Below are 123771 nucleotides of genomic sequence, written 5' to 3' on the forward strand. Positions count from 1 at the left end.
CGACAAATCCTAGCAACGACCAAAACACCAAGACTCTCGGTTTAACCCCTAACCGATAATAAACCAATAGATGCGCTGCATCAGTCAGTAATGTATTCCATCCAAATTATTTATATACTAGTCTCCGTACTAAAAATCTTAATTTTTTGTATATTTAACATATAATTTGAACATATATTAACAATATACTTTGGGTTAAAATATACTAACACCACATATGCAAAGAAGGTATATGTTGTCTCTACTAAGAATGCTAATTTGTATTTGCATAATAAAACCATAAAATATGATAATATCGAAAAATTCATAACAATTTACGGCGGTAATAAACTAAAATTCTTATACCTCAATCTCGTCCCAACAGCAACACCAATATGTCATCCTCCTCACGTTTTTTTGATGGCAACATGAGCTGTCTTTCTTTTGCCTTATATAAATCTATGATAAAAAAAAAAAAACTCAATAACAATGAAACAACAAAAAGAAAAGTGGTAAAAGATGGTAGAGTTTATTTTAGTTATAGAAAGTTAATTTATAACTTTGAAATTTTGTGATTGGCTTAAGTTTTACTTTTATGTTACGTGCTACTCATATATTAAGTTTTCTTCTTCCAAAATTTGATGATTTCTTAAGGATTTCACCTACTGTTAAACTACACAAACAACAAAAGAAAAATGCATAATTTTTTTTTATTTAAGTAGGATGATAGTAACGCACATACACTTCCTTTTTCTTCTTTTTTTCAAACAATTCAAAACAGATATATATATGTAGTATGTAATTTGCTGAAAAAAGAATTGGATATACTTTATACCTTAGTTACTGATGAATTTTTATTTTCCGTTCTCTTATAAAAGGCGTAAGCTCAGATTGAAGTGATGTCTTCAATCCTAGATATACAGAACAAAACAGACATTATTTGTTATAGAATAAGAGAACACTAAATCAAATAAAGAGTAGTTTTAAATTTGCATAAGTTTTTTTTCCCGTGACAGTTGAATATCTAAGAAAAACAAAAGAACAAAGGAGTTTTGACAATGAAGACGATAGAGAAGGAGAACTGCGAAGTGGATAAAACTTTAAATATGAAAAAAATAATAGTTTGAAGCTTTTGAACGTTGGATTGAATTTCTGAGAAAATCTAGGAATTTAGTCGCAGTTGTAGAGAAAATTAGAAATCGCTAGACATTTTTCCTTTTTAATTTTTTTATATAAATATTACATGTGGCATAATCTGATTGGTGAAGAGACTTGCGCTTTAGTATATAAAGGATGTTATTCAACAATCTCAAATTTTTTTTATGATAGAAATAAATATTTATTTAAACTCATTTAGACAGATTTTAAATGGGTTATTCTGTTAAAAAAATTATTAACCGTCATTTTACTTAAAGTTAGTGAAGACTATATTAATTATTAGGATGCAAACAGATAACTCTAATAGATCTTAAAATAAATGTAAGGGATTTAGGTTAAAAAAGGATATAAATAAGATGGGGTTTGAGGGGATTGGATTTAATCATTTTAAGTTAAAAAGGGTCGGTTCTTATGGATATCATTTTCTGATTTTGAATAAATGTATTATGAAACCGGGTCGGATTTTGAGTCGGGTTTTCCTGGGTTTGGATGGATACGATTCTCACATAAAAGAACTAAAAAATTTCTGGATATCTGTTATACTTGGTTCGCGTTTGGATATTTTTAACCAAAATAACCAAATTACTCGATTAGTTTTGGGTGTTTGATATCACTCAAATTACCCTAAGGAGTGAATTACTCTCTCAAATAAGAGGTTCGGATGTAGTACTTAGGAATCGAATCCACAGAGACTCTAGGATTACACAATAGATTATGGTCTTGAAATAAATCTAGATTAAATGGTTTATAAGTTTTAAAGCAGTAAATGGATTGGTGAGCAAGTATATTGCTCGATTGATTTGTTTTGAGGTTGTTAACAGTTGGGAGAAATAGCTAGATTCATGTATATTCTCAGGTATGATAAGTAAAACTTAATTTGAGTTTTTAGGGGTTTATTGATATTAATTGTTCTTGAATTCAAACTAAGGTATAATCTATTTGATTGTCTAATCTGGATCTCGGATCTCAACTCTCGTATGTTAATCACGAGAAAATGTCGATCGATAATTCTTTATGAATATCGATCGATACACCTTTCAAAATATCGATCGACAAGGCTATCGCTGTGTCGATCGATACTTCTTCCAGAAAGCTTTACGGACGGGTTTGATTTGTATTCTCTAACTCACTAGATCGACTCTCGTCTGTTCTAGTCAGTTAGATCATACTAGTTAATTTCAGGTATTGAGTCAAGCAATAGCTTGATCCCAATTAATCCTAAGATCTAAGTTTAAAGGGTGATCAATCCTAACTTAGCTTTAAGCATAACTAGATGAAAGAATTATATTTCTAAACACCCTAACAATTGTTGTTGTCAGTAATACATTTATCAACCTATTTGAGAAACCTAAATCTAACAATAAGGATTACTCAGACATATTCATGGAACACATAGTTATGATGGTCTGAATAATACTTAAATAAAATGAGTAAATAGAGTAAGCAACAAAATAAATGAAAGCAAGAGAGTTCAAGATCTTCTCTGTTTTGCAGTGTTGATCTATCTCTCCAATTCTAAGCTCTCCCCTTTCAATGGTGGCTTATTGCTTCCTCCAAACTAGGTCTAAAAAGGTCTCTAGGCAAGTCTGCCTCTAAAATGATACAAAACCCTAATAAATAGCCTAACAGGCGGCCAGTGACTTAAAATGTAATTATTGAAACTTTTGTGAAACTTTAATTCTTCTAATTTGTCACTAACTCTCGGGTGGCTTCGTCGTCGATCGATATGAAGAGTTCACCATCGATCGATATTCCTTGGTGACTATCGGTCGATATTCTGACAAATAATCGACCATCCAGTAAAGCTCAGAAAGTCTCCAAATCGCTCCAAACACATCATTTTCTTCCAGTTAGTACCTGAACCTGTAATTACTCTAAATAGACTCTATATAGTAATAGTATATCTTAAAACACTCATAAACCATGGTTAAAAATGGATAAAATCCATGGTATATCAACTCCCCCAGACTTACTCTTTTGCTTGTCCTCAAGCAAAACACAACAGAGCAGTCTCTCAGAGAGAGGTTTGAAAACAGCAGGGACTCTCATGATTTAAAACTTAGAATCATCAACTCTACAATATTGCAATCCATATCCAAAAAGTCCTAATCACAAAAGCACTTTATATCATATCCTAGCTTAGCAACCAAATTCATCTAGCCAGCAACTTAAACAAATCTTGTCTGACATTCCCCTCTACCAACCGCATTTCTTTGCATAAATAAAAGTGCAGGCTTTACCTTGGGAGTATCGATCACATGATGCAAGGATTCTCAAACAAGTATCTGGATCTACAGGTAAAAGTTAGTTCATATCTTTTCTCTCTACTAATTTCTCTCTTTAGTCAAATTCTGCTTATTGCAGGTTCATTGACCAAGATTGGACAAGCTTCCATGAATCAAGCCTTGATGGTGGTTGCCACCAAGTTCTTCTTTTTAACCTATATCCAATAATTCATATGAATCGAACCTTGATGATTGCCGCCACCAAGTCCCGTTCGAATTCTTTTTGTTGGAATCCTTATGAAGCAAGCCTTAATGGTTGTAGCCACCAAGTCCTATTCGGATTCCACCTAACTAACACCTATTTTATATTATTATTATTTTTATTTTTTTTCGATCTACCTATAAATATAGGGTCGAAATAGAGAGAGAAAATGTGATAAATCTACACAAGGCTTTACCTTCCAGACTTATTTGAAGAATCCGATCCCATTTATACCAAACCCCAAGACAAGCAGATGTGTCAGGTTTAGAGTTGGATGTCTGCTTTGGTTCCTTCAAACAATCTCAGCAAGTGTGGATAGTTGACATGTTGATCCACTTTAGTATCTTTAGTACTATGTGCAATCAGAAAGTCTAAAATGGTGCTAAAGAGTGGTTAGATAACAAGCAAAAATCTAATAAGATCATTATCCCCTTCTTGACTCAATAAAAACTTTTTTGTTTGAAAATGTGATTTTAAAATTTCATGAATAAACTAATATCAGTAAGTACCTCCCTCAGACTTAAACTTCACTGTCCCCAGTGATATTTAGTCTAAGATTGGTTGGTTAGAAAATAAATAATAACTATTAAGTTAAAATGTTAGACAAGAGGAAGGAATGTATGTACCCATCCATCTCGAGTGTCGATCGATATATACAACACTCGATCGATCGACATAAGCGCATCACAGTCGATCGACGTAAGGATCTCGTCGTCGATCGATAGCGCAGAGAGAGAAAGATTATGTGCTAGCTGCATCGTGTCAGTGTATCTAACCCATTAGTATCAGTCAGCTAGGTTAGCTCTGTTAGACAATCCAAACACATGCAAGGTCAGCAAAATAGATAAAATCCAGTCATAACATAGAATAATAAGTTTGAAAGTAAATCCTAATAGTACAAAAGTAAAAGAAATCATAAGTAGATAGGGATAGAAATATGAGGACTAGTCCTCATCAGTGGTGTCGTCGCTGGAGGTGCCTCTGCGCTGGCGTGATGGTCCTGCTGCCAGCGGTGAGCTGGCTTGCACACTCCTCCTGCTCGAACAACGACATCTCGATACTCTGGCCCAGATGGCAGTGAGAGCATCGACTAGGTCGCGCTGAAAATCTCCTTCAGGGCGTGTAGACATGCCTGGCATATGTGGGAATGGCGGGAGTGCGGCCTCGGGCTGATGCGGCTGAGGTCCTCCAGGTCGCTGGACCGTGTAGCATCGCGGCATGATTGCTGGGGATCGGAGGAGGCGTCGGTCATGGCGAAACTGAATGCTGGCAAGACCATGCTCGAAATCCGTGAGTGTACGAAGTGGCAGCCTCACCAAGTGTGCGCCACTCTCATCCCTGAAGCACCAGTCGCTGTCTCCTTTGAGCCACTGGGTGCTAGTGAGATGTGATGCATCCATGTAGACAATCCGGTCATCCATCTGAGCATCATCTAATGGAACTCCGCAATGTATGAAAATCGGGGTAAGTAGGCTCCCGACCGTCTCCTTCTTCCTTCCCTTTGACTGGAACGACTTCATCTTGAGCTTGACCAGATGCTCAGCAAAGACGGCTCCAATGTTGGGCCACACGTCGTCTGCGGGATCCTCGATGTCCTCCATGTGAACCAAACTCCTCACCGCGTAATAGACCAATGTGACCTCCTGCACCCGAACCTTACTAGGTTCCATCTTGCACAACATAGTGTTGGCAAGGACTTTCATGAAGTAGCGCAGAGTCGGGTGACGAATGTCCGTCTGAAGAGTCTTGGCGGAGTCGAAGAAGGCGGTGGCTATGTCTCCCCAAAATGTCGAGATCCCAGCGAAATCGGGTACGACGGCATGCTGACGCTTGTTCTCGAACCCATAGATAGTGCAGAGGGTCGAGAGAGGGACTCTGTAGCGGATACCGCGAATGAAGAAGGTCAAGACACCCTCGTTAGCTCTCTTTGCCCTCTCGTGGGTATAATAGACGTTCACTGTGGCCATGAACTGACGGACTAACTCCGGGTAGAGAACCTGTGGGTTAGTGGCCATGTTCCCCATACCCAGCTCCGCGAACAAGTCCTCGAGGTCTGATTTGATGCCCAAAGCCCGGATCACGTCTGGATCGACAAATCGCGTTGGCTCGATGGAGACTTTCAGCCACTCATTGTAGAATATGCTGTCATAGTCATCCCAAGTGTCCTTGATCGCACGGTTTCTACATTTCGATCTCTTCGCTGCTTTGTGTGTGTCCTCGAAGTGGTCAAAGAGCGGAATAGGTTCGTCTTCGCGCTCGCGTGGCCAAGGGTCCTGGTCGCGAGCCGGTGGTGGTAGCGAAGCTGCGCTACTGCCTCCAACGTTAAACCTCAGCTTCGTCCTCCTTTCATACACCTGCAACCAAAAACCATAAATGAAAATAGGAATTCAGTTCGGTTTGATGGTTTGGTGCAATATCGATCGATGTTAACAGGTCGATGTCGATTGATATTTGTTTGTGACAATCGATCGATGAAAGTTGTGTATCATCGGTCGATTTCACCGTCGCAGAAACCTGCAAAAAATTATCGATGCAATTCGATTTGCATGGCACATATAATCGGTTGAATCGATCTGTAATCCCTATTCTATCACTCTTTGAGCATAAATTGATGTATAAGGGCCCGAAAGTCCCGGTTCTAGCTCATTCTCCATTTCAACCCTAGCGAGAACGAAAGTTAGAAAATTTCGTGTTCATACCATGATGATGCGTGAGTTAAGCGATCTAAGCGGATAGGAGGTCGAGAATCGAGTGGATTGAGCGAAGGAATCGTCTGATTTGGCCGAAAAACGAGAGAGAAAACAGATGGGAATGTTTTCGTTGGGTTTTCGGGTATGTGTGAATGTCGACTTAAGTGTCGACTTAATATGAGCCCGCGTCTGTTCATTTAATATCGATCGATGACAGATGGTCTTCATCGATCGACAGACATTATGTTTTCTTCAGCAGTTTTTTTTTTTTTTTTTTTAATCCTAAATATTGTAAAACTATAAATGGTTGCCTCCCATTCAGCGCTTATTTTAAGTCGTTAGCTTGACACGATGTTCGATTTTTCTAATTATCGGGCAGAGGGTCTAAGTTTATAGGCCCGATATTTGGCGGTTTAGCCCAATAGTGTTTTACTTGTTGGCCATTTACCTTGAATTCGTCTCCTTTATTATTTATAAGCGTAATGGCTCCATAAGGATTTACGTTCACGACAGTGAAAGGTCATGACGAACGAGATTGGAGTTTTTCGGGAAACATCGTTAGCCGAGAGTTATATAGCAGCACTTGATCATTTGTTTCAAAGTGTCTGGAAATGATCTTTTTATCATGATATGCTTTCTTTTTTTCTTTGTATATCTTTGACCTCTCATAGGCTAAATGTCTAATCTCATCCAGTTTGTTGAGCTGTACGAGCCTCCTTTCGGCAGCTGGTTTGATGTCGAAATTTAATTATTTGATGGCCCCGGCTGCCTTGTGTTCCAGCTCAACCGGTAAGTGACATGATTTTCCATATAGGAGGTGAAATGGGGTGGTTCCTAAAGGAGTTTTGAAGGCAGTCCGGTAAGCCCAGAGTGCATTGTCCAATTTTCTAGACCAATGTTTTCTAGACGTTCCCGCAGTCTTTTCTAGGATTTCTTTGATCTGTCGATTTGAGACTTCTACCTACCCGCTCGTCTGCGGGTGGTAGGGTGTAGCAACTCTATGGTGCACTCCGTTCTTCCGGAGTAGTCCTTCGAAAATTTTGTTAAATCCACCGTCGCTTATGACTACTCGGAGAATTCCAAATCTCGAAAAGATAATGCTTTAAAAAGCTTAATAACGACGGATGCATCGTTCGTTGGGGAAGCTACTGCTTCGACCCATTTTGACACATAATCAACAGCGACTAAGATGTATTTATTCCCGTAGGAGGAAGGGAAAAGACCCATTAAATCTATTCCCCATAGAATAGATTTATGTACCATTTCATGTCTTTTACTGATTTTTTCTCTCCGTTGACATCTGTCGCATTGTGCTATGAATGCATGGGCGTCACGAAACATGGTTGGCCACCAGAATCCTGCTTGAATGATTTTTGATACCGTTTTAAAGGTCGTAAAATGCCCAGCATAATCGGATCCATGGCATTGGAACAAAATGGCGTGTATCTCAGTTTCGGCGACGCAACGTCTATACATCCCGTCAGAGCAGTGTTTGTAGAGATATGGTTCATCCCAGTGATATCTCCTAACTTCTCTTAAAAAATTCTTCCTTGTATAGCCCCTCAACTCCTCGGGTTCTATGTCGGCAGCAGATAGTTCACTATATCAGCGTACCAAGGTCTGCTCTTTGAATTTTTTTCAACTGCATGCACTTCCCGATGCAGATTCTCATCTACGAGGGAATCATGGTCAGGGTACAGCTTGTTGCATGCGACATTAACCTTTATATCGAAGGTGAGGGTCTTGGGATTTTGCTCTTCGCTTAGATCATCAGAAGTGTCGATCGACATACTATCGTCGTCGATCGACCTTGTATTGTCGTAATCGATCGACATAGGATCTTTGTCGTCAGTTGACAGGTCCTTAGAAGTGAGACATACATTCCCGATAAATGAATCCGTTTGGTAAACGTTTTCAGTTGGTAAGAAATCATCGATAGGGACGTTGGTTTCTATTCTTATCCTGGAAAGATGATCTGCAACTCCGTTTTCTACTCCTTTTTTATCTTTAATCTCGATGTCGAATTCTTGAAGTAGATGGATCCATCGCAGGAGTCTTGGTTTCGCATCTTTCTTTTGCATTAAATATTTAATTGCAGCGTGGTCAGTATGGACGATGACTCGCGAACCGACCAGGTATTGGCGAAATTTTTCGAATGCATAAACTACGGCGAGCAGTTCTTTTTTTGTTGTTGCGTAATTCTTTTGTGCTTCGTCGAGTGTTCAACTGGCATAATAAACTGCATGTAGCTTTTTGTCTTACCTTTGGCCCAGAACTGCTCCTACAGCGAAATCACTCGCATCGCACATGATTTCGAAAGGAAGATTCCAGTCAGGTGCTTGTACGATGGGGGTGGTTATCAAAGCTTTCTTTATTTCCTCAAAAGAATTTACGCATTCTGGTGTGAAGTCGAATTTAACTTCTTTACAGAGGAGGGAAGTGAGAGGTCTAGCGCTTTTGCTAAAATCTTGTATGAACCTCCTGTAAAATTCGGCATGTCCGAGAAAACTTCTCACGTCTTTTACGTTTGTGGGTGCCGGCAGACCGGTCATTACTTCAATTTTCGCCCGATCTACTTCTATACCAGCAGCGGACACTTTATGTCCTAGGACGATTCCATCGTTAACCATAAAATGACATTTTTTCCAATTTAGAGCGAGGTTCTTTTCTTCACATCTTGCCAAAACTTTACATAGGTTATCGAGACAGTTTTTGAAACTGGATCCATATACTGAGAAATCGTCCATAAAGACTTCCATGAAATTTTCTATCATATCAGTAAAGATTGACATCATGCATCGTTGGAAGGTGGTAGGGGCATTACAAAGACCGAATGGCATTCTGCGGTATGCGAATATTCCATAAGGGCATGTAAAGGTGGTCTTCTCTTGATTATCAGGATGTATAGGGATTTGGAAAAATCCATAGTATCCGTCAAGAAAACAATAGTATTGGTGATTTGCCAATCTTTCTAACATTTAATCAATGAAGGGTAAAGGGAAATGATCTTTTATGGTGGCAGTGTTTAGCTTCCTATAATCGATACACATTCGATGTCCAGTGACAGTTTACGTGGGAATGAGTTCGTCTTTGTCATTCTTCAATACAGTGATTCCGCCCTTTTTTGTACGACATGCACGGGGCTAACCCAATTGCTATCCGAAATCGGGTAAATGACTCCGGCATCTAGAAGTTTAATTATTTCTTTTTTAACAACTTCTTTCAAGTTCGGGTTCAGTCGCTTTTGGTGTTCCACTGACGATTTCGAACCTTCTTCTAGGTTAATCTGGTGCATGCACAGATCTGAAGAAATGCCAGGGATATCTTCGAGAGAGTGTCCGAGGGCTTTCCTATATTTGCGTAGTTTATTTAATAACAACGCAAGTTCTCCATTGGTGAGGTTGGCGTTCTCGATTACTGGGTATGAATCTTTATGGAGAAAAGCATATTTGAGTCCAGCGGGTAGCTGTTTCAACTCAATCTTTGGTGCCTTTTCGGGATCCCATTCCTTTAAGGAGGATGGTTGTCGATCGACAACTTTCATTAAATATCGATTGACGTTGATTTCTGATACCACTCAAATTACCCTAAGGAGTGAACTACTCTCTCAAATAAGAGGTTCAGTTGCAGTACTTAGAGATCGAATCCACAAGGAGCTAGAGAACCTATTAAATCTAGTCAGGTTATTCATTCTAGGTGTTTGTTGTTTTATGGTTTAAAAGTAAATAACAATCCTAATTGAGCAAGTCTATTGCTCGACTCACAAGATGATTGGGGTGTAACTTTATTGGAAGATATTAGATGCAGGGTTTCTATTCAGGTGTTAGAGATTATAATCCTATAGATGCCTAACATTTGCATGCATGATATATTAGAGCTCAACTCCTTAATCACAGTGATCAGCGATGGCAATGTTAACTGGTTAACTAACTAGATCTTGGATCTCAACTGTCGTCTTTTGATCACAAGAAAGTGTCGATCGATGATCCTATATGGATATCGATCGATACACCTTTCGCAATATCGATCGATTGTCAGAAGACAATATCGATCGATAGCTTCTAGCTAAGCCCTAGGCGCGGGTTGATAATGCTCACTAGTCTCCTAGATCAGTGGTTAGCTCTCTCTAGCAGTCCTAGCATGACAGATTAGATTCAGGACAGGATGATCAAGGATGCTTGACACATGCAAATTCCTAGGTTCATGTTCTAGTTAGCAAGGCTAAAACAAGCATTAAGAACAATCAATCAATGAATATCACAACTCAGAAAATCTATAGTTGTGGCTAATCCATCTAACCTATTTGAACCCTGAATCTAACACGTAAACTACTCAGACATAGCTAAGCAATTCATGACAAAAAATATAGATAAAAACTGCATTGAATAGAATAGATGAATCAATGGAGTTCCAATCACAAATCTCTCTATGACTTTCTCTCCTAAAACTCTCTCTCTCTCTCTCTCTCTCTCTCTCTCGCTGAAAGTAAGAATACAATGGTGGCTAAAGCTCTCTTTTCCTCCTAACATTTAGGCAAGTATATAACTATTAGGTTAAAAACTCGTCAGGGGTAATCTTGTAATTTGGTAAAGCCTTGATTTAAAGTCGGCTGGAACCAAGTCGCGCATCTCGCGTCTCGACATCGATCGATGGTACATGATGTACATCGATCGATGGAACATGATGTACATCGATCGATCATAATCTTCAATCGTCAAGGCTTCTCTTCTGTATCCAGATCTGAATCTCCGCGGCTAGTATAATATTTAGAAGATATCTGAAATTTGGATATATAGAAGTCAAGAATCTGGAACCGGATACTCTAAATTTTTTTGGATATTCGGATCCGTCCTACCATTATGTATGCCTGCCAAAAAAAATTCTTGTAACATACTCGTATTGATATTAAGTAGAAAATGCATATTCTCTAGAAATTATTATAATTAAAATTGTGCTATGTCATAGTAAGATATTATGAAATCAACCTTAAAAATTAGAGAAATGAATTGAAACACCATAAGTTGACTATTATTTTTTTTAGAAATTATTAAATATATAATTATCTGTGAATGAAAAATATGAGATGATGAAAGAAATGAAATTAAAAAAAAAAATGTGAGTTTCATTCAGTTCACTTATTCACACAGAAATAAAAAAAAATATATATACTTTTTTGTTTCGTTCCATTAATAAAATATATAGGATTTTTAACAATTATTCAATTGATAAATATTTTATGGAATTCTATGAACAATACATTTTAAATAGAATTATCCTACAAAATATTCCCTACGTTTCATAAAGTTACATATTCTAGAGAGAAAAAATTGTTTCAAAAAAATCTATTTTTGCATAATGCATATTTTATTAACTAATTGCAAACTTCAAAAAACTTAATTGTACTTATTAGATTTTTATTGCTTAGAATTATGAAGAAAGATAATTAAAAAAAATTATATAAATTTAATGTGTTTTATTAAAATGTGTGAAAAATCTAAAATATGTACTCCCTCTGTTTTCAAAAGTAAGATTTTCTAGAGTATGCACGGTTATTAAGAATTTAATAAATATTTATAATTTAATTTATTTTTTACTTTATTATACACTTTCCAATAACTTTCTACCAATGAAATTTAATCAATTCAAATATTCTCAATTAATATTTCTCAAAAATATAAAAAAATATCTTAATAATATAAAAAATCTATTTTTGTGGAACAAGAAAAAATTCTAAAAAATTTTAGGTTCGGGAACCGAGGGAGTAGCATTTTGAAAGGAAGGGAGTAACATTTTTTGTGGCCTAAGGGAAAAGAGACTGAAATTTGACGCTAAGACAAGGGCTTGACTCGTTCAATGGGGGCATACGTGGGTCCTACAAAAGCTTTACTTAGGAATAAAAGTCATAATAAACACATTACAATGAAAGTAATCAACACACACAAGAATATTCTTCTCTTTCCCAATGTCCGTACAAAAGGTATAATAAACAAACAAAAAACTTAAAACGCGTAAAACTTTTCTAATTTCACTCGGAGATACCAATCTCTACTTCAACAAATAATTAATGCCAACCAGTCTACATATAAAAGCAAATAGTTTGTAATAACATATATCTACAATAAAACGAGGTTTCCTTTTGTAGCAACACATACAACAATGGCGAAGGAGCTTACAGTTGGGTTTCGCTTCTATCCCACGGAAGACGAACTGATTGCGTTCTACCTAAGAAACCAGCTCGAAGGAAGGAGTGGTGACACAATACACCGTGTCATCCCAGTTCTGGATGTCTTTGAGGTCGAGCCTAGTCATCTTCCAAGTACGTGAGCCTCGCTAGAAATGTAGCTTTAAAATCATCAGTTAGTTCTTGAGTCATAAGGGGAAAATATATGTTAGGTTTTACTTTTATAGCACGTCGACTTGTTTCATTACTATAATATATGTGGTAGTGTTAGTCATGTATGGTCTGTGAAACTTATACGTTTGTTGTTGTTTTTCAATTTTCTTTTTGCAGATATTGCGGGAGATAGATGTCGAGGAGATGCTGAGCAATGGTTCTTCTTCGTGCCAAGACAAGAACGCGAAGCAAGAGGAGGCAGACCGAGCAGAACCACTGGTTCAGGGTACTGGAAAGCAACTGGATCACCTGGTCCAGTCTTTTCGAAAGATAACCGAATGATTGGAGTCAAGAAAACTATGGTTTTCTACACTGGAAAAGCACCAACAGGAAGAAAAACAAAATGGAAGATGAATGAATACAAAGCCGTTGATGAAACGTTCAACGTTTCCATAGTCCCCAAGGTTGCATATGTAAAGTTTTTTCTTGATATTTTAAAGAAAATATTCTTGATCATATAAGTTTTTAATTAATGAGATATTTTCTTGTTTTAATGTAGTTGAGACATGAATTCAGCTTATGTCGGGTCTACGTAACATCAGGAAACTCAAGAGCTTTTGATAGACGCCCAATGGGAATTTTTCAGGCAGAGAGAATGCTTACACGTGATGTTGCAGTTGGTGAGAGATCAGTTCGCGTGGAAAGCTCACCAGAAGCTTCGATGTCAGGAGGACATGGTTATCTCTTTGTGAATGGTGAGATGGTCGATGGTTTAACTGAACCAATTTGGGAATGGGAACAGCTGAGTTGGCCTTGAAGCTTGCGAGATTCATAATCAAGTAAATTGAAGTTACGTACTGATTTTTTTTGTCACAAAAAAAGTTACGTACATTATTACGTAGTTGAATTTATGACCAGAAAGATTATTTTTTTGAGCAATAATTTGAGCAAGAATAAATGACAAAAGGTAACTTTCTTTAATTTCGTTTTCTTAGAGAATGTAAAGTCATCGAGCATTTAGAACTTTAGAAACTCAAATGTCAAAACCGTGAAATTAGCTTAATTAAGAGGAAAAAGTCAACAGAGGAAAAAATAAGGGACAGAAACAAACCAAGGATTAAATTACCAAAATAATACTCCCTCTGTTTTGATATGTAAGTAGTTTTAGCAAAAAAAATGTTTGTTTCAAAATGTAAGATGTTTACATAATCCAAAACACCTTTTACATTTATTATATATTGTGTAACCAATCAAATAATTCATATTTTTTTGTTATTGGTTGAATTTATGTATTAAATGCTATTTTTTCAAAAGTAAAAAATTTCTTAATATTCACACTTTTAACTAAAACTACTTACAAATAAAAACAGAGAGAGTATTATATAGTAAGTAGGCTTTGATAGGCAGAAAGTAGAAAAAAAAAACAATTTACTTGATCATGTTTCAATACCAAATATAAACTTTACATAACCGAAAAGAGCCAAAAGGACAAAATTGTTTTTTTTTATATAAGCGTTATCATAAAGGTTGAAAGTGGACAACGACTAAAAAGATTTTTGGTCGTCGATAGTTTGTCGTTAAAGAAAAACACAAGTTTTGGTTCTCTTACATATATACTAAAATTATCATATGATTAGGACATCACCCATGGAGGCTGTGCAGTAAAATTATAAACACATGCTTCGAATTGTAATTCTATTCACGAACTTATAAACTGAGGCTGAGGTTGAAATCAAGCTCGACAATATGTTATATATATATAATATATTCCTTCAAACCTATAGAATATAAAACCCTTAGAAAAACGATTACATTATGCGCGCTCAACGTGATGAAAGTTGTGATTCAGAGTACCTAGTAGGTAAACAAGTCAAATAACGGTATTTAGCCGTCAATTTAAATGATTGGTTTACGTCTACACCATGTGTGTGCAGTGTGCACGTACGTAAGAGATGATTAAATTGTTGTTTTCGAAAAGTTAGTACCATCAACGTTATAAGTTCATATCTAACAAGTAGTCAAGCCTCCTTAACCATGCTCAGCAACATTAATGCAATAACGATGACATATTCGGACAAGGCGACAACAAGCAATCCCCAGGAAATGAGGCAACACGAAAATCACTATTTTGTAATGTCTGTATACTTGCCATACTATAAAGGTTGAAAAGTGGACCAAGACTAAAAGGTTTTTTTTGGTCGTCGCTTGCTTGTTTTTGGGTATTCCTTTATCGGTTTCTGGGTATTCCTTTATCATTTCATCCACTTGGAAGAGTTCCTCTAATTGTATGAATTTTTCTAGAACGTTTTTTTCTTCAATATCATTCAAGAAAGTTTTGCATTGTCTAGTATTCCAAGTTTTCAAGCTTTTATTACAGCAGAGAGAGATCATCCAGGACAAAAAAACTATAGATGTAAAATAAAAAAAAGAATTAATGCTTTTTTTTTTTTGCGATTTTGAATCTGTGAATTGTTAATGAACCTACCACATTTGTTGATTCTATTAGATCTACTATTTCTATCGAGCATGAGTTTCTATTCTAATTCAAATAGAATGTATTAAGCCTATAATCCTTTTTATATTTTTTTCGATCAATACTAAAAGACCTTAAAAGAACAATTAAAAAAATATGATTTTATTCTCGACACGAATAAACTGTCTTTCTTTTCTATCAAATATATCAAGAAAACAAGCATAAAAGAATAGATGAATGTTCAATTGAAAAAAAAAAGAAGCAATTCTTTAGTTTTCCTTTCCACTGCCAAAGTATTTAGTCTTTAAACTTTCAAAATGAATTCATTTCAAAATACTTCAATTGGTACACGTAAGAAGTAAGCCAATTCAGCAGCTTTTTGCTCAATTTCTCGTGTAGTAAAATTCTCATCAGTACTAATTAAAGGAATATCCCATTGACCTCGAATTTCCATATAAAGGACACACCAAGCAGAAACACCCTCTTTAATTTCGATTCTGATGGGCTGGATATCTTTCATAAGGAATCGTAAAAAGATCCGACAGCTTTTTCCAGGAAATCCCTAACGAAAATATGTTCTATCCCTTCTTTTCGGTCGAAAACCACTACCCACATTCCACAAAATAGTGCACAACAAATAGAAACTAATAAAGAGACCCGCGATCCCATAGAAAGACATCACAATCCCTTGTGGAAAATATGATTTGCTGAGATGCAACTAACGATATAAAATTTCTACCAATAACTGGAAGTTTCAACCAATAAGAATCCCAATGAAGCTAAAAATAGGATAAAAGCCCAACAGAAATTACTTGTTTTTCGAGACCCTGTTACAAATTCTATCCATAGAGATTCTAATCGCCAACTCATATATATTTGATCCAGTTATACAATTTTTTGGAATTGAGAAAATATGACTTTCATTTTTTTTGTTTTCAAAGTAACTCTCATCAGCTATAACTATTTTGTTGTGAACCTTTACCTTAGGAGTAATTCATATAATTGTTTATATCTAAAATAATAACATATCCTTCCTTTATATGATCCCCTATAACTATATACATACAAATAAATACATTGACTTGAATTTCATACAGCGGTCCGATGATGATCCATTTTTCAAAATAGTGCAAATTGAGTTACCCCATATAATATGTTTACACATGCATAAAAGTTTTTTTAGTTATGTTTGTAGGAATCTATGTGTTATACAATATTCTACCAAATGGGTCTTATCAAATTGACGTTTTTTCGAAGGGAGTGATATGATTCGGTCTCATCCGATCTAAAAAATCTTATTTTTTTGAATATGAAGAAATAAAGAAGTCATTGCAAGTGCCGGAAAGACTAGGCCTACTAAAGGCACAAAAATAGAGTGTAAGTTGTTGAAAGTTGTCATAAAATGAGGTACCTCAATTTAATATTTGTACTTATTATTGTTATATATATGAATTCTAAAGATATCTTAGAATATCTTGTATTTATTTCTATTATATATATTATATAATTATACTAGTATCTTTAAGTAAATATATATATAATACTAATATGCAACCTAATAGAAATATATAGAACCTACTAGAAATAGAATAAAAAAAATATGTACAAGAAACGCCAAACTAATTAAATGGACTTATTAATCTTTCAAAATAAAATAGATGTATGATCATAATCTCCTTGTTAGATTTATTATTCTTTTTGTTCTTTTTGTCTTCTAATCTACTAATAATAGCAATCCCAATTAATTTCAAAGGTTGTGAATCTCACTTATGTTGAAAGGTTGTGTTTTTTCTAAAAGATGTCAAAAAGTTGTGTCTTTACTAAAAGTTTAATTTTGGAAGGTTGTGTCTTCTCTAAAAATTGTCTAAATAGTTGTGTTTTTTCTTATGATGTAAATACTCAAAAATGTATTTGTACAATTCTTTGTGTTATGAGATGTGTGTAATGGGTTATGTTGTGTCATTTTTTTTGTTGTAAAAGAGAAATTTGATAAGTTGTGACTATTCATATAAGTATCTTTTAAAAAGTGAAAAGTTGTGACTATTCTTATAAGTATCTTTTCAAAATAATTACCTTTAAATTAGAAAAATGCGACTATTCAAATTGAGGAGTTGTGACTATTCAAATAGATTTTTAATATATATAAATAGTCTCTGTCATGCATTTTTCAAAATAAAATTTTCACTAATCGAACTAATAAAATGGTGGAAAAAAAAGTTCTAAGCAGTTAATTGGATACAAATTTTTAGAAGACATTCAAATGAAACGTTATAAACAAAAAATAGTAGGAAGAGTTTTAAGTGTTTGGATAGCTAAAAATCCAAAACGAAATAATGAAATCATTAGTCTAAATTTTCTTATACTAAATGAAAAGGTTTGTCTTTCCCACATGCAAATTTGTTTATATTCATTTCATGTTATTGTTGTGTCCTTGTTATTGTTGCTATTGTAAAACAAACAAACAAACCCATGAATAATAATATCCCATTTTAGTTTATATAAATGTTTATGTATACTACTTTATTGTTTTATTTGATTTTGGTTGCAGATTATCATGTTTATCATGTTTCCTACTGTTTTCTGACAATGAAGATTTTGACGGAGTAGGTTTCGGTAATCATAATTTGTCAAAAACTTAGTCGGTAAGTTCCGATCAAACTGTTGTCGGAATGTGATTGCTTTGTTCCGATGAGAAATCAAGCCGGTAATTTTCCGACAACTTGGTGTATTTAATTAAAAATCAAAGTAAAACTAAAATTAATAAAACCATCAGATATTTCATTATTATAAGAAAATTTAATATAAAATTTTCATCAATAAAGTACTATATTTCCCACAAAGGCAGTGAAGGTGGGTGTGACAGAGGCGGTGATGGTAGAGGAGGAGTGAATTGCAATGGCAGTAGTGGTGGATGAGTTGCAGCGGTGGTGATGGAAGGAATTGCGGTGATGGCGGTGCAAAAAGTTGCGGCGGTAGAGGTGAACAGAGTTGCAGCGACGGTGAGGTTAACGGAGTTACAGTAGCGGTGGTGAATGGAGTTGTAGTGCCGGTGCAGTGAATGGAGTTGCAGTGGCTGTGCGTTGGCGGTGAGCGCTGTGGTGGAGCAAAGAGTTTTACGGACCGGTGGTTCTTGAAGAAACAGTTTAACAAATAATTCTTGAAGAAACATAAGAAAATAAGAGCTTGAGTTTCTGTGTTTGTTTTTGACAAATTCCTTAGGAGAATTGTGACCACTTTCCGGGAACAACGATTCATCACTACATTCCCAGAAACTTCTGATGAGAAATTCCGACAACTTATGTTTCTCTGAAATTATTACCATTACGGACGACAATTTTTGAGAATACATCGAGTAGACTCTTTCATCGAAAATTTCCGAGAAGATGGTGAGAAAATACTGCTCTGCTCGCTAGTTTGTTGTTATGTCGTTAGTGTTATAGTTTATAATTGAGTTTGGTATATTTACTAAAATCATATAAGCTAGAGTGTATGTAAAGCGAAGAGGTGTGTGTAAGAGTCGTGACTTTTTATACAAGAAACTCATTTGTGAAAAGTCACGTAATGAACGAAGAGTGTTCGTTCATGTAAATAATCTATTTAAGTTGGATGTTGTCATATGATCTATATGTTGTCTCTTTATTTTGTATTGACATATTTATGATTTCTTACAACCAAACCTATAAACACATCATATATTTTTAGTATTATCATTAAAGAAATATAGATGCATGAAAGATAATTTTGTAACATATGTATTTCTTCGTAAACAATTGTAAACTATTTTTATTACAAAATATTTAATAAAATATAGAGTTTTTCTTTTCATAAAATGAGTTTCCATGCGATATCACATGAGTTCCAAAAGATAAGTCATTAATAAAGAAATTTTTTTATTCCATTAAAATAAAAATTTATACAAAATTGATTGGAATCTGATTCAACAACAAAGAATTTTCGGGAAATGCAAAAAGATGCAAGACTCTCTATAAATCTATATCTCTATTTGAATTATCTATACATATGCAAGCTAGAGAGAAAAAACTTTGTTTAATTTTTCTAGTCTAATTTAAACTTCACGAAAGCAAAAATTCACTTTTTATCTTGTTAATAAAAGTTTACCGAATAGTAAACAAGGATATCGATAAAAAAATGATTCAAAAGAACAATAAAAATGATCCAGCCGGAAGAGTTCCTCTATTTGATGATACTAGAAGAGTTCCTCTAAAAATGATACAGAAAAATGATCCAACAAGCTATACATAGTTTTCTCTTACGCAAAAAAATAATAATTTATAAGTCTCCTTTCTTCTACGCTTGATTTTCAGAAGTTATACAATTCAACATACTAAAATCGTTATCATATATGATTAGGACATCATCCACGGAACTAGTAACAACTTCTTGATAAACTCTTCCGAATGTGTCCACCACAATAGCTAGTCTACCACCTCAATTGTCTATAACTTGAGACGAAAAGACTAGTCAACCATCTCAATTTCACATAATAATTTCTTCAGGATCTGTGATTAATAATCTTACGGTCCAAACCTTTCAATTACTATTAGTAATTTCATTGCTTCCTTTACCAATGAACTTAAGCTAAATACAGTACGTATCATAACCAGACTCTACATGTAAATAGCTTCAGCGCAGTTTAGAAGCTATTGCAGTCATCTACAAGAAAATGGTAACTACTTGGTAGGATCTCTATTACATTACATGTTGGTAGTTTGTTGTGACAACTCTTACATATATCCAAAAACCTAAGAGAGAAGCGACCGAATGAAATTGGATTCTAAAAAAAAGATGTTTTTATAGTGAGTTAAACATTGATTTATTAATCCAAAATTGTAAATTATTACATGATGATTTTACAACCAAAAATTCTATATGATTTAAAAAGATTGAAGCTAATGTTTCTATTTAAATTACACGTAAACCATTTTATAAAATTCATGTCCAATACTTGTATTTGCACCATACTAAAGAATATGATAAATTGTATTTGTATCATACGCTATACGCATCTGAACAAATGTATCAAGTGTAGGGACTGGATCACAAAGCTGAAAGGGATGAGGGAACTGCGGATAAAGTGAGGAACAGTAGCGGCCCATAATATCAACCATTTGACAATCAAATTCTACATATTGGGCCTAAGAAACAACCCATACACGCGAAACTTTCCAGAGAGACGCCTTTATTTAAAAAAAAAAAAAAAAAAAAAAATCGTTTTAGCAGTTTTATTATATTTAGTTTGTCAATTTGTTTACCAATTTCTAACATTTCGCAAGTTGTCAAAGGCACTTCGGCGTATTCTACACAAAGTTGGATTGAGAGAGAGATCAAATCCTAAATCTCGGCGTCTAGGGTTTTTCGATATCAATCATCAGAAACCGGCATGAGGCCAATCCTGTTGCCGGATCCACCCACTCTATCTACCGGCGTGCCCGAGATTTTCGAGCAAGGCGGCTCCCAGAACGTCGTCAGACGCGCCGTCGTTATCGGAAACGGCTTCCCTGGCTCCGAGAATCAGTGTATCGGTCTCGCTCGCGCCCTCGGCTTGGCGCAAAATCACCTCCTCTACGTGAGTTTCTTCGATTCCTCCCTAAGACATCTTTCGGATAAGTAGCTTGCTAAGAATAAGATTGCAATCGTTACTACTTGTATAGCATGTGTAGAAGTTGTTGTGTAGGATGAGGTGTGACTAGTTATTTGATGAGGAGGAGCTCTTAGAAACAGGGCTACGGACATTTGATAATCTTAAGTTCTGGAATAATATAGGGTTTGAGCAATGGTTTTTGGTTTTTTTGAATGTCTCTTTTTTTTTTTGATGATGGAAGCGAGTTACAAGGCCGAAAGGAGGGATCAATGAGTGGCTACACTGGCTCCCTGTTGGTTTTCACAAGAAGTTGGACTTTATCCTCAGGCATCTCTACCTCTACTCCAGGTTGATGCTTGGTTCCAAACAAAGTAAATACATCGCGTCTGAGAATGGTGGGAGTGTTGGCTTGTCCTCTATTCTAGAGGCTGACGTCAAGAGTATTGTCTCCATGGCTCGTGACACCTATGAAAAGTATGTTACTTTCTATTTATTTTTTTTCGTTGTGGCGTTTTTGTGAATTGAAAGTAGGAAGCTAAGCTTGAACGTATTGCAATTCATCTAGCTAAGGGATTTTTATTTTCTTTTCGCAGGGATGGCCCGTTAGTAGTGATTGCATGTGGGAGAGATACAGTTTCTATTGCTAGCTCCATAAGGCGTCTGGCTTCTGAAAACGTCTTCGTTGTTCAGGTTTTGTTATATGATTTAACCTGGTTGTTATGTTACGTAGACGCTTTAGCTTTGAAATACTACTGTTGGAGATACAAATATAATTTAGTATAGTATCTAGAGGAAAGAGTACTGTTCATGAATCCTGTGAATGATCATATAAAAGGACTGAATCCTAATAATTGATATTTGGTCTTCTTTTTTTGTAGATACAACATCCTAGATCACACTTAAATAGGTTTGACATGGTGATCACACCTCGTCACGACTACTATCCTCTAACCCTCGAAGCGCAAGATCAAGTTCCTAGGTTTATGCGTGCTTGGATTACTCCACGTGAACCACCTCAGGATCATGTTGTAAGTGCCATGTTTTTTTCTCCATTCTCTTTTCCATCATATTACTGTAGATTAAACTTGTTGTGGAGATTTCATTTGTAATTACCATGAATGTGCACACTTATTTTCAGGTCTTGACTGCTGGAGCTCTCCACGGGATCGATTACGCCACACTCCGTAAATCAGCTAGTGCCTGGCATGATGAGTTTGCTGCTCTTCCAAAGCCCTTAGTTGTGGTTAACGTTGGCTGGCCTAGACGTATGTTCTGTTACTCTATTAAGTTACTAGATGGCGTTCTTACACTTGCACCATATAACACATGAGCCCCTTTTTCTTATTGGCATGGGTTTTCTTGGCTTTATGAACAGGTAACTGCCGTTATGGCGCAAACCTCGCAAAGCAGTTAACAGACGCCCTTCTCAGTGTCCTTGATAGCTGTGGAAGTGTCAGAATCGCCCTCTCGTACAGAACCCCTGAAAAGGTCTCCTAACACATGTTTCTATTAACTAGAATAGTTATAGCTGATGCTCTTGGGTTTCACCTCGTATTTTGCTACGCCAAGCAGGTTTCAAGAGTAATTTTCAAAGAGCTAGGAGATAACCCAAAAGTCTTCATTTGGAATGGCCAAGGTACTGATGATCCACAGCAAATTTTGCTTCAGCTTTGTGCACAAACACAATGCAATGAAAAAAGGTTTCTAACGCTTGTTCTTAAAATATTAATCCAGAACCAAATCCTTACATGGGACATTTAGCTTGGGGTGATGCATTTGTAGTGACAGCAGATTCTGTCAGTCTCATAAGTGAAGCCTGCAGCACCGGGTATATAACATACTGAGATAATCCTTTCAGTTTTCTTATTCTTTCGTACAGAAACTATATGGTCTGAGTAATACTTCTATGCTGCAGGAAACCAGTGTATGTTATAGGAGCCGATCACTGTAAATGGAAGATTGCAGATTTCCACAAGTCTTTGAGGGAACGAGGAGTCGTTCGCCCATTTACAGGTTTCGAAGACGTGAGTATCTCTACATTTTCTTAGAACACTCTAGATAGTTTTCCCGTTTTTCATTCTCCATGGCAATGGAACATAGGGAGTTTTCTGGTGAGACTTGTGTTGCGTCCGGTCCTCCATGTCTCCATGATGTTCATTGATCTGGTTTGGTATTAAATGTTTTTTTTTATTGTATAGATGTCGGAAAGTTGGAGTTATCCGCCATTGAATGACACAGCAGAAGCAGCTATGAGAGTACGGAGTGCATTAGCTGCACGTGGATGGAGTCTACGCTCTTGAAAACTATCATACGTTTTTTTGTTTATACAATTTATTTCTGGAATCACAGTTCTCGAAAGTTGTAGAGAAAGAGAAGCCTAAGACAATCGGATGTGCAGAAAGAAAGAAAGAAAAGGTGACGGTACCATTTTGAAGGGTTTATTTACGTTTCTTGTGCCCTAAATTTTTTGCTCATATTACCACACAGTGAATCTCTATACCTCTTCTCAATTGGAGTGGTGGCTCTTTGTGAAATAAAGAGAGTGGGAAGTTCTTTTTCCCCTTTGTATTGACTTGTCGGTGATATTCGAATGTGTAGAATGAAAAAATCTCACACGTTCAATAATTTCGTTTTTGATACATTATACTATTATAGGTTGAGGTAGTTACAAGAAGAAACGAGAAGGTTGCCTTAGGGATGGGCGTTCGGGTCCTCGGGGTCAAAGATTTCAGTTCCATTCGGATATCTTTAAATTTCGGTTCGGGTTCGGATAATCCATTTAAATTATTTTTAAAATTTTAAAATTCATTATATATTTTAAAATACTCAAAATACGTAAACTTAACATATAAATTGGTTTGATTTGAATATTTGGATAGAGAATAAATAAATATTTTACGTATTTTTGGTATTTTGAGTATACTTTAACTATTTAAAACATTTATTTTTGATTATTTGTATATATTTTCAAGTATTTTTGATAAGTTAAAAGTATCAAATATATTTTGGATATTTTTTAATATACATTAAATCTAAAAAATAATTAATATATAGATTTATAAATCTATTTCGGATACATTCGGGTACCCGAAATATTTCGGTTCGGACCGGATTCGGTTTCGGTTCTTTAAATACCAAAATTTTATGCCTATTCGGATATTTAATCAATTTCGGTTCGGGTTCGGTATTACTTTTTCGGATCGGGTTCGGTTCGGTTTTTTGGATCCGGGTTTTTTGCCCAGCCCTAGGTTGCCTTGAGAAACCTCGTCTGTTTTAGTTATTTTTTTTTCCTTTCAGGCTACAACTCACTCTGCATCCTCAGACTCAGTTATAAGTCTTAGGCACATGAGTCCAGTTTATGTTTCCCTATGAGATCAAGAACCAAACAATTTACAAAATGGTCTAACTCCGAAGGTTGTGCGCAGATCACAATTTACAATTTAATTGGTTGTCTCTACACTTAACTAGATCTGATGCTTTTGTGCACAAAACAAACCACAGCCATGGCTGGAACTATCCGCAAGGCCACACCAATGTGGAGAGAAAAAGACAGGAATCAAACTTGACAATAAAATGTGAAAAGAAAGCAGAAACTAAAAATAAAAACTTTGTAAAAAGTAAAAAACACAGATAACCTCCAATTGTTATTCAATTTAAAAGGTTAGGGTGATATTGTAAATAAAAAGGGAATATAAGGGCCATTACTGCAACAAAGATGAAAATATAAACAGAGAGGTTTTGCCAATTCAGAGAAGAAGCATCGAAAAGGAGAGAGAGAGCTCGAACTCTTCCGCCGTCGTCGGAGATTACAGTAAAAGGACCTATATATACATCTCAGACGTGACTCATCAGAAGTCCGACAACGCCAACAGTTGACGGAGATGGAGAAAGTAAAGATCGAGGAGATTCAGTCCACCGCGAAGAAACAGCGGATTGCCACTCACACTCACATCAAGGGTCTTGGCCTCGAGGTTCTCCTCCACTCTACACTGTATCGCTCGAACTTCGTCAGTTTTTTTTTTAAGGATTTAAAGCTCATTCCTTTGGTTTGGTACGCTCAGGAGACTCAGAGTATAGTGTTTCTAGATGTAACTGCAGTAGGTTTCTCTATGCTCGTGTAGCTCAATGTTCTTTAGGGTTTAAAGTTTTAGGCTTTTTGAGGTTTTATAGCTATATGTGGTTCTTTTACTGACAGTTATGTCTCAAAGCATTAGTGTGGTTTCTTTCTATAGCTTGGAATATAGTTCCATTCGCTGATTCGTTGTCTCCGTTTCTAGCCAACCGGAATCCCTATACCATTAGCGGCTGGATTCGTGGGTCAACTTGAGGCTAGAGAGGCAGCTGGTCTTGTAGTGGACATGATCAAGCAGAAGAAAATGGCTGGCAAGGCTCTTCTGCTCGCTGGACCTCCGGGGACAGGGAAAACAGCGTTGGCTCTTGGAATATCCCAAGAGCTGGGTAGTAAGGTTAGTCTCAGATGTCTTTAGCTTACATCTCTTATGTTCCATAGACTCCCACATGGCTTCATTAGATATGGTATGAATGCTTTTTTATTCGTGTTTGTAGGTTCCCTTCTGTCCAATGGTTGGATCTGAGGTTTACTCATCAGAGGTTAAGAAGACTGAGGTTCTCATGGAGAATTTTAGGCGTGCCATTGGGTTACGTATTAAGGAAACCAAAGACGTCTACGAAGGAGAGGTGTGTGTGCTGCTATTTTCAGTTTCTTTCTTGTGTAGTAATATGGTCTCTCTTTGCCGTCAGATTCTTAACATGTTTTGTCTTCCAGGTTACGGAGCTGTCCCCAGAAGAAACTGAAAGTCTTACCGGAGGTTACGGCAAAAGCATCAGTCATGTTATCATTGGACTCAAGACAGTCAAAGGAACCAAACAACTTAAGCTGGATCCCACTATCTACGATGCCTTGATTAAGGAGAAGGTTAGTTTTTTTACTTCTTGGCACCTGTCATTGTTGTTATCCTTTGCTATCAGTTATCAGGTCATTATGTACGCAGGTTCGTCTTATATTTACTGTTTGGCTCCCAGGTAGCTGTAGGAGATGTTATATACATTGAAGCAAACAGTGGAGCTGTAAAGCGGGTGGGTAGAAGTGATGCTTTTGCCACTGAGTTCGATCTGGAAGCAGAAGAATATGTTCCACTTCCCAAAGGAGAGGTTCACAAAAAGAAAGAGATAGTGCAGGTTTACCTTCTATGACCTTTTCTTATCCCAAGAACTCTCTCCCTCTGTGTAGTACTAATTATCATCATTGTAAATATTATGTTTTACGGATAATCATACATCGTACGTTTGTTCTTTTGTGGTAGCCTCTAAAAGCTTTCTTGACTTTGGTTAGGATGTGACGCTTCAAGATCTGGACGCAGCAAATGCTCGACCTCAAGGCGGGCAGGATATACTTTCTTTGATGGGCCAAATGATGAAACCCCGGAAGACTGAGATCACTGATAAGCTGCGCCAAGAAATTAACAAGGTGACTTCTTCACTGAGACCAAAATGATTCTTGTTTAAATTTCGCTACAGGTCTAATAGTATGGAATGTATGATTATTACAGGTGGTGAACCGTTATATAGATGAAGGTGTTGCAGAGCTTGTTCCCGGAGTTCTATTTATCGACGAGGTTCCTAATTAAATTATCTCATTCCACCATATTGATGTTGCTCAGGACTCAGGAGCAGTGATTTAACTTTATTAACTCCAGGTTCATATGCTTGATATGGAGTGCTTTTCTTACTTAAACCGTGCTCTTGAGAGCTCGCTATCTCCAATAGTAATATTCGCAACAAACAGAGGAGTTTGCAACGTAAGGTGAGGATAAACGCTGGACCTTGGTAGATAAACTATCAGTTTCTGCCTTTGAAATCATGTGAATTTGGGTTTAACTTAAGTGTTATGATTCACTTTGTTTTTGCAGAGGGACTGATATGCCGAGTCCCCATGGAGTCCCTATTGACTTGTTGGATCGGTTGGTCATAATCAGGACCCAAATCTATAACCCTTCTGAAATGATACAGGTCACTCAGTTGTCATTTTAGTTTTTTTGCATTCCAGTTAATTAACAACATTCTAATAGATTTAGTTATGTCCCCAGATTATAGCTATCCGTGCGCAAGTAGAAGAGCTAACAGTGGATGAGGAATGCTTGGTCGTACTTGGGGACATTGGGCAAAGAACATCCTTAAGGTTTAAAGACTGAACTAGCAAGCATTACTGCTTCTTTTCAATATATGTTTCTTTGTCTAAACTTTTTTATTTATTTATTGTGCTTTCGCTTTCAGGCACGCAGTTCAGCTTCTGTCTCCTGCCAGCATCGTAGCGAAAATGAATGGACGTGACAACATTTGCAAGGTGCTTCCTTATGAATCTTGGAACAAAACAAAGCAGTATAAAAATGAATGTTGTTGTTGTTAATCTCTTGGTATTTTTGACAGGCTGATATAGAGGAAGTAACATCACTCTACCTTGACGCCAAATCATCAGCAAAGCTTTTGCACGAGCAGCAAGAGAAATACATCTCATGAGAAACACACTAATCGAATGTTTTTGCTCCTCTTTAAGCCATTATGTAATGCCTATGACGTGGAGAAATCTTAATTTAATGGGATAGAGTTGGTTTCATGATAACATTCTACTTGAACCAGTCACTTGATTCGATTGTTACACCTACATTAGTTGTGCTTGTTCATGTTGAGTTTCCTAGTCCCATAATAGACTTGGAACAATTCTTCAAGAACAAACATGTAAAGTCTAATAAATGGAAAACAGGAGAGCAAAAGGGGCGTTTCCTATTTCAACAAATAATATCAGGGCCAAATTTATAAACAATAGAAAGTTGTGGGGGTGTCTTTATAAAAACTTCCGCTACGGTAAGAGTGACTGAACCAGACAGAAGGCTAGGGTTTTTGTTGACGAGGAAGAAGATGGCGACGAAATCGCTGACCGTTGAAGAAGTTCTAAAAGAGAAGAAAACACATGACCTCGATTCCGTCAAGGAACTTAATCTCGGCCACAGAGCTCTCACCGACGTTAGTTTCGTTTCTGCAAACTATGTTCCCAAAATTGAAACGAAAACCCTAATTGTGAAATTGGTTCATCCAGGTGTCTTGTTTGAGCAAGTTCAAAAACTTGGAGAAGCTCGACCTCCGTTTCAACAATCTCACTGATCTCCAGGTAAAAAGCCAATAGACTTTAAAAAAATAAAACGGCGCCTTTTACTTGAAGCTTATCTTCATGTTTTAAATGGTCTTAGGGACTCAAGTCTTGTGCGAATTTGAAGTGGCTGTCGGTTGTGGACAATAAATTGCAGAGCTTGAGTGGAATTGAAGGATTAACTAGGCTTACAGTAAGTTCCAATTCATATCATTTCTTGAAATATGTTTGCTACTTTCATCGTTGAATCATTCTTCAGCACTGATTTGGTTTGCAATCAGGTGCTGAATGCTGGAAAGAACAAGCTCAAATCTATGAATGAGATCTCTTCTCTTGTCAATTTGTGTGCCTTGATTTTGAACGGTGAGTTGTACCAATACAACTCTCGACGGTTTTTGTCTTTTGTATCCACCACAAGCTACTACTACTGATGACTTGTTTTCGACTTCTTGCAGACAATGAAATCTCCTCTATCTGCAAGCTAGATCAACTCAAAGACTTGAACAGTCTCGGTTTGTTCTTAACATCAGAATCAACATTGTTACTCTCTTAGAAGTTTCGTCTACTTGAATTTTTGTTGTGGATATTGATGATGCAGTGCTCTCTAGGAACCCTATCAGTGAAATCGGTGACTCACTTTCTAAGTTGAAAAACCTCACAAAAGTAAGCTTCGAGTTTTCTCCATGTTTCTAGCATCAGAACTAAAAGTTGACCCTCTTGCCTAATCCCTTGTTTCAGGTTTCTTTGTCTGACTGCAGAATAAAAGCTATTGGGTCTTCTCTCAAGTCATGCTCTGATTTGAAAGAGCTACGACTAGCCCACAATGAGATTAAGGTTATCTCTCTTCTATAAAGATAAACACACCACCGTCTTTTGTTTATATTGCTAATCACTATGTTTACTTTACGCTTACACACGTTCAGGCTCTCCCAGCAGAACTTGCACTCAACAAGAGACTACTCAATTTGGACGTGGGAAACAATATGATCACTAGTCGCTCTGGTTTAGAGGTATATAAAGCAAACTTTTCGCCTTATCTAAGCTCATTAAAACTTTCTGCGTTGATCTAAGTTGTTTGGGAACAGGTTTTGGGAACACTATCTTGCTTGCGAAACTTGAATATTCGAGGAAACCCAATCTCTGATAACGAGAAGTCAGCAAAGAAGGTAACAACCACTGTCTTTGTAGTTAGTGTTAGCTACGTGTAGAAATCAAATAAGAATGAGAAGATATGTTTTAAAATGTTCGCAGGTGAGGAAGTTGCTTCCTCCTTCAGTGAATGTCTTTAACGCTAAACCCTTGGAGAAAAGCTCGAAGAATGCAAAGCATGTTAGATTTGATACCGAAGATGTGACCTTTGATAGTCATCACAGCAAATCTGCAGAAGAGGAAGAAGAAGAATCCAAAGTGGATAGGAAAAGCAAGAAGAGCTCTAAGAGAAACAAGTCAGAGGATGAAGAAGAAGAAGAAGCTGATAATGAAGGTAGCAAGAGAAAGAAGAAGAAGTCTAAGAGCAATCCAGATATAGATCAAGTTCAAGTAGAAAAGAAGGAAGAAGATGCTGCTGAGAAGAAACAGAAAAGGGCTAGTCCTAAGAAGTTAATCGATGCTATAGATGATGCTGAGACCTCTATGGCTGAAGTCTTTTCCAGGGGCGATGTGGCGAAGGATTCTGAAGATGGTGTTGAGAAGAATAAGAAGAGAAGCAGTGTGCAAGAGACGGGTGTGGTGAGAGTGATAGATACTCACAAGAAGAAGAAAACAGGAAATAAGCAGAGCAGGAGTGCAGTGGCTGAGCTTCCTGGGGAAGTTGAAATCGGGTTGGGAGGAGAGTCAAAGTGGGAGTAAACCGGAAACCTTAAAACTCTATTGAAAACAGATGTCTAGTGATTTTGATCTTCTTTGAAATCGGTTTTGCAGCCTTGAGAAGGTTTAATTTTGTTGTGAAATGCACTTTGTTTTACATTTTCATACAGTTTTTTATTTCTTCTTTATGGAAAGCTTTGTCATGTTTCTGGTGAAGTGTTGAATAGAACATGTAGAAAGTTCAAACTAATTCTTGTTTCGAGTCCAACCAAAGTTGGAACGAGTTAAGGACATATAGCTAGTGACCAAATGGCCCAACCTGAAGTGGGTTCATTTGCTAAAGTTTTTCAAAACATAAAATGAGAAGGTCCCACCGAGATTTGAACTCGGGTTACTGGATTCAGAGTCCAATGTCCTGACCACTAGACCATGGGACCGAATTGCTCACGTCAACTATCTATATAACTCAAAACCCACTCAAAACTAAAGAGATTTTCATTCTGTAAAATAGAGAGATAAACAAGTCTTTTAAAATCAACATCTGACATGTAATTTGTATTACCATTTCCATCATTTTTTTGTTTTAAGTCCAAAGGACTTTTTTTGTAAGTTTTAGGAGATTTAAAAAAAGATAAAACAAAGGTGGATGAATGACACCAGAATTTTCCCGTAATAAGTTGAACTCCCATGAAAGTTAGATAAATATATATATAGATGCAATGTGAAATCAGTGAATATTATGAATTGCTGCTGGTTTAACCAAGATTATAAGAATGCTATACTATTTGGACAATAATTAAGAGTTATATGAATGAACGCGGTGAATTGCTGTAAGAGTTGTTATTACTTTTGAATAATGGCGAAAAGTTTACAGTAAGGCATTTTATCCATTTATCCACGTGATTTGCGAGTAGTAGTCAAATACTCGAGAGGAAAAAGAGAGAAACAGAATAGTTAGAGCATGATTATTGCATATACTCATATTAGGGGTTCTTATTGATTTTTAATGCATTTAAGTATAAAAAAGTGATTTAAAAGACCAAGATAAGAAATCCCAACATTTAATTGGTTCAAGACTCTTAATTAAAGTTCTTAAAAAATAATTATTAAATTTTTTTATTAAACTTAATTTTTTTTTATTAAATGAAACATACTAAAAGATAACATTTGAAACATAAATTTTTAAATAAAAACATTAAAACATAGATAAGTAAAATAAACGATAATAATTTGAAAGAAACATCAGAGTGCAGTTGTTGTCTTCATCACGTCCAAATTTAAGCCATACATGTTCAACCAAATCATCTTTCAGTTGTTGATGCATCTGTCTATCACGAATTCTAGTTCGAACACCCATCATACTAGCGATATTTGTAGGGATATCTGTACAATACGTGAGATCGACTTGTGTACTTCCGTTGTCTTCTCCTTGTTGGAACTCCGAAACATCAAATTGAGTGTATCCATCTTGTTCGTCTTCTACTATCATATTATGGAGTATGATACATGCTCGCATAATCTTCCCAATTTTGACTTTATCCCAAAAAAGTGTTGGATTTTTAACAATGACAAAGCGAGCTTGCAAGACTCCAAAAGCACGCTCGACATCCTTTCGGACAGCTTCTTGACGCTGAGCAAATAAAACTACTTTCGGCCCTTGTGGTATTGGAATAGATTGGATAAAAATTGCCCATTTCGGATAAATACCATCAGTGAGATAGTAAGCCAAATGATATTCTCTTCCATTGACATAGTAAGTGACTTCCGAAGCATGACCCTTTATTATGTCATCAAAAACATGTGAGTGATCAAGAACATTGATATCGTTTAAGGTACCTGGAGGTCCAAAAAACGCGTGCCATATCCAGAGATCATATGAAGCAACGGCCTCTAAAACGATTGTTGGTTTTCCCGAGCCACGAGAATATTGCCCTTTCCAAGAGGTGGGACCATTCTTCCACTCCCAATGCATACAATCGATGCTTCCTATCATCCCGAAAAATCCACGATGCTCTCCAATATCAAGTAGACGTTGAAGATCAGCCGGTGTTGGTCTTCTTAGGTACTCCTCGCCGAATAAATTTATTATTCCTTCCACAAAATGTTCCAGACATTTACGAGTTGTAGATTCACCGAGACGTAGGTATTCATCGACCGTATCAGCTGCAATACCATATGCCAAGACACGAATAGCTGCTGTACACTTTTGGAGTGCAGAGAGACCAAGCCTTCCAAGAGCATCTTGTTTTTGGCGAAAGAATTGAACTTCATTGGAGAGTCGATCGACGATGTGCATGAACAATGGCTTGTTCATTCTTAAACGGCGTCGGAAAAAATTTCCAGGATACGTCGGAGTTTCACTGAAATAATCATTCCATAGACATACATGACCTTCTTCTCGATTTCTTTCGATATAAACTCGTTTTTTTCTTTTTTTCCTTGCTTCTTCTGCATCACCATAAGCAATGGTCATATTCTCGAACGTTTGATCAAAATATTAATCAAAGTGTTGATCAAAAGTATCATCTAATGATTCATCAAAAGTATTATGAGAAGAGGATGCCATTGTTTTTTATTGTTTTTGGTTGTTTTGCTTGGTGAAAAGGAGATAAGAAAACAATGTTTTGTTCGGTGAGATGGAGAAGATGAAATTGTTTTTGATTGTTTTGTTTGGTGAAAAGGAGATAAGAGAACAATGTTTTGTTCGGTGAGATGGAGAAGATGACTGTTATGCTGGGTGAGATGGAGAAGATGATTGTTATGCTTGGTGAGAATGAGAGAATACAATTTTATATATAGAGTGGAGACAATGTTTACACAAATCCGTGATACATATTTCAGACAAAGACAAAAAAAATTACATTGGCTCGTGACAAACAGATACACTGATACACACCACAAAAGGCATAACGTTCAGAAAAGAGTGCACAACAGACTAGAGTGCCCAAGACATTACTATAAACCAAGAGTGCCCGTGACACACTGATACAAAAGAGTGTCCTGTGACCTGAAAACGAAACTGATACAATGATACACACTGAGAAAAAGAGTGTCTCCTGACCGTGCAACTTCAACCTCAATACGGTAGCGGGAACACTCATTACTACCAATGCCACATATTGTGTTCGTTTGAAACGGAACATGGTATGTGGCTTTGATGGTAATGAGTAGTCCCATTACCTTATTATTACTTTGGCATGCGATGAACACTCTTCAATCTCACCTGAAACATGAAAACAACCATAGAATGAGAACAAGTACTAGATCAAAGTGTTAACAAGAACAAGAAACATAGATCAAAGCATTAACAAGAACAAGAAACATACATCTAAGCATTAACGAGAACAAGAAACAGAGATCAAAGCATAAACGAGAACAAGAACCCGAGACAGATTAAACTTAACAAGCAAACAGAACATTGCATAGCACAAGACATACTTAAGCTAATCAGACATTAACACGTTAATGAGCCTTTTTTAGAGCTTCTTCGTAATCTAGAAGCGGTTCTTGTTTTGCAATGAGACTGTCAAGCAACTTCATCTTTGACAGTCTTTCCTTCATGACCAAATCCTGCTTCTTGATGCTCCACATTGTCTGAAACTGAGAGAGCTCCTTCCCCTCACCCATGGTCTTCTTACCACGGGCTTTTGCAGACTTAACACTCGGGGGACGTTACCTCCCTCCTCATCAACAACACTACCGGTTTCATTAGCCTGTGAGCTTGCTGACTGTGAGCCTTCGTCACACTTCCTCTTCTTTGAGTTGCCATCAGTTTTGGCTGTGGAAAGGTTACACCACTTTTGGTCATTTCTCAACTCCTTCCAAGGGTGTTCAAGGGTGAACTTCTTCTTATAGTTGGTGAAGAATATTTCGTGGGCAAGTTTGAGAACGTCATTTTCATTTTGTCCACTACTCTTCTCTCTGGTTGCTGCCTCGTATGCTCCACAAAACTTTGACACTAAGTCATTGATCATGTGCCACATTTGCTTGCAGTGAGATGGCTCTCTTTTTTCAGAGCCAGCAAGCTTAGGACTAGCCGCAAAATACGCTGCTATTCTCTTCCAGAAAGCTATGGACCTTTGCTCATTCCCGACAAGGGGATCTTTTCTCGTGTTTAACCACGAGCTGATGAGGACTACATCATCTGTAGGTGACCAAGTCCTTCGTTCCTTGCGCTCTGAAGGAGTTTCTTGTTGGAAGTTTATACCTTCGGTAGCTTGAGTGGTAAGAAAAAGAATAGAAGAAGTATCTTGTTGACTTTGAAGAAGATCAACAAAATTTATATTCACATACGGATTAGAATCCATATCTGAAAAAGAAAAGAATAGAAGAGGGATCCTGTTTCATAAATGGAAGAGACCAAGGTCTCTGTTATATAGCAGAGAGAAAGAAGAATACATTCATCTCCAACACACAACCAATTGGAGTAGACATTTATCTAACAATAACTTCAATTTATAACTCATCCATCACTTCAATTTATTACGACACACAACCGTATTCTAACCCCTAACCAAAAGATTATAACTCATTCATCGCAATTCAACCATAAAGAAAGTATTTTTTAAAACTCTTTAATCAAAATTCAACCAGAAAGGAAGTATTTTTTAAAAACTCGTTCATCACACTTCACAGTCCATTTTCAATTGTAACCTTAACCAAAACAATGATACTCATTCATGACAATTCAACCACAAACAAAGTCTCTTTTTTAAACTCAATTCATCAGACTTCACATTAGCTTTTCTATATACCCATCAGTTCAATTTATTGCCAAACACAACCATATTTCAACCCTAACCACCACATTAATTACCCTCCCTTCAATTCATCACAGAAGCTTAATCAATTCATTTCAGAGTAGATGAAAGAGGTACACTAACCTGTTTTGCTGTTGTAGTCCTTTGTTGGATTATATTTTCCTCAAGTCTCTTTCCACTGAACAAATCGAAGGGGATTTGTTCCATCCATCTCACAACACAAAGACAAAACAAAACAAAGGAATCAACAGACAGAAACAAATAAAAAAATGAACAACTTACAATAAACAAATCAATATTGATCGAACATGAGACAAATCAATCTAGACACAGAATCGAACACAACAAACAATCAATCTAGACACAGAAGAAGCACAATCTAAGAAATACATCATTCAGGAACATTAAACATAAACATTACCTTTCGTTTCGAGGAGAGCCACCGTCAGAGAGCTCCGTTGCCAGCGAGGAGAGCCACCGTTAGAGGGCTCCGTCGCCGTCGAGGAGAGCCACCGTCAGAGAGCTCCGTCGCCGTCGAGCAGAGCCACCTATAGACACAATCGAACCGGCAAACCAAGCAAACTTACGATCAGTACAATAATAACCATAATCTAAAGACATGCATGGTTGAAGAACTGAACAATACTTTTACCTTTCGATTCGAGGAGACCCACAGAGAGAGCCGATCCGTCGCCGTCGAGGAGACCCACGGAGAGGGAGAGAATCAGCGGTCGACGACAGCCACCAAGACAGACAGCGCCGTTTCGTCGACGAGCCGCGGCGAGAGACACGATCGCCATTTCCTTCGCCTCTCAGAGAGGTTTCGAGAGAGAGAAAGGAGAAACAGGAAGCCCATACGCTTTCACCCCTCCTCTGTCCTCTCTTCACACAACACATGTCCAAAATAACCGCCTCTTCTAACCCCTAATTAAGACACGCCTCCTATTTCATTAAGTGTTTTTTTTTTAATTCCATTTATCCTTAAGGACGGCTTAAGAGTTTGCGATATTAATGCTCTTAAGGACTCATATTAATCATAGCCGTTCATCTATGTTGTATTTTCTTGCATGGTCGTGGGACCCTCTTGGCCTCACAAATAAATTAAATCTTATATATTAAAATAGAAGTCATAACTTTGATTCATGTGTAATTTTTTTTTAAAATGGAACTATTCATAGAAAATCATGTTACATTTAATATCTAATCTTATCATTTAAATTTTGGGCCTACCAGAAATTTTTATTGGGATATCAATAATTGAATTTAAACAATAGATGATCCATTGGATTTATAGATAGTATAATTTAATGTTGTAATACTATACCTCTATATACTAAATATTTAAATATTTGTCGATGTTAACTTTTAAAATTATAAAAAAAATTATAATATAACAAAAATCATATTATCTAACTATGATTAATATTTACTACCTTAAACCAATGGAAACAAATTTTAAACTATATATTTTATTTTAAAAATTAAACAAAAACTAAATGTTTAATTATTTACTAGATAATATAAATCTATGAAGCAAAAAGTTTAATTTTTAAAAACTTTCTAAATTTGTGAAATGTTACAATATCTTTGAATATGACAATAAAACAATATCTTACTAATCTTTATATATATAGTTACGATTTTAATAATGAAATAATAATCCGAAAATATATATATAGAAGAAGATACAAATACATGTGAAAGTTTGAAATCATCTATTCAAAAAAAAATATACAGTAAACTTATTATGTTTTAAAAATTGATAGACACATATATATTATAATATATACCAATTTAGAATTGAAAACAAAATATTTATATAAAAATAAATGAAAACAAAAATTCGCGCTGTTGTGTGGTTCGAGATCTAGTTTTATTTTAAATTGCTATAGCTAATATGAATAATATATAGATATAGGATCTGTAGGAGAGATTTGATTTGACTGACAGAGAAGGCATCTCTTGGAATGTTCCATTAGAGTATTTCATTATTATTGTACTCAGCATGTGCTTGTCTCTAAGATGCCAAACACAAAAAAAAACTAACTTCTATAATCCAATTTATTTTGATCTTTTAAAGTTTCATATCATGGCATTGATTTTGAGTTTGTGGATTTTGATTAGTAAATTAGTATAATTGTTAAGGATGCATCAAAGAAATCTTAGTTATGTACAAACTTTGTTTGTTCCTTATTTCAAACATTAAAATGGTTTGTTCAGGAGAAAAATACTATCAATTTTCTTATAATACACTATCCAATGACATTAAAAAAAATTATATTGCATATTTTCTAATACTCACGCCAAGGATTATTAAACTTCATAATTGGTAGCCAATATCCTTTTCTCAAATATGTTTTCTCTTTGTCTATACATTTCTTTTCAATCATTTCGTCCAAAAAGGTCACCATGCAAGTGTTTTGTCTAAATAATGTTAATTTTTTTTTGTCATAGCATGGTGGTTGATGCCTTAGTTTTGAGAATATAGTTCGTCTTTAATCTTCATGAAAACTACTGATCAAACTCTATTTGCAATTGCTGTTCATATGATTCCCAAATAAAGCCTATCAGTAGTAAACTGAATCAAACCATGTTATGCTGCATGTGATGTAAACCTAATATCTAGTTAGACCTTTAGCAAGTCCTATTGTCCTCCTATCAAAAAGTAGGTACTAGGCATGGATTGAAGTACCTTTTTATAAGTCAGTTGTTGCATTAATGAGTTACCGGCAACAAGATTTAACAGTTATGGAAGCACTCTATTTCATTAATGACATTGAATATCATTGGTTTTTTTTTTTTTGGCCGACTGATTATTATAAAGGAAAAAGCCCAACTGGACTAAATCCAACCATAACAACTAAAGCCCAAAAGAGGCCCAAAACCTAATTTCAACAAAACGAAAATCTTAAAACCGGCCCAACAACAAGCCCAAAAAACAGGAGGCCACCGCCCCAAACGCCAACGCACGGCGCACGTGTTGAGACCTCAACTGCGAGGCACACGTGTCACCAGATCCTTTCTCCAACCTCCATTGCCGGAGGAAACATGCAACCCAACACCGGAAACCGTACCCGATCTCACCACCACCACCTACGGCCGAGCTCCTTTGACGGAAAGCTTCCGTCGAACCATGTCGAGATCTCTTCCTGAGCCTCCAAGCCGCTAATCACGGGATTAAAGAAATCCCACATCTCATCTTGTTTGTCGTCAACACCATCGAAGATAATTACTCGATCTATTCGAGATTTCTTCAGAGGGGACCAAACGAAGAACAGATGAATCAAGAACAAAGCTAAAGTCACACCCTTAAAAAAAGGGGTGACAATCAAAAACCGACGGTGCAAGACACAGAGCCTCCACACCTCGGACTCATAAGCCAGCGAGGAACAAAGCCATAGAAGCCTCTTTCTCCCGGAAACAGAGCCGGCGAAGCCTGCCTAAGAAGCAGCGCTTCCCAGAATCAAAGCCAAAAACCAGAAACCGTCGATAGAGCCCCGTGAAAGCTTCATCTCATCTCACAGAGGAGAGAAAGAAGTCGCGGTCTCCACACATTGAATATCATTGGTCAATGTGTGTACAATGAACCCTGCAAAAACATTGCCAACGGGACAACGCACACAAACAAAACACCACACATGAACACTTTCTATCCTTGTTCCCATTCTTCGTCTTTCTCCACTTTATTCTCCCAAGAAATAACACAATTTCCCAGATTCAAACTTCTCTTTTTTCAACGTCTTCTAAAGAAAGTAAGAATCTATCGTCTCTAATTCTTCTCTTTTTATAGTATATATATAAAAAACTACTTTGCTCTTTTTCTTCATCTGGTAGAGAGCATTTACATTAATAAACTTCGGAGAAAAGCAAAAGAAGATAACACAAAGAAACATCCATCTTATTAACTTTCTCTTTTTGTATTATCTCTATCACTAACTTTTAAGTTTCCTCAGAGATTCAAAATCAAAATCTTCCAGAAACTGCTTCAAGCTTCTACTTGATCAAACTCATGACCCACTTCTCATAAAAAGCACCAACCAGTTCCAACTCTTTTCTCATTCATTTCTTTAGTTTCCGGCAAGATTTGACACAGTTTTGTGTTCTGTTTTTTTTTTTTATAAATATAATAATAAAAATATGGATCGGAAGAGAGGGTGCAAGATCAGGAAGAGAGGCTGTTCTTCCTCCTCCTCCTCTTCTCTTGCTCGTCGAAACCGCTTCAAACGCGCCATTTTCGCCGGGAAAAGAGCCTCACTAGAAGACGGCGGCGGCTCAGGAACTCCGGTTAAGTCCATCACCGCCGCTAAACCTCCCGTACTCTTACCGTTTTCTCCGGAAAACCCTCCTGTATGTCAATCACAGAAACGCTGCGTGTCAGCTAGAAAGCTGGCGGCAACGTTGTGGGAGATCAGCGACGGCAATACAGAACCTCCTGTATCCAACGAAGATTGCTTGAAAAACAAGAAACCACCGAGAAACAGAAGGAAGACATCAACAGAGATCCCTTTCCCTGATTTCCCGCTAAAATCATCCCATCCGGTTTCCCACGAGGTTAGGGTTTGCTTGTGTCTCAAGTTTCCTCTGTTTTTTTTTTTTAATTTATCCTTTTCTCGAACCCTAAGTCTTCGATAGTCCAAATTTTTACAGAGAATCCTTCTCCAAGATGATGATACATTTCGTAGAAGATCAAAAATTCCACAGAAACTACAACTAATCGAATACAAAACCATCGGCACAAACTCTGTAAGCTTTTCTTTATTTTTATTTTTTAAATAAAATGCTTACTTGCGTGAGAAGAAACCTCTGATTAGTAGTTAAAACCAAACAACAGGTGAAAACTCGTTTCAAGAATGTCAGCGAGGGTTTAACGACGTCTAAAGAGCTGGTGAAAGTTTTAAAACGGATCAGCCACCTCGGAGATGATCATAAGAACGCGAGCAACCGTTTGATCTCTGCTCTGGCTTATGAACTAAACAGAGCAAGATCTTCTCTAAAGCATCTAATGAGTGAGTTCAATGCGGAGGAGGAGGAGAAGCGGAGGTTAGTAGAGAAGCTTCAAGAAGAAGCGGTGGCTGAGAGGAAACTCCGGCTAACAACGGAGAAGATGAACAGAAGGTTATTAAGAGAGCTCGCGGAAGCTAAGGAAACAGAGAGGAAGATGAAGGAGGAGATGGAGAGAGAGAAGAGAGCGAAAGACGTTCTTGAAGAAGTTTGTGATGAGCTGGCGAGAGGTATCGGAGATGATAAGAAGGAGATGGAGAAAGAGAGAGAGATGATGCATATAGCTGATGTTCTGAGGGAAGAGAGGGTTCAGATGAAGCTCACGGAGGCGAGACACGAGTTTGAGGAGAAACACGCCGCCGTGGAGCGGCAGAAGAAGGAGCTCCGGCGGGTTGTGGATGGGCAGGAGGAGAAAGGGTCGTCGGAGATTCTCAGGGTTTTAGAGATGTTAGATGGTTCTGATGATGATGATGATGAGGAGGAGGAGGAGGAGGAGAGTGATCTTAAGTCGATTGAGCTGAACATGGAGAGTGGAAGTAAGTGGGGATATGTTGAAAGCCGGAGAGATGGTCGGAGGGAGTCAAGATTTGTTGGCTCCGGCGAAGATGATGATGATCATGTGGAGAAGAGATCAGTGATCGTTGATAATGGGGCGAGAGATGAATCTTTGAAGACTCTAAGAGAGTACATTGTTTCTAATGTCAGATTCATAGGTTCCTCATCGGCACTCACCTAATGTGGAGTTTGTGTAATCACCTGAGCTAACGCCGGCAAGAGAAACAAAATATATCAAATTCTTTTTGTAATGTATACTTTATATTTCCTTATTTGTAATTGTATTCAATTTTTTGGATTTGTTGAAAGAAAAGCAATTATCTGACTACATAAAACTCTGTTTCCACCCTAGTTATCCATGTTTGAAAACTCTACGCTACGAGTGTGGCACACAAGGGCCTAGCGATTTATTGAAAAAGCGGAAAAAAATCAGAGAGTACGCGGAGAAATTTTTTTTATACTTTTATATGTATTATACGGTATTGTATGTATAATACTACATTTTATACATATAATACAAAAAAAATTACAAAACATGTTTAGGAAAGATACAACATTGATACTAAAAATCATAGATTTATAAATATAATACATCATTAATACATAATAATACAAAAAGTTTGTATAATACATGTTTTATCATAAAACCCATTTAAGCCCAATCCAATTCTCTCCTCTCACGTCAATAATAAAAAATAAAAGAACCAAAAAGAGACACGTCAATTTTGTAAACCTCCCACATCGCTAGATGGTGCAAATGACGAAGGAATTCAACTAGTATAAATAAAAAATGAGTTACACAGAAAATTACACAGGCTTCATACACAGGCTTCAATTAAACCAAAGCCTATCGTTGTGACTGGGCTTAAGTTAATTGAGTCAAAATAGTTGGTTATTAATCCTATTTAAAGCGCATAACATGATTGTGCGGACGCTTATTTAAGTGCCGATTAGTTAAGCCGAGTTGGTCAAAATCGTAGTGGCTGACCTCCGCAAACGCGGCTACGCGGCAGCGTTTTTGAACATAGGTAATTATTAAGGGCATCTCTGGTCCGTAATTTATTCCAAAAAAATATATATAGATTATGAACAAAAAAATAAAAATTTACGTAGAATTTTTTTGTTTTTTGTTGATACACTATTTTTGCAGTAAATTATGGAAAAAAAATGGAGATGCTCCGAGGTCTGATGATATACAGATTTGTTGATATTAATACAAGTATTTTTTTGTCATGATATTCGAATTCATACATGAAAGAGTGTGTTTTTCGAGGAAAAGTCATTAGATGATTTAGGCTGTAATTTATGGAAGCAAAGAATATGGGGATAATATCAATCAAGTCATGCTTGGTTTGGATAATAAGGTACATTAGTAATGTATACTTTTTAGCATTTATAAATATATTTATTCGAGGACTTCTTTTGGCATGATTGATGATCGATACACACATGGGAAACGTCGGTTCAGTGTACATTAAATCAAAAATGATTACAACAATTATAATAAGAACAGCGAACAATAATGAGATATAATTGATGCAAGAAGGGATTAATTAGTTTTAAGATGTTGAGGATAGCATCTCTGTTTGGGAGTTGATGAGGTTTGATGAGTTGCTTTAGCCATCTGTGAAGTCGATTAAGAAGAGTTGGCGTTCTACGGTCCAACAAATGGTCGGTCTTCCATTTTGGTTTATGCAGCCTTGCGTTAAAATTCCGGTGAGTTAAAGCAAGACTATTCAAGTAACCGAGGTTTAGTTGAAAGGCACCGTAGTATAAGCGATTTGAACAGCGACATGAAAGAGAAGAGACTTGGGAGTGGAGCTGTTAGAGTCACGGTGGAGAAGTCATCTCGACGTTCGTGCCTTCCAGCACATTGTAGAAGGAAAATGTGTGGTTGCGTGCTATCCTTGGAATTCCTCATCTGACATGTGTTACTCACCACTTCCATTATTGTATTTAATATATTTGTAATATCTGTGTCGTTTGATCCAATCGCTTGTACTTTTTATAAGGCCTTTGAGCCCAATGAAATAAAAGTATGTTGACAAAAAAAAAAAAAAAAAAAAATCAAACAATGAACACAGAGCAGGTTTCTCTATTACTGTGTGGACAGCGTCGCGACATCCTCCCATGTGATTTTGTCTCAACTCTCCGTTACGTTTCAGCCTTTTTTTTGTCTCAATTCATTTTCTATCGGTATTGACTAATAGTCTATTAACCCATGAAAGAACCGGGTTATCCGGTTACGAGCATAACGAGATGAAATATTCACTTATAACATTTAAAATATTGGTGGTTAATTTATATCATTCGACTTAGAAACTGATTATATTAAATATATATATATATATATATATATATATTGACCATTTAATAATTGTTTTAAATCCTACTGCGCGCGGATTTGAATTTTCGGTTTTTGGTTATTTATTTAACTAAATAATGTATTTGTAATATTTGATGTATTATATTCACCAAATAAATAATTTTTTGGCATCTTAAACCATCTATTTACGATGAATATTCGATATCATATAAAAAATTGAACAAATAGACGTAATTAGAGAATTGTAGACGATATATAAAAACAATGGTTATTAATGTAAAATATGAAGAAATATTATATTATGACTTAGTATGGCATAAAAGATTATAAATTAGTTATACATGTTTTAAGAAAATAAAATGATTTTTAAACTTCTATGAAAAATTTAACATATAAAAAAGGGCGATGAATTAGTCATCAAATTGTAAATAATTTCATAATTTTATTAACAATAAATTATTTATAGTCTTTGTTTTTCGTCAAGATAATTATTAAATGTCCATAACATTAATATGTTAAAAGGCCATATTATGAAAGCCCATGTTGTAACCGTTTTTTTTCCGGGAAGTGTAACAAAAAAAAAATTACATTTAACTCTTCGTTTTGTTTAAGTTTGTGTCGGTAAAAGATTAAAAAAATCTCTCTATCCTTTTCAATGTTCAATTTGAAGCTTATTATGCGGAAATCATACGCAAATATAGGCAATTGGTTGGAATCTCTATATCTTTATATTCTTATAAATTATAAATTTATTGTTTCCTCTTCTGCAAGTAAATCAATTACCGAAGTAATAGATCAATTGGTTGGAATCAAATCTATTCATATAATTAGTGTAATTATGGTTACAGTTTCTATATTTAATAGGTACATTAAAGATACGATATTGAAGATATTTTGTTTTGATTAATAGAAGATATTTGATTTTGAGTTTGTATTTATTGATTTGTTTTTTTATAAAGCTTAGAAAATCAATGGGATGATTGGTTGGTTGATACATCCTATAAAGAAAACGAAAACTATAGGTCGTTTGAATATTGTACATCGATCGATGCATGATGTAAGTTGACTATATAAAACTTGAACATGATCATTTCAAACTAAAGTATAGGTAGGTTATATGCATTTGTTATATTGTAGTTAATATATTTTAAATATTACATAAGTCAAGTGATTCACGTTTTCGTAAAAATAAAATTCAAGTTCATTATTGGGCCGTACTCGTGCGTAATAAGCTACGTTAAATATGATGTATTTTTAGGTTCATTTAATGACATTAAGTTTAAATTTGATTAAAGAAAACTCATTAATTTAACTGGAAAAGACAAGCATTAAAATAGGTAGGTTTATTTAATGACATTAAGTTTTAATTTGATTAAGGAAAACTCATTAATTTAACTGAAAAAGACAAGCATTAAAATATGTAGTTTAATTTAATTCTCAGTGGCATGGAAGTGTAAATAAGTTAAAAAACTTAGGGGTATTTTTTAATGGGTACTTCTCTTTTAATAATAGAGATGAATCTCAAAGCCGGTCCCTAAGAATTTATGTGCAGTGAATATCTTGAAATTTTATGATATTTGCAGTTGTTCTATTTTCTTGGATCAACATTTTCCATATTACTCATTCAAAAAAAGATCAGCATTTTCCATATCACTCAATTTCCATATTAAGTCAACATTGATTGGGATAACAAAAGAAAAGCAAAAATAAATTCAGTAACGTTGAAAGGTCTTTGGTCGCATCTTCTTTTGCTTTTTGTGGCTTCCCGGTGACCGGTGCTCCTTGCCGCCGCCGGGGTGGTTCTCTCATGTTATGCTCTTTCTTCTCTCTTTCCTTTGTCTTTTTTTTGGGGGTTTTACACATGATAATTTTCTATTCTGCTGAGATCATTTGGCGATTGTAGTGATGGGTCGTGTTGGTGGGGCTTCGTTTGGCATGTCCGTGGTGTGGAGTCGCAACTGAGGCGTGAAGAGGGCCCATTCACAGGGGTAGCTCTTCTACCGGATAAGTGGTGCTTGTTGTGGCATTGTCGGGGGTGTGGTGTCTCACCGGAAGCACATGAAGAGCCCATTCACAGTCCATTGGCATATCTTGTTTGGATATTGAAATAGTTTTACATCGATGGTTATCTACTGCAACCGGGCAAGTTTGATTCACTCTTCATTGAGTTTGGTTTTCAGTCTCTTGTCGTTTAATTGTCTTATTTCTTTGGCTATGGTTGCTTGCCTTAGAGTATGGTAGTCATGATTGGTTTTGTCTTTGCGTTTTTAATTCTTGCTTGTGGTTTGGAAAACCACGCTTGGATTATAACGGTTTTTAATGGTTCTCAGTTCTTAAAGCTTCAGTAGATTGGAAGCTCACACCGCAGAAATCCTTAATCCTTGAGTTGATTGGAAAGAGCGGAAAGGGTAGTCTAAGAGCATGATTATTGGGAAGTTCTTAGGATGAGGTTCTTAGCGGAATATAAAAACCCGTCTCTTAACTTTTAACTAAAAAAGCTAAGAACCGTCTCTTAAAACTCTTATTTAAGAGCCGGTTCTTAGCTTTTTTAGTTAAAAATTAAGAAACATGATCTTATATTCTGCTAAGAATCCCACCTTAAGAACCCTCCAATAATCATGCTCTAATACCCTGATGGTTCTCAAGTCAACTGTTATCACCTCTACGAAGATCTCTGAATCAGAAAATATTGAGGTTTATTAGTTTCTCCAATTTGAATGGTACCTACTGGTATCCATATACTCTACAATAGTGTTTTTTCTTTCTCTTTTTCTTTAGTTGTACTGGTGTATATTTGCAATACTTGTTTTTGCTTCTATGTAGACCAGTTGGTCATAAGTTTCATATTTGAATGATTAATTCAGCGATAAAAAAAAAAAAAATTCACTAACGTTGAACCCTAGATACAGTAGAGTGAAAGCATTTCTGGATGCCACTAGGGAAAATGTCAAATGCTAAAAACATTGTCAGATATAGAGATCTTGTCAGTGTGATTTTATCAAGTGTGTGTGTGGTTTATCTCGCTGTCTCCTTTGTCTGTATAAATTTGAAAAGTTGAATGAACCTATCAATCACACTATTGTTTGGACATTGATGTTAGTAATAACAACTGTCAGTGGACAGATCGATGGTTAGACATGGGTGAATACTTGGGATTACAATTTTATGTTACTAGTAATATAAATTTATACTTTGTACTTTGTAGTAAACTTAATTAATATTTTTTTGTACAATGGGAATACATAAACTTTTCAACAGGTAGTCTCACGATCGGACACTCATGCCTTATGAGTATTCTGACTATAACAGTTTCGATGAGCAGTCACTTTGACAGCTCTGATCACCCTTTATCTTTCTCGGACTCCAGTAATATGTGTGGGGTAACATATACACATATTTATTATTATGTTTTTTAATAATTGGTGTTTTCAATTTAGCTATTTGCACCTCGTTCTTCTCCACTCTCCTTGATCAAATCTTAAATTTGTAGTGTAAATGACAAATCAGACTAGTGATATCGGAGATGTGTTTCACTCATCCTGTGCAGTTCCGATGGAGATTTCTTCACGTAGCAGTCGGATGCATGCTGATAGATCGGATGTGTTCGGGTTAGAGGGTTTTAAAGTGCTTGCACCCTACATGAACCGGCTGCACCCGTATGCGATTTGCGCTAGCTGGAGAAATTAATGTTTCCTGCCGAATAAGCAACCGTTTTGCCTTGTTCTCATGTCTTCCACACTCTTATATTGAAAAAGGACTTTAAGTTGGTCACAACTCGCAAGCGTCCACTTCGTGGTTTCAAGTAACTCTCACACTGAAAATAAATAGTTTTCTTTGTAATAGCATTCCCAATGAGAAGTTCTATCCTTAAGGATTTCAAAATACATGTATATATATATTAATATTAGTATTTAATTGTGGGAGTTTTAAAACTACGAAACTATATTAATATATATATGTATTTTGAGATCCCCAAAGATCGAACTTCCCAATAATTCGGTATTATTCACTTCATTAGAGCATCATTATCCCGAAACCCCAAATGGGGTTTCTTAATTTTTTTTTTTTTTGACTTTTTCGAATTTAGAAAAAAAAATTAAAAACGAACCAATCGCGAACCGCCACGTGTCAGTGGTGCCCGCGAACAGTGTAAGAAACCCTTAAGAACCGACTACTATTTGGTAGTTTTGGTAACCGGTTTCTTAAAAAAAGTGGATCCTACGCGGGACCCACACGCTAAGAACCCTTCTAGTATCCTTGGATAAAGATGCTTTTATGACACTTTCGTTTGAGTCTCCTATATGGGTTTACTGGTCAAGGGCTTTGTAGTAGTAAACTAAATTAAGAGCATCATTAATGTAGAGTTCTTAGCGAAATATAAGAAATCGTCTCTTAACTTTTAACTAAAAACGCTTCTCCTTCATATTGGTCGTGCACCAAAAGGCCAAATAACTGAGTGGCTTATGCACGAGTACTGCATGAAAGGAGGAGTATTTATGGTACACTATTCTGAGGTACAAATTAGTCAAAAAAAAAAAACAACTATTCTAAGGTACATTTTTTTGTTGTTGTTAACCATTACATAAGAGGTACCTTTGGCTACTTGAACTATATTCTAGTCTTTGCCTTGAGTTGATACCGTATCTTCTGTGAATTTTCTAGGAAGATGCTTTGGTTGTTTGCCGGCTTAGGAGGAACAGAGAGTTTTGTACTTGTACAAGTCAGAAGGCACCACCAGAGCCAAATTTAGCAGCCGATAAGCACATGATCTTGCAAAATGGTGCCGCTAGTTCAGGGAGCCCGTTTCATTGGGACAGACATGGTTGATTTTTACCTTGCAGGTGAATCAGGGGACAACCATCTCACTGAAACACCAGAAAATCTACAGGTTTTCCCCCTTTGTTTTGTTTTTTTTTTTGTTCCACGTCTTGTCTGATGAATATGGATGTACTTTGTACGCACTTATATACATTTTTTTTATAGCTGAGAATATATTAGAAACATTTCACGTAGCGCATGCTGATGGTTCTTGATTCTGATTCTCGTACTTGTTGATGAAATTTTTGTGTGTGTGTTTAGGTGGAAACTGGAGAGGATTTCTATGGAGATATCCTTAGGGACGATATCATCAATCTTGATGAAGTGGTGATGACAGGGAAGACACCAAACGAAGTGCCAACACTTGAATCAGCATCAATGGCGATAAGGATACTTCCTTTACCAAACATGATAGACAGACAGATGGCTTCATTTTTAGAGGAAAGACCATCACAGGAAAAGAAAGGGAAAGGGATCAGTGGCACGGAACCACTGTCGAGCTGCTTCATGGGTGTATACTCGATCAAATGGGTCAACCGAGCAAGATGGGACGTTATTATAGGTGTAGTTGGTCTCATTGTAATGCTGTTTTATCAAGAGTAATGCTATGGAAGTAGTAAGAAGAACCAATGGTGTTTTCTTGTTCGTTTTATTGAACCAAACCGGTGTTATAAATCAAAATCGATATTGGTTACGCTTTTAATAAGATGTTTTCACAAATGGATGGGGGTATAGTTTAGTCAAATCACACCTCACTCCGTAATATATAGTGGAAGACTAGTTTCATCCATTGATAATTGTTGTCACTACAAGAAAACATGCCTATAACCTGAAAAAATTACGAGGAAATATATTCCTCGTAAATCTACGAGAAAATTATTACGATTTTACGACAAAACTGAATTTCGTCGTAAAATCGTAGTAAAGTTACAAGGAAAATATTTCGTGGTAATTTACATGTAAATTTACGTCGATTTTACTAGGAAAGAGAAAATTCGTTGTAAAGTCCTTGTAACTTTACAAGGCTTTTACGACGAAACATGTTAACATTAATTTTTGTGAAAACATGTTTTAAGCCTGCTTTACCAAACTGATACCCTCGGTTTAGAGATTTTGGAATAACTTTATTAGCTGCTATCAAAGTTACACCTCGTGGACGAATAGTCACTGGAGAAGAATCACATTTGCAAGAAGAAGTGTGTATCACTGAAGTCGAAGTATCTGAACAACAAACTGATGACATCCTTCTTATTGATCTGGATAACCGTCAATATGAAGATCTTTTCGATGATATGACGGATGAAGAAGGTGAAGAAGAGTTCGATGCAAGCGATGATGATCATTGTACTGATATTGTAACTTTACAAGGATTTTTTTGGCGAAACATGTTACCATTATTTTTGGTGAAAATGTGTTTAAGCTGTTTTACCAAACTGATTTCGCTGTAAGCATTCTCAAGCCAAGCAAGTTAACTTCATTTCATACCCTCGGTTTACAGATTACGGAATAGTTTGATTATTTGCTATCAAGTGGTTGTTTGATTATAGTACTTATAACTTGCATTTTAAGGATTCAACTAGGATAAGACCTGTGTCTTGCGCAGGGTGAGTTTATTTTTATATATTATCAATATTTTTTTTTTATATATTTGATAATTTTATTTATATATATACAATATTTTTTGTTGTTATTATATAATTTCTTTCCGATAGATCAGATCAATTTTTATTAAAAATGATGAAACAAAACTATAATTAATACATCATGGGTTGATCGGATTGGACATTAAACAAATTATGACATAAAAACTTTATTTTTTCCATCGAACACATTCTTAAAAAAAGTGAACAGTATTGTTTTCACAGTTGAATTATTTTAACTTTTATCTTCCATATGGTTTTGTAAGCTTTCAAATCAACCATCAAATTAATACATGTCATTTTAATGTTTTTAGTCGTATACTCAAGGAAAACTTACATTTTTGTAATTTAAAGTCGTTTTAAAAAATTCAAAACATAACATATAAGAAAAAATCTAACATATAAGAAAAATATAACATATAAGGTGTCCTCATTTTTGTATTTTAAAGTCGTTTTTTTTTAAAATATAACATATAAGGTTTCCTCATTTTTGTAATTTAATGTCATTTTAAAAAATTTCAAATATAACATATAAGAAAAAATCTAATTTTTTTATTATATGGTTAATGTGATTGTTTATTTTTTTAATAATATAAAATTAAACAAAATGAAGAAGGATGCAAAAATTGTTATTAAATGTTTATTATTAATAATCATTAATTGTCATATATATGTAAATCATATTATGTAATTTCGTAGCTTTTATATAGGGAAAGAATACACAGTTCATATATTTTAGGTTAATATAATGTTCTCTAGTGGACATTAAACAAATTATGACATAAAAATTTTATTTTTTCCCTCGAACACATTCTTGAAAAAGTGAACAGTATTGTTTTCACATTTGAATTATTTTTACTTTTATCTTACATATGGTTTTGAAAGTTTTCAAATCAATCATCGAACTGATACATGTCATTTTAATGTTTTTAGTCGTATACTTAAGAAAATCTTACATTTTTGCAATTTAAAGGCGTTTTAAAAAATTCAAAATATAACATATAAGAAAAAATCTAACATATAAGAAAAATATAATATATTAGGTGTCCTAATTTTTTTTAAAGTCGTTTTTAAAAAAAAAATATAACATATAAGGTTTCCTCATTTTTGTAATTTAAAGTCATTTAAAAAAATTCAAAATATAACATATAAAAAAAATCTAATTTTTTATTATATGGTTAATGTGATTGTTTATTTTTTTAATAATATAAAATTAAACAAAAATGAAGAAGGATGCAAAAATTGCTATCAAATCTTTATTATTCATAATCATTAATTGTCATATATATGTAAATCATATTAGGTAATTCCGTAGCTTTTATTTAAGGAAAGAATACACACTTCTTATATTTTAGGTTAATATAATGTTCTATAGTGGACATTAAACAAATTATGACATAAAAACCTTATTTTTTTTCCTCGAACACATTCTTGAAAAAAATGAACAGTATTGTTTCCACAGTTAAATTATTTTGACTTTTATCTTCCTTATGGTTTTGAAAGCTTTCAAATCAACCATCGAATTGATACATGTCATACTTAAGGAAAAATTACAAATTACAAAGTCGTTTTAAAAATTTTCAAAATATAACATATAAGAAAATTCTAATATATAAGAAAAATATAACATATAAGGTGTCCTCATTTTTGTATTTTAAAATCATTTGAAAAAAATATATATAACATATAAGGTTTCCTCATTTTTGTAATTTAAAGTCATTTTAAAAAATTCAAAATATAACATATAAGAAAAAATCTAATTTTTTTATTATATGGTTAATGTGATTGTTTAATTTTTTTTAATAATATAAATTTAAACAAAAATGAAGAAGGATGCAAAAATTGTTATCAAATCTTTATTATTCATAATCATTAATTGTCATATATATGTAAATCATATTAGGTAATTCTGTAGCTTTTATTTAAGGAAAGAATACACACTTCTTATATTTTAAGTTAATATAATGTTCTCTAGTGTTATATAATTATGGAATAATGTGACACCACACTACAAGAAAACATCGGTATTCTGACGGACATTCCGACGGAAAATGAAATCCTCGGAATTTCCTCGGAATATACCGACGGAATTCCGAGGAAACATCAATCCGTCGGAATATTCCGAGGAAATTCCGACGAACTAGTGATCGATCGATGCGTTTTTGGACATATACCAATCGATCACATTGTTACGCTTTGGTCCATCTTAGTGATCGATCGATGCGTTTTTGGACATAAATACATCGATCGATCCGTTTCTAAAAAAACATTCGAGATTTTGAAACCTCAAACACTAGTTCCTCAGAATTTCCTCGGAATATTCCGAGGAAATTCCGAGGAACACTTGATATCCTTGATCGATCGATGGGATAATCTCATCGATCGATCACATTGTTACGCTTTGGTCCATCTTAGTGATCGATCGATGCATTTTTGGTCATAAATACATCGATCGATCCGTTTATAAAAAAACATTCGAGATTTTGAAACCCCAAAAACTAGTTCCTCAGAATTTCCTCGGAATATTCCGAGTAAATTCCGAGGAACACTTGATATCCTTGATCGATCGATGGGATAATCTCATCGATCGATCACATTGTTACGCTTTGGTCCATCTTAGTGATCGATCTATGCGTTTTTGGACATAAATACATCGATCGATCCGTTTATAAAAAAACATTCGAGATTTTGAAACCCCAAACACTAGTTCCTCAGAATTTCCTCGGAATATTCCGAGGAAATTCCGAGGAACACTTGATATCCTTGATCGATCGATGGGATAATCTCATCGATCGATCACATTGTTACGCTTTGGTCCATCTTAGTGATCGATCGATGCATTTTTGGACATAAATACATCGATCGATCCGTTTATAAAAAAACATTCGAGATTTTGAAACCCCAAACACTAGTTCCTCAGAATTTCCTCGGAATATTCCGACGGAATTCTGAGGAAGAAAAGGGTTTCCTCGGAATTTCCTCGGAATATTCCGAGGAAATTCCGAGGAAATAGGGTTTTTAAACCGAAAACAACGTTTTACGGTTTGAATAACACCTATATAACCCTTATTAAGTGTCTTACGTTCATTATGAAGTCAAAAATTTGTTCATTACCCTATAATAAACACTTTTCCGATTGTATGAACGAAATCCCCACAACATAAGAGAAACACTTATACACTTTAATGAACGGTAAAGGGAATACTTACAATTCGTTTTGAAATTTGTTATTTTATGGTTTATGCTCATCTATACAAAGAATCCTCAATGGTATGCATTACAATTGTATAAGAAATAAAATACGGCAAAAAAAAATTGATGTTTTGAAACTCCAAACACTAGTTCCTCGGTATTTCCTCGGAATATTCCGAGGAAATTCCGAGGAAATTCCGAGGAACAATATAAATTAATAGAAATACATGCACATGATATTTTTTTTCCTCGAATTAATGAAAATATTCCGAGGAAATTCCGACGGATATTTAAGTGGCCGTCGGAATTTCCTCGGAATATTTTCATTTAACCGGGCAAACAAGCCGCCAAATATTTCGCGAAAATTGAAATTGAAAATACTGAGGGAATTCCGGCGGAAAATATCCGTCAGACCCAAGGTTTTATAAACTCGAACCGCATCTTCTTCCCCATTTCTCTCTTCTTCCCCATTTCTCTCTTCTTCCTCTCTGGCGATCTCTCTCTCCTTCCGGCGTTCTCCACCTTCTCTCGCGACGATCTCTTCGGCGAATCCTTTCCATTCCTTTAAAAATCATGTAAGGACCTTATCCCACTCTCTTAGGTTCTATTTGTTAGGTTTTTAAGTAGATTTGATGATTTTAGAAGTTTTTTGATAGATTTTTGTTAGGGTGATTGGGTAGGATTGTGATTTGTTGTGTAATAGGTTTAGAATTGTGATTTGGTTGTGTTGAATTGATTTAGAACTTTTTTTATAAATTGTTTATTATTTTTGTATTTACAAAACGTTTATATAAATTCGATTTTACAAAACGTTTTTGTATATAAATTCGATTTTTGGATTTATAAAAGATGATTTCATATTTATAATAATATTTATATTTATTAAAACTAATTTTGTATTTATAAAACATTTTTTTGATTTATAAACACTATTTTTTTATTTTTGTATTTATAAAAACTATTTTTAAATATACAAAACGTTCTTTGTATATAAATTCATTTTTTGGATTTATAAAAGATGATTTCATATTTTAAAATTAATTTTGTATTTATAAAACATTTTTTGATTTATAAACATTATTTTATTATTTTTTGTATTTATAAATACTATTTTGTATTTATAAAAAGATGATTTCATATCTATAAAAATATTTATATTTATTAAAACTAATTTTGTATTTATAAAACATTTCTTTATTTATAAACACTATTTTATTATTTTTTGTATTGATAAAAACTATTTTGTATTTATAAAAAGATGATTTCATATTTATAAAAATATTTATATTTATTAAAACTAATTTTGTATTTATAAAACATTTTTTTATTTATAAAAACTTTTGTATTTTAAATATGTTTTCTATTTCAATTTTAATTTTATATTTTTGAATTTCAATTTAAAAAAATAATTTTTTTTTTTTTTTGAATTTTGGAAATATTCCGAGGAAGTATATCCCTCGGAATATTCCGACGACATATTCCTCGGAATATTCCGAGGAATTTCCGACGAAAAAAGTCCTCGGAATATTCCGAGGAAATTCATTTCCTCGGAATTCCGTCGGAAATTTCCGAGGAATTTCCGAGGAAAGATGAATTTCCGAGGAGTTATTTCGTCGGTATGTCGTCGGAATAGCGTTATTCCGACGACATACCGACGATTTTTTCCTTCAGTATGCTGCTGTTTTCTTGTAGTGCCATTAGATTAAGCTATACTTTATATTAGATGCTCTAAAATTCTTTGAAATGGAATTTAGAAGGCATTTAGAGTGCCACCTAAGATTTGAGGTTTTTTTTAATTAATACAAAATTAAGGTTCTAATTTTTCAAATGCTTCCCAATTAATATATAGGGGATTGGAGTTTAGGGTTTAAGAAAAAAATGGGATAAAGGGGATGATGTGGTAAAAGGGTATGGTGTATATAGATAAGTGATTTTGGGGTTTAGGGATTTGATTTTCGGGGTTTCAGATATAGTTCTAGTAAATTCGTCGTAATAGAAAACACACGGGTGTGGTAGCTTCCTCGTAATACATGTGTCCTTGTAAATTCGTTGTAATGCTTTCCTTGTAATTTTATTGTAAAGTTTTCATTGTAAATTCGTTGTAATTCTAAAAACGCAGACCTGGTAGATTTCTCGTAACACTAAAAAATGCGGGCCTGGTAGATTCCTAGTAAAATTACGACGACTTTACGAGGAATGTTGTTTTCTTATATAAACTCGAAACATGAATGAGGAGTGCCTCCTTAATTCCTCTCAAACCACTCCTCTCGAGGTTCTATTCTCTAACCTAAAGTTTTACCTATCAGATTAGAGGAAAACTAAAACTCTCCTTCTCTCAAAGGTATGTTTTTTTAATATTAATTTAGGTTTAGGTGGTTAGTTTAGGTAATTAGTTTAAGTAATTAGTTTAGGTGATTAGTTTAGGTAATTAGATTAGGTGGTTAGTTTAGGTGGTAGTTTTAGGTAACAAAACTATATTCAAATATTAGGTTGAGGTATTTAAATGACTGATTAGATTTTTTTTAAAAAAATTAAATATATTTTATTTTCTTATAATTTTATGTAATTAATTATATTAATATGTTTCTTTTTCAAGGTGGCTCCTAAAAAGATGGAACTGACTGTAGGAATAAGCTTCATCAATAAAGCCACAAAGACAACTTCATCCTACTCTTTGAGACGGAACCCATAGACGAAGTATGAGACTCTCCAGAAAGAAACACCTCCAACAACTACTTCGACGACGTCCTCCCTTAGCTTTTTATTTTTCAATTTTTTGTTTTCTATTATTAATTTGAATATATTTTATGACATTTATATATTTTTAAATAAAAATATTTTAATTTTCAATATTTTATTTTATAATTTATATATTTTAGATTTTGAATATTTCATAATATTATAATAATATGACAATGAGAAATAAATTTTTTATAATGTTTACAAGGAATTTACAAGGAAGTATTTGTAAAATCCTCGTAATCTTTACAAGAAATTTACTAGGAAATACTTGTAAATTTCTCGCAAACATTACAAGGACTTTACATTAAAAGACGACTTTACAAGGAAACTATACGAGTCTTTTACGATGAACAGTAGCTACGAAATTATGACGAAGCACTCTATGTCGCTTTTACATCGAATTTATTTCGTCGTAAATGTTACGTGGAAGTTACGACGAATCTTTCATTACGACGGACGTTTTACAACGAAACACTATTCCTTGTTAATTCGTTGTAACCCTTCTATTACAACGAATTAACAAGGAATATGACCATTGTAATAAATATATTTTATTGTGTTAAAATCTTGTTGAATATTACTTGGGAGGATTGTCTTATTTGTGATGAAGGTTGAGATATTCAAGTGTAAAGAAATTTTGGAATTAGGGTACTTGGTAATAATCCTTATATAGTTATGGTTGATTCTAGTATTATCTATCACACACATATGACTATATACATAATCTATATAAGTGTCTATTCGTATAGTCCAGCATTTGTTCGTTGTTTGGTTTGACTTTGAATGAGGGTAACAAAAGTCTAAGATGACAAAGGCAATCTTTTTCTTATGTCATTTGAATCTCATATTCTAGTTGACAAAAAAAATCTCATATTCTATATGCAATTTGGTTTGTATGTTTCATGATTCCTTCAGTCAGAGCCTAAATCTCACCAACCACACCACGTACATTTTCTAAGTCAAACAAAACCAAATCCGAAGGAATTTTAATCCTTTCACTCTACATTTTTGTTCGCTTTCTTAAGGTCAAACAATCTTAACAACTAAAAGCCATTCACTCTAGTCATCTTTTTGGAGTCAATCTTTACATCATTGTTAATCATATTCATCAGTTTTCAATAAGAATTTGGAATATGCTACTTTGAAATGTCTTTTTTCATATAAGATTTTATTTATTTTTAAGAAACATCTTATTTTAAATATTATACTGTTCGTGAAACATTTATTCTTTTCAGTTCTCACATGTCATGGCAAAATCTTATAATATCATCCACCCATATAACCATATTTGTACGGATATCCTTTAAGACCAATTAAAATGACATAAATTATTACTTAAAAAACATTAAATTAAATAAAAAAATAGCTACAAAAAATAAAAACGCTAATTTTAACGACGCTAACGCTTCCAGCTAAACTCTAAATCCTAAATCTTAAATTCTAAACCCTATACCCTAAATTCTAAACTCAAATCCAAACCCCTAAACCCAAACCCTATACTCTAAACCCTAATCCTAGACCCTAAACCCAAATTATATACCCTAAACCCAAAAACTAGACTATAAACCTAAACTCTATACCCTAAACCAAAGTCGTAGACCCTAAACCCAAACCGTAAATCTTAAACCCAAATTATATACCCTAAACCCAAAACCTTAACCATAAGTCCAAACGGTAAATCCTAAACCCAAACCGTAAATCCTAAACCCAAAACCTATACCCTAAACCCAAATCCTAGACCTAAAACCCAAACGGTAAACCCTAAACCCAAACCTCAAACTTAGATGCTATAGGGTTTGGGTTAAGATTACGGTTTGGGTTTAGGGTTTAAGACTTGGGTTTAGGGTATAAGATTTATGTTTATAGTCTATTTTTTGGGTTTAAGGTATATAATTTGGGTTTAGGGTCTAGGATTAGGGTTTAGAGTATAGAGTTTGAGTTTAGGGGTTTGAATTTGGATTTAGAATTTAGGTTATAAGGTTTAGAATTTAAGATTTAGGGTTTAGGGTTTCGCTGGAAATGTTAACGTCGTTAAAATTAACGTTTTTATTTTTTGTACCTATTTTTTATTTAATTTAATATTTTTTAATTAATAATCTATGTGTCAATTTGATTGGTCCTAAAAGATGAGGTGAATTTAAACATTTATAAGGGTTGAAGCTAAGTTTTGTTCATTTTCTACTAGTCAACACCTATCTGACTATGTTCTTACCTTACTTGTTCGAAATAAATGGTCGACACCTTTATATTTCTCTCATTTTGAATTTGAGTTTTCATGATAAAATTATGAAAAAGGACAAAGTATCTCGTTTATATATATCCGAATACTATTTGGTAATAAATGCAATTTCAGAGCACAATTCATACACTCAATCTTTTGCATATTATTTTCAAATCACATTTATTGCTACAAAACATCTCATTTTTATAATTACTTCTCAAGAGTATTTATGGTGAAAGCTAGATAAAACTAATTAATTTAATGTGCATTCAATGAAACCCTCTCACCTCTTGTGTGTGTTATCTTTATCTATATATAACAGCAACGAGTAACATGAAGACGTCAAACCTTTTTTAACTCTCAAGAACAAGAACAATAGTCTTAACCAAGGTAATCTATCTTCGAACTCCTAGTTAAATTCTTGAAATATTGTATTTAGCCTTCGCTTTTCTATAGATAGAGAAAGTAAACCATGTTATTGATAATTCTACTGTGTTTTCTTTTTATGATAGATACATGTATTGTTTTATTAACAATCGAATTTTTTCTAACGCAAACCTTGGTTTTGCTTTTATTGTGTTTCTTATTCAGATTCCTATAGAGTTAAATATATGCAAGAAACATGAATCAGCAAGAAACCACGAGTACTCTTGAACTTGATCTGAAACTAAACATACTGGATTCATCTTTGTCAACTGAGAGCCCATCTTCATCGTTATGTTCGGAGGAATCTGAAGGTGGAGAAGGAGTGGCTAAATCGATGGTGGTCGTTGGTTGCCCTAATTGCATCATGTACATCATCATGTCTTTGGATAGTAACCCTAGATGCCCTAGATGCAACAGCCAAGTTTTGCTTGATTTTCTCACACGAAACAATAGCAAAAAGAGTATTAATTAAAAATATCCAACTAAGAATGTTCTTTTCTCTTTATGATTTTTATTCATTTATTGCCATTTGCCACATATATTGATAGTTTAAACTAGGCTACGATGAACGGATGTATTCATAAAACCGAAATTCTATATACTTCTGTTTTTCAAGAACTTCGCTGATTACTTTTATTATGTGTATTAAAGTTAAGCGATAAGCGCGGATATGAATTTTTGGTTTTTGGTTATTTATTTAACTAAATGATGTATTTGTAATATTGGATGTATTATATTCACCAAGTAAATAATTTTTTGGCATCTTAAACCATCTATTTATGATGAATATTCGATATCATATACAAAATTGAACAAATAGACGTAATTAGAGAATTGTAGACGATATATAAAAACAATGGTTATTAATGTAAAATATGAAGAAATATTATATCATGACTTAGTATAGCATAAAGGATTATAAATTAGTTATATATGTTTAAAGAAAATAAAATGATTTTTAAACTTATATGAAAAATTTAACATATAAAAAAGGGTGATGAATTAGTCATCAAACTGTAAATAATTTCATAATTTTGTTAATAATAAATTATTTATAGTCTTTGTTTTTCGTCAAGGTAATTATTAAATGTCCATAACATTAATATGTTAAAATTCCATATTATGAAAGCCCATGTTGTAACCGTTTTTTTCCGGGAAGTGTAACAAAAAAAATTACCTTTAACTCTTCGTTTTGTTTAAGTTCTGTGTCAGTAAAAGATTAAAAAAATCTATCTATCTTTTTAAATGTTCAATTTGAGGCTTATTATGCGAAAATCATACGCAAATATAGGCAATTGGTTGGAATCTCTATATCTTTATATTCTTATAAATTTTAAATTTATTGTTTCCTCTTCTGCAAGCAAATCAATTACCGAAGTAATAGATCAATTGGTTGGAATCAAATCTATTCTTATAATTAGTGTAATTATGGTTACAGTTTCTATATTTAATAGGTACATTAAAGATACAACATTGAAGATATCCTCTTTTGATTAATAGAAGATATTGGATTTTGAGTTTGTATTTATTGATTTGTTTTTTTATAAAGCTTAGAAAATCAGCGGGATGATTGGTTGGTTGATACATCCTATAAAGAAAACGAAAACTATAGGTGGTTTGACTATTGTACATCGATCGATGCATGATGTAAGTTGACTATATAAAACTTGAGCATGATCATTTCAAACTAAAGTATAGGTAGATTATATGCATTTGTTATATTGTAGTTAATATATTTTAAATATTACATAAGTCAAGTGATTCACGTTTTCGTAAAATAAAATTCAAGTTCATTATTGGGCCGTACTCGTCCGTAATAAGCTACGTTAAATATGATGTATTTTTAGGTTCATTTAATGACATTAAATTTAAATTTCATTAAGAAAAACTCATTAATTTAACTGGAAAAGGCAATCATTAAAATAGGTAGGTTCATTTAATGACATTAAGTTTAAATTTGATTAAGAAAAACTCATTAATTTAACTGGAAAAGACAAGCATTAAAATGAGTAGTTTAATTTAATTTTTAGTGACATGGAAGTGTAAATAAGTTAGAAAATTTAGGGGTATTTTTTAATGGGTACTTTTTTTTAATAATATAGAGTCTTTGCAACAGGCGATTACAAAAAAAGACTAATAAGATTACAAGGAATTGTTTCCAGTGGTGGATTATGGATATTAATGACGGGTGTATTATCTTCAAAACAATGATGGTATTCCGTTTTGGGTAATGGGTGCTAGCTTGGCATTTCTTGACCATTGCAATATTTAATTTTATAAATAGAAAATTAGTACTTGTTGACTTGTTGTAAGTTCAATGTATATGTAGTTATTATGTACGTTACATGACTACGTGTTTAACATGAAAAATATGGAAACAAAGACATTTTTCTTTTCCTTTTTGTGTACTTAGGGCATCTGCATTAATGAACCTTGAGTGAGGTTCATAACTTTAATTTTTTATTATTATTTTTTTTATTTTTTCGTTTGATTTAAAAAAAAAAAAAATTAAGCAGACCAATTGCGGGCCACCACGTAGCGTGGAACCCGCGATACAGTGATAAACCAGGTTCATCCCAGTGAACTTGCAGGACTGAGTTCACAAAAAAAAAAAAAATTTTAATATTTTATTTTTTGAAGAAAAGTGTGAACCTCTGCATTGAACTTTCAATGCAGATGTTCTAAGTAGTAAATATACTAGTATAGCGTTAAATGATAAGTGTATGCACATATATACACATCATACATCAAATAATAAATAGGTTTGGTTTACTTGTTACCAAAGTTGTTGAACTAACCGATTAAATGTCCATAAAATCACGAAGAAAAGCTCTTCTTATTATAAAAAAAAAATCTTCACCTAAACTTACTATAAAAAATGCATGTTGGTTTTCACATTAATGTAGGATTCAGCATTACGTGTGTTTCGTTCCTTTCCCAGCTATCAAAAGAAACAACAAGTACGTCCGTTTAACCGGTGACCAGTATAAGAACATTATGAATAAGTAAAGAAAAAATGTAGAGAAATAAAATTATAAAAATAAATTAAAAGAAAATTATTTCTTATCAATCTGAGTGAGGAACGCATTTATTCTATATTACTCTAGAATAAAAAAAATGAAAAAGAATGAAAAAAATTACTCTTTATAAATGGTAAAAAAAATTATTCCTTATAAATGGTAAAAAAAATTTAGGAATGCATTATTCATTTTTATTCTTTGGTCACCAGTTATACCTAAGTTTATTTTTATCATTATACCACATGACTACTAGGATCTACTACCCAGTTTCAATCGCATAAGCCAAATTAACAGACAGACAAAAACTGATTTCTTTCAAAAGTATTTTCAAAACTAAAGATATTGCTTACTACATCAGGTCGATCCACTTCCTTGCATATTTCTCTATTCATAAAGTTGAACAAATCGGAATATATTAGTGTTTTCGAATACTTTCTTTATCCATATTGTTTCGTGTGGTCACCAATCGATACTTGTATTTTAGACACGGTCTCTTTTGTTGTTTAGCCCTCCCAAAGTTTTAGTGGGTTTTATGATTTTGATAAAGCCCAATTAAAAAGATTCCTATGATCAAGAGGTATATAGGCTTTATTTGTTTTCTTTTATTTTTTGGTCAAAGGCTTTATTTGTTTTTTAGTCGCCACAAATTACATTCATATACATCACCAATCACTCAGTACAAACCTCATTTGATGAGACTGAGAATCGATTAAAGTTTGAAGTCCGCAGCTACGCTATGCTGCATGCTTGCATATGAAACGAAATCTGATATATAGACTAGCGTCAATATACACACGTGTGTTTGCGTGTACATATAGAAATAATAGATACATGTAAGTGCAGGTATCTCATGACAGAAATTGACGGAACACAGAGTTACTCTGATTCTATAAAATAGTGGGAAGCTCAAATGCATGTCTTCATTATTTTATTATTATATCTTCTCATGTTCTCAAGCCACGTGACATTCCTCACCGGCCCTCGATCTTTTTGCATGCGTATACACACAAATACATATATAGGATGCATATACAATAACTAATGGCGGATACTAATTAAATTATCAGTCCTTTCAAATAAATATTTGTATGAAAGATAGATTTGGGACAGTGGGGTTCGAATGTTTTGTATTTAATTATTCTATCTAAGAAAGAACAGTTGTTAATGCTTGTAAGAATACAAGAGTCATGCACATATCAAGACCTAACATCCAATCCATTAGTATCAATTGTTAAATCACAGTTTAATTACCCTTTCTCTTTCTCTCACTCACTTTTCCTTTTCACCATAAAGCACTAATGGTGTGATCATCATCTTAATGACTACTATATCTCTAAACCCTTCACACACACGTCCTCGACACTTCTCGGCCTCTTATAATTATAACAAACCCATGATATATAAATCCAAACCAACCAGTATCTCTTGTCAAGACCAAACTAAAGTTCGATACGATGTCGAATCTGATTCGAACAGATCTTCCAAAGAAGAGGAAGAGAGGAGAAAGTACGGTTTTTAGGCTGAAGACTTTCGGAGAGACAGGACATCCCGCTGAGCTGAACCAGTTGTCTTTTAGAGACAACCTTGGGAAGCTTCTTGAGTTTGGTCACTTTGAGAGCTCCGGTCTCATGGGAAGTTGGTCCTTTCAGCTCGAGGTTCATCGTCACCCAAATCCTCTATATGTTCTTCTCTTTGTCGTCGAAGAGCCCATCGAAGCCTCTCTTAACCTCCGTTGCAACCATTGCCAATATGTTGGTGACGTCATCTCCCTCTTTCTCTCCACTTCTCTCATTGTCTATATATATTTTGCATATCGATATCTATCTATCTATATGTGTGTGTGCATGCTGATACATCCATAATATGATCAACGATCACAACGTAACAATAAAAAGACCTGATAAGATAATTTAGCTCAACGAGTAAGCATTTTTCGTTGCATATCTATGAAAAATATAACAAGCGGAAAAAAAAATGATATGGTGATCCAAGAGTGTTGGAGGCTCAACCTCTTTTAGAAGGATGATAGTTTCATTGATTCAAATTTCATATGTTAATTTTAATATGTTACATGTAATAGGTCAACAATATGTATTATGCATTTATTTATGGAACATTACAGGTTGGGGAAACCACATGATATGCAACAAGAAGTACCATTTCGTGATCCCCTCAAAGGAAACAATGGCCGCCTTTCTAAAACTAGAAGGAGGAATCTTGGTTTCTCCCGAAAAAGAAAGCCTCTCCCATCTTGTGGAACTTCAAGGCCATGTCCTCCACGGCTTTTTCCACTCCAACGGATTTGGTCACTTGCTCTCAATCAATGGCATCGAGTCCGGTTCCGACTTAACCGGTCATCAAGTCATGGAGTTGTGGGATCGCCTCTGCTCTGGTTTAAAGGCCAGGTATACGTATTAAGATTATAATTATCATCTTTTATATTTGTATACGTTGTGCAATGTTCACGTGATACATATCATATGGTACTAAACCATTCAGCAGAATTCTATGACTTGTCATAAATAATAAAGTTTGGATTTTTAACCATTTAATTCATGGTAGTCAAGTGCTTTGAAGATTCAACACATGGTTGAGAGCAATTTCAACCATACTAGTAACTTTGTTAACTCAAGAAACCACCACTTTATAGAACTTGGGACGAAATTCTGGATTTTAGTTTCGAATTATAGATATTATTCGAATTTTCTCTTTTGCTTTTAGTTATAAATTTCACATATTAGGCCATTTTATTAGAAATGGTAACAATTATTTGTATCTTATTATGTTATGGTATATATGTTGGATATAGGAAAATAGGGTTGAACGATGCATCGCACAAGAAAGGGATGGAACTGAGGCTGCTGCATGGAGTAGCAAAAGGAGAGCCGTGGTTCGGTCGTTGGGGTTACCGGTTCGGGTCAGGGACATACGGAGTGACTCAAAAGATTTACGAGAAGGCACTTGAGTCGGTCCGCAACGTACCCTTGTGTTTGCTTAACCATCACCTAACCAGCCTTAACCGTGAGACTCCAATCCTCTTGTCAAGGTATCAAACTTTATCCACCGAGCCATTGATTACTCTCAGTGATCTCTTCATGTTCATGCTTCATCTCCATTCGCGTCTTCCAAGAGACAACTACATGAATAACTCCCGAAACCAAATCATCTCCATTGATAGTACCAACTGTAGATGGTCTCAAAAACGGATTCAAATGGCTATTAAAGTGGTTATAGAGTCTTTGAAAAGGGTCGAATGCCGGTGGATATCGAGACAAGAAGTGAGGGACGCAGCTAGAAATTACATCGGGGACACGGGTTTGCTTGACTTCGTGTTGAAGTCGCTCGGTAACCAAGTGGTCGGGAACTATTTGGTCCGACGTAGTCTAAACCCGGTGAAGAAAGTGCTAGAGTATTGCTTGGAGGACATATCAAATTTATTACCAAGTAGTAACCATGAACTCACAACCCTTCAAAATCAATATCAAATGGGGAAGACTACTACCACGACGAACGGACATAACAAGATCACAAGAGGTCAAGTGATGAAAGACTTGGTATACTTTTACAAACACATTCTTATGGACTACAAGGGAGTGTTAGGCCCCATAGGCATATTGAACCAAATCGGAATGGCTTCAAGGGCTATCCTCGACGCTAAGTACTTCATCAAAGAGTATCACTACATCAGAGATACATTGATGAAAACAATTCAGTTAGATGGAGGTGGCAAATTAGGAATATTCTGCACAATCGCGTGGAAATCTCATCATCATAACAACGACATAAAGATGCCTCCACAAGAATGCATAGTGGTGAACAAGAATGCAACAATGAGTGAAGTGTATAGAGAGGCAGAGAGAGTGTTCAGAGAGATCTATTGGGAACTAAGAGACGTCGTGGTGGATAATCAAAGGGAGATGGCTCCATGGGTCGATGAAATGGCATTGAATGGGAACAAAGGATTGGTGTTAGATGGGAATGTAGGAGTGATGATGAACATTGAAGTGATGAAGTATTATGATGATGAAGATAGTAAGAAGAAGGATAAGAGGATCGAGTGTGAATGTGGAGCGAAGGAGGAAGATGGAGAGAGGATGGTGTGTTGTGATATTTGTGAAGTATGGCAACACACAAGGTGTGTTGGTGTTCAACATAACGAGGAAGTTCCTCGCATTTTTCTTTGTCAAAGCTGTGATCAACATCTTATTCCTCTCTCTTTTTTGCCTTGAAAACCAATCATGTTATAAGCTTTGATTTCTATTTATACTTCATAAAATAATTATATTCCTCACGTGTGTTTGTTTATTTGAGAAAAGATCAGATAAAAATAATAAACCAGTTATAATGAACAAAGGTTTAAAACAATTTCAATTTTCTACATGAAAAAAATAAATATTTCTAATTTTCTTTAAATATATTTCATGTATCAAATGTTGCTGAATATGTAAAAGGAAAGAAATTCAATAGTCCACTAATAGTTGAGTTTTTATTTTCATGTTATATATCATCTCATTTTTTCATTCCAAAAATAATTATACCTTGGATTCATCATATCCCTATACCGATTACAACAGTAAATTATCTATGGTCAATCTACTTTTAATTTTGATAAATCAAAGGAGCTCAAGGAAAGATCTTCGACTTTATCTTTTCTGCCTAATGTGTAACGATGAGATCATCATATTACCTGGGACAAGAGAGTAAAATTCTATATGCATAACTAATTCAACTCCAATCCATTATCCATATCGTATAAACTACTATAATGTACATCCTAGAAATAGAAAAAGGAGATGAATCATCATTAGACCAACCAACTATTATACCAAACGTTACCTGTTCTACAAAATATAATCTTTAATGCGTTAGACATTCATTGTTTGTAACCTTAAACCGCACTGACATATCCCTCGTTTCGCAACTCGTAGCGAATAGAGATGTAATAATTAAATTATAACGACTTTAGGTGTGCAAATGCAATGATTGGGTACAAGATAAAGGCCAACTTGGACTGACTGGGTCTAGATACACAGAAGTTGCGTTTGTAACAAACACGAGAGTCAAAGCGTCTCCAAGACGCGTATCTCACACTCTACAACACTTATATATACTGCAGATACCAAACTTAGAAATATATAAGCACATCAAGAAGACGGAGTTTCAGACTGTATACGATTTGAATCGATGACGATGATGGATCCTCCTGATGCAGATCTCTCCGATCGTACCGGATCAATCGTGATTCGTTCGGTCTGGGCTGAGAATCTCGACTCTGAGTTTGAGCTGATTAGCCGAATCGTCGAAGATTTCCCCTTCATCTCCATGGACACCGAGTTTCCCGGCGTTATTCACAAGGCGGAGCCAGCTCTTCTCCGCCGTGGAAACCCCGGTTATCTCTACAACCTTCTCAAATCCAACGTCGACTCTCTCAGCCTCATCCAAGTCGGCCTCACTCTCTCCGACGCCGACGGCAACCTCCCCGATCTCGGCGGCGACGGGCGTCAATTCATCTGGGAGTTCAACTTCCGCGACTTCGACGTGGACCGCGACCCCCACGCGGCGGACTCGATCGAGCTCCTCCGCCGTCACGGGATCGATTTCGAGCGTAACCGCAGCGAAGGGGTCGAGTCGGAGAGGTTCGCGGAGCTGATGATGTCGTCGGGGCTGATCTGCAACGAGTCGGTGAGCTGGGTGACGTTTCACAGCGCGTACGATTTCGGTTACCTGGTGAAGATCCTCACGCGCCGGGAGCTTCCGAGCTCGCTGGGAGAGTTCCTCCGGCTGCTCAGGGCGTTTTTCGGCGAGAGAGTTTACGATGTGAAGCACATGATGAGGTTCTGCGAGAGGAGATTGTACGGCGGTTTGGACCGGTTGGCTCGGTCGCTTGAGGTTAACCGGGCGGTTGGGAAGTGTCATCAGGCCGGTTCGGATAGCTTGCTGACGTGGCATGCGTTTCAGAGGATGAGGGACTTGTACTTCGTTGAGGATGGGCCGGAGAAACACGCCGGAGTTTTGTACGGTTTAGAGGTGTTTTGAAATGGGGGCTATTATTGGAATTTAAACTAATCAACTTCAGTTTAATAATACAGCATAATGCACATTTGATTTATTTATTACACAATTTAACAATACAAATATAAATCGATTTTTAATATATAGTCGCAAAACAGCGTGCATAATCCACATTTGATTTTTGTTTGATACTTTAATTGTTCTCACATAGTCTTCCATGGTTGAATCATAAAAGAGAAAAAGACAAAAATAGCACTAAATCAAGTTTTTGTTCTCAAACTAGCCCTCAAAGTCAAAAGTCACAAAAATAGCACTTAATGTTTTATCAAAAGTCACAAACTTAGGGTTTAGAGTTAAAGGGTGGGGTTTAGAATTTAGGGTTTAGGGTTTAGGGTTTAGAGTTTAGGGTTTAGGGTTAGAGTTTAGGGTTTAGGGTTTAGGATTTAGGGTTTAGGGTTTAGAGTTTAGGGTTTAGGGTTTAAGGTTTAGAGTTGAGAAATGAGGTTTTGGGGATAAGATTTCAAATTTTGAAAAATAAAAAAATTAAAATTTTCAAAGGATAAACTTATAAATGTGCTATTTTGGTCATTTTAGTTTTGGAATGCTATTTTTGTGATATAAACTTAGAAATGTGCTATTTTGGAAATTTGCCCATCATAAAACATGGATATGAATAGATATCTTAAGTAAAATTTAATTATTCACAATAGCGTAACATATATTCATGAGGACGATCAGTTTGTCGTCTTTAATGAAGAGGTTTGGTGTCAATCATCATCATTATTATCAAGAGGAGTGACATAAAGACGAAGCAATCTCCCAAGTGACTTTCCACGGCTGTCATGTGGTGGCCGAAGATGTGAACAGACGTCCACAAAAGCCCTTGCAATGAGATTGTGATGAGGAGGAGGGTTTATGTCCAAGAAACACCTAAGAAGCTCCTTAAGATCATCTTGTGTTTCGATATCTCTCTCGTCAATCATCTGGTTCATTGAGTTCTTGTAATCTTGGAATGTATTGATTGATTCCTTAGCCATTGCGACGCTCTTGTCAATCTTAGGACAAGGGCTGCGTAACACCGTGGGAGAAACTTGTGGTCCCGGGGTGTAGTAGCTGTGAGATGAAGGCCGAACGGTAGAGCCGCAACTGCATGCCATACAAATGGGCTTGAATATGGTTTTGAGTGTATATTTTCTCTTCTTCTTCAAAGACATTTTTTTTTTAATTACAGAGACGGGAGGAAAAAGAAGTTGAGATGATTGAGTGAGTGTGTTTGGTGTGGGGAAAAGTATGTGAAAAGAGGAACCTTTCTTTTTGTTTTTAACTTAGCTTGAAGATTCAGCATTTCTCTTTGCTTGGGAGATGCTTAACAATTTTGATGATTTGCTCTCTTTTTAAGAAAAATAATTCTATTTGTTTTCAATGTTACTTTTGTAAGTCATGCTATATATCATTTGGAGAAAATTACCTTTTGTGTTTTTCTTGTAAGAACATCTCCGATCTCACTTTATTTTTCAGTCTAAAATAGAGTTTGAAGTAAAAATGCTCCAATTGTACTCTATTTTCCATTCTATAATAGAGTGAAAAATACTTCAAATATAGAGTAACTTATTTTTTTTTTGTTCATCACTCTATTTTTTACTCTAAAATAGAGTATTATTGGAGCATACTCAAACTCTATTATAGAGTAACTCTATTTTAGAGTAAAAAATAGAGTAAACCATTGGAAATGGTCTAAAACTACTTCTCGTGTTATTAGGATTTACATATAAAAAAGTGATGTCCAAAAAGAAATCACTCAAACAAAAATGAACTAAATTTTATTTTAAATCAAACAGTACTAATAGCATAAGTAATCAAGACATATTTAGTCTTTAGATTGAGCACATATGTGGTGAGATGAACATTAAAACTCTATTTTTTCTTTCAAAATAGAGTAAAAGTGAATATGAAGTAATAATGCTCCAACCCTACTCAATTTCTCACTCCATTAACAACCAAAAAATAGATTCCTCCATTTATAGAGTAAATTCCAATAGGAGTGAGATATGAAATTAGGTTGGAGCATTATTTACTCAATATTCATTTTTATTCCATTTTAGAAGAAAAAATAGAATTGGGTTGGAAATGCCCTTAGCAGAAGACATCATGAATCTTGTTAGCATAGAACAATTTTTTCTTCTCCCTATCTCTTGAGATCTCCATTCTTATAATATTTTTTGCTTAACTCAGATTTTCCATCTTAAACTCAGAACTCAAATGCTCTTGCATCTTCCGAATCTCACACATCTTTTATGTAGCTATCAGTATATCATCTACATAGAGCATCAAATATATGACTCATTTTCTAACTTGCTCACATAGACACAACAATCATAATGCTAAATTGACCTATTTAAATTCATGTAAGGTTAATTAGGGGTGCAGCTACTCCACGCTCCAACAATTTGAGGACGGAAGAGAGAAATCTAATAGCTTTGAATAATATTTTCTTGTGGGAGAGGTTTTGGTTGTAGAGGAAAGGTTATTATAGTAACGTTTTAGTATACCACATAGCACATTTGAAAACTTTTTAAGCACCTGATTAAAATCCTATTAAAACGTTTGGCATTTTCACTTGAGAATGAATCTTAAGAAATCAAATGGGTTAAAGGCTATTCTACAAATGCTGATAGGCTAAAAACGAAGAAAAAAAAAACAACAGAGGGTTGCTTTCTCAAGTTTTATTTTGCAATGCTAATTGCTATGATAACGCATGCAGCTACTATACAAGTACAACATAACTATGGATATACAGATATGCGGTGGTGTTTGTAGTGTAGTAAGGTAACTTCAGCTACTTGTCGATCTCTTAGCAGTGGATTGTTCTGGTTTTGGGCTCGACGTAGTTTGTGACTGTTCCATGGTTGTGTTGCTCGGTCCAGCGCCTTGATCAAATGAAACCATCTGGTTCCAGGTCGGTTCAGCTAATGATTATGAGTGAAGGAGCTCTAAACAGATTTAATATTTGGAAACGGAAAAAAAAAACTTCAAAAGCTAAAAGAGAGATTTAAATCAAAGCAGAGAAAGTGACGGAATCAAGGATACATTCGTTTGGCCACATGTCTGTGATGCTGACTTCGCCTACCTCTGACCGAAGCCAGTAATCTACATCCATCTGTGCATAATGTAACACTCAGATAATTAATTAATTAAGCTTTGAAAATCTGATTTGCATATGATCTTACTATTCCTGGCTATATGTTGCCTTCTGAAGTGTGTAGATTGCGATTATGCAAGTGGTGAAATCATTTTTAACTTTTTAAGGAAGAAGAAGAAGTTGGGACTTACATCCAAATCTGGAGGAACAATCTTCATGATACCATCAACAAAGTCATGAGATTCGATGTCGGAGGAAACTCTTTGTGTATCATCAACTGCCTGTGTTTCCATGTTTTTGATGGTGATGTCCTCTTTCATTGGCATGGAAACATCTTGGTTATCAGGGAGACCAGACGTTGATGGAACATTTGAAGGTTCATCAGCATTAGGAATGTCCTCAAATGTCTCTTCGAATTGACTTGTATAACAAAATAAAATGTCAGTCTCACTTCAGTTTTATAAATCCAATTGAGGACAGGATTTACCTGACGAGATACACGTCTATTGGTCCCATAGTGCTTCTCAAAATTATTCTATATCTCCTCTGAGGATAACCACCAGCCTGTTTAATGGAAGGATAAGTAATGGAAATAATTACATACAATGTCTCGCTCATTTGGTATTGTGTGCTCTTAAGCTTTACCTCATCAGGATCTGGCACCTCAAGAGTTGTTCCATGTGGTGCCTTTACAGCGATCAGCGTACTATTCTAAAAGGCATGAGAGACACCAGAAAATCAGTTTTTTTTTCCCAGTGAGTAGAATGCAAGGGAAAGAGAAACACGTAATTACTAGAAGGAGACCAAACCTGGAAGCATGGTAGGTTCTTAATGTCGTCTTCAGTAACAAACAGAAGCCTAAAAGGTGCAGAGTCAGAGCAAATAGGTATATTGTTATTGTAGTGTGCATGTCGCCAGGAGAGTAGGAGAAGCTTACCTTTTATTGTTTTCATCCTCGCTCAAGCTTGTTAATCTTTCTTGTGATTCTCTGCAACCAGGTTGACTGTCAATAAGATACAGAAAACAAAGCAGAAACGGAAAAGAAAATGATCATCGAGAATACCTGATCTGGTCATCCAATTTTGCCTCCTCAAATGAAAGGTTTTGTATTTCATCCTGTTTGAGGATTGAGGGATAACAAAATGTCAAACTAATTAATGAAAGTATGAATAATCTGAATAGTTTTTCAAACAGAAAACCGAAACAAGAAATAAATGAGTGACTAAGACTTCAAAAGAATTGCAGTAACCAATCATTCACTTACAAACAGATGTGTGTTTAGACTATATGAGAAACATAAAATAAAAACGCCTCCTTCAAATGTACTAGCAGAAAGTACAATACAGAGCTTTTGGTTACTAGTATCCTAGTTACCTCTTTAACAGTTAAGATCGCGAAGAAAAGGTATAACAAGAACTCTACTAATGCGGATTCATACGATGTTCAGGAAAGACAATGTGACTTATTATAAGAACGATTATTAAAATTGATGATAATATACTGAGCAATGCAGAACATATTTTGCAGTGGAACATCTGACAGTGACAGGTAAAGGAACATCTACGCATGCTATATACCTGTAGGTTAGCTATGTTTTCCATTGTTTCGCCTGGGTTTGAGACATCGAGGCCCCTAAGAGAGACAAAAGAAAACTCAGAAAACGTGACTAATAATACATGAGGTATCAAATCAAAAGAATCTAAGATTTGATATTCATATGATATCCTTACTTCCACTTAATCCTGTTCTTGAGTGTCTTCTCTATCAGACCTATTCCTTCTAAAACATTGGTTATATCGTATATACGCCTCTTTTGTACCTGCATCAACACGAACATGCATCAAAGATTTGACAGAAATTAATACATCAAGAGGGTTGGTAAGGAGTATGAATATGCCACCTCTAAAGTATCAGCTGCTTTATTCAGATCAAGAATACCATCCTCTGCTTGTTTTATCAGATTGATAAATTTCTTTGTCAAAAGAGCTGAAGCACATTAGATCATATATTATTACAGAGAAAAAAAACGAAGGAAAGATTTATCATTGAAAATAAATATTAGTTTGTGCTATAAGTTATTACCTAGCGAGCTATCATATCGACAAGAACCAGCCTGTGCCAAGTTATTTCCAGGAGAACCTGCCAACAAAAAAAAGATCCTTCTCACTACATTACAAGGGTCCCTCCCATTCTCTTTTTTCATGTAACTGTTAGGCCGCAATTATTAGATGAAACCAATAAAGAAAGGTTTAGCTCAGATGACCACCACATATAAGTAAACAAACATTTATGGTTCCTGATAACAGTTGTCTGTGTAGGTAGATAAGAAACACAGAGCATTTCAGTCCAAAACTCACCTGCATTAGCCTTCACTGATCTAGATGATTTCTTGGCCTTCCCTCCTTTCGCTGGCACAGGTGTTTGGAGAAGACCGGCATTCAATTCACTAGGCTCATCCATCTGGTTTACCAAATCTGTCTTCCGCTTCAGCTGCTCGATAAATAAAAAAAACAGTCTTGTAGAGTTAAATACACCAAACTTGAAAAAAAAAGCGAAAGCTTTAAGCAGATGAATAACTAACTGAAGCTGACAGACACTCCACGCTTAATTTCTATAAGCTTATCCTATCAGCACCATACTACTGTCACTCCACTGAGTCTAAAAGCATAAGGCAAACCATAAACTCCAACGGCCAACAAAGCAAAACTCAGAGAGTAATTTAACTCAACAGAGGCACTCATCTAATACTAAATTAGCAAGAACATGAAACACCACAAACCCTAGAACAGCAGCTAAACTAATCATAGACTATATACTAACTTGCAATACGCAATGCAATCAGAGTGGCTAAACGCGATTACACCACCGTCAAATCAGATTCTCATCGCTTATGATATTCCAATATTGTTAAAATTAGCCAAAGCCTAAAACACGAGAATTATAAACCGATAACTTCAAAATTCACAACCTAAAACCCTAACTAAAAGACTTACGGAAGATTTGATAACAATTTCCTCGGAAACCTGATCAAGACCTCCGCCTCCGTGCGTCTCCGCCGCGTCAAATCGGTGATACTCGCCGGGAGCAACTAACGGAGGCTTCATAGAAGCCGCAGAAGGATGATGCTGCCGCTTAGACGGCGGATTATGCTCGGGTCGTTGGTGAGAGTCCGACATGGGAGCGAATCTCGAGAATCCGCACAACCGCAAACGAAACGGCAATCTCGGGGATAGAGAATCTCTCCAGAAATTGAGATCTCCGGGAGGCGGAGATCCTAACGGAGGCGGATCTGCGGCTGGGAGTGCGGGGATTCCGGGAAGGGAATGTGAGGAGGAGATCGGCGAGACGAGAAAAAAAAAAAAGCGGGAGAGGAAGAGGAAGAGGAAGAGGAAAAAAAGTAAAGAGACGGTGGGAGACGAGGAGAAAACGAGGGAATGAGTTGCGTTTGGTTTAGATAACTGATGTGGAGGGAAGGAAGAATCGCACAATCTTTTTTTCTCTCTTGACTAAATATCACTGCGTGGAAGGCTAAGCTACAAAGGATTCTACGCTCAGGTCTGTAGTTCGAATCCAATTGTAATGCTATAATAAATCAGTTTTAAAAACTAAATATCCCTACAAATAATCCTCTCTTTTTTTTTTAATTATAATTATTAGATTTCCGGTTTTATAATAAATTAAATATAAAGGTTTTAAGTCAAGCAATCAACAAAGCTATGCAATCTAGTTATGAAAATTAAAAATTGGAGCTGAATTAATGAAGCTTATATGTTCTAAAAATATGTATATATTCATATAAACAAATTGGTGATAAGTGAAATGGTCTATCGATGGTTCTTTAAGCGTCAATCTCGGAATGTTCGGACAAAGATCGATGAGCCAACTTTAGGCCAGATCGACGTGGATCGGGTTGGACTGCGTGGATCGGGCTCTGATACCAATGTTAAGCTAGATGAGCTTCTAACCTAAAACTAATTGGTGATAAATAAAATGGTTCATCTATCTTATATATTACTTAAAATCTCTTCCAATTACCGATTTGATACACTTTGTGTCTAATAGAGCCGACATCTAATATAAATGAAAGTCACAATGTGACTAGTACTATAGAATAATTGGTTCAATATTTATGCATTGATGGTTTAATCAGCATACCAAAATGTTTGATTTTTATTGATTATATTGAATTAAAGATTCCAAACCGTTTAAGCCCCCATGGAACTGGTTAAACCTCTCTCTAGTTTGAATTGATCTCAATTTTGTCGACTAAATTTAGTTTAAACTATAAAAGTGATAGGTTGTTTTTAGCAAAAAAAAAAAAAGGTGATAGTTGACCCAGTAACGGAGCAGATGAACACTAATGATATGTTGACCCAGAAAGAAACCATTACAGAAAACAGAAAACTATTTATGTTTTGAGTTTTGAGATAAAATCCAAATTAAATCCACCAGCTCATACAACTTTTGGCAATGTTAAGACAACTGAATAGAAAACATTTGTTTATCTGAATGCAGACACTTGTATCCCATTTAAACACACAAGCTCAAGTGTAAAGTAATCAAAAGAGACGCTAAGACTTTGAAAAAGCTTGAGCTGTTAAAAAAAAAAAGAAAGAAACGCAGCCACCATTTTTGTTTTACTTGAACAAATGGGCAAGATCAGGGTCATCCAAATCAACATCAAGCGATCCATTCAACCGCATGAACTCGATGTAGCTATCAGGAGGAGTGATGGCACGAGTGTTCTTCGGTTTGAATCCCTGAACTCTCTGTAGATCTCTTGCAAGCCAACGCATAAAAGCCCTGTCTACTGGAGGTACAACCTTCAAGTGGATCTCTTCGCGTTCTTCTTTCACAGTTGTTGTAGCTTTGTTCCCCATCTTTAAAACCACGAATAAAAACACCTTGGCCTATATAGAGTATTGTCACACAACCTTTTAGCGGGATGCAATTTAGGGTGGTTTAATAACACAACAATCTATAATCTCTCCATCACCTAAAGGAAACATTCACACAGCATTGAAATTCTTCATAAGCTAGATAAGTAGTAACATTTAGGAGCATCAACCCCTTATATCAAATTATACACATCAATGGAATTGTCATATTCTGCATCCATTTTACAACGAAATCAGCATCATCACGAGCTATCTTGTTTTTGAAAAAGCATATGAATTTCAAGTAAATTGCATTGAATAAGAATAAGATCGCATAGTATGAGTGATCCACAAGTTCAAGACAGCTCTTTAATTTCTGTTACTATGTACGGAAAACAAGGTGGTCCTAAACAATCCAATCAGCGATAATTTAAAACCTAGCCAGCAAAATTAGTCGTAGCTGGATCAAAGAACCGGGAATCTCAAATAACAGGAGGTATGTAAGCAAGACAGAAAATTTCGGCAGTTTACCTTTCAATCAGAGAGAACATCCAGAAATCGATAGTGGAAGTCACTGGAAGTTGAAGAATTTCGGACCAGACACAGTGCTTGTCGTCTCTGGTCCACTAGCTCTAATCCAGAGAACAGAAGTAACCCAGACGGCATCTTATCAAATATTGCGTTAACATGTATGGGCTTTATGTTGGTTTCTTGGTAAGGCCCAACTTATTAACAGCCCATTAAATCGCACGTTTTAACATTTTTTCTTGTTGCCTTTTTTTTTTTTTTGCCTTATATTTTGGTTTGACATTGACAATGTGGCTGGCCACAGGTGTATGCGTTGGTTCATTGGTTGGTTACTTACAAACGTCATTAAATCAACAGCGGCACGCGGCAAGTAAGAAGTTTGTTGAGGAGCTAAAGTTATCGAATTTCTTTTTGCGTTAAGAATCTTCTGTAAACTAAACTTCTAAAAAGCGTGTCAACTTTTAAAAATTTCACACAAAAGAAAAAAATGTAACTAAAAGGGAGAAACAAGTAAGGAGTATTGTGCTTCACGCTACGTATACCGTAAGGGCGTGCAAATGTCACTAACATGAAGATGATTCCACACCTCACATGTGAGTATGTGACAGTGACTATATGAGTCTCTTGTGTATCTCACCACCAACAACATATACACAACAATTGATCCAAAACAACAACAAACAGTGGAAGAAGATACTTAATTTTAGTACAATGTAAACTCTCCATGGTTTTGTTTTCCATGAAACATGATCCACAAAGAAACCTTTGGTACAATACCTTTTTAGTTTTTACTAATCCACTACAATTATCTATACACTAGAGATAAATATAGCTACTATTCTTTCTTTCTTTTTCTGAAAAAGGGCTATAGCGACTATTCTTCATGAGCTTTAGATTACTATTTTAACTAAATTTTCAACTTTTTCATTCCACAAATTATATCCAGTAGCTACATAGTCGTTTTCATGTGCCTCTTATATCCAACTAGAAAATAAAACCACCCTTGTAAGCTTTGCCTAATCCTGGCATTTCTTGTGCAGGCTGCAGAGTCAAGCACCTAGTTAATGATAATATTCATGTGATCGATTTTTTTAATATTTTTGTCAACAATATATATTATGAATATTGTAAAACCGGGTGATAAATTTGACGTGGGTATATAATTTGAAAGCATATCTTTTAAATTATCAAAATTTACCTAAAGAAAAAGAATCATTTCTTGAACAATCTTAAAAGAATAATTAACAGCAAAGCGCTCGAACATACCTTTATCTCCTTTATTCGTCTAAAAAAAATATTCGTCTTCTTTTTATCATACGTCAACAGCACATTGCTGAGCAAGCTGGTCCTTGATCGCAGGACCGGCGCCGACTACCTGGCCGGAGAAGGGAATGAACGCCGGACAGTTAACGAGGAGCCGATAACATCCAGATACCCACGAGCTTACTTTCCACTTAACGCAACCGTCGATCTTGATGTTTAGAAGCACCATCCCGGCGTTTATGTCTTCCTTCAGTGCCGGAGTCAGGTAAGGATCCACTGGCACGGCGGATCCAATCAGAACCGGCGACCACACTGTCACTTCCAGATGGCCTTGATACGTTTCCGGCAGTAGATTCGCCAAGGTCACCTAGTTAATAAAACATAATTTAAGGTGTGTCATGTTTTTTGGATTAACGACAAAATATAATACATTTTGCTGATCCATAAACAGCAGGATCTGGACTTAGACAACTGAAACATTCCCCTATGACACCAAAAATTTAATTTAATCATTTATGTCAATATAAGTTCCTAAATTGTAAAAATGAGTTCAAAAAAAAAAAAAAAAAAAGTTCCTAAATTGTAGAAAAATAATATCAACACTTTTACTAAACTGTGAAATTCGATAAAATCTCATGGTCGGTCCTGATTTTAGCAACGAATATATAGATAATACACACGCAAAATATCGAATTAAAACACAAGAGGTTACCTCTTGGTTGCGGTACGAAGCATAGATGTCGAGGCGGTCGTAGAAAACTCCGATTTTGTCGTTTGGGTTGCGAGAAGAGAGAGTTACTTGGAGATTTGAACTGAGTAAATTAGGCTGTGAGATGTTGAACTCGTAAATGGTAACGTCTTGCAGGACAAAACGCGGTTTGTGCGGGTGAAGTATTGCCCAGACAAAGAAAATCACAACCGCAACCGTAGCGACAAGGCCTATAAATCCGTACACTACGCGTCTCGTTGCCGCCTCCGCATATTTGCGGTACTCGAACTTGCACTCTTTTTCCGTCATTGTAGCGTTTGGTTGCGTTCAACGTTTTGGTTCGAGAGAGAGTTGTTTGTTTGGTGGGTGAAGAGATTGGAATAAGCCGTAATGAAGTTTTGAGGGCTACTTATTATGTGAAATGGAGCCTTTGTGGTTAATGTTAAGGTAAATAAATGTATCGTAATTTTCAATCAATCATTTCCTTGGAAACAATTTATTAAGTAATCCTATGTTTCCATTTGTAACCACATTGTTAAATTGTTGTAAACCTAAAGTTTGGACTCTCTTTTAATATGGTTACTGTTAACTTAGTGAAAAATTCGGAAAAGTTGTTTTTAGTCCATCATCAATTGTCGAAATAATTTACTCACAATTTTGGAGTACCAAATAAACAATTACCATGAGAAAGCCCTTTGGAGATGAGAGACGAATCCTATTTTTGCAGCGACATATCGTTTCTCTTTATTTTGGCAAGGAATTGAGAAACAGATGATCTGATGTATCATATAAGATATATGCTTTGACAAAAATTGTTTTCTTTAGCAATATTTATAGCTAAATGATCATAATTTCATATTTACATTCATTATAGATCGCATAACAATATATGCTTTCCTCTTTTAACTATGATCAATAAAAGGTATACTTTATATGTTCAACTACATTTTTATAATTTGTTTGAATGTCATATTATATGTATATATACTACTTTGACATAAAGGTACTATCACATTTTTGTTATTTATTAATTATCCTTAATATGAAAGAAGATAGATGAAATGTTCTTTGGAATGATTTATGGAGGTTTTAGATACGCGGTATAAATGGATAACTTATTCATGGTATAAAGTGAAAGTTGATTAATTCACTGTTAACAAATGACTGCACATGTATTTATCCGATTTAGAGGAAGGATATTAGAGCATGTTTATCCCTGAAGAAACCCATTTCTTAGGTTTTTTTTGTTTAAAAAATTAAAAATTAAAAAGCAAATCAATCGCGGGCCGCCACGAGTCAGTGGGGCCCGCGAACAGTCTAAGAAACTCACTAAAATCGGTTCTTAATTAGTAGTTTTTGTAACCGATCCTTAAGGGTTTTGTGGGGACCCACACACTAAGAACCTCACTAAGAACCCCGGATAAACATGCTCTTAGCCTATTAGGTGTTAGCTAATTACAAGAAGCACTACAAGAAGCACTACAAGAAAACATCGTAATTCTGACGGACATTCTGACGGAAAATGAGATCCTCGGAATATTCCGACGAATTTGCCGATGAAATACCGAGGAAATTATATTCCTCGGAAAACACCGGCGAATATCCGAGGATATATTATAGCCGTTAGAGAGCCGTTGGGTGATTTTAAAAATTCCGAGGAAAGAGCCGTTGCCGTCGGGATTCCGTCGGAATTTCCTCGGTACTGTTGGCAGCATTTCTTTTATAAATACCCGCACCCCCAACCTCTTCATTCACTCCATTTCTTCATCCTCTCACATACTATATTTACACACGAATTTGATTGAAAAAAGCATGTCTTCTTCAAATTATTATCGTTCTTGGATCGATCGACCTCATTTGGATCCGAACACGAGATTGCTTACGGAAGAATACCAACAAGGTATAACCGAATTCATGGGGTTAGTTCAACGACAACCGGAAGCAGAAATGTGTATGTTAAGATGTCTTTGCTCTAATTGTAAAAATAGAAAGATTATTAAAGAGTGGGATGTTTGGACTCATCTATATTTGAATGGGTTTACACGAAGTTACAAAATTTGGTATCATCATGGAGAAACTGATTATGAATATGGTAGTACTAGTGAACCTCAGCCTGCGGTTAGGTTAGAAGAACCAATTAGAATGGATGTAGATTATGGTGTAGGTACTGAGCAGATGGTAAATGATCATTTTAGAGGGGAAGATTTACCCAATGCAGAAGCTATGAGATTTTATGATATGTTGGATGCTGGAAAGCAACCCTTGTACGAAGGTTGCAGAGATGGTCATTCAGCTTTATCATCTGCAACAAGACTGATGGACATTAAAACAAATTATAATTTGGCTGAAGACTGTGTGGATGCGATTGCTGATTTTGTTAAAGGTATTCTACCTGAGGATAAGGTAGCTCCTGGTTCATACTACGAGGTTCAGAAACTGGTAGCTGGTCTTGGTTTATCGTATCAGGTAATAGATGTATGCATCGATAACTGCATGATTTATTGTAGGGCGGATGAACAGCGGGTTACATGCAAATTTTGTGGAAAGGCTCGTTATAAAGATACGAGTGGAAGAGTTCCAGTGCCATTTAAAAGGATGTGGTATTTGCCTTTGACGGAAAGGTTGCAGAGGTTGTATCAGTCTGAACGCACAGCGCAACCAATGAGATGGCATGCAGAGCATTCAACAAATGGTGAGATTAGACATCCTTCAGATGCAAAAGCGTGGAAGCATTTCCAATCAAAATATCCCGACTTTGCGTATGAGAGAAGAAATGTCTACCTTGGATTATGTAATGATGGTTTCAGCCCGTTTGGCAAGAGTGGAAGACAGTATTCTCTATGGCCAGTCATTCTTACACCATACAACTTACCGCCAAACTTGTGCCTGCGACGAGAGTTTTTGTTTCTCTCCATTCTCGTTCCCGGACCAGAGCATCCTAAGAGATCACTTGATGTGTTTCTTCAGCCATTAATATATGAGTTGCAACAACTATGGGCTTAAGGTGCTGAAACATACGATGTTTCATGTAAACAAAAACTTTCAAATGCGGACAGTACTTATGTGGACAATAAGTGATTTTCCAGCATATGCTATGTTATCTGGATGGACAACGCATGGAAGGCTATCATGTCCATATTTTCAAGATAACACTGATGATTTCCAACTAAAACACGAAACGAAAACGTGTTGGTTTGACTGTCACAGGAGATTCCTACCACCTGATCATCCATATCGTAGGAGTAGGAATTTGTTTACGAAGAACAAGAGGGTGTTTGACAGTCCACCTCTGGAAATTTGTGGGGCAGATTTGTCGACACAACTAAGAGATTTTTGTGCAGAAAGGACGCAAGACCAAGGTGGACATGTGCATTATCCGGTAGATGCTGTTGGAAAACTACATAACTGGCACAAAAAGAGTATTTTCTGGGATCTGCCATACTGGAAGGATCATCTGCTGAGGCATAATTTAGATGTCATGCATATTGAGAAGAATTTTTTTGACAATCTCATGAACACGATCTTTAATGTTCAAGGTAAAACAAAGGATAATTTGAAGTCAAGACTGGATTTAATCGATATATGTGCTCGTTCAAAATTTCATGTTGATGAGAATGGTAGGGCTCCTTTTCCTATATACCGACTTGATGCAGAGGGAAAAGATGCGTTCTTTGATTGGATTTCAAACGATGTGGAATTTCCAGACGGTTACGCATCTAATTTGCATAACTGTGTCGACAGAAAGGAAGGAAAGTTTATCGGCTTGAAGAGTCACGATTGCCATGTAATGATGCAGCGCCTCCTTCCGTTTGCCTTCAAGGAACTATTACCACGGAATGTTCATGAAGCAATTGCAGGGATTAGTGCTTTCTTCCGCAATTTATGCACGAGATCATTGACTCTTGAAGGTATTGAAAATTTGAAGACTAACATAGCCGTGATTCAGTGCAACCTTGAGAAGATATTTTCTCCATCATTTTTTGATGTTATGGAGCATCTTGTTATTCACCTGGCAAGAGAATTGGAACTTGGTGGTCCTGTGCAGTATAGATGGATGTATTTGTATGAGCGGTATATGTACCATTTGAAGAAGATGGTGAAAAATTATAGTAGGGTGAAGGTTCTATAATCGCACAGATGATTAATTCAGAAACTTCAAACTTTGCCGAGTTCTACTTTCCAGCAGAAGTGCAGACCAAAAACAGAAGACCTGCTCGGCATGATGATAGAGGCGAACGGGCAACATATCCTGTTACGGTTCCAGACATCTTCACAGATGTTGGATGACTTAGCGGAAAACCAAAGGACCGTCGACTTATTGTCGGGATTCGTCCAGCCACTCTCGGGGTTCGTCCAACCACTCTCGGGGGTCGAGCAGCCACTGTCGGGATTCTTCATTTCCCGCTCCAGTTTTTGCTCCCGCTGCTGCACCCCCTCCCGTTGCTGCACCCCCTCCCACTGCTGCACCCCCTCCCGCTCCTCCAGTCGTTCCGGGAGTGATGACTGTTGCCCAGTTGGTTCAAGAGCCCGGTCGTGAGCATCTTCCCTATCTCACTTCGTGTCCAAAGGGACGACGTCAAACATGGTAATTAAAAGTCTTTTTTTTTTTCCTTTCATTAAAATTTGATTCATTATTAATAATTTGTTTCTTATATTAGGTTCAACCGATCCGGGAACGAGATCAGCGCATGGATCAACAATATGATGTACTCGAACCTCAGCAAGGGATATCCGACTTTCATTCACTTCTCTGCCGAGGACCAGGAGATGTGGTTTCGTCAGTTTGCGGTAAGTAATCTAATTTTTTTACTTATATTTTTAATCTTTAATATAAAATTTCTACAAATTGTGTTTTTTTTTCCAGCAAGAGTTCACCTGGAATCCCGATCACACGAACTTTATCCGTGACGCTTTCGTCCATAAAGTTATGGAAAACTATGTGAAGCAGATCTACGAGTGGAAGCAGAAGTGGCTCATCAACCAGGTTTTTTTTAATTTATTAAACAATTTTTTTGAATTTATTAAACTATTTTTGGATTTAGTAAACTATTTTATATATTTTTTTTATTAAAAGGTCCCGAAGTCGACCAACAACACTGTCTGGGAGGAGTTGTGTGTGCATTGGGATAAGGACGAGACGAAAGCTACCTCCGTGACCAACTCCGCCAACCGCAAGAGCGATCGTGGCGGGAAGGGCATGTACAAGCACAATTTGGGTGCCCAGACTATTGCCACTCTGGGAGATCGCTTGGTAAGTTCAATCTCTTTTTTTTTAATTATTTAAGTATTTTTATTTTATTTTTTATGCATTTCTTCTAATTTCAAATGTTTGTTTAACTTTTGTTTTTTTCAAGGCGGATGAAAATGATGGCGAGCCGATTGATGATTTCGTCCTAATGAAGACGGCGCATACCAACAAGCACACCGGGGAGATTGATGAAGGTGTTGTGAGGGATGTGCTCAGCCTGATCGAAACTCAGAAGGAAGTTGAAGAGACCCGTCTATCTCAGCTTCAAACCGACCTGGACGCCACTTCGACGGCTTCGACCAACTTGTCCTGGATTCGAATCAACGAATTCGTTGAATCGGTATGTTCTTTATAAAAAAGTTCAATTCATTTATTTCTTTATTTTCATTTTATCATCTTTTCTATTATTTAAATTTGTTTATTTTCTATTTCAGTCGGTTCCAAAGAAGAAAGGATGTTTGGTCGGTTTGGGTCGTCAAGCTCGGTCGGTTCCTCCTTCTGCACCACAGCCCTATGTTGATCCAGAAGTGCTTATGGACCAGTTGAATGACAAAGATGACCGCGTAGCTGCGTTGGAGGAAAATATGGCGGATCAAGAGGCGGGATGGGAGGCAACGAGGAAGCAGAACGAGCAAACGATGGAGATGATGAAGATGATGTATCCGAACGACCAGTTCCCGTAGTTTCTTTCTTTTTTTTTTTCAAAAACTCTGAATGTTTTATTTTGGTATGTACAACTTTGAATATTATCTAATATGTTTTGTATTTTAATTTTAATTTTATATTTTTGAATTTCAATTAAAAAAAATAAAATTTTAATTTAAAAAAAAAAAATATTTTTGGGAATATTTCGAGGAAGTGTATCCCTCGGGATATTCCGGCGACAACTTCCTTGGAATATTCCGAGGGCATATCTCCTCGGAATATCCCGACGGATACACTTCCTCGGAATATTCCGACGACAAAGGTTTCTCGGAATATTCCGACGGCCGAGGTTCGTCGGAATATTCCGATACCTCTTTTCTCTCGGAATGTTTCCGAGGACCGTTCCATCGGAAATATCCGAGGAGATACCGACGAACAGTCCTAGGAAATGTTTTTTCGGAATGTCCTCGGAATCTTTAATTCTCGGTATTCCCTCGGAATTTTCCGAGGAAATTCAGGTTCATATCCATTCCTTATCAATCCGGTTGAGTGTTCGTTCCTTAGGGTTCTTCAAGTGGTATCAGAGCCACTCAACCTGTACTTGTCTATTCATTTTCTCATCTTTCCATCTTCTTCATCCATCTTCTACCTTTCATCTTCTTTTCTTTATAAAAAAAAATTTTACGGAAAGCCAAGAGATCATCCCATCTGAAGCTAAAGAAAGACAAATTTGAGGGAAAATCTTTTTAAAGGAGAGAATGATGCGCCCCGAATCAGCAGCAGAATCAAATCAAGAAGGTTTGGCTTATGGGTTTACGATTAAACGAGATGGGCTTGAAGTATATTGCAAATGTGTTTATAAACATGTATCCGCCCAAAGAAAGAAAGGCCCAACAAGAAATTATAAGTGATGGTCTTATAATATATCAATCTGACGGCAATTGAGAGACCGTCGACCGTGTGGAAGCACGAGACCAGCCGAAAGAGTCTTACGTCTACAATCCTTCAATTTCAATCAAGTCAAGACATTTATGATTTTGGTCAAATCAAAGTCTTTGGTCAAGTCTTGTTTTCATAAGTTGCTAATTTCTATGTTTGACTAGTCTTTTGTATTCAAACATTTTGTATGCTTTGCCTATTATATAAAGGTCATTTGATCAATGAAATAAAATAAGCGTTGATTATTATTTTCGGAACCTTGAGATGGATTCTCACTTCTCGTTTTTTGGTGTGGTTAGCTCCAAGTAAACACCTCTTTCTCGTTGGACTTGTGCGTCATATCAAGCAACGGATCGAGATTGCTTCTTTGTTGGACCGGTGCTCCACATCCGGCAACAAATTGGCTTCGGGAATATCAGCAGCCTTCCGCATCTGCTGTGCGATCCTTCGATCCACCATTTCTTCCTTTGTTGGACTTGTGCGTCATATCAAGCAACAATCGAAGCTCGGTAGTATCAAGAGACTCTCCGCCCCTCTTGTGTCACCATTCAATCCACCAGTTCTCTCTTTTGGCGAGTTCATATCCTCTTAGTCCGGCTGAGTGATCATTTCCTAATCTAGGACGCATCACGACCTTTTGGAGACCGTAGCCCGCGCGGGCCTGACCCGCCATGATCCGCAAGGAGATGAGCCCGCTGCGGTACGGGACATGATGAGACGGATCAACCAGTTTGACATCTCTACTCAAATACAAATAAAAATATAGAATAACATAAAGTCAATAACTTGTAGATAGAGATCAAAGATTCATGATCGCGGAGGATTAAGAGTTTAAGATCTAAACATGAATATTCAAGTTATCTTCGAATACATAGTCACACCGTTTCATATTTCCTAGTAACGATCCAATTACATTTCCCGCAGGATCCGCCGTGAATTTCACCGGTAGATCGCCGCACAACACCATCAAGAAACCATCAGAGTCCACTCCGGCAACAATCTCCACTCGATAACCCCTAACCACATCGCCAATAATTCCCGGCGTTACAACCCTTTTGAAATCGACACTTATGACTGGTCCATCCGTTTTGTCGGAGGTAACAACCTGACCGAAACCATCCACCGACGGAGATGTCTCGGACACAACCTCTTCTCCACGAAGGAGACGAGGCTTGATTGTATGGAAAGAGATTTTGCAGCCGGTGACCGGACTCATCGCAACCAAACCGACTCTCCAGTCAGCGGTTGAGATGTTTGCGGTTACGTTTGTATTTGAGACGGAGACAGAGTGGGCAAAGAGCTCCAAGTAGCAACCACCTTCGCCTAATAATTTTCCTGACAAAGAGAGAAAGACAAGGACGAATACAATACTCCAACATGAGTAGCAACCACAGTAACAAACTGGAGTAATCTCAAGGGGCGGATAATATGCGCGGCGGTATGCGGTGGTGGATGCTTGCCGGCGACATTGACAATGTTGGAGAGTGAGGCCACACGAGGTACACTGAGGAATTGCCATTTTGATTTTGAAGCTCTAAGAAAAGATTAACTTAGTTAAGGTTTTCCTCAATAAATGAAATGTTCTTTTTATAAATATTTTCAGTGTCGCAAGATTTCTTTTGTTGAGAAAAAGTCCGCACGATAATCTAAGCTGTTAAGAGATAATGATTATCCATCCTTCTTACACGTGGAATATATTTGTCCATCAATGGAATGTCATTGTCATTCTTCCATGATATGTGTCCCAAAATTTCTTACTATAAATACTTTTTTCCCCTCTCTCTTTTGTAAGATCAGAAAATGTAAGACAACATGGGAAATAAAAGGCTTATATTTCCTTTTACGTTTCTTCTCTATACACCAAAAGAATAATACAATAATAAGAAAGTCACAATCACATCAAGCTCTCTCTCTTGTTTTATTAATTTTACGACACGTTATCAGCACGACGTTCTGACCAACTGATGTTTATCAATCCGAAAGTTCTTAAACAAACCGAGGTAATGTTAAAATTTATGTATTTCAATATACTTAATTTATTTAAATTTTATTATTATTTCGGAGTGATAGGCTGGACTTTCTCCGTTTATTTTTCGGGATGATAGGCTTTGCCTTCCCCGACTGATCGTTATAGTAGGCTATGCCTTCACGATCAGAGAAACACATGGTAGGCGTTGCTTCCGTGAATAAAAAATAAAAATAAAGGTCAAAAATGGTAGACAAAGTCTCCTCGGACCTTGAAATAAGTAAAAGTCAAAATGGTAGATCATGTCTCCTCGGACTTTGAAAAATGATCAATATGGTAGTCTAAGACTCCTCAGATCATGTGGTAGGCTAAGCCTCCAATTTTATTTATGCTCTTTAAATTTCTGCAATTTAAATTTATATCTTTAGTTTCTGCATTTAAATTATGCATTTCAATTTCCGTCTTTATATATTATTATTCTATGAATTCGGTTATCATATCAAATTTGACAAAGCTCAAAATAAATGCCCATGATATTACGGGAAATAGTTATATAACATGGGCAGTGGGTGCAAAGATGCACCTCAGAGAAAATGAGCTTTGAGAAATCATCGATAAGTTGAAACTATATCGGATAAGAAAAAGATAAAGCCATGATAATTTACACCACTTTAATGATGGTTTATAAGATGAGGTGTATCATGAGAAAGATCTAGAAGATCTTTGAATAATCAAATCCTTGAAAGAAAGGATTCACCAAATTGTTGGAGTTGATGTAAATCTTCCGTGAGAATTGAAAAGAAAAGAAACTTGTGGGAACCGAAATTCACACCGTCGATTATAATAAATAATAATGGAGGAAAACCGAGTGAACCCATTTTTCCTTGAAGGTCCGAATTCTCTGCGTAATCACTTTAGAACGATAAAAAGATAGATAATCGCTCAGAGGCGTTTTATTGAATAGTATGAATACAAGATTTTGTCCGAGAGGAGTAGAGATATACTAACTATCGGAACAACAGGACAAGAGGCGGCCAAGACGTCCTAAGCCTTGCCGTGCTAGTCTAACCACCTAAGCCATAAGTTCTCTAAGCTAGCAGGAGTTCTCTAAGTCTAAATTCTCGGATACTTTTTCTTCTGCTCCTGCTCTCCTTATATAGTCGCTCTAGGTCGGTGGCCCATCCTTCGCCTTCGGGCCCAAGTCTATCTCTTTCGGGCATATTCCATTTTTCGTCGATCTTGATAGTTATCTTCGAATCTTTACATTTATCGTATTTCTGCGAGTTAGGACAAACCGTCATAACTTTTATGGGCTCGAATCCCTTCTGAGAGCGTAGATGGGACTCTAGACCAGTCTGGATTCTTGCGGACCGTTCTTAGGCCTTTTGGTGTTTATACAATTTCTCGGTTTTGGTCATAAACCTTCGAGAATAACTTTAATCAAAACAAAACGAGAAGTATATGGTCCCGAAGGTCGGATATCACAGCTATACGGAAGATACGGGAGTCGAAGTAAGTCAGACATGCCGGATCAGGTCAAGCTCGCCGGGCGAGCCGACTCGCGTGACGACCGAACTCGCCGGAGAACACAACCACCCGTTGGTTCAGCTCGATGAGAACGCCCCTGAACGAGACTCGGAAGTCTTCTGGCAATCTCAAAGGGCCGGAGCCCTAGAAGGGAAGCGCGAACCGGTAATTTCGATCTGCCTCTACGAATCCTCTCCGGAACGATGCATCGAGATTGAAACCAACCTCCGCGAGCCACTAAAGACAAAGCTCATCGCCTGTCTAAAAAAGAACCTCAATGCGTTCGCTTGGGCCGCGAAAGACATGCCAGGGATCGATATCGGCATAACGTGTCATGAGCTTAACATCGATCCGACTTACAGACCTGTCAAATAAAAAAGGCGGAAGCTAGGACCGGAGCGTGGCACCGCGGTAAATGAGGAAGTCGGAAGAATCCTGAAGGTCAGATCAATAACAGAAGTTAGGTATCCAGACTGGCTCGCTAACCCGGTCGTGGTCAAAAAGAAAAATGGTAAATGGCGAGTATGCGTCGATTTCACCGATCTCAACAAGGCCTGTCCAATGGATTGCTTCCCACTCCCGCACATCGACCAACTGGTCGAAGCAACAGCAGGGAACAAACTCTTATCATTTATGGATGCCTTCTCCGGGTACAATCAGATCATGATGAATCCCGACGATCGTGAGAAAACTGCGTTCATCACCGATCGGGGAACATATTGCTACAAAGTAATGCCTTTCGGTCTCAAGAATGCAAGTGCCACTTACCAGCGACTTGTCAATCGAATTTTCTGCGAACAGCTCGGCAAGACTATGGAGGTATACATCAATGACATGCTCGTAAAGTCTCTTGACGAGCACGACCACGTCTCCCATTTGGAGGAGTGCTTTGCAAGACTTAACGCCCACAACATGAAACTGAACTCTGCAAAGTGTAGATTCGCGGTGGCATCAGGAGAATTTCTCGGGTACCTAGTCACGGGTCGTGGGATCGAAGCCAATCCTAAGCAGATAAACGCGTTAATAGATATGGTCTCGCCAAAGACGAAATGGGAAGTCCAAAGGCTAACCGGAAGAGTCGCGGCCTTGAACCGTTTCATCTCGCGCTCGACGGATAAGTGTCTTCTTTTCTACGACACACTGAAAGGGAATAAGAAGTTCGAATGGTCGGAGGAATGTGAGAAAGCTTTCCAACAGCTAAAACGTTACCTGGCCACTCCTCCCGTCCTCGCAAAACCAGTGTAGGGAGAACCCTTGTTCCTGTACATCGCAGTCTCCACAACAGCGGTAAGCGGCATTTTGATTAGAGAGGAACGCGGTGAGCAAAAACCAATCTTCTACATAAGCAAAACGTTACTGGACGCTGAGACCCGGTATCCCCTGATGGAGAAACTAGCATTCGCAGTTGTGACATCGGCAAGGAAACTCCGGCCGTACTTTTTGTTGCATACCATAATAATCCTCACCACCTTCCCCCTGCGAACGATCTTGCACAGTCCGAGTCAGTCAGGACGACTCGCAAAATGGGCAATCGAACTAAGCGAGTACGACGTTGAGTACCGCCCAAGAACCTGCGCAAAATCTCAAGTGCTAGCGGACTTCTTGGTAGAATTGCCCACGAGGGATATGACAAACACGAAACCGAACTCAACCTGGATCCTTCACGTCGACGGATCATCGTCCAAACAAGGATCCGAGATCAGAATCCGGCTCACGTCTCCGACCGGCGAAGTCTTGGAACAGTCGTTTCGATTGGAATTCCATGCGGCTAACAACGAGGCCGAATATGAAGCACTCGTCGCTGGATTACGATTAGCCCATGGGCTTAAGATCCGCAATATTCACGCTTACTGTGACTCTCAGTTAGTCGCAAATTAGTACAGCGGAGAATACGAAGCGAGGGACGAAAGAATGGATGCATATCTAAAACTCATCCAAGACATCACCCTAGACTTCAACCACTTCGCCCTCACTAGGATTCCTCACTCGAAAAACACTCAGGCGGATGCCTTGGCCGCACTCGCATCAAGTTCGGATTCTGGACTAAGACGAGTAATCCCCGACGAGTTCATCGAACACCCAAGCATCGGACCACTAGTGGTCGCCAATCTGATTCGAGCACAAATCGAAAATGCGGAGGAAGTCAAATACCCACCAGAAGAAAACGTGGATCAGTCGGAATACGGCTGCGACAGCCCATGGCTAGAGCCAATCCGAGCATACATAATCAAAGGAACGCTTCCCACTGAGAATTGGGCGGCCCGCAAAATCAAGACCCAGGCCGCGCGATATGTAACGGTAGAAGGAGAAATCTACAAATGGAGATTCTCCGGCCCACTCATGACCTGCGCCGAAGGCGAAAAAGCAAGAAGAGTAATGGAGGAGGTTCATTCCGGATCATGTGGGAACCAGTCCGGCGGAAGATCTCTCGCCCTAAAAATAAAACGCCATGGTTATTACTGGCCAACTATGATCAAAGACTGCGAGAAGTTCGCACGGAAGTGCGAAAAATGCCAAAGGCACGCGCCGACAATCCATCAACCCGCAGAAGTCCTCTCGTCCATCTCGTCTCCGTATCCCTTCATGTGATGGTCCATGGATATCGCCGAAGCAGAAATGCTTCCTCCTGGTCCTCACAGATTTCTTCTCAAAGTGGGTAGAGGCAGATTCCTACGCAAGTATCAAAGACGTACTAGTCGAGAACTTCGTATGGAAGAACATCATCACCAGACATGGGGTCCCTTACGAAATTGTGACAGACAACAGATCTCAGTTCATCTCTACCCGATTCGAAGCATTCTGCGAGAAGTGGAAGATACGACTGACCAAGTCAACTCCCAGATATCCGCAGTGCAATGGCCAGGCAGAGACCATCAACAAAACAGTCCTCGACGGGTTAAAAAAGTGCTTAGGAGCCAAAAAGGGGCGATGGGCTGAAGAGCTCGAAGGAGTTCTTTGGTCGCATCGTACGACCCTGAGACGGCCTACGGGTGAAACCCCATTCGCCCTCGTTTACGGAACAGAATGCATGATCCCCGCGGAAGTAGAATTTCCCGGAGTAAGGAGAAGATTCTTCCCCGAACGAGAAGATCTTAACAGCGCGATGTTGCTGGACGAACTTGATCTTATTAACGAGCGGCGAGATCAAGCTCTCATACGAATCCAAAATTACCAGCACGCCGCCGCAAAATACTACAACTCAAACGTTCGCCATCGCAGGTTCAAAGAAGGCGACCTGGTCCTTCGCAAAGTCTTCCAAAACACTGCCGAACGTAACGCAGGAAAACTAGGAGCAAACTGGAAAGGTCCATACAAGGTCATAAAGTCCGACCAGGATCATACAAAATCACAAACATGCAGGAAGTCTAGATCCAAAGAACCTGGAATGCGATGCATCTTAAGAAATACTACCACTAATCGTAAAGTGGATCCAAAGAACTACGAGATGGCTTGATCCCCGAAAAAGGGTATGTTGGGGTCAAAATCGGTCACGACGGAATCAATGTCTGAAAGTCCGTAAAAGTCGGCATGAACATTTTTACGAAAAATAAATCTTAGAAAAAGATCTATTTTACGAAGAATCTTGCGGAGAAAACACATTCACGAAAAATCAGAGAAAGATGCGAACAAGGTTGCCGCGTAGCAACCAGCGCAAAAGCTGGTCGCTACGTAGCGACCGAGCTCTCACCAAACCTCGGACGCTACGTAGCGTGCTCGGTCGCTACGTAGCGTGCTCGGTCGCTACGTAGCATGCTCGGTCGCTACGTAGCGTGCTCGGTCGCTATGTAGCGACCGAGCTCTCCCTGAAGCTCGGTCGTTACGTAGCGACAGAGCTCTCACCGAAGCTCGGTCGCTACGTAGCGACCGAGCTCTCCCCGAAGCTCGGTCGCTACGTAGCGACCGAGCTCTCATTGAAGCTCGGTCGCTACGTAGCGACCGAGAACGTACATGGCTCGGTCGCTATGTAGCGACCGAGCTCTCACCAAAGCTCGCGACCGTGCTTTCTTAAAAATCGATACGACACGAACTTTTTAGACTGAGAACTCTCTACACTTAGAAACTCTGAGGCATTATTCTCGACATGCTCTGTTTCCATGACTGGCACCCGATTACCAGACGAAAGTGCACAAGCAGTTCGATCTCTTGGTTCACTCTTGAACTACGTTCGGCTTGATCCTCGAAAGGGGTACGTAGGCAGCCTTTCATAAGGTTCAGTCCGAAATCAATCAAAAACCTTTTCTGTATTTTCTTCGTCTTTTGTTATCGAGCTGCGAGTCAACTAGGTTTGAGCTTTTAGGCCGCTAGAACTAGGTAACTCGCTGACAGCCTTTGTGGCCAAAGCTTTTATGATCTCTTGTAATGATCGCAAAGCTCTCACGCGGACTCGAAATAAGATCTACTGTTTTCTCTAAACTCGTTTGTTATCTTTTCATGATTTCCGCATATATTTGGTCACTTTCCGTTGGCTCTCGCAGATATCCGGAACCTCTGGGAAATTAGGGTTTTCCTAGTTTCCTAATTTAAACGTAAATCGACAGTGCGAATTTCGGTTCCCACAGTTTGGCACTAGAAGGAGGGGGGGGGGGGTACGGATTACTCTAACTCATAGCCGCAAAACGCTTGATCAAAACAATGTTTGGAAATACGAAAGAGAAAATCGCAGTTCGCAACAACGCTGGTAAGAAAACTCCAGCCGCCACTCCGCCAATGGCCAACGCCTATGCAAACGCCACAGTTCTTGAGAAAATCGAAAACCTTGCTGCGACTTTTCACCACAGGACATGCAATGAAACGATCTCGTGATTTCTCTTTTTAAATATAAAGGGAAACGATAAATCTTATCAAACCCCGTAAGTTTGGCTCATTACAGAACAAAAGAAATCTCAATGCGTAAGGATTTTACCAAAACACGTTTTCCGAAAACATTTCGGAAGGGTAAAAATTGTTCTCCCAAAAACCGCAGAAAACCCCTAGGTTAATCGCGGAAAAAGGAAGCGCAACAAATCGATTACACAGCTCGGTCGCTACGTAGCGACCGAGCAAGCACACGGCTCGGTTGCTACGTAGCGACCGAGCTCAAGCCAACTCTCCACTCGCTATGTAGCAACCTGTCAAGCCTAAAAAGGGTCCTCCTTTGCGTTCTCTTTTGAATCCTCATCGTAACGCTTTTCCTTTCGTCTCAATCAGAGTTTCCGTTGAGATTTTACGATGAAAACAAGTAGGACTCTTCTTGGCTTGCTTCCACTCGCTACGTAGCGACCTGTCAGGCCTCCAGCTCGATACATAGCGACCTGTCAGGCCTAAAAAGGGTCCTCCCTTGTGTTCTCTTTTGAATCCCGATCAAAACACTTTTCGTTTCGTCTCAATCGGATTTTCCGTTGAGATTTTACGGCGAAAACAAGTAAGACTCGTCTAAACTTCTTCGCTTACTCCGACTCGCCCTTACCTCCATCTTTGTGTTCTCCTTCAAATCTCGATTGAAATGTCTCTTGTTTCGTCTCGATTGGAGTTTCCATTGAAACTTTACGATAAAAAAAAAACCCCGCGAAGACTAGTTTTCTCACGTGGATTCAGATTAATCGTATAATACGACAACGGTTAACTTAACACCTTAGGCGCCTAAACTATACGATTACATTGAACCTTTTTGTTGACTTCGTATCAGTCAAGTTCGGAAGATAAATGTCAAGCCTCAAAGGATAAACACCAATATCGAAAAAGGCGAACATACACAAGAAGAGGAAGGGGAAACGAGCAAGCAAAACTGAGAAGAGACAAAACTGCATCTTCGAGAGAACTAAGTTATTTGCGACTTAAAATTTTTGAAATCAGACTTGGAGTTTTCGTAGGAAATTACTAAGAAATAAAAACGCCTTTGAGACTGTCATAGAACTTTAGGGAACGTAAAACCTAGGGGAAAAGTCCAGCGAACTAAGTCTTAGGTGATTTTTCCTGTCTCGATATATTGTCCCATAACTGTTCGTCCAGATCTTGCAAACCGATCTAAACTCTCCGAAAATCGAGAAACGATCGCCACGCATATCAAGCTCGCTTCCTAAGGAGAGAAAAAACTAGAGACATGAACGTCGTCTTAAAACCGGTTCGTTTCTGACAATTCTCTCGGAACAGACATATTCCAAGTCTTCAACCTGGAAACAACCAAATCACAGTCCAAGCGTCATCTTCAAACCGACTCGAACTGTCGATCATTCTATTCTTCGAGAAAAAAAGGACGGAGTAGGTGCGTATACTATACTCGTATACTCCCATACTTCAAAAACATATTCAAACAATCTGATGTCTCATCAAGATCAAGAAAACGCTTTCGACAAGAAATGCTTTCGACAAAGCAAACTCTCGTAGAAATATGCGGAAAAATATTCATACAATGCGATGTCTCGTCAAGATCATCCTAAAAGCAAACGACAATCTGAGATTCGTCTAAACGCTAGGAACTGATCCAAACCATGTTGGAAAAATTCTCAAAGACTATACAGCATCTATCATCGCAATCATTCGTTTAGAAAACCTCTGCCAAACTTCAGAATGAAAGTCGATGATTTACTGAAGTCATAAAGATCTTTTCCGATTTGATAAAACGAGTTTCGTATAAGAATCATTATACGAGAAATCTTCAGGCATCAAAGCATCACTCTCATTTTCCGTTGAACCAACCGACTCATGGAAAAACATCAAAAACATTTGCGACAAAATAAAATCAAGAACAAAAGTAACAGAAAATACAACAAAGAGAACACGTCCTCCCCGCTTGTCGACTAAGTCTATCGCTGTTTAACTGATTCATTCAATAAACCTCCGAAAAAGTTTCACGACTAGATCTCGGTGAAATAACCTTTGGTAAAACTCCATGAGTGACTCAGAGAAACTTTCTCCGAAGAATAAAAACAAAAGCGAAAACGTTTCTCAAAAATCTGCGGAAACATCGTTATTTTGACATCTCCATATGTCGCGTCAATTTAATAAATTCGTAAAAACCGGTCGCCCGTTACTTACGCAAAAATCCTTCGTATAATTAGATCATGTCATACGAAGTAACTTTCGAAAGTAAACGTAACAGGTTTTACGAAAAAGTACTTTCCTTATAGCAAAAAACCAAGCTATATGATCCGACATTGGACGACCAATATAAACTTTACTTCCTCGCACCACGATCTGAAAGGTCTCATTCTTTAGCCCCGCGACTCACTGGCATCCGCTCTCATTCCGCTTGGTCACGTCCGAGCAGGAAATCACCCCGCAACTGACTCCGCACGGGCTCTGTATCGAGATTCTTAGGCTTTATCTCACTCGGAAAACAAAGGAAACAACTTCCATACAAATAAAGGAAACATTATACGAAACTTTCATCGTATAAATTAACCCTAAAGTGGAAAAACGTTTTCTACCACCATGGGCATACTCGGCTTATCAATCTCGATAAACGCCATTCGTCACTCGTCCAATTACGCATTTCCTTCGAAGCCAAACTAGGTTACAGCATCCCCTTTAAGGACGATTCTAACCGACTTGACCTTATTGACAGCACGAAAGTGTCATGGTCTAATCCTTTGGCAACAACGTCCTTGGCTATAAAGCTGAGCACAACCTTCATGCAAAGCCAAAACAATTGAGCAACCACCGCTCCAATAACTTGGCGGCTAAACGGTAATCCGGAATTTGTCTTGAAATGCCAAGTAACGATTACACAAACAATTATCGTACCACCCAAAAACGGGAATCATATGGTAAATTCGTCATAACAAAACTCAGTCCTAACAACCAAACAGTTAATGGAAAGGTTCCATTTGACAAAAATCGACCAAGTTCCATATACTATGATTCACTTTAAGTCCGCTGTGTTTTACTCGTAAAATACGGCATGTAAGGAAAACTCGTAACATAGCTCATATAGCTGTACGGAACATCCTCAAATAGACACGAAAGAAATCTCGGAAGGCCAACACCACACAAAGCACGGTATAGGAGGATGCCTCTTTCCGGGGACAAATTTACGCGACCCCTTGGTCCTAACTCCTCGATCGTAAATCAAATCCAAACAGGAACAACAATTCTGGCTGCGAACATCCGTAGTCAAACCAGAATGTTTCCCAAACGCAGGGCTAAGACTAATCCCTTGCAACATCGCGAAACATCTTCAAGCCCGCGAACATTTCAAGCACGAAACGCGGCATACGAAAGAATAACAAATCTTCAGCATCACGAGACGTCGCAGACGCCTGAAGATTCGTTCTTCGACGAAATTTCCTTCCTCGATAAAAACACTTTCTTGGAAGACCAGACAGTCATACGCACTAACATCTTCTCAAAACATATCCGTCGCGAAGACTCGAAACGGTAATTTTAAGCATTAAGTTTGTTGCTGATCACAACAAACTCTTAACGTCCTAAACAGACTTAGCCATCTCGTAGAGATGACTCTCGTACATCTGACACAAGGATAATAGCACTATAAACGAAACCCAATAGTTTTGGTCAGCACTTCCAGGAGGCTTAAAAATTGTCCTTGGAGAGATGCTCGGTTCCAACCATACAAGTCGTACAAGCCGAGAACCTATCGCGGACTTTAAATCGGTATGGAATCAGGATGAAACTGAAACAGTATACGTAAGTTGAATTAGTCATCGCACCCTCTAAAACCAGGAGTAAACCTAGGTCTTGCCCTAAACCCAGCGCACTGGTCTCTAACATCTCTAGGCATAGTATCAAAAACCTTGATACAAGATCCCAAAATTTGTCTCTTTGCCAATATTCGAGCGTTTTCAGAAATCCCGCAAGTTTACACACTGCGGAAAACTCTCGAAACAGATCACGGATATAGCAGTTCACACAGAGTTAGATTACGAGATGACAACTCGTAGTCTTCCTTCTACACCCATATAAAATGCCATCGGCAAGCAACACGCCTGATAACCTCTATATAAAAAGCAGACCGTAAAGGTCTCGTTGGAAAACTAGTCATACAAACCTTAACTCCAAGATGAACTACGAAAGGCTTGATCCCTTCAACAAGGGTACGTAGGCAGCCGTCATAAGGCGCAGCCCCAATCTTATCGCGTTCTACTTTTAGAAGAGCGAGAAGACCACTTACCACAGACCTTTTCGACCATTAATTCCGCCTAACTCACCTAACTTGCCAAGCCACTCGCTAAAACCTCACGCTAGAAGCTCATGGTTCTAACGAGCTGGGGAGCTAACTGTTGGGGTCAAAATCGGTCACGACGTAATCAATGTCTGAAAGTCCGTAAAAATCGGCATGAACGTTTTTACGAAAAATAAATCTTAGAAAAAGATCTATTTTTACGAAGAATCTTGCGGAGAAAAAACATTCACGAAAAATCGGAGAAAGACGCGAACAAGGTTGCCGCGTAGCAACCAGCGCAAAAGCTGGTCGCTACGTAGCGTGCTCGGTCGCTACGTAGCGTGCTCGGTCGCTACGTAGCGACCGAGCACGTACACGGCTTGGTCGCTATGTAGCAACCGAGCACGTACACGGCTTGGTCGCTATGTAGCAACCGAGCTCTCACCGAAGCTAGGTCGCTACGTAGGGAGAGCTCGGTCGCTACGTAGCGACCGTGCTTTCTTAAAAATTGATACGACACGAATCCATGCATTCTCGTCTACTCGTTAATGCTATCTCCCGAAGACTGTAGCCAACCCATTTCATGTTTCTCGTCATTTGAAGTCATCAATCGAACTTTACGATAAAAACCGGGGAAAGTTCATTTTTATCGAAAGAAGCAGTAATAAACGTTTCGAGTCAAACAACGGCCCAAAGAGACCTAGGACGTGACTTGAAACCCACTTACGATTTCTTAACCAAAAGCCCGTAAACCGTAGGACGGTTTATGCTTGGTTCGCAAGGAAAGATAAATGTCAAGTTTCCGCGGATAAATATGAAGTATTCGAAGATAATTAGAAAAATTGGGGAAAAACGGAATATCTCCATTTTTAAGTTATGACGGCTTAAGGGCAGAAGAGGAAAAAACGTAAACCGACCTAGGAGCCAGTATATAAGGAGTCCTAGGCGAGAGGCACGAGAGAGAACTTTTTAGACTGAGAACTCTCGGCACTTAGAAACTCTGAGGCATTATTCTCGACGTGCTCTGTTTCCATGACTGGCACCCGATTACCAGACGAACGTGCACAAGCAGTTCGATCTCTTGGTTCACTCTTGAACTACGTTCGGCTTGATCCTCGAAAGGGGTACGTAGTCAGCCTTTCATAAGGTTCAGTCCGAAATCAATCAAAAACCTTTTCTGTATTTTGTTCGTCTTTTGTTATCGAGCTGCGAGTCAACTAGGTTTGAGCTTTTAGGCCGCTAGAACTAGGTATCTCGCTGACAGCCTTTGCGGCCAAAGCTTTTATGATCTCTTGTAATGATCGCAACGCTCTCACGCAGACTCGAAATAAGATCTACTGTTTTCTCTAAACTCGTTTGTTATCTTTTCGTGATTTCCGCATATATTTGGTCACTTGCCGTTGGCTCTCGCAGAGATCCGGGACCTCTGGGAAATTAGGGTTTTTCTAGTTTCCTAATTTAAACGTAAATCGACAGTGCGGATTTCGGTTCCCACAGGGTACATAGGCAGCTCGCCCAGCGAGTTCAGCTATCCCCCCATCTTAAAAAAGGGGGGGGGGGAATGGGTACGTATACTCGTATACTCCCACAATTTTCAAAAAGTCGATCTTTTCGAAACTTTTTACGGAAAAAACCCGACACTACAATCGCTAAGCCCACTATCCGACAAAGGGCTAGAACGGCGGTCCAGAACTCGCCCAGAACGCCTAAATCAACCATCACGCTAAAACCAACAAACCCACGAATGCTAATAAAAAAAAAGAAAGCATCCTTGGTAAAAAGCTTGCAAGAAAAACGCGGCTCAAAACAAAAAAGATTAACTTCTGGCACTGTGGGACGTCGCAACACGCTTGAAGTTACGGTCTTTCGAACACTTATGGAAACAACACTCTTGTTTCTAAAATCAACATACCTCTAACGGTAAAATGCCTTTAAAATAGCATCACTTCTTTGTTGCTGATCACAACAAACGAACCCTAACGTCCTAAACAGACACTAGCCACCCTCGAAAGGATAGGCTCTCTTACATCCGACAAGGATACCATAGCGCGCTATACAAGAAAATCCAAAATTTTTGCCAGAACCTCCAAACGGACTTTGGAAGTAGCTCGATTCATGCCAAGAAAAGTCATATAAGCTGATAACACTTTGCGGACTTTATATTGGTACGAATCAGGTAGAAATCGGAAACAGGCAAAACGAAAGCCGACTTGTCATCGCATAGCCTTAGTCCGAAAGTAAACCTAGGTCTTGCCCTAAACCCAGTCTTGCTGGATCCTGACATCTCAAAGGCATAATATCAACATCCCGATATGAGATCCCAAAACTTGTCTCTTCACTTAAGTCTATACGTTTTCACGAGTCCTCGCACAAAGCAAAAGCTGCGCGCTTAACAGACTATGGATATGGTGATCGTCCGGGGGCAAGGAACGAGACGACAACTCACTCCTTCGCCCTCTAACTTCGAAAAACCCGGAGTTCTCTCGATTTATAATAAGCCGAAAAGGTTTTATAGATTGAGCCAAGCATTATACAAAAAGCCCTAACAAGGGCAGAGATTCAAAGCCACCAACGGCCAGTCCCGAAACATGCAAACTGTAGCCTCACAAACAGGCCAAAACAAAAAATAAAAACACTATAAATATGTAGTCCATTTCATCAATAAAATCAGGTCAGTTTTGGTTGTTTATTTTGTTTCTTCTCTGAGTGAGAGAGAGAGTTCTTTAGCTAGTTCATTGGTGTGAACCGGCTTGTTGATTTGGTGGTCAGCCAATTCATCTTTGTGTATTGTTTGGTGGTTAGCCAACACATTCATTCTTTCTTTGGTGGTTAGCCTTAGATCGTGGGTATATCAAGAGTCATTCCGCATCTCTTGATGATCCTTTCAATCCATCTCAGTTCCAGAAGTGCCATTTGCCTTCTCGGATCATATCCAACACCCAGCTAAAGTGATCCTCCCTATCTTAGGGTTCTTCAGTTGGTATCAGAGCCACTTTGGCTGGTTTGTTTTCAATTCATCTTCTCATCTCTCCACGATTTTATTTTCTTATTTCTTGTTGGATCCGGGCTGTTCCTTTACTCCCTTGTGATCGTCAGTTATTAAAAAAAAAAAAGAGAGAAAAAAAAAATCTATCAAAAAAAAAAAGAGTAAAAGTTTTGGCTTGAATCACTTCTGAAGTGAAATCCAGGGGGAGTGGTGGAAGAGAAACCCTGCTGGCTGAAGAGAAACCCAGCCTTAGGACAGTTAAGGCGGATCCATATAAAAATTCTCTTCATCTTTCTTTCTCTTTTCTTTTTTCCCACAAAAGTTTGTTTTGGGTTTTGATTGCTGAATTTTGACTGCCTATCATCCTTTGAACCAGTGGAAAGAACTCTGAGTGATCACCTAAAATCGTGAGCTAAACACTTTGAGAGTGTGAGGATTTTTATTTGCTAACTCTTTTGTTAAGTGTTTTCAGGATGTTTGGACTTCTCAAGAAATCAAAACTACAACAAGACGTTTACTTTCCTTTTAAAACCGTGTTAGAAAAAGAGCAAATGATTTTTGGAAATAAGAACCAGTTTGCTTCTAATGGGTTTGATTTTGTTCAGAAACAAAGAAACCAAAGGAAGAGACAAAACAAGTTCGATGATGATGAGAAGTGGATCAGGAGTGGTGATTGTTCCATCACCAAAGCCAAGAGAAGCAACTGTGATGTGTCTGATCAGAACGAGCTTCAGACTTATGCCAGCTTCAAAAAGATGTTGCATAAGGCGATTCATGTTGTCCGGCAACTCAAAAAGAAGGGAAACACCAACACTTCTTCTGCACCAAAACGACAAAGTAATTCTTCTTCTCCTTCAAATTCTGATTTGAAAACTAATGTGTTGTCTTCTGATAAAAGCAAGGCTGTGAAAACCACAAGCAAGGCTCTTTCTACCAGGTGCTTCAAAAGCCATAGGGTCGGTCATTATGCCAACAAGTGCCAAAAACAGAAATCGTTGGTGATTTTGGAGAAAATTGAAACCGAGCCAGAAAAGGAAGACCCTTTACCAATTTTCAATGACTATGCACATGAACCGAAGGAAGGGTCAGGTGGAGAGCAAAATTGTGGTCATAAAGAAGGATCTTCTTCCATTCACAAACCGGACCGAACTCAAGGTGAGCAACGTTCTGATTATTGTTCTTTTGCTTATAATCATTTTCCTTTTAATGTTTCAGATTTGAGGATAAATCTTTTTGAAGAGGAACGGAATGATGTGCCACAGTCCACAGATCATTACATGGAACCAGCTCAGTATGGAGTTCAAGACGTTCTGAACATTTCAATCGAGGTTTATGTTTTTCACCGTGCCAGACTTGACTTGGATCATGCCAACTTGAGAAAGATCATGCCAGACTTGACTTGGGTCATGAGGTTTCACAAAATGATCGAGACTTCTCTCTTTTGGCTCGATTGCCTCATACTGCACGTACCGGCGACCGTACTGATGGACTGATCGACCCTTTTGATCAGTTCATGCACTTTGATCAGCCAAATCTCACTAAGGCAAAGATCCTTCACCTATCTGAAGACATAGGACACACTTGGTCCAGTATGGTTCATGATCTGGACATGGTGGTTCATACGGACAGTCCCATATCCGCCGTTCTCCTTACCGCGGTTCATGCTTAAGGATACAACGAATCTGGACATAAGCCGAACAGTCACCTTGTCTAGTCTTATCTCTTTATTTTCGTATTAAAGACTAGAGCTAGATCTACTTTTTCATTCAATTCCTAGATCTACAAAACACTACAAAATATGTAGTCCATTTCATCAATAAAATCAGTTCAGTTTTGGTTGTTTATTTTGTTTCTTCTCTGAGTGAGAGAGAGAGTTCTTTAGCTAGTTCATTGGTGTGAACCGGCTTGTTGATTTGGTGGTCAGCCAATTCATCTTTGTATGTTGTTTGGTGGTTAGCCAACATATTCATTCTTTCTTTGGTGGTTAGCCTTAGATCGTGGGTATATCAAGAGTCATTCCGCATCTCTTGACGATCCTTTCAATCCATCTCAGTTCCAGAAGTGCCGTTTGCCTTCTCGGATCATATCCAACACCCAGCTAAAGTGATCCTCCCTATCTTAGGGTTCTTCAAATGTGCTCGCCGACTTTCCGAGGTCCCGCTTGAGATCGCTGACCCGAACCTCCAGCTGAGAGAGCTCAGCAGCACGAGCAGCTTCAGTAGATTTCAACGCGGCCTCGGCTTGTTTCAATGCCTCTCGCGATTCAGCCCCCCTTGTCGAACGCTCTATCTCTGATCCGCAGTCGTTGAGCATCCCGTCAATCAGGGATACAAACTATACATGAAATAAGGGTCAGGATAATCGTAGAACAAGGTGGCTTATGCTGAAAATAGTCAAAACAAACCTTGGCACGATGTTGCGACAAAGGTCCCGAGGGCTCCCCTTCCGCGCCAGTGGTACATCTCCTCTTCTTGACAGTCTCGGTCGCAGCGCCAGTCCTCTTGCTACTTTTGGTCAAAGGAGCAGCACTGGACGCGGGAAGCCCTAGGACGATCTCCTTCCTATCCAAAGGCGGAGGCATCAACTCCGTCGTCTTCTCCTCCTTAGGAGCTGGGACTGGTGTGGTCGAAGAGCCCGAGGGTTGAGCCGAGACCTCCGGAACATGAACAGGAACCATGGCCGATTCTGCGAGGGGTGTGGCATCACCAGGGGACTTGTTTCCTCCAGGCGAGGTCGACATCGCAGGCGAAGAAAGGATAGCTGGCACCTCAGGCTGAATCCGACCCCCTTCCTTCTCGGCACTGAATCTGGACAGTCTCTCTTTGAAAGAAAGAAACCCGGCGACGAAGGTTGGAGTAGCTTCATGCATGGCCGAAGTCGGAAGTTCCGAGTTGGCCTCATCTATCTCGACGTCGGAGCTTTTCTTTTCACTTGGGGAGAAAGACATTCTTGATAGGTAGTTTGAAGAAAAGAGAATGTGAGAGAAAGAGATGTGTGAAGAATGAGGAGTGGTGAGTTGCTACTTATAAGGATATGAGGGTGACGTGGATTTCCGCAATAAATATTCTTAGCCAAAGATTTCGATTTCTAATTCACATCATTCGCCCGCAAAATCGTCTCCGAGTCTTACGGGCTGGGGGGCTAACTGTTGGGGTCAAAATGGTTATTTCGAAATCAACGGCTATGATTATTTCTTATTCACGGATTTCTCGTAAAACATTCACTGAAAGAAAGATCGGAAGTGAACGAACGAGCGAATCCCGCACAAAAGCCACTCGCCGGAGAGCTGAACCATCACGCGGGTCAGCTCGCCGGCGAGTTCGGCCGTCACGCGAGTCGGCTCGCCCGGCGAGCTCGACCTGATCCCGGCATGTCCGACTTACTTCGACTCTCGTATCTTCCATATAGCTGTGATATCTGACCTTCGGGACCATTTACTTCTCGTTTCATTTTGATTTAAGTTATTCTCGAAGTTTTATGACTAAAACTGAGAAATCGTATCAACGCCAAAAGGCCTAAGAACGGTCCGCAAGGATCCAAACTGGTCTAGAGGCCCATCTACGCTCTCAGAAGGGATTCGAGCCCATAAAAGTTATGACGGTTTGTCCTAACTCGCAGAAATACGATAAATGCTAAGTTTCCAAAGATAAATGTAAAGATTCGAGGATAACTATCAAGATCGACGAAAAATGGAATATTCCCAAAAGAGATAGACTTGGGCCCGAAGGCGAAGGATGGGCCACCGACGTAAAGCGACTATATAAGGAGAGCAGGAGCAGAAGAAAAGGGGATCCGAGAATTTAGACTTAGAGAACTCCTGCTAGCTTAGAGAACTTAGGGCTTAGGTGGTTAGACTAGCACGACAAGGCTTAGGACGTCTTGGCCGCCTCTTGTTCTGTTGTTCCGATAGTTAGCATAACTCTACTCCTCTCGGAGAAATCTTGTATTCATACTATTCAATAAAACACTTCTGAGCGATTATCTATCTTTTTATCGTTCTAAAGTGATTACGCGGAGAATTCGGACCTTCAAGGAAAAACGGGTTCACTCGGTTTTCCTCCATTATTATTTATTATAATCGACGGTGTGAATTTCGGTTCCCACATATATTTCTCCAGAGAATGAAATGAAAGATGTCCTTGAGATATTAAAAACGGCTTGTTCCAAGGTCACAGGAGAAAATTTAAAATAGATGCAATATATTGATATGTCTGGCAGGACAAAAACGACTTGAGTTGCATCTTGATATTTAGAAGTCCCTGGAGAGTTAAAGATGCTCTCGGGAATGTATAAAACTCTGGAAGAGTTAGAACAAGTCGTATATAGGGTATCTTGAACCGGTAACTAGTGATATTTTTATGGCACAGTTTGATGATTGCCATAAGGATGAGTTTCCAGTGTTAGGGGGAAGAATTAGAAAAATTCCCAGTGCCATAAACATGTGAACATAGTCGTTGTTAGACCTTGACTCCCCTATGAATTAATGAGAGCTGGAAATTCAGAAAATTGTGCATTTGCATAATTTGGCAAACCAGTTACCAAATGTGTTCACAGATACGACATGATATACCCGCTGAAAATGTTCCATCAAGAGTTGATGTTCCTAAAGAACAAACTGATGGTAAGAAAATGAATGAGCCTAGGGTTCAGTTAAAGAGGGGGAGACTAGCGGGTTCTAAAGATAAATATCCCCGAAAAAAGTTTTTGAGCAAAGCAGAAAGGTTCGGAAAGGACCTGATATTGAAAGATATCTGAAAGAAGACATAAGTGGAAAGGTTCCAGAAAAACCTGATATTGAAAGATGTCTGAAAGAAGGCATAAGTGGAAAGGTTCCAGAAGAACCTTATACTGAAAATGTCTGAAAGAAGACATAGATGAAAAGGTTCAAGATGAACCAAATAAAGATGATCCAGATGACGAAAAAGGAACATAAAAGTTTGAGATTTCCATCAACTACGCACTTGATGAAAAGTAATAGATAAAAGATGTTGATGGAATGTTCTCCTTTTCTGTGTCCAAAGATATCGATCATGAAAATGATGATCCCGATCCAAGGTCCATTTAGGAATGTTAAAAGACATGATTGGGAGGAGTGGCAGAAGGCCATTCGAATTGAATTATTCTCCCTAAATAAAAGGAATGTCTTTGGACCGATAGTCATAACGCCTAAGAATATAAATCTTGTTGGGTATAAGTGGGTATTCGTGAGAAAAGTAACACGATAAAAAACTTGATTAGTTGCCCAAGGTTTTTCTCAGAGACCGGGAATTGATTTTGAGGAAACGTATTTTCCGGTAATGGATGCAATTACTTTTAGATTTTGATGAGCCTAACGGCGTCTAAAAATCTTAAAATGCATCTCATGGACGTTGTGACTGCGTATTTGTATGGATCGTTGGATAAAGATATATATATATATATATGAAACTCCCTGAGGAATTGAAAATGCCAAGGGCATTGAAAGAAAAATCCACGGAGATTTGTTCGGTCAGTCACAGCGATCACTATATGGATTATAAAGAAATCGTCATCTGGCTTTTTGTGATCATTGCTGTATATGTAGATGACCTGAGCATAATTGGAACTCAAAAAAGGAGGTTGATGATGCTCGAACTCATATGAAAGAGGAGTTTGAAATGAAAGATCTCGGCTAGACAAAGTTTTGTCTTGGGCTCCAAATAGGGCATCTCCGAGAAGGAATATTTGTGCATCAATCAAATCATACGAAAAGGTTATTGAAATGCTTTTGTATGAATAAAGCGACTCCTTTGAGTACTCCAATGGTAAATAGATCTCTCGATGTTGAAAGAGATGTTGTTTTAAAAGATCCTGGTAAGATCTTATAAGTACTTTGGAGATGCTAATGGTAATAAAGCATCTATGAGCTTATATATCTTGCGTGTTATGTTTGATTAAATATACTTTTATACACTAATGTCTTTGCGAGATATAGCTCATTTCCTATTTATGGAAATTAGAACGGCGTCGAGAATATATCTGTTCTCTCCAAGGTACGTATTGATTCAGAATTGGTTCATCCTAGAAACCCCGAGTTTGGTATGGTTTTGCAGATACATGCTATTTATAAAGTCGAACGTAAACCGGATATGGTTTTACAATTGGTAAAACCGCGATTACATAGAGTTTCGAGAAACAATCTTGGGTTTCGACTTCTTCGAAGCATGTCGAGAATATGTGTGGCTTAGATCAATTAGTCAACACATACAAGAAACAAACGAAATAGCTAACCAGAAAGGGCGACGAAAGTTTTTGAAGATAATTCGGCGTGGGTCGCTCCACTCAAAGAAAGCTATAACTAGAGTGAAGTACATCCATCCAAGATTTTTCTCATACATACGGAAACTCGAGAAAAATAAAGAGGTGGACATCGAGTATGTACGGTCATGCGACAATTCCGACTGACTTGTTCACAAAAGCTCTTCCGGCTACAACATTTCGAAAACACGTTTGGTATCGGAATGCGGCATTTGCGTGACCTGTGACGAGAAAGGTAGGTCCACTATTCTCATGAGGAGATTACAACAGTGTACTCTATTTTTCTTGTCATGGTTTTTGTCCCAATTTCCATGACTAGGTTTTTAACGAGGCATTACGTAATACAAGATGGATAATTGAGGGAGAATGTTAAGAGATAATGATTATCCATTCTTCTTACACGTGGAATACACTTGCCCATCAATGGAATGTCATTGTCATTCTTCCATGATACGTGTCCCAAAATTTCTTACTATAAATACTCTCTTCTCCTCTCTTTTTTTGTAAGATCAGTAAATATAAGATAACATAAGAAATAAAAGGCTTATATTTCCTTTTACGTTTTTTCTCTATACATCAAAAGAATAATACAATAATAAAAAAGTCACAATCACGTCAAGCTATCTCTCTTGTTTTATTAATTTTACCACATAAGCGAAGTCGTTGTTTATCTAATTTAATTATTAAATTAAGAAATATATAGTGCGTTATTTTTCATAAAAATATTTTAAAGCTAACATGAAATGATTACAAGAAAATCTGAACTGCTGAAATCGGAAGTGATCTAGGAAATTACAATCGTATATTTTATTGGAATTTTAGGTGAAATAACTCGAAAACATATAAATTTATCAAAGTTACAAAAAATGGTCCTGCTATTTGTTACATTTTCCACAATAGTACTATTTTCCAGTGTATTACTCTTTTACCAATGTAGCCGTTTTTTTTTTATTGAAACACTTACCAATGTAGCTGTTTATATTATTAATGTTTACATAAAATTTCATTTGTTTATATTTGGAAGACACATACCTAAAACTGTACATGTTTTTCATCATGTACCTTATCATTTTATTTTATTTTATTTTTTAAAGCACCTATATGAAATACTCCCTCCGTTTTTTTATATAAGTCGTTTTAGAAAAATTTTTATGTTTCAAATTATATGATGTTTTCGGTTTTCTATGTAAAATTTACTAATACTTAATATCATATGACCAATGATTATATACTTTCTATTTTATTACTGGTTGATTTGTGGTTAGGTAAATAATTAACGATGTTTTTGTTTAGAAAATATAAAAAATTTAATGATTTCTTAATCTATGTGCACAATTATAAAACGACTTATATTAGAAAAACGGCGAGAGTATAACGCTGTAACCGAAGATTAGTATTTTTTGGAAGTTGTTTGGAATATTTTATTCCAGGAGATTCCAAAAAAAATATATACCATTGCATAGAATTAAAAACAATTTTCATTCCATTAATGTCTGTGGAATAGTTGGAACCAAAAAGAATATAGTTATAATTCATTCATAAGAAAAAAGAACGCGAGTGAGTGAAATGGAATCGATCTTAATCAAAAAAAATATTTTTAATTAAGTTTAAATATTATGTAACTTATTTATTTGCAGTCAAATAGTAGATTTGTTAAGGTTTTAAAATTTAAAATTCCTATAGATATTTAGGATTTGTAACTAGGTAAACAAAATAGTAGCAACATATTTTTTCTTATTTAAACACTTATACGTAGATTATAATGAAAAATCTTAAAAGAATCATAAAAACTTATGTTTCATTATTGCTATACTGTTTTTTTCTCTAAGAAAAATCTAAAATATTATTTTTTTCTCGATCGATAGGTTGTATAAAGCCAAGTAAGATTTGTTTGTTACACATTGAAGTTGTGAAGAATCTATGCTTTAGTGATCAATATTCTCGTTTTTTAGAACAAGGATGACATGTTAATATATATGTATATATGTGATGTGTTAGTTTTTATTTAAAAAAATAGATGTTTAGTTTTAAACTAAACTAGACTTTGATCCGCGCATCCGCGCGGATGTTATTTTAGTTTGAAACATATAATATATATATATATATATATATATATATATATATTGTTTTCGATTAGTACATGTTGGTACTTGTTTGACTTTGTTCATAAGTAATATATATATATATATTGCATTGTTGTTTGATCTATTGATAAGTTATATAGATCTTGTTGTTTGAACTTGTTGTTTTTTTTTTTTTGGCATCAACAGAAAGTTTATTATTCAATCACTCCAAAGGCCTTGCTACTTGAGCTAACCAGACAGGAGTATCAGTACTAACGTAAACAAAAGCATCAGTTCGATTACGGACTGCTTTAGCAAAACAGTCCGCTCGAGTATTCTTACCACGCGGTAGAAACGAAATAGAGAAACTAGTGTAAAGTTTAGATTGTAACCAAATATCTTCTATCTCAGTCGCCATGGATGGCCAGTCGTCCTCACATCTTATCAGCTTTAGAAGTTGTAGGCAGTCCGTTTCAAAGTGCATTGAGTCGAAGCCACGATCCTTCAAGGTCTTCATTGCCCAGAGTAGTCCTCTTACTTCTGCATGTATTGGTGACGGTGTCTTAATGACGTTCTGGAGCCCAACTAGAATGGTTTGATCTTCCTCCATCAGCACAAATCCCAGCCCCGTTTTCCTGTCTTCATGTGTCCACGATGCATCTACTTGGCATCGCAACTGCATACTCCTCTGTTCTGTAACTACCCTTTCCGGTTCTTCAACCTCCCCAGCTATTGCATCTTCCTCTGCTTCCGGGATTATCTGAGCCATCTTCCAGTTATTGGCTTCTGTCATCGCCAACTGTAATGTGTCTAGCGGTGGATCCTCGATTCCATTGAATAACTTATTATTTCGGCTCTTCCATATATACCATATTAGCCAAGGAAAAGGCTCAATGACTTCCTTCGGGACGCCTTGCTCCGCTGCTCGCCACAGGAGATGATCAAGGTTTGTGAACAAAGCATTACACGGGAATACACCCGGAATCGTTGGGATATCTGAAAGCGCCCAACATTGTAGCGCTGGGGGGCACTCGAACAAAAGGTGGTTTATCGTCTCCTCCTCCGCACCACATCGAAGGCAGGTCCTATCTGTCGCACAATGTCGATCACAAAGTCGACTTGCCGTAGTAACAAAACCAGCTAGTGCTTGCCAAATGAAATGCTTTATTTTCCTCGATGTTTTCAGCTTCCACACCTCTTTTTTTAGCTTCTTGACACTAGGTTCTTCCACCACACCAGTGTCTGTTGCTTTTCTCTGTTCATTTATAATGTCGTATCCCGATTTTACAGAGTATGAACCAGACTTAGTGTGTTTCCATGTATACCCATCTTTTCTTCCCAGTCGGCTTGGTTGAATCTCCATGATTCTATCTACATCCTCTGCCGCTACAAGTTCTCTGATCAACGGCTCATTCCATCGTTTCGTCTCATGAATAATTAGATGATGCACTCGTAGATCACGGTCGAAAATCTCTCATATTGGTTTTGCTGGTCTGGCTTTTTCACCCGGTATCCAGCCGTCCTCCCAAACCTTAGTATCGGAACCTGTTCCGATAGTACGAACTACTCCCGCACTCAGAACCTCGCGAGCCGTCCACAGACTTCTCCAACCATATGAAGGATTGTTTGCTTTTCCGGCCAGGAGAGGGTTTGTATGCCTGTAGTATCTCCCTTTCATCACTCTTGCCAGAAGCGAATCTGGATATACGAGAAGCCTCTAGACTTGTTTTGCTAGTAGAGCAAGGTTGAAATCTCGAGAGTCTCGGAAACCTAAACCTCCCTCATCAAGGGGAACACATATTTTGTCCCAAGCAATCCAGTGTAGGCCTCTGTTATTTGCTTTCGAACTCCACCAGAACCTCGAGACTGCACCTGTTATTTTCTTATGAGTATCCTGCGGTAAAAGATAGCAAGACATTGTGAACGTCGGTACTGCTTGGGCTACCGACTTGATTTGTACTTCCTTGCCTCCTTTTGACAGTAGCTTTGCTTCCCAAGAGTTGACTCTCGTGTTAAGTCTATCCTGAACATAAGCAAACACTTGCTTTTTTGATCCACAGATCTTCTCGGGCATTCCAAGATACATGCCCATTCCACCTTCTCTATTAATACCAATTGACCTTTTCAGGTCTTGTTTTAGGGACGTTATGACCTTAGAACCGAACATAACTGATGACTTGATTTTATTCAGTTGTTGTCCTGAGGCTTTACCATAAACGTCAATGATCCTCATCAACTCTTGGCACTGCGCTGTCTCCGCTTTACAAAAGAAAAGACTGTCGTCAGCGAAGAGTAAATGGGAAACTTCCGGGCACGCTCTTGCGATCTTGAGGCCGGAGATCTTTTTCTGTCGCTCTGCATCTTTGATCTGTGATATTAATACTTCGGTACAGAGAATAAACAAGAACGGCGATAGTGGATCGCCCTGCCGGAGTCCCCGGGAAGGAGTAATGTTGCCCTTCGCATCTCCATTTACTAAGACTTTATATGAGACTGAGGTAACACAGTTCATAATTAAATGAATCCACCTCATATTGAATCCCATTTTTTCCATCAAAGCTCGAAGGAAGCCCCACTCAACCCTATCATAAGCTTTACTCATGTCTGTCTTGATCGCCATGAATTTTGATTTACAGCTCTGGTTTGTCCTTAGGGCGTGGAACATTTCTTGGGCAACTAGAATATTATCGGTTATCAACCGTCGAGCCACAAAGGCTGATTGTGTTTCTGATATCAAAAGGGGCAGGACCTTCTTTAGCCGGGAAGACAAAACCTTAGAAATAATCTTGTAGCTTACGTTGCATAAGGTTATCGGTCGAAACTCAGCCATGGTGACCGGTCTTTCATTCTTGGGGATGAGACAAATGTTAGTCTGGTTAAGTCTTTCGTCAAGCTCGCCCGTTTCAAAGAAAACGCGAACCATACTGATGACATCCTTTCCAACCACATTCCAGAATTTTTGATAAAACAAGCTTGTCATCCCGTCTGGTCCTGGTGCCTTTTCCGGATTGATTGAGAATACCACATCTTTGATCTCAGTATCTGTTATTTGAGCAGTTAATACCGCATTCATATCCTCTGTCACTGTCTCGGTAATAAACCGGATACTCTCCTCAAAATCTCCCGGGTTGGAGGTCTCAAACAGCTCCTCGAAGTACTCCACAGCGAGTTGTTCGATCCCTTCCTCGGTTTCAACCCACACTCCCATCGAATTCTTCAGCTTCGTGATACGGTTTCGAGCCCGGCGCTGCTTCGTTTTTGCGTGAAAATATTTCGTGTTCCTGTCCCCCTCCCTTAGCCAAATGGCTCGGCTCTTCTGTCTCCAGAAAATTTCCTCCTCTATATAAGCCGCACACAGCTGCCATTTAATCTCAAGCTCCTCTTCTGTCGATAGATTGTCCTCATTCTGAGCTTGATCGAGCTTTGCCTTCAACAGCTCAATCACCTTTTCATTATTTGATGGATTGCTGCGCTTCCACGTTGAAATGGCTTTTCTGCATCTGTAGATTTTTTCCACAAAATCTCCATGCTGATGATGAGTATTCCTTCCCCGTCCGCCTTTAACAGTCTCATAAAAGCCTTGTTTTCCAAACCACCGCTTATCAAACTTGAAATTGCGTCTCGGTCTTGTCTCTCGTGATTTGATCCTAGCCAAGACTGGCCGATGGTCAGAGCCCCATCTTAACAGATACTCCACATCAGTGTGGGAAAAAATATTATGCCAATCTTCGTTTCCTACTGCCCTATCCAGGCGACATTGAATTCGTCCATTCTTCCTCCTTCCTGCCCAAGACATAGTGTTTCCTTTTGAATGAAATTCAATCATACCGCAATTGGTCAGCATCGTCTTGAATGGTAAGAAAGAAGTCTCGGCTCTCTTTCGACCACCTTTCTTTTCTGCATTACTTATGATCTCGTTAAAATCTCCTATCATCATCCAGGCTCCTGATCTTGTTGTTCCCATTCGTGTGAGCCTCTCCCAGACATATTCACGGTATTCCACCACCGGATCTCCGTAGACGAAAGTAATGTACACTTTATGGCCTTCTATCTGCGCTTCCACATCTATCATGCGATCATTTGAAAAAACAATCTTCACTCCAGAATCATTCATATAAAGCAAAGCCAAACCACCGCTTCTACCCGTAGGTTCCACGGTAAAAATCTTATCATAGCCAAGTTCAAACTGTAAATCTTGCATAAAAGAGAAAGTATTTTTTGTTTCTGAAAGAAAAAGAAAACTAGGACTATAGTAGCGAAGCAACTCTCGCAAGTGTTGCTTTGTCAAGTAGGCTCCCCGCCCCTTGACAGTTCCATGCGATTGCATTCATATATCCTTACTGGGTGGTTTCTGGGACACCACCGAACCGGATACACTGGGTTTCTTGCCTCTTACGGCAGATGGATACACCTCATGTCGAGGGACTTGTGGCAACCTTCGGGCCATTGGGGGGCGATACTGTCTTGATGCTTTGCCTTTTGGTGAAGCTCTTCCCCTAACCGCAAGTTTCTTTGAGGCTGCAGTGCCTTTTACGTCTGGGCTCCGTGGCGTCTTCTTCTTCTTCTTTGCTGCCGTAATCTGGTGTCCTTCCTGATCCAGATTTTTGAAGATTTCAGTCTCATCATTCTTTTGGCTAGTGATAGCACTCTTTTCACCTCTCTCCGGCAGACATATGGTCGTTTCCACATTTTGAACCGACTTCTCAATACTCTTGCTCTTCTCTTCTTCCAAAGTTGTAGGGGTTGCTTCCTTTGCAAGTCTTGTTCTTTCGAGATCTTGTTCCTCCTCCATTAGATCATCGACATTATAAATATCAGCCTCCGTCATTTGCTCCGGTTCAGTATACTGTTCTATCATCCTGTCAAAAGCCTCGTCATCCATTAGCTCACCATCCTCCTCTGAATCTGGGTCTATTAATTCAAGATCCTCGGAACCCCTTGGAGAGTGCCTCTCTTCTGTCTCCACAATTTTCTTGCTTGCTCCATTTTGTATAGCATCTCCCAGGTTACTCCTTTGTACTCCTTCCGTTTGATTTTCCGGCGGGTTAGAGCTAGGTTCCCTTATTATGAGCGTTCCTCTTCCCGAGATTGGTCTCAATTGATCAGGAGTGGGATCTTGCGCGATCATTTTTCCTTTTAGCCTTCGTCTCTCCTCATCATTCATCTCTGTCTCTATTACTCGAGCAGCCTCCGTGTTCTCCTTTCCCTGTCTTATCGGTCTCCATTCTTTGGTATGTTTTGGTGGTGATTTGCGAGACCGGTCCAGATGACCTCTACTTGTTCTTTGGAGCTCGAGCTTATCCGAGATTGTGCATTGTGAGTCTAGAGAAGTTCGTCTTCCCGAGTTACTCCTACTCACACTGTGTGAGTCGTAATGGTTTCGAGCTTATATCTCTCCCGATCACGGGGATGGTATGGTTCATCCACTACAAGAAAACAGGGGGATTCTGATGGCCGAAATCGTCGGAAATTCGTCGGAATCGGTCTATTCCGACGAATTTCCGACGAACCCGTCCGTCGGTATCGTTTCGTCGGAAAAAAAAAATTCGTCGGAATTTCTTCAGAAATTCCGACGACTTTCTGACGAATACCGAGAAACGTCATTCTGACGAAATTCCGACGATATTACGATGCGGCTACACGAGACCAGAGTTCATCGGAAAACTACAATTCCGACGAACGTGGTTCCTCGGTTTATTCCGACGAACTTTGGGCGTCGGAATTTACCGACGGACATCGGTCGTCGGAATATACCGACGAACCACGTTCGTCGGTATATTCCGACGGAAATGAGTTTGTCGGTAAATTCCGACGGATATATGTCCGTCGGTATATTCCGACGACCGTTGTCCGTCGGTATATACCCTTTTTTTTTTACAAATTAATTTTGCATTTTTATATATTTTTTGATATTAATAAATTTAAAAAATTGGAAATTTAAAACTAATAATATTATAAAATTTAAATTCATAAAAACCGAAATAGGAAAAAAACATTCATAAAGTTTAAAATTCATACAAACCGAAATAGAAAAAAAAAACATTCCGAAAGTTTTATAAAGCCGAAATAAACTAAGATGAACTCGAAGACATCAAACGATCTAGCTTCTGCATAATCTCGGTGTTGAACTTCTTCTGGGATGCCAACTCAGCAAGGATAGTGGCATTCTCCGAACGGATAGTGGCATTCTCCGAAAGGATAGTGGTGTTCTGCTCCTCCAATGCCCCAATCCGTTCATCTTTGTCATGTAGCTCCTCGAGAATCATGGGATCGGCATACGGAGCTTGCGAAGAAGATGCCGGATACGAAGAAGCACGACGGGCCAACCCAACTAAACGGCCTCCTTTCCTTTTAGGAACCGCCTACAAAAATATTTAAAGTAAGTAAATATGGACAAGTAAGTAATCGACATTATAAAAAAAATATATTAATAAAAAAAATTACCTTTTCAACCATCTCATTTATTTGCAATAGAGACAGGTTGGTTGAAGCTCCCGTGGAGTCGCCGTCATCAGAGAGAGGCTGAGATTGAGAAACTATCTCAGCTTCCACCAAATCAACTACACCTCTGATCACGGGGTCCTGAATTTGACCCGTCGTCTTGTTAGTGTGAGCCACCTTAATGAGTTGGAGACGATCAACGGGATTACCGTCATTTGCTTCGATCTAAAAAAACCGCCATTATTAGCCAAAAAATATATAAAATATTTATTTAAAAAATATAAAGATAAATAATAATAAAAAACTTACAAGTTCATCCTCCTTAGTAGACATGGAGCAAGCGCCGAGGTTGTGCACATACATACCTTTCCCGCCACGATCGCTCTTCCGGTTCCTGGAGTTCCTAGAAGACGTCTCTGCAGTGTCTTCCCTCTCCCAATGAGCTATCAACTGCTCCCACACCCCCCCCCCGTTGATGAACCGTGGCTTCTTGTTCTTCTGCCAAACTGTCTTCCACGCGTTTATCTGCTTTGTGTAAGAGTCCATGGCCTTTTCGTTGAATTTCTTACGGACTGTTTCCGTAAGATCGGAGTGCCAGTTGAACTCTTGCTACAAAACAAACACAATTTAATAAGTAAATATATGTAAAAAAATGTAAAAACTTAAAAAAAATGAAGGGTTACTATACCGCAAACTGACGAAACCACAACTCTCGTTCGTCGGAAGGGATCACACTCCACTTTGGATATCCAAAACGGAGCATGGAGTACATCATCTGGTTGATGCTCCGGCTAATGCCATTTTTCGACTTGGTGAACCTTTAAAAAAAAATACAAGTTAGCAAGTTAATTAAAGCAAAAAATATAACGGTACAAATAAAAAAAAATACTAACCAAGTGCTATGGCCTCGTCGTGGGTTGAGTTGGAGAAACGGGAGATGCTCTCGACCTGGTTGTTGAACCAATAGATGAACCGGCATGACCCCCGGATCCTGTTGAGCAGCAGCGTGAGGGGCAGCGTGAGGGGCAGAGGGAGCTGGAGCGGGAATATATGCGGGAACCGAGTCATGAGACGATACCGATGCACGGGAACCGCTCACCGAACTACGTCGAAGACGGGCTGCGGGGCGGGCTTCATCCTCGGCCCTAAAAAAAAAAATTAACCCATCAAACATATTTTCATTTATATATTTACAAAAGGTTTTATAAACGTTTTAAAAAAAACTATTAAACCTTTTATATATATATATATATATGTATACAAAATTATAAAAAATTTATAAATATAGAAAAATGTTTTTAAAAATTTATAAATGAAGAAAAATGTTGTTAAATATTTATATTAAAAAAAAAATGTTGTTAAATATTTATTAGTGGAAACTTAAAAAAAAATATAAAAAATTTTAAAATTTTAAAATTTTTACTATACATGATTTACATATATATATATATGTATACAAAATTATAAAAAATTTATAAATATAGAAAAATGTTGTTAAAATTTATAAATGAAGAAAAATGGTGTTAAATATTTATATTTTTTTCAAAAAAACGTTTTTAAAAATCAAAAAACGTTTTTAAAAATCAAAAAACGTTTTTAAAAATCAAAAAACGTTTTTAAAAATAAAAAAAAAAAACGTTTTAAAAAATCAAAAAACGTTTTTAAAAATCAAAAAATGTTCCAAAAAAAACTAAAACAACAATCCTAACTTATATATCCTAAACTATCCATTCAATCCTAAAATGTTCAATCAAACAACCTAAAATCCGAGATCAACTTCCAAAACCCTAAACAATTGAAAAAAAAAGGTTTGGGATGATTCTTACATGATTTGGGGTTTGGGGAAGAGATAGGAGGGTGAGGAGAGGATTCGCCGGTGAAGAGAGGCCGGAATCGCCGGAGAGTCGCCGAAATCGCCGAAATCGCCGGAGAGTTTTGAGAGAGAGAGAGGCCGCGGAGATAACGAAGAAGAAAGGAGAAGGGTTTTTATTTCCGTGGATTCCGACGGACACGGGTTCGTCGGTATTCCGTCGGTATATTTAAAATATACCAAATGCCGATTCGCGAAAATTTTCAAGCGGTTTGGTTCTCCCGGGCTAATTGAAATTCCGACGGAACGTGTCCGTCAGTATTTTCCGACGGACACATTCCGTCGGTATATTCCGACGGAATTCCGACGACTTAGTGTTTAGGGTGTTCTTTTCAAGTTTCTAAATGCAAAATCCAAACCTTTGATAATATATATAGTATTTGCATAAAGATTTAACAATAAAAATGTTTTATAACACGATTTTACACAACAATATTTTTTGTAGTGTAAGCTTATATAAATATGATTGTATAAGTACATAATGTTAAGATGAGATGTTATGAAAACAATGATATGCATACATAAATATTTTAATGAGTTGTTATATTTGAACGGTTGCGATCTAATACTATACTAAACACTTATTATGTGTTATTTTCATAGTTTTGGCATCTAAATTTATAGATTTTTATGATTGAAACTTTATAGAAAAACATGTCGTCGGTATTTCGTCGGAAAATACCGACGACATTCCGACGAACTCGACAAGTTCGTCGGAATGTCGTCGGTATTTTCCGACGAAATACCGACGACCTTTCCAATTTTCAATGAAACCCGTTGTCGTCGCTATGTCGTCGGTATATTGCGAGGGATTTCCGACGGACCATTAAAAAAAAAAAAAAAAAAAAAAACTAATCAGAATCTTCTGAATCTTCATCAAACTCCCCAACCTCGGCTTCCGGCTCTGAATGTACGACAGCATCATGTCCAAACACAGTCAAATTCTCAACGAGTTGAACATTTTCCAAATCTTCAACTGCCTGGGCGTTGCTGGTAGACTCTGGTTGCAATGGTTCATCATCATCAGAAGTTCCATCCACTCGTCCTCTTGGGTTGATTTGCGTTACAGTAACCCATGGATCGTCTCTGTACGTCACCCGAGGGTAACTGATGTAGCACACCTATACATATCAATTATACAAAGTATTAGTTCAATATATAACATTAATTAATTATATTGGTAAAAAATTATGAATATATTGACATACCTGATCAGCTTGCGAACCAAGAATGAAGGGATCATAATATTGAAGTTTCCGCCGCGAATGAACTGATGTAACACCAAACGCATCAATCTTCACTCCTCTATCTGGGGTGGTGTCATACCAATCACAATAGAATACTACACAACGCAATCCAACCATTCCAGGAAATTGGATTTCCAATATTTCTTTTATGTTGCCGTAGTAGACATCGTCACCAGAAGAAGATGAAACACCAGCATCATATGTTGTCTTAGAATGACCTTTCCTTGTGAATGCATATCCTCGCGTACAAAATTTAGGATATGATTTGACCACATAGTTTGGTCCCTGCACAAATTCGCGTATCCAATCATCGAACACAAGACCTCTGGCCAAACCATCATTCACCTATAAAAAAAAACATATATGATTGCAAAATTAATTAGTTTATATATATTAAATTTAAACTAATCATTTGCATAGGGTAATAGGATATATGACTCACATAACTACGAAGCCACGCAGCAAATCCGTTATCTCTAAGTTGTCGAAGCTCATCTTCTGTTGCATGCCTGTGAGTCATACGCAACTCCGCCATATATACACTATATACAAAAATATTATCAATATGAAATAAATTTATTGAATATTAATCTAACAATAAATGAATAAATATTTTTACCTCTCATATTGTAGAACATCTTCACAGTTGGTGAGCAAATATGTTTGCAAATGAGCGTTCTCAGTGTCCGTAAGTCTCCGCTTCGTGAATTTTCCACTAAGTCGTCCTATTTCCTTGAACATGCTTGGGACAGTAACATGATATGTTGCTCTCTCCCCTCTATCATCATGCCGAGCAGGTCTTCGGTGTTTTGTTTGCACTTCTGGTGGAAAATAATTTTCAGCAAAGATTGCAGTTTCTTCATTGATCACCTGTGCCACTATAGATCCTTCCACCCTGCTTTGATTTTTGACCATCTTCTTCAGATGATGCATATAACGCTCAAAAATATACATCCATCTGTACTGCACAGGACCACCAAGTTCCAATTCTCTTGCGAGATGAATAGCAAGATGTTCCATTACATCAAAGAATGATGGAGGAAATATCTTCTCAAGGTTGCACATGCTGACTGGTGCGTTTGTCTTCAAATTATTAATACCCTCTTCAGTCAATACTCTGCTGCATAAGTCACGGAAAAAAACACTAATCCCTGCAATTGCTTCATGAACATTACGTGGCAATAATGCTGAAAAGGCAAACGGAAGGAGGCGCTGCATAATTACATGACAATCATGACTCTTCAAGCCAGTAAACTTTCCTTCGCTTCTATCAACGCAGTTCCCCAAATTTGATGCATATCCGTCAGGAAATTTCACTTTCTCTGTAATCCAATCAAAGAACTCTTCTTTTCTAGCACCATCTAGCCGATAAATGGGAAAAGGGGCCGTACCGTTCTCATCAACGTGAAGTTCAGAACGATCACAAATATCGACTAAATCCAACCTTGACTTCAAATTATCCTTCGTTTTACCTTGGATGTTAAGGACTGTGTTCATCAGATTATCGAAGAAGTTCTTCTCAATATGCATGACATCTAAATTATGCCGCAATAGATGACTCTCCCAATATGGTAGATCCCAGAAAATACTCTTTTTGTGCCAGTTATGTAGCTCTCCAACCGCATTGACTCGAATGTTTTCATGTCCACCTACATCTGGCGTCCTTTCTGCATCAAAATACCTAAACTGCTTCAACAAATCTTTCCCACTAACTTCCTCAGGTGGACCATCAAACACCTGCTTGTTCTTCGTAAACGAAGTCTTACTCCTGCGGTATGGATGATCAGGTGGTAGAAATCGTCTGTGACAGTCAAACCAACACGTTTTCCTTCCGTTCTTTAGTTGGAAAGCATCTGTGTCATCTTGACAATATGGACATGATAGCTTCCCATGTGTTGTCCATCCAGATAACATACCATATGCTGGAAAGTCACTTATTGTCCACATAAGTACTGCCCGCATCTGAAAGTTTTCTTTGCGCGAAACATCGTATGTCTCAAAACCATGCGCCCATAGTTGTTGCAACTCATATATTAGTGGTTGAAGAAACACATCTAGTGATCTTTTAGGATGATCTGGCCCGGGGACTAGAATTGAGAGAAACAAAAACTCTCGTCGCATGCACAAGCTCGGCCGTAAGTTGTACGGTGTCACAATAACTGGCCATAGAGAATACTGCCTTCCATGCTTTCCAAATGGGCTGAAACCATCAGTAGATAATCCAAGATAAACATTTCTTCTCTCTTCCGCAAATTCTGGATATGTTGACTGGAAATGTTTCCAAGCCTTTGCATCTGAAGGATGTCTAATCTCACCATTTGTGGAATGCTCTGCATGCCATCTCATTGCTTTTGCTGTGCGCTCACACTGATACAACCTCTTCAATCTTTCCGTCAAAGGCAAATACCACATTCTTTTGAATGGGATCGGAACTCTTCCCCTCGTCTCCTGATAACGAGGTTTCCCACAAAATTTGCATACATTCCGTGTCTCATCCGCTCTCCAGTAGATCATGCAGTTGTCAATACATACATCTATCACTTCATACGGTAGTTGAAGACCTGCAACAAGTTTCTGAACCTCGTAGTATGAACCCGGTGCAAGGTTATCCTCAGGTAGAATACCTTTGACAAAATCAGTAATCGCATCCATACATTCTTCAGCCAAATTATAGTCTGTCTTAATACCCATTAATCTAGTTGCAGATGATAAGACTGAATGACCATCTCTACAATTTTGATACAAAGGTTGTTTTCCTGCATCCAACATGTCAAAAAATCTCCTAGACTCGGGGTTTGGTTCTTCCCCTCTATAATGATCATGTACCATCTGCTCAGTACCTACACCATAATCTATATCCGTTCTAGATTCTTCTAACCTAATATCAGGCTGAGGTTCACTAACAGGCTGAGGTTCGCTAGTACTACCATATTCATAACCAGTTTCCCCATGAAGGTACCAAACTTTATAATTACGTGAAAACCCTTTCATATACAAATGAGTCCAAACATCAAATTCTTTTATAACCTTATTATTATTGCAAGAAGAGCAGGGACATCTTAACATACCACTTTTTGCATCCGGTTGCTGTTGAACAAGCCTCATGAATTCTCCAATCCCTTGAACGTATTCTTCCGTAAGCAAATTGGTGTTCGGATCCAAATGAGGTTTATCCATCCACGAACGATAATAAACTTCTGAAGACATGATTTTCACGGAATTGTTATGACTAAAGAGAATGAAGAGAGAATGAAGTGTGAATGAGTTGAATGAGGAGGGGTTGTATTTATAGGAAATTGCTTACGGACCTCCGACGACTTTCCGACGAAATTCCGACGGATATAAAGAAGTCCGTCGGAATTCCGTCGGAATTGTCCAATCCCAAACGGCTATACAACGGTCATATGTATTTGTCGGCAACGGTCACATGGTTCGTCGGAATTCCGTCGGAAAATACCGATGGAATTCCGACGACTTTGCTGTTAATCGGAATGTCGTCGGAATTCCGTCGGAATATACCGACGAACTTCCGACGACTACAACGGTTACATTTTTTATCGGAATGTCGTCGAAAAGTCGTCGGAAAATTCCGACGAACCGTATGTCGTCGGAATTCCGTCGGAAATGGCCGACGGAATTCCGACGACTTCATTTTTTTGGATTTGGTCGGAAATTTGTCAGTATTCCGTCGCAAATGTCCGACGACCTTGGTGTCCGTCGGAAGCTCCGTCGGAATTCGGAGTGTTTTCTTGTGGTGATCAACTTTATCCAGTCTCTTCCAGACCTCTTTACCAAGGGCCTCTCGCCGCTCCGTTATCCTTTCACGAAGGTCACTGCTTGATCTTTCCCTATTTGACTCCACTGGTCGCCGGTAATCTTTTTTCTCTACCCCTCTATAGCTTCTTTCAGTTGTAGTTCTATGATTAGTATGGGTCAAGTGGATCGTACGGTCAGTCCCATACCGGGAAGGGATAGAGAAATCTTCTCGAGTTGCTTTTTCTTCTATCTCTTTTTGTTCAATCCTTGCGACTCTGTTTTTCTCTCGCTGTTCCTCTGTAAGTTCAGGGCAAGTGCCTTCCTCATGGGAGATACGCTTGCATGTGAAGCAATGTCTATGAAGCTCCTCATAAATGAGGGACACCCTTATCACATCTCCATTAGCGAAACCCGCTCGACGTTCAAATTGAAGTGGCACATCAGCATTGACCCACACACGTACCCGACCTCCATCTATATCCACTTTGTCTACTAGGCCCAAGGCGTTCCCAATGTTTCTGTAGGTTTCATCTTTTTTGTAGTGATTGGGTACACCAGATATCGCTATCCAAAAGAGCATTGAGTTTGGGAAATCCTCCTTGATTGTTGGAATCCATCTCTCCAAGGAGAAGCTCCACTTGTTGAAGTGACAAGGTCTCCTTTGTAGAACCTTCTGTAGATCTTGTTCATTATCAAAGTCGAATTGGAATTTATTATTGCCCAAATTCGTTCCTCTAACTTTCCCCTCTACGTCCCAGATATGCCTTTTCGGCATATGTTTGATCAAAGCCTCTACTCTTCTTCCATCCACATGGAACATTCGTCCCACTAAAGTAAGCTTGTATTTCTCAATCAGGTCCGAGAAATCAAACTCCGGGATTGGGATAATATCATCTTCCTTTTTCTTCTCGTAGCGTCGTCCCTCTTCTCTTCCCCTACCTTCTCTTCCACGATTCCCATACATTCGACTCATCCTGCGAGTCGATTGCTTGAAAACCTAAAGCGAGTCCTTTCAATCTATGGGAGTCACCCTACACAGGGGAATTCGTCTCTCTCTTGGCCGTGTCTTCAAAAACGTGTTTATCACGAAAAGTTCTAGGGTTCCGAAGAGAGTAATTTTAGATTTTACGCTGCAAAGAGCAGGAAACCTGTCGATATAGTATGCTAGTAGTCTTCTATCTCCTCCTTCCTGGCAAGGAGAGCCTCAAAACGACGTCTTTGAGGAGGGGCTTGCCAGATCTGAGAATCTCCCTAGAGTCGCCAAAACCCTGTTTGAACTTGTTGTTTGATGTATACATTTTGACTGTGTTTTTTAAATATTTATAAGTTATGTCAGTTGCTTATTTGGTTTTGTATATTGACGTAATCAAATAAATATATTAAATAACTTGTATATTAGATATTTATTTTTATTACATTTATATGAAAATTATTTAATCTATTAAGTTTTTATAATTTATATAAATTATTTTTATAAAAATTTTAAGTTTATTTTAATTTTATTACTTTATATTTTTAATTTTTGTAATAAATCTTATTTTAAAAATAGGAATATTGTAATATAATTATTTTACATAAACTGATGTTCTATTTTAATATAAAAAACAAAATATATTATAAAGTTTTGGTGAAGATTTGAATTTGACAAAATTTAGTTGCAGGAATATTTAAAAATGGACCTTTAACATTTATATATGAATTTGACAAAATTTAGTTGGCCCATCAATTTATTTCTTGGCGCAAAGACCTGCAACACAATTTTATTCTTGTAACTAAAAAAGTCATGATAATTTTTTGTTAAGCTTGGTTTTTTAAAAACTAAATCACAAATATTAAATTGTAGTTCAAATATGTGAAGTATAGCAAATAAGATATCATGTGATTTTGTTGACAAAAGATATCACGTGATTTTAGGAAACTAATATTAAAGCTAGTGTATTTAGTAACCACTTATTTCATTTAATTTATTTATATTTGTAGTATTATATCAGTGGCATTCCTTTGTAATTATTTAGGAAAAGTTAGGGTTAAATACTAAATATACTTCAATTTTAATAGTTTAGATTTTAAATAATGTTTTTTTCTTTTTAACTAATATTTATTTTTTACATTATTTACTATTTTTCATGAGATATGTTTTAATATCATACACGTTTATTGGTATATATTTTGATAATTTAATTTAATTAAAGTTAAATTCATTTCATTCCATTCCTTTAAAAGGTTACCATTTGTATTACAAAAATATTTCTTTGCAATTATCCATTCCATTTATTTTATTCTGTAATTTTCATCATTCCATTAGTTGGCATTCCATTTTCTTTAATTCTTTTCATTCATAATCTATATTATAATGATTGAGTTTTTGATACCTCCTTAGGGTGTAGGGGGTCCAACTCAGCATTTCATTTATTTTGGTGGGAACCATCTTTATACTTTTATTTTAATATATTATTTATTCGTAAAAAACTTACAATAAATATCACTTAGTCCAGCGGTTTACACATCTTTTAAAAAGCTAACTAGTAATGTGTAGATTTTGATTTCTAGATGTTTTAGATTTACAGTAAATTTGTAGAAGTCGGTTTCTACGTGTTTTAGATTTATATTAATCTTTAGATTTTGATTTCTAAAGATTTTAGATCGGTAGGTTAAGCGCGGAATGTGTACTCTAAATATTTTTAGAATACTCTTATTTACGTAGATCACGTATTATAAACATTGTAGATTCAATGAAAAAAGTGGATTTCGGTTTTACTTCGTAGAATGTCATTTCTACTTTAT

At 37.3% G+C, this 123771-nt stretch overlaps 15 protein-coding genes, 1 non-coding gene and 1 pseudogene across 18 annotated transcripts; 10 read left to right on the forward strand and 7 right to left on the reverse strand.

The window, feature by feature from the left end:
• The first annotated feature begins 12080 nt into the window (after positions 1 to 12080).
• On the forward strand, positions 12081 to 13629 carry LOC125575497 (NAC domain-containing protein 90-like). Its single transcript, XM_048767363.1, has 3 exons — positions 12081 to 12630; positions 12826 to 13112; positions 13208 to 13629. Exons 1-3 carry the CDS (start codon positions 12471 to 12473, stop codon positions 13463 to 13465), a joined length of 705 nt encoding a protein of 234 aa, XP_048623320.1. The 5' UTR covers positions 12081 to 12470; the 3' UTR covers positions 13466 to 13629.
• Positions 13630 to 20357: 6728 nt separating this feature from the next.
• LOC106438369 (mitochondrial fission protein ELM1) lies at positions 20358 to 23164 on the forward strand. The gene is made up of 10 exons (XM_013879499.3): positions 20358 to 20708; positions 20965 to 21197; positions 21317 to 21413; positions 21602 to 21751; positions 21862 to 21988; positions 22099 to 22211; positions 22296 to 22359; positions 22458 to 22551; positions 22639 to 22747; positions 22922 to 23164. The coding sequence occupies exons 1-10, from the start codon at positions 20523 to 20525 to the stop codon at positions 23021 to 23023; spliced, it is 1275 nt and encodes a 424-aa protein (XP_013734953.1). The 5' UTR covers positions 20358 to 20522; the 3' UTR covers positions 23024 to 23164.
• A 1277-nt stretch (positions 23165 to 24441) lies between these two features.
• On the forward strand, positions 24442 to 27390 carry LOC106438367 (ruvB-like protein 1). Its single transcript, XM_013879497.3, has 12 exons — positions 24442 to 24694; positions 25001 to 25189; positions 25290 to 25421; positions 25510 to 25659; positions 25767 to 25922; positions 26077 to 26211; positions 26294 to 26359; positions 26441 to 26547; positions 26654 to 26753; positions 26831 to 26922; positions 27018 to 27087; positions 27171 to 27390. Exons 1-12 carry the CDS (start codon positions 24605 to 24607, stop codon positions 27258 to 27260), a joined length of 1377 nt encoding a protein of 458 aa, XP_013734951.1. The 5' UTR covers positions 24442 to 24604; the 3' UTR covers positions 27261 to 27390.
• A 161-nt stretch (positions 27391 to 27551) lies between these two features.
• Positions 27552 to 29901, forward strand: LOC106438368 (protein phosphatase 1 regulatory subunit SDS22). The gene is made up of 10 exons (XM_013879498.3): positions 27552 to 27764; positions 27838 to 27909; positions 27989 to 28081; positions 28170 to 28251; positions 28344 to 28400; positions 28487 to 28551; positions 28627 to 28722; positions 28812 to 28898; positions 28974 to 29054; positions 29140 to 29901. Exons 1-10 carry the CDS (start codon positions 27660 to 27662, stop codon positions 29734 to 29736), a joined length of 1335 nt encoding a protein of 444 aa, XP_013734952.1. The 5' UTR covers positions 27552 to 27659; the 3' UTR covers positions 29737 to 29901.
• Positions 29867 to 35475, reverse strand: LOC111209293. Its single transcript, XM_048767362.1, has 2 exons — positions 35107 to 35475; positions 29867 to 35002 (listed from the first exon to the last, which is right to left on the reverse strand). The coding sequence occupies exon 2, from the start codon at positions 32165 to 32167 to the stop codon at positions 30890 to 30892; it is 1278 nt and encodes a 425-aa protein (XP_048623319.1). The 5' UTR covers positions 32168 to 35002; positions 35107 to 35475; the 3' UTR covers positions 29867 to 30889.
• TRNAQ-CUG lies at positions 30060 to 30131 on the reverse strand. The gene has a single exon. It is a non-coding gene; the product is annotated as a tRNA-Gln (tRNA).
• Positions 35476 to 37715: 2240 nt separating the features above from the next.
• LOC106441289 (FK506-binding protein 5-like) lies at positions 37716 to 40361 on the forward strand. The gene is made up of 3 exons (XM_022710153.2): positions 37716 to 39005; positions 39102 to 39197; positions 39286 to 40361. Exons 1-3 carry the CDS (start codon positions 38592 to 38594, stop codon positions 40189 to 40191), a joined length of 1416 nt encoding a protein of 471 aa, XP_022565874.2. The 5' UTR covers positions 37716 to 38591; the 3' UTR covers positions 40192 to 40361.
• Positions 40362 to 46812: 6451 nt separating this feature from the next.
• Positions 46813 to 47835, forward strand: LOC106438370 (NAC domain-containing protein 89-like). Its single transcript, XM_048767364.1, has 2 exons — positions 46813 to 47224; positions 47416 to 47835. The coding sequence occupies exons 1-2, from the start codon at positions 47114 to 47116 to the stop codon at positions 47755 to 47757; spliced, it is 453 nt and encodes a 150-aa protein (XP_048623321.1). The 5' UTR covers positions 46813 to 47113; the 3' UTR covers positions 47758 to 47835.
• A 9709-nt stretch (positions 47836 to 57544) lies between these two features.
• LOC106443695 (protein salt-induced and EIN3/EIL1-dependent 1) lies at positions 57545 to 58137 on the forward strand. The gene has a single exon (XM_013885239.3). It carries the CDS (start codon positions 57572 to 57574, stop codon positions 57845 to 57847), a length of 276 nt encoding a protein of 91 aa, XP_013740693.1. The 5' UTR covers positions 57545 to 57571; the 3' UTR covers positions 57848 to 58137.
• A 3317-nt stretch (positions 58138 to 61454) lies between these two features.
• Positions 61455 to 64764, forward strand: LOC106443696 (PHD finger protein MALE STERILITY 1). Of its 2 annotated transcripts, none has more exons than XM_013885240.3 (3): positions 61455 to 62150; positions 62518 to 62800; positions 63205 to 64764. In XM_013885240.3, the coding sequence occupies exons 1-3, from the start codon at positions 61850 to 61852 to the stop codon at positions 64622 to 64624; spliced, it is 2004 nt and encodes a 667-aa protein (XP_013740694.1). In that variant the 5' UTR covers positions 61455 to 61849; the 3' UTR covers positions 64625 to 64764. The 2 variants fall into 2 exon arrangements, with proteins under 2 accessions (XP_013740694.1, XP_048623322.1); XM_048767365.1 differs by having other exon boundaries at positions 62045 to 62146.
• A 473-nt stretch (positions 64765 to 65237) lies between these two features.
• LOC106438373 (probable CCR4-associated factor 1 homolog 11) lies at positions 65238 to 66504 on the forward strand. The gene has a single exon (XM_013879500.3). It carries the CDS (start codon positions 65580 to 65582, stop codon positions 66429 to 66431), a length of 852 nt encoding a protein of 283 aa, XP_013734954.1. The 5' UTR covers positions 65238 to 65579; the 3' UTR covers positions 66432 to 66504.
• Positions 66505 to 67141: 637 nt separating this feature from the next.
• LOC125592727 lies at positions 67142 to 68327 on the reverse strand (annotated as a pseudogene).
• Positions 68328 to 69024: 697 nt separating this feature from the next.
• Positions 69025 to 73072, reverse strand: LOC106438374 (transcription factor E2FB). Its single transcript, XM_013879501.3, has 14 exons — positions 72540 to 73072; positions 71904 to 72036; positions 71629 to 71685; positions 71447 to 71532; positions 71277 to 71365; positions 71124 to 71178; positions 70610 to 70662; positions 70484 to 70534; positions 70356 to 70404; positions 70192 to 70257; positions 70034 to 70110; positions 69738 to 69966; positions 69495 to 69564; positions 69025 to 69373 (listed from the first exon to the last, which is right to left on the reverse strand). The coding sequence occupies exons 1-14, from the start codon at positions 72720 to 72722 to the stop codon at positions 69240 to 69242; spliced, it is 1332 nt and encodes a 443-aa protein (XP_013734955.1). The 5' UTR covers positions 72723 to 73072; the 3' UTR covers positions 69025 to 69239.
• Positions 73073 to 73933: 861 nt separating this feature from the next.
• Positions 73934 to 74426, reverse strand: BNAC05G37860D. The gene has a single exon (XM_013879506.3). It carries the CDS (start codon positions 74424 to 74426, stop codon positions 74184 to 74186), a length of 243 nt encoding a protein of 80 aa, XP_013734960.1. The 3' UTR covers positions 73934 to 74183.
• On the reverse strand, positions 73934 to 77327 carry BNAC05G37850D (NDR1/HIN1-like protein 12). 2 transcript variants are annotated; one of them, XM_022710048.2, is made up of 4 exons: positions 76927 to 77327; positions 76218 to 76581; positions 74955 to 76008; positions 73934 to 74456 (listed from the first exon to the last, which is right to left on the reverse strand). In XM_022710048.2, the coding sequence occupies exons 1-2, from the start codon at positions 77230 to 77232 to the stop codon at positions 76264 to 76266; spliced, it is 624 nt and encodes a 207-aa protein (XP_022565769.1). In that variant the 5' UTR covers positions 77233 to 77327; the 3' UTR covers positions 73934 to 74456; positions 74955 to 76008; positions 76218 to 76263. The 2 variants fall into 2 exon arrangements, with proteins under 2 accessions (XP_022565769.1, XP_022565768.1); XM_022710047.2 differs by having other exon boundaries at positions 74955 to 75992; positions 76927 to 77322.
• Positions 77328 to 84578: 7251 nt separating this feature from the next.
• Positions 84579 to 85426, reverse strand: LOC106443697. The gene has a single exon (XM_013885241.3). The coding sequence runs from the start codon at positions 85272 to 85274 to the stop codon at positions 84594 to 84596; it is 681 nt and encodes a 226-aa protein (XP_013740695.1). The 5' UTR covers positions 85275 to 85426; the 3' UTR covers positions 84579 to 84593.
• A 3733-nt stretch (positions 85427 to 89159) lies between these two features.
• Positions 89160 to 90702, forward strand: LOC106441944. The gene is made up of 3 exons (XM_013883690.1): positions 89160 to 89633; positions 89728 to 89985; positions 90100 to 90702. Exons 1-3 carry the CDS (start codon positions 89160 to 89162, stop codon positions 90700 to 90702), a joined length of 1335 nt encoding a protein of 444 aa, XP_013739144.1.
• Positions 90703 to 123771: the final 33069 nt, after the last annotated feature.

This window comes from Brassica napus, chromosome C9 (genome assembly GCF_020379485.1).
Source record: "Brassica napus cultivar Da-Ae chromosome C9, Da-Ae, whole genome shotgun sequence".
Lineage (NCBI taxonomy): Eukaryota > Viridiplantae > Streptophyta > Magnoliopsida > Brassicales > Brassicaceae > Brassica > Brassica napus.

What these genes read in the sequence shown, in the direction of transcription:
- LOC106438373 (XM_013879500.3), top strand. Translation starts at nt 65,580, where the DNA reads ATGACGATGATGGATCCTCCTGATGCAGATCTCTCCGATCGTACCGGA.
- LOC106438367 (XM_013879497.3), top strand. Translation starts at nt 24,605, where the DNA reads ATGGAGAAAGTAAAGATCGAGGAGATTCAGTCCACCGCGAAGAAACAG. An exon ending in GGGCAAAGAACATCCTTAAG is followed by an intron (nt 26,923 to 27,017) that starts GTTTAAAGACTG and finishes TTTCGCTTTCAG; the next exon opens with GCACGCAGTTCAGCTTCTGT. An exon ending in GACGTGACAACATTTGCAAG is followed by an intron (nt 27,088 to 27,170) that starts GTGCTTCCTTAT and finishes TATTTTTGACAG; the next exon opens with GCTGATATAGAGGAAGTAAC.
- LOC111209293 (XM_048767362.1), bottom strand. Translation starts at nt 32,167, where the DNA reads ATGACCATTGCTTATGGTGATGCAGAAGAAGCAAGGAAAAAAAGAAAA.
- LOC106443697 (XM_013885241.3), bottom strand. Translation starts at nt 85,274, where the DNA reads ATGGCAATTCCTCAGTGTACCTCGTGTGGCCTCACTCTCCAACATTGT.
- LOC106441944 (XM_013883690.1), top strand. Translation starts at nt 89,160, where the DNA reads ATGGATGCATATCTAAAACTCATCCAAGACATCACCCTAGACTTCAAC. An exon ending in CAAGAAGAGTAATGGAGGAG is followed by an intron (nt 89,634 to 89,727) that starts GTTCATTCCGGA and finishes CTATGATCAAAG; the next exon opens with ACTGCGAGAAGTTCGCACGG. An exon ending in ACATCATCACCAGACATGGG is followed by an intron (nt 89,986 to 90,099) that starts GTCCCTTACGAA and finishes AGATATCCGCAG; the next exon opens with TGCAATGGCCAGGCAGAGAC.
- LOC125575497 (XM_048767363.1), top strand. Translation starts at nt 12,471, where the DNA reads ATGGCGAAGGAGCTTACAGTTGGGTTTCGCTTCTATCCCACGGAAGAC. An exon ending in CGAGCCTAGTCATCTTCCAA is followed by an intron (nt 12,631 to 12,825) that starts GTACGTGAGCCT and finishes TTCTTTTTGCAG; the next exon opens with ATATTGCGGGAGATAGATGT. An exon ending in ACGTTTCCATAGTCCCCAAG is followed by an intron (nt 13,113 to 13,207) that starts GTTGCATATGTA and finishes GTTTTAATGTAG; the next exon opens with TTGAGACATGAATTCAGCTT.
- BNAC05G37860D (XM_013879506.3), bottom strand. Translation starts at nt 74,426, where the DNA reads ATGGGGAACAAAGCTACAACAACTGTGAAAGAAGAACGCGAAGAGATC.
- LOC106438370 (XM_048767364.1), top strand. Translation starts at nt 47,114, where the DNA reads ATGGTGCCGCTAGTTCAGGGAGCCCGTTTCATTGGGACAGACATGGTT. An exon ending in AAACACCAGAAAATCTACAG is followed by an intron (nt 47,225 to 47,415) that starts GTTTTCCCCCTT and finishes GTGTGTGTTTAG; the next exon opens with GTGGAAACTGGAGAGGATTT.
- LOC106443695 (XM_013885239.3), top strand. Translation starts at nt 57,572, where the DNA reads ATGAATCAGCAAGAAACCACGAGTACTCTTGAACTTGATCTGAAACTA.
- LOC106438368 (XM_013879498.3), top strand. Translation starts at nt 27,660, where the DNA reads ATGGCGACGAAATCGCTGACCGTTGAAGAAGTTCTAAAAGAGAAGAAA. An exon ending in AGTTGAAAAACCTCACAAAA is followed by an intron (nt 28,552 to 28,626) that starts GTAAGCTTCGAG and finishes CCCTTGTTTCAG; the next exon opens with GTTTCTTTGTCTGACTGCAG. An exon ending in CTAGTCGCTCTGGTTTAGAG is followed by an intron (nt 28,899 to 28,973) that starts GTATATAAAGCA and finishes GTTTGGGAACAG; the next exon opens with GTTTTGGGAACACTATCTTG.
- LOC106438369 (XM_013879499.3), top strand. Translation starts at nt 20,523, where the DNA reads ATGAGGCCAATCCTGTTGCCGGATCCACCCACTCTATCTACCGGCGTG. An exon ending in AAAACGTCTTCGTTGTTCAG is followed by an intron (nt 21,414 to 21,601) that starts GTTTTGTTATAT and finishes CTTTTTTTGTAG; the next exon opens with ATACAACATCCTAGATCACA. An exon ending in AACCACCTCAGGATCATGTT is followed by an intron (nt 21,752 to 21,861) that starts GTAAGTGCCATG and finishes ACTTATTTTCAG; the next exon opens with GTCTTGACTGCTGGAGCTCT.
- LOC106438374 (XM_013879501.3), bottom strand. Translation starts at nt 72,722, where the DNA reads ATGTCGGACTCTCACCAACGACCCGAGCATAATCCGCCGTCTAAGCGG. An exon ending in AAAACATAGCTAACCTACAG is followed by an intron (nt 70,663 to 71,123) that starts GTATATAGCATG and finishes ATCCTCAAACAG; the next exon opens with GATGAAATACAAAACCTTTC. An exon ending in ATAGACGTGTATCTCGTCAG is followed by an intron (nt 69,967 to 70,033) that starts GTAAATCCTGTC and finishes TTGTTATACAAG; the next exon opens with TCAATTCGAAGAGACATTTG.
- BNAC05G37850D (XM_022710048.2), bottom strand. Translation starts at nt 77,232, where the DNA reads ATGACGGAAAAAGAGTGCAAGTTCGAGTACCGCAAATATGCGGAGGCG. An exon ending in CTTCGTACCGCAACCAAGAG is followed by an intron (nt 76,582 to 76,926) that starts GTAACCTCTTGT and finishes TTTATTAACTAG; the next exon opens with GTGACCTTGGCGAATCTACT.
- LOC106441289 (XM_022710153.2), top strand. Translation starts at nt 38,592, where the DNA reads ATGGATCGGAAGAGAGGGTGCAAGATCAGGAAGAGAGGCTGTTCTTCC. An exon ending in CCCATCCGGTTTCCCACGAG is followed by an intron (nt 39,006 to 39,101) that starts GTTAGGGTTTGC and finishes AAATTTTTACAG; the next exon opens with AGAATCCTTCTCCAAGATGA. An exon ending in AAACCATCGGCACAAACTCT is followed by an intron (nt 39,198 to 39,285) that starts GTAAGCTTTTCT and finishes ACCAAACAACAG; the next exon opens with GTGAAAACTCGTTTCAAGAA.
- LOC106443696 (XM_013885240.3), top strand. Translation starts at nt 61,850, where the DNA reads ATGTCGAATCTGATTCGAACAGATCTTCCAAAGAAGAGGAAGAGAGGA. An exon ending in CAACCATTGCCAATATGTTG is followed by an intron (nt 62,151 to 62,517) that starts GTGACGTCATCT and finishes GGAACATTACAG; the next exon opens with GTTGGGGAAACCACATGATA. An exon ending in TGCTCTGGTTTAAAGGCCAG is followed by an intron (nt 62,801 to 63,204) that starts GTATACGTATTA and finishes TGTTGGATATAG; the next exon opens with GAAAATAGGGTTGAACGATG.